The sequence below is a fragment of the Pholis gunnellus genome, assembly GCF_910591455.1.
Source record: "Pholis gunnellus genome assembly, chromosome: 10".
In the NCBI taxonomy this organism is placed as follows: Eukaryota; Metazoa; Chordata; class Actinopteri; order Perciformes; family Pholidae; genus Pholis; species Pholis gunnellus.
This window is the reverse complement of record NC_136537.1, coordinates 8,087,794-8,189,950: the sequence shown is the minus strand read 5'-3', so window position 1 is coordinate 8,189,950 and position 102,157 is coordinate 8,087,794. Positions and strand designations below refer to the sequence as shown.

At 45.7% G+C, this 102,157-nt stretch overlaps 8 protein-coding genes across 11 annotated transcripts in view; 5 read left to right on the top strand and 3 right to left on the bottom strand.

Annotated features, from left to right (window-relative positions):
* The window catches only part of tenm2a (teneurin transmembrane protein 2a), a gene marked incomplete at both ends in the record, with an annotated part of 146,028 nt that extends 111,961 nt beyond the window's left edge, over positions 1 to 34,067 (top strand). The window contains 30 exons of the mRNA XM_079167122.1: positions 1,254 to 1,376; positions 2,876 to 3,081; positions 3,731 to 3,926; positions 5,950 to 6,051; positions 6,565 to 6,759; positions 8,114 to 8,314; positions 10,364 to 10,549; positions 16,030 to 16,176; positions 17,300 to 17,510; positions 18,271 to 18,390; positions 19,854 to 20,115; positions 20,424 to 20,691; positions 21,858 to 22,001; positions 23,087 to 23,336; positions 23,719 to 23,739; positions 23,863 to 24,092; positions 25,562 to 25,716; positions 26,019 to 26,120; positions 26,427 to 26,600; positions 26,906 to 27,543; positions 27,868 to 28,043; positions 29,633 to 29,868; positions 29,959 to 30,255; positions 30,497 to 31,054; positions 31,195 to 31,464; positions 31,591 to 32,001; positions 32,147 to 32,257; positions 32,384 to 32,651; positions 33,074 to 33,204; positions 33,330 to 34,067. Coding sequence (XP_079023248.1) covers positions 1,254 to 1,376; positions 2,876 to 3,081; positions 3,731 to 3,926; positions 5,950 to 6,051; positions 6,565 to 6,759; positions 8,114 to 8,314; positions 10,364 to 10,549; positions 16,030 to 16,176; positions 17,300 to 17,510; positions 18,271 to 18,390; positions 19,854 to 20,115; positions 20,424 to 20,691; positions 21,858 to 22,001; positions 23,087 to 23,336; positions 23,719 to 23,739; positions 23,863 to 24,092; positions 25,562 to 25,716; positions 26,019 to 26,120; positions 26,427 to 26,600; positions 26,906 to 27,543; positions 27,868 to 28,043; positions 29,633 to 29,868; positions 29,959 to 30,255; positions 30,497 to 31,054; positions 31,195 to 31,464; positions 31,591 to 32,001; positions 32,147 to 32,257; positions 32,384 to 32,651; positions 33,074 to 33,204; positions 33,330 to 34,067 — 7,127 coding nt within the window. The remainder of the gene's footprint in view (positions 1 to 1,253; positions 1,377 to 2,875; positions 3,082 to 3,730; positions 3,927 to 5,949; positions 6,052 to 6,564; positions 6,760 to 8,113; positions 8,315 to 10,363; positions 10,550 to 16,029; positions 16,177 to 17,299; positions 17,511 to 18,270; positions 18,391 to 19,853; positions 20,116 to 20,423; positions 20,692 to 21,857; positions 22,002 to 23,086; positions 23,337 to 23,718; positions 23,740 to 23,862; positions 24,093 to 25,561; positions 25,717 to 26,018; positions 26,121 to 26,426; positions 26,601 to 26,905; positions 27,544 to 27,867; positions 28,044 to 29,632; positions 29,869 to 29,958; positions 30,256 to 30,496; positions 31,055 to 31,194; positions 31,465 to 31,590; positions 32,002 to 32,146; positions 32,258 to 32,383; positions 32,652 to 33,073; positions 33,205 to 33,329) is intronic.
* A 2,997-nt stretch (positions 34,068 to 37,064) lies between these two features.
* LOC306701996 (cysteine-rich and transmembrane domain-containing protein 1) lies at positions 37,065 to 44,214 on the bottom strand. The gene is made up of 3 exons (XM_079167471.1): positions 44,085 to 44,214; positions 40,180 to 40,517; positions 37,065 to 38,035 (listed from the first exon to the last, which is right to left on the bottom strand). The coding sequence occupies exons 2-3, from the start codon at positions 40,496 to 40,498 to the stop codon at positions 37,932 to 37,934; spliced, it is 423 nt and encodes a 140-aa protein (XP_079023597.1). The 5' UTR covers positions 40,499 to 40,517; positions 44,085 to 44,214; the 3' UTR covers positions 37,065 to 37,931.
* A 4,692-nt stretch (positions 44,215 to 48,906) lies between these two features.
* On the bottom strand, positions 48,907 to 52,643 carry eif4ebp3l (eukaryotic translation initiation factor 4E binding protein 3, like). Its single transcript, XM_079167819.1, has 3 exons — positions 52,231 to 52,643; positions 50,261 to 50,437; positions 48,907 to 49,496 (listed from the first exon to the last, which is right to left on the bottom strand). The coding sequence occupies exons 1-3, from the start codon at positions 52,361 to 52,363 to the stop codon at positions 49,468 to 49,470; spliced, it is 339 nt and encodes a 112-aa protein (XP_079023945.1). The 5' UTR covers positions 52,364 to 52,643; the 3' UTR covers positions 48,907 to 49,467.
* A 1,928-nt stretch (positions 52,644 to 54,571) lies between these two features.
* Positions 54,572 to 63,462, top strand: acsl4a (acyl-CoA synthetase long chain family member 4a). Its single transcript, XM_079167951.1, has 15 exons — positions 54,572 to 54,630; positions 56,239 to 56,775; positions 56,871 to 57,048; positions 57,653 to 57,762; positions 57,967 to 58,105; positions 58,228 to 58,378; positions 58,732 to 58,855; positions 59,001 to 59,072; positions 59,234 to 59,373; positions 59,485 to 59,657; positions 59,746 to 59,820; positions 59,925 to 60,113; positions 60,320 to 60,434; positions 61,728 to 61,885; positions 62,074 to 63,462. Exons 2-15 carry the CDS (start codon positions 56,419 to 56,421, stop codon positions 62,229 to 62,231), a joined length of 2,139 nt encoding a protein of 712 aa, XP_079024077.1. The 5' UTR covers positions 54,572 to 54,630; positions 56,239 to 56,418; the 3' UTR covers positions 62,232 to 63,462.
* On the bottom strand, positions 63,311 to 64,788 carry nxt2 (nuclear transport factor 2-like export factor 2). Its single transcript, XM_079167952.1, has 4 exons — positions 64,639 to 64,788; positions 64,370 to 64,456; positions 63,868 to 64,012; positions 63,311 to 63,684 (listed from the first exon to the last, which is right to left on the bottom strand). Exons 1-4 carry the CDS (start codon positions 64,651 to 64,653, stop codon positions 63,500 to 63,502), a joined length of 432 nt encoding a protein of 143 aa, XP_079024078.1. The 5' UTR covers positions 64,654 to 64,788; the 3' UTR covers positions 63,311 to 63,499.
* A 295-nt stretch (positions 64,789 to 65,083) lies between these two features.
* On the top strand, positions 65,084 to 67,841 carry psmd10 (proteasome 26S subunit, non-ATPase 10). Its single transcript, XM_079167093.1, has 5 exons — positions 65,084 to 65,291; positions 65,374 to 65,472; positions 65,814 to 65,960; positions 66,854 to 67,020; positions 67,341 to 67,841. Exons 1-5 carry the CDS (start codon positions 65,178 to 65,180, stop codon positions 67,492 to 67,494), a joined length of 681 nt encoding a protein of 226 aa, XP_079023219.1. The 5' UTR covers positions 65,084 to 65,177; the 3' UTR covers positions 67,495 to 67,841.
* Positions 67,842 to 68,820: 979 nt separating this feature from the next.
* Positions 68,821 to 73,963, top strand: xiap (X-linked inhibitor of apoptosis). Of its 3 annotated transcripts, none has more exons than XM_079167162.1 (8): positions 68,821 to 68,961; positions 70,368 to 70,656; positions 70,748 to 71,324; positions 71,410 to 71,512; positions 71,686 to 71,764; positions 72,606 to 72,645; positions 72,822 to 73,004; positions 73,120 to 73,963. In XM_079167162.1, the coding sequence occupies exons 2-8, from the start codon at positions 70,417 to 70,419 to the stop codon at positions 73,311 to 73,313; spliced, it is 1,416 nt and encodes a 471-aa protein (XP_079023288.1). In that variant the 5' UTR covers positions 68,821 to 68,961; positions 70,368 to 70,416; the 3' UTR covers positions 73,314 to 73,963. The 3 variants fall into 3 exon arrangements, with proteins under 3 accessions (XP_079023288.1, XP_079023289.1, XP_079023287.1); XM_079167163.1 differs by having other exon boundaries at positions 68,848 to 68,956; XM_079167161.1 differs by lacking the exon at positions 68,821 to 68,961 and adding an exon at positions 70,152 to 70,252.
* A 592-nt stretch (positions 73,964 to 74,555) lies between these two features.
* Positions 74,556 to 95,529, top strand: stag2b (STAG2 cohesin complex component b). Of its 2 annotated transcripts, none has more exons than XM_079167344.1 (34): positions 74,556 to 74,588; positions 76,818 to 76,945; positions 77,031 to 77,112; positions 77,274 to 77,417; positions 77,520 to 77,616; positions 77,770 to 77,846; positions 78,023 to 78,227; positions 79,155 to 79,306; positions 80,449 to 80,522; positions 80,637 to 80,760; positions 81,234 to 81,332; positions 81,532 to 81,611; positions 81,787 to 81,894; positions 82,324 to 82,435; positions 82,646 to 82,763; positions 82,859 to 82,962; positions 84,237 to 84,329; positions 84,441 to 84,530; positions 84,641 to 84,844; positions 85,275 to 85,345; positions 85,474 to 85,561; positions 85,670 to 85,750; positions 85,851 to 85,943; positions 86,215 to 86,389; positions 86,537 to 86,676; positions 86,790 to 86,891; positions 86,982 to 87,130; positions 88,050 to 88,178; positions 88,380 to 88,606; positions 89,359 to 89,578; positions 90,134 to 90,241; positions 90,331 to 90,457; positions 92,480 to 92,557; positions 93,594 to 95,529. In XM_079167344.1, exons 2-34 carry the CDS (start codon positions 76,902 to 76,904, stop codon positions 93,615 to 93,617), a joined length of 3,819 nt encoding a protein of 1,272 aa, XP_079023470.1. In that variant the 5' UTR covers positions 74,556 to 74,588; positions 76,818 to 76,901; the 3' UTR covers positions 93,618 to 95,529. The 2 variants fall into 2 exon arrangements, with proteins under 2 accessions (XP_079023470.1, XP_079023469.1); XM_079167343.1 differs by having other exon boundaries at positions 74,585 to 74,721.
* The last annotated feature ends 6,628 nt before the right edge of the window (positions 95,530 to 102,157 follow it).

Here is a 102,157-nt window from a genome sequence, read left to right as displayed (position 1 = left end):
CAGCGCTTTCTTTTGACCAGGAGCGAGGGAGGGGGAGAAAGAGAGGAAACATAAAAAGGGGAGAAACAAAGAAACGGATAGAGGGGAGCGGGGATGGAGGAGAGATGGGACAACGGGGGGAGGGGGGGGGGGGTGAGAATGAGTCTGCCCCGGCAGCAATTCCTGAAGCCGCGTCTCTCCTTTTTCTTGCAACTTTTTTCACTCATCCCTGTGTGTGCAAAAACTGGGCAAGTGGAGATAGAATTTGAGAGGAGGGAAATTGATTCCAAGGTGTTATGGGGCTCATGTGGTGGGGATAAGGCCGACGCAATAACACCTACATAATGCATCGGAACACGATCGCGCATCCACGCCGTGTGCATCCCCGAAGCTCGCATCACAGGGTTCATGTATATATATATATACACACACAGCTGGCACAATGGGCCTTTCCCATGACATATTTTAAATATTCAATGGTGAGCAAAGGGTATGCATCACGTTTTCTTTCATTGCGCCGAACACGGGTACTCCCCGCGCTGTAAATACTCACTAGCACGCCCGAACGTGTATTAATCCACAGCTGGGAAATAGTCCCCCAACGAATGCAGCGCATCCACACCGGGCAACGCTTTGGCAGCAAGCTAAGGAGGGAAGAGACGAGCAAAGAGCTGACAGAGTGAGGAGCGAACACACCGGAGTAGTCTCATCCCACCAGCACACGGTAACACAACAGAGGACAAAAGAAGAGGAGAAGAGAAAGGAGGGAGTCGTGGAGCGATCTCTTCAGAGAGCGATCTGTCACTCGCTCTCTGCGAGATGGTGAAAAGGCCTCCAAATAAAAGCCGGAGATGCTGTCAAGTTGAAAGAAGATTGTGAGAGGTTGAGGGGGGGAGGGGGCGAAAAGAGGAAAAAACAAAAGATGAAAAAGAGGATCCTTATGGTTTATAATTGTCTGTTTTGTAAGACTTGCCTCGGTTTCCGTGCTGTCGGTTACCTGCCACTTTGTTAGCAGTGTTTTTGATTGGTATGCATTAACAAAAAAGGGAAAGCGGCGCGCTATGAAAGCTGCACGTATTGATGACAGATCAGACTCAGAGGTTTGGCCTCCTGTATTTCTTTGTCTTGATGAGCTTTCAAGTTTGGCTTTTTTTTTTTTATATCAGTCTTGTAGACAATCCACTGTTCAAATCATATGTCCTCACACTCCCTCCTCTTCTCTCTCTCTCTCTCTCTCTCTCTCTCTCTCTCCATCTCCATCCCTCTGTGTGCAGCGATCAACTTGCTGGGTTTGACATGGAAGCTTAAGCCATCCGACGGCCCGGTGTTAAACAACGGACTGGGAGCTGGCTTGCCTGTCAACAGCGATGTGGCCACGCTGCCCTCTGGAGGCAGAGGTATGAACTGCAGCACACACCCACGCAACCCCCCCACACACAAGAATCCACACACACACACACTGCATGCAGAGCTACTCAGAAAAACATTGCAGCCTGCCATCGAAGAGGATAAGGCAGGTGATATTCACATTGTCAACAAATCCCATGAGAACACCAAAACCAACAGTGTATTAACCTACTTACAAGCACTGCCTGTGTGCTGAAACCCCGATGTTTCCTCTGTGTCACGGAGCTCCATTGTTGTCCAAAAACGAATAGAAACACATCAGTGAGCCGCACTGTTGCGTCGGGTAATGTGTTCTTTCGTAGCGATGATATTTGGACTAAGCACCACAAGCAGAATACCGGTGCTGTAAAGACTCACTGGCTTGCCAAATTAATCCGCAGCTTTGAAAAGAAATAGTCCCCAACAAAAGCAGTACTCGCTGCTAAAATAAAGCCGTATATTTTTTAACCCATTTTCTTTGAAGATTGATGTGTTCAGTGGAAGCGAATTGGCTTGGGGCTGAGTGCAACAGACGGGGTGGGAAAGTCGAGAAGTATTTGAAGGACAGACTAACACTTTGTCGGATTTGTTGAAAACAAGAGCGCCAGTCTCATCCTTTAAGGCTTTTTAAATGCTGTGTCTGCTGTGTGTCACACACTAAAAAACCCCATTCCATTTTTATTTTTTTTCCCCCCACACACACAAACAGGCTCACGCCAACTAAAATATTTTCATAATTCATGACACAGTACTAGCTGTGCTATCAGTGTGTGCTGTTTAACCACTCCGCTGAGTTGTCTCTAGCTTGTTGTATCGTCTCAGACAGAACTCCCCCCCCCCTCCCTCCCCCTCCTCCCCTCCTCCCTGCCTTCTCTCTTTTAAGGCCCCCATGCGGTTCTCTATCTATTCTTCCTTCACTCGCTCGATCTGGCTCTGTAACACACACAGCATGTACTATAGGTACGTGTGGGCTGCTGCTCTGTGTCTGTATTCTGTATTAATGAGAGGACTGTTGTGTTGTGTTCCCCAGCCGTCTAGGCCAGATGCTGCTGTTGTTCTTCTCGTTGTTACTTTCATTTCTTTGCTATTCCGCACGCACGCACGCACACACACACACACACATACACACATGCTCACTCTCAGTGGGTTTTGTTTTTGGTGTCTGGGCCCCAACACTGCTGTTAGATGACTGACCTGATTGCAGGATGCTGTCTGTGCGCGTCTTCTTGGAAAGCTCTGCCCTGCACTTCTATCAGCCCAGACAACAAAGTCCTCAGTCTCAAAGGCTCCCGACACAAAAGGCATCGCCGGTCAAACGTAGCAACGCCGGGTTTTAACGTAAACTCGGGGCGCGCCGTTTGCAGAGCTAATGGTGCTCGTCCTCTGCTATTCCGACGGCCATGAAGTTTTATGGCTGCTCATTTCCGGCAAACAGTGATGATTAACTATTGACTCTGACAATCGATGCCCGTAATCACAGATTATGCAGTTTCTTTTCCCCTCGCTCCAGGGCCGTGGGCGGGCCGGAACAGCAGCATAGACACGGGCAACATTGAGGTCGGGAGGCGGGTGACCCAAGAAGTGCCCCCCGGAGTGTTTTGGAGGTCCCTGCTCCACCTCGGACAACCCCAGTTCCTCAAGTTCAACATCTCGCTCGGCAAGGACGCCCTGTTCGGGGTGTACATTCGCAAGGGCCTGCCTCCTTCACACGCACAGGTGAGATCTGGCACCGAGTGCGAGCGAGTTCTAGATTATACATCTCTTACACCTTTAGGGTAAAAGGCTAATCACATAATTATAATTCCATTCATTAGGAACACATTATCTTCATATTGATCAGCTGCGATGGAGAATGGATTAAGAAGAACTTGCTTGCGTCATGGGACATCTTAAAATTAATATGTGATTCATTATAATGGTTGTTTGAAAAAGCTCATTTAGTCTTAAGAGTTACACTTAATTAAATTTCACAGTAATGTAACTTTTAGTGCCTCTTATTAATTAGAGACTACAGTGAACAGCAGATTTGATTTGTAGAATGGGATAATTGCATCTGAATAAGCGTTTTCGCTGCCTGGCCCGACTTGAGCTGGTAAAGGCCGTGACGTTGAGGCCGCTGTGCAGCAGTGAAAAAACTAAACTTTCTGTGGAATGACAGCCCTCAAGGATCTCTCTGTGGCATTCTTCGTGCTTCTCTGGCATTTTCCAGCCACCCTTACTTCCCCCATCTTTTAATCTTCCTGCATACACAACTATTGGTCATTTTTCTAAGTCGAAAAAAAGTGCCAGCGCAGCACTTCATAGTTGAATCGAAGATTTCATACTCACATTCTCGCCTCTTTTTTTTTTTTCCCCTCTCCCGCAGTATGACTATATGGAGCGCCTGGACGGGAAGGAGAAGTGGAGCGTGGTGGAGTCTCCACGGGAGAGGAGGAGCATCCAAACCGTGGTCCTCAACGAGGCGGTGTTTGTCCAGTACCTGGACGCCGGCGCCTGGCACCTGGCGTTCTACAACGACGGCCGGGAGAGAGAGGCGGTCTCCTTCAGCACAAACGTCATGGGTGAGACAGAGTCAGCGTTCGTAGCTGCGGCTGGAGTGAGGGAGGTGGCAGGACGGGAGGTCAAATGAAATTAAGCACCAGCGGGGGGGAAAGAGGAGGGAGACGAGGCTATTCATTACCAGTGACACTGATTCAAAGGAGCCCTCCACCGATTTAGCATCGCACTCCTGCAGGATAACACTGTCGGTCTCACGACGGACAGGTTTTTAGAATGAGAATCGATGCAGCGGAATCAACGTTGTCTTTATTTATTCAAGGGTTCTTCTTACATTACCCACAATTCAACTCAAACGCTCAAACTCATAGGTTCAGGTGTGTCACGCTCGCAGCGACTAACATAGCCTCGAGCCGCTATCCTCAAGCAGAGATGAGGAGGTCAGGCGAGCTCGATTCTTTCTAACTCCACACCCCCAGATAGTTTTTTTCAACTTTCAAACTTCAGCCTCCCAACTTCAGCGCCACCCGGATGCTGCCGACTCGAGTGGCGCCACTTGTTTTCACACACGCAGTCGTACTCTCAGAGACCCGCAGACATTTGATGTGTAAAATTGCCGGGACATGGAAGCATTTCAGTCAGATTTGGCCCCCCATTTCTCAAAGACTTTACACATTCGCAGGGTGCAAAAAACACTCGCCGGTGTGCACGACGTTGCCGCTAGCAACACAACCATAGCGACATTGTCAAGTAGGCAGGACCGCTTAGTGAGTTTAAAAGAGGTGTTTTTGCCAAAACGAAGTGGGATAAATTGACAGTGCGCATTCAAAAACAACACACAACTTATTACACCGGAGAGCGTGGAATCACTTGGTGTCTGTGCTTGTGTAAAAAAAGATAAAGTTGGATCCAAAAAAAAACCTGTAAATCGGACATTTTTAGGACCTGAAACAGCGCCCCGAATGATTTCAATTGTGTTGGAGGCATGAGTGCGAGAACAAGGGGGATGGATAGAAAGAGTCAAGCCGAGTGAAAGAATCCTTCACTGTCAATATCTGGCGGGAGTGCTTTCAGCGGTAAGAGTGGTCGAGAGAGGGAGAGGCAGAGGCGGCGAGGGCAGAATTGGAGCGAGCAGTGAGAGGGGGAGCTGGAGGAGAGACATAATGGGGGGGGCCAAACCAGAATGGAGTGAAGTGGAGTGAAGGATGGGAGAAGGGGGAGCTGAAGAGGGGAATGAAAGGGAGGCCGGCATTAGGGTAAGAGGGAGGCATGGGGCTTAGATCCGTGGGAGAGGGGGAGGGGGGGGGAGGGCAGAGGAAAAACGATGGAGGAAGTGTTCGAGAGGAAGATGGGCTGAGTCATGCTTTGTGTAAGAAAAGTGGAAGCTGAAAAAAAAAGCTGAGAGGAGGAAGGGACGGATAAGAGTCCAAAAATGCCTCCTTTTTTCTTCCCACCAAACTTGTTTAGATCTTTGTATGTGGGTTAAGAGGCACTGAAAGGTGGATGGAGCGCTGAAGTCATGTACGAACACCAGCCAGGAAAAAACACACGCAGCAAAAATCTGCGGAGACGCACCAAACAACCACACCTGGATGAAGTATTAATGACCTCGGTGGGGGGCCGGAGTGAGCGGTAAACAATCAAAACGGGGGAGAAATGCCAGAATATAGCTGAGAGGGAGGGGTGAAGGAGCAGAGGAAGGGGCTGGGGCGCAAAGCGCCGTATTGCCTGATATAGTGAGCAGGGAAATGATGGATGGGTAACGGCGTCTCGAAGAATGTCTGATTCGAAATGCATTCTCCCCACGCTGTGAAAAATGCATTGAAAAAGGAATGCTAGGAATCTTCGAGGAAGACGCTTGCTTTTGATGTGTGTCCGTGTGTGTGTGTGTGTGTGTGTGTGACTGTGAGACTCCGAGCGCCTTGACTCCATTTGTAGCATCTTAAGGAATGAATGGTGCCAATGATTTAATCGAATGCTTTGATGCCTGCCATCCAACTCTCTCACCCTCTCTCTCTCTCTCTCTCTCTCTCTCTCTCTCTCTCTCTCCCTCTCTCTCCCTCCGTCTCACTTCTGTCGTCTTCACAGATTCAGTGCAAGAGTGCCCGCGCAATTGCCATGGCAACGGAGAGTGCAATTCTGGTGTGTGCCACTGCTTCCCAGGATTCCACGGCATGGACTGCTCCAAAGGTATTAGCCGCTTGCAAATGTGTGTGTGTGTGTGTGTGTGTGTGTGTGTGTGTGAAGGGGGGGGGGGGGTTCGGTCCCCATTGCATCTGAAAAAAAAGTTCTGCCGTTTCCGCCGTCTAATTAGCCGAGCGGGCACATTTCAGGGGGCTCCGTGCGGCAAGCGGAGCGGATTAGCAGCAGTGAGGTGGCGCATGGCCCTAGGTGGAGCCGAGACAAGATGACTGATGATGAATGGCAGCTCCCCCGGCCGACGTCTCCCTGGCTCTGTGCTCACCTGGGATAGACAGCTTTGATGAATAGTTTAGTTACCTCTGCCTGTAATTACTCTTCATGTCATCGCCACTCTCCAGCCCTTTAACCACTCTATTCGCCCTCCTGCACTGCTGTGACGCGCCGGCGGGGTTAGGCAGGTGTGGGTGGTGGCTTTCTCGCTGCTTTAAGAATCCCTAAAAAGCCTCCTAATTGGTTTAATCTCTCCCCTCCCCAACACCCTTCTTTTCTCCATTCCTCCAGCGGCGTGCCCGGTGCTGTGCAGCGGCAACGGCCAGTACGACAAGGGCTCCTGTGTGTGCTACAGCGGCTGGAAGGGACCCGAGTGCGACGTCCCCGTCACGCAGTGCATCGAGCCTCTCTGCAGCGGCCACGGCTCCTGCACCGACGGCAACTGCGTGTGCTCCATCGGCTACAAAGGGCCGAGCTGCGCAGAGGGTGAGAGGGGGGGGGCGGAGTTGATGGTTTTCCCACGAGCCAGAGCGATTTTGAAAAGAAACGTGGATGTTTGCACCGAAACAAACGCACCTCACACGCCCGCAGACTCACAGCCACACGCCTTCACACTCCAGTCAGTCAGCTCATCGTAGCATAATCTTAATCTGAGTTCTCTCTATATAAATATATATATACATATATATATACACGTATGATCCCGCAGCCAAACACATGAGAGACTTTATTAAGGGATGAAAATAGCTTCTATTGATCCTTAAGAAGGATCAGGCCGCCACATTCTCGGTCATCAGAAAGCTAGAAGAAAGAGAGAGGGATAAGAGCTGGAGGGGGAGTCAGGGCGGCGGTGAGAGGTGAATATGTATGAAGGCAGTGAGAACTGGAGAAGGAGGGAGAGAAGAGAGCGCAGGAGAGGGGAAGAAAGACAAAGGGAAGAAAGGAGTAGAGCGACAGAAAGTCAAGACACAGGGCCGGAGAACAGGGTCAGCATTTTCTCCTGCTCTTCTCCTCCCTCCCATCTCCTTTGGTCTCAAATCTGATATTCATCACAGCATAGTCCCTCAAACTATTTACCTGGAGTGCTAGCGACATGAAAATCGATAACTGTGATCCGCCGTTTCTGCCGGGCAAACAGAAAACAGAGGGGCCGAGGTTATGCGCGGGCGCGTGCTTTTTTTTTTCTTTTTCCTGAACGCGCGTGTGCGAAGGGGTGCGAAGGGGTCAATCATGCCTGAAGAGAAGGAGGGTGAGAGAGAGGTGTCAGACAAAGAGGATGAGGAGAGAAAGAGGGAGAGAAAATGGGAGCGACAGGGACGGAGAGGGGTGGGTGGGCTCTTTGCCGGGAGGAGGTAATTTGTCAAATTGGTTTTCACTCACTGCTCGGACTCAGAGCTGCCTGTCAACCTGGCAGACTGACAGTGTCAGATTCTCGCCTTTGTATTCGCGCATACACACCGATGCACAAGCGAGGCCCCGCGCACGCGCGCCGAGCGCTCACGCCGAATAATGTGTCAGCGAGACTCGCTTGCTCTTCCAGAGCGGAGCACGTTTGCGGCTATGCCCAATGCAATTATAGCCCCGGCTATTCATTATCGTGAGCTTTAATTGCCTTAGTAACACGTCTGGTCATATTTTTTCCTCTGTTTCATCGTCGTTTTGTGTTCACAAAGAATGAAAATATATCCTTTGTGGCGTCTCTTTCTCATATTTAATTTGTGTCTGGAATCAGCTCTGATGTGACATTTTCTTGCTTGTGGTTGTTTTTTGTTCATTTCTCCTTTTTTTTTTTCTCTCCCTGTTTTGTTTTTCACATGGGTGTATCTCTGGCTTAATGCAGTGGATTGCCTGGATCCGACATGTTCCAACAATGGCATCTGTGTGAACGGGGAGTGCCACTGTAAGCCAGGCTGGGGTGGGCTCCACTGCGAGCTGCCCAGGGCCCAGTGCCCAGACCAGTGCCACGGCCACGGAGCCTTTATACCAGACACCGGGTTGTGCAGCTGTGACCCCAACTGGATGGGACCTGACTGCTCTATGGGTAAGTGCGACCGCGGAGCCGCTCCGGCTGCAGTAAAGCGGAGTAAAGAAGGTTTAGGGAGAAAACGGGCTTCTGACTACCCGTTGTTCTAACAGATTGTGTGGTCCCACTCGGATACGGGACTAATTAGTTTCGCATTTTATTTAATACTGTTTGGGTTTTTGGATGAAATCTACAAAAACCACAACCGATGCAACTTGCTCAGAAATAGGAAACAGCAACTGTTTTAATATCGAAGCCAAATTGGAGCAAACAGAAACCAAAGAATGTGACATGTTTTACTGTCAAGGCTATATAAAATCTTTTAATAGACCGTCAGTGACACTATAAGGCTATTTTATGGTTATCAGGGTGGTGTTCAAAATCCGAAATGGGCACTGCCAGGCACTTTTATTTGTGCAGCGCATTTCATTACAACGGGCTTTACATAAAAGTAGCAACGTGCAACAAGTATAAAAAAAAAAAATTAATAAAATGCAAGAAAAAGCAGCTACAGCAACAAAAGAAAAGACTGAAGGAAAGAAGAAGAACAACCACCCACAAACAGGCCCGGCAAGCACATAACAAACCCCCGCACACAGCCCACACACACACACACACAACTATTCATAAGCCTAAGACAATTAAAAAAAAACTTTTAATTGTACTTTTGAACATCACAGCTGTGACAAATCTCAGGTCCTCATCAAGGCCAATGATGGCAATAGGAAGAAGACAATGGAGGGCGCCTGCTGTCACTTCCTGTGCACGAGGCTCATAACTCCCAGCTGCACCCCTGGATGGAGGAGAACAACAAAATTGATATTGCTTGTGAAAGTAGATGAGCTCATGTTTAGCTGCCTTTTATAATAAAATACTCAACTTCCACAAAAGAAAAAAAAAAGAGGGACGGCAACCTCCACCAGGCTCTCAACGCTTCCCAGTCAGCGGATCGCAAAAAAGAGCTCCAGCATTTTCTTTGTGAGACAGGCGATGCTTAGCTTTAATAAAGGCAACATTGTTCCACGCTGCAGGATCCCTCAGCAAGCGTGTATCAAAACATCGGTACATACTGCATTGCCTACGCACCGCGGGGGTCCCGAGCACATGAGCGGGATTGTCACATCTCACCACATGCGCCATCGCTGCCTGCAACATGGGAGCCTCCCAAACAGCGACTGTGATGGAAGCGGAGGAAATAAACCCATGTCTTCAGTAAAACACATTGTCGCTGATTTGAACTGAAGGTGTTCAGTGGATAAATGCATTCAGTGTAATGCAGGTTTGATTGTTTTTCCGCTTTGGGGCGCTTGACTTATTTTGGCACTTGGGTAATTTGACATTGTCGCTCACTGTCACAGGGGATGAAGTCAAACAGCAGAGATTCAAAACTATGGTTTAAAAGTGAAAGTTTGCACACGTCCCAGTCATGGATGGGTTACTGAACAGGCCTACCGGGCACAGGTGTCAGGCCCCCCCCTCCCCCCCTTGTCTTCAATTCCAAAATGTCCCTCAAAGAGACACATACAGACCACAGAGAGTTGCAAAGTGACCAAGAACAATCAGGAAATGACTACAAAGAGACATAAAAAGACTACAAAGAGACACTAAATGACCAAATAGGACAGAAATTGCCTCAAAGAGACACAAAAGGACTCTAAAGAGACACCAAAGCACTACAAAGAGATATAAAACAACTCCAAAGAGACACAAAATGACCACAAAGAGACACATAATCACAAAAAGATTCATGTCGACTACAAAGAGGCGCAAAACACCAACCAAAAGAGGCAAAAGCATCACATAGTCTGTGTGTCTTGCTCCTCTGTAGGAGAGATGGTGGGGGCTGTTGAAACAACAGATATATGTTACCAGACACAATAAACTCACAATACACTCCAGACATCCTTTTACCTGCAAGTCACCAAATCAGTGCTCGCTGAGTCGTATCTCCATTGTGTCAGAGTGCACAAATGCAAAAGTAGAAAAATGCAAACGTACAAACAACATCAACTTTCTGAGTCCTGGCATAGCGTGTGTGTGACCCAGATCTTTCTCCGCTCCCTCCAGAGGTGTGCTCAGTCGACTGTGGCACCCATGGAGTGTGCATGGGCGGAGCCTGTCGCTGCGAGGAGGGCTGGACCGGCTCAGGCTGCGATCAGCGGGTGTGCAACCCGCTCTGCATCAAGCACGGCACCTGCAAGGACGGCAAGTGCCAGTGTCACCAGGGCTGGAACGGAGAGCACTGCACCATTGGTAAGCGCCTCCATGTATTCGTGTGTGCGCTTGGGGGTGGGGGCGTGTGTCTGCGTGTCAACACATGGGTGTGCACAACAAAACAAAAACAAAAACCACCCAGTCAGACAAAACTGGCAGCTCCTTTCCTCTGTGTTGAAGGAATGTGGAAATGAGAAGTGGAGGCCAAAAGGGAGACTTTGGGGAATTTGAAGAGGGTGGAGGGGGGTGGGGGGGGGGGGGGGGGGGGGGGGGGGGGGGGCAAACAGAGAGGGAGAGGAGTGGAGGTGGTAGGATCACAAAAGAGCACGATTTAGCCGCTTTTGGGTTGCCTCTGAACTGCAGACCCCAGGAGTGTCAGTTTCTTTGGCCTTTGAAACACCAAAGTTACGTGATGAAAGGTAAAACTCTTCACCTCACCGGGATCAAAAAAAGAAATCTCTCTCTCACATTGTTTGTGTCTGTGTGTGCGTGCGTGTGCGTGTGTGTGTGTGTGTGTGTGTGTGTGTGTGTGTGTGCATGCACACAGTTGTGCCAGTGTGTGTGCTGTGAGTGTGCCTTTAAATGCCAGTCAATCACTGTCTCATACGACATCACTGTCACTTTGGATGGATGAGTGCCAGATTTCTGTGATTCACCCAGAGTGCTTTGAGACACAAAGTCTCATTTCCCTGTCACCACAAGCACTGTGATTGCAATCTGATACACACACACACACACAAACAAACACCGAAACACGCACAAAGCAACACACATGTATATATATATGTATGTATATATATATATATATATATATATATATATATATATATATATATATGTATGTATGTATACACCACGCAGGGGAATAACAGTCTGTGATCTCCCCATTTCCCCCATCAGAAAGTAGGGCAGCTTTGACTGCAGCATCAGCCCAAGATGAAAGAGTTGTCAGGCCTCAGCTTGGCGCAAAGCACACTTCACTGGCACCAGACACTGTCGGTGTTAGCTTATCTCAGCTTGCTTGTTGTTCATTTCAGCTCTGCATGATGTTTGCTTGCATTTATTAAAAAAAAAAGAAAATTAAAAAGAATACAAAAATACTCTCCCCATCTCTTACCTTTTTGCACGTTTTCTCCCACTGCAGACCATGGGAGCATGGTTGACAAAGCAGGTACCGTATCTGACTCTGGTGTTTTTGTTTCTTAGCCTGTGGTGGTGGTAGAAGCTATAGCTGCTGCATTTGTGGGTTTCGGCCTGGCTTGGCTCTGTAGACTCTGTGGTGATATCTGTGCGTAGAATCAGAGTGCCGGCCTCGATGACGACTCCCCGCACGCAGCGCACTCCCATTTTGCAGCAGCAGTGCGCTGCAGCAGGGGCTCGCTGTCATTGGGCCTCGATGTGTTGTGGGGTACCGTAGAGCCTAGTGTGGTATCGGAAGTGTCGCGGGGCTGTGCTGTGAACATGTGTGGATGTGCATGCGTGTGAGCGTGTGTGTGTGTGTGTGTGTGTGTGTGTCCCACCTCCATGTTTTCCAACGTGGAAACACATCAACACACAACTCCGCTCAGGTATTCTAGTCATGTATTGCGTAAACGCCGCTGCTTTCACACGAGGAGAAAACGATGAGAGCCGTAAAGAACTTCTGAGGTAATTGGTGAATTTCATAGGCCACTGATGCGAGGCCTCAATGTGGTGCCGAAAAATACAGAACTGTTGAGTGTGTGCGTGTTTACATTTTGTGGCAACAGTCGCGCGCCATGGAAGAGCGTCTAATACATTTATTTTCTCTGTGTGTGTGTGTGTGTGTGTGTGCGTGTGTGACTCAGCGAGCGTACAGTATTAATTGCAGGTTTCTATCTTTTCATCAATCCCATCCTCTCCAATTTAAGCCTTGAAAGGAAAAAAAAAAAAATGCAAACAGTTTAGTCAGATCACACAAAGATAAACAGAAGCATGGCTAAGGTTAAAACAGTGATGCAAAGAGAGAAGGGCGCAGGTCCAGGGTGAGTTGTCTCACACGCACGGCAAGAATGCTTAATAGATGGCCCCGCAGCTGAACCTCTGTCGGGTTACACAGAGCGGCACAGATTGCCTGACAGTACAGGTCCCCGGAGCACCGTTGAGAGTGTCCTCTCACCCTCTGCGCTTAATGGAATAGCTCTCATTGTTTTATGAAGAAGCAGCCCAGAGAAAAAGGTAAATCGCGGGGTTAAAAAGGGAGCAAGACTGAGAGAAGGGAGAGCAAAGAAGAGCAGATGGAGCCGAAGGGAAGCAGGGTGACAGGTCGGAGAAACACGCGGGGTAAAATAATCAATATCATTTTCCAACATAGCTCATTGAGAATAGGAGGAGGAGCAGATGAGGGGCGGTTTATCCAAGGAAGCGCAGAGCTATCCGGTCCATCTATAGAGCAGCGGGCTCGGATTTATGGCTGTGACCTTTACTGTGTGACCTTTTAGAAGAGGCAGAGTTGGAAACATGGGGAATGGGGAGAACGGAGGGAACTTTTTTAGCACAAAGTCTTCTTTTATGCTCTAAGTTCTCATTCTCTCTCTCTCTCGCTCTCTCTCTCTCTCTCCTCAGAGTCTCACGCAGTATCTTTCTCTATCCAACCCTACAACACCCACACACACCACACACACGCAGAAGAGTGTGTGTGTGCTGACCCATAACCCAAGGCAATTTCTTCTCCTTTTTAAGGGGATTTCATCAGAGTCCAACTACATTAGTGGGGAGGGTGGACTTAATAGTTTCTGAAATCCCACTTTATTCTAGTTAGTATGAGAGGGATATTGACTGGGCCCTGGCATTAAAGAGAGAGGAGTCTCGTGTCGGCCTGCCCAGGCAAGCCGATCAATGCCCGCTATGGATCGTCCTGTCCGGGTGCTTCATAAGTATTTGGCTGCTTTAAATGGCAACTCCATTTAACAGGCAATCACTGCTAACTGCCTTTGTTCCCCGAGCTCAATACTCGGGGACAATCTATTTCAGCTTGACTGTTAATACAGCGTCATGAGCAGTCCCCTGATGCAGAAAATGGTAATAATTAAAGATAAAAACCTTTGATTTTATTCCTCTTGTTGAGCTGAAAAACGTGGTTAAGCTTTGCTGCTTAACCCCCCCCCCCCCCCCCCTTCTCACCTCTTCTTGTGAGTTCAAACAAGATGGCGCCGTGCCTTTCTCAAAGTCCTCTGTTGACTTTCCCTCGTCGCCTGGTGGTTGAGACATATGACAAAAAGCCAATCGGGATGAAATGCCTGTTAATTTAGCTGCTGCCACGGTTTAGATTGCGCTATTTGTATTCATAATGCATGGCTTTATTGATGCGGCGATTTGTTAGAGGGCAAAACCCTACATTGCAACTTGAGTGAAAATATGTTCATTAATCTATTGAGCGGGACTCAATGAAAATCGTTTCATATTCATAATCTCTTACTGGGTTGTTTTGTCCTCCTTCACTCTGTGTCGGCACTCACTACTACTGAGTGGGAAATGTCAGGTAATATCTCTAGGGTGCGTTGTGCTGGGCGCGTGTCTGTGTGTATGTGTGTGTGTGTGTGTGTGTGTTTGAGTAAGTGCCTGCACGTATTGTTTTATCAGTCAACCCTGTCTTTGCCTCCATATCCCGTGGGTAGACTTAAGAGTGTCGCATCCTGCTCCCTCATTTATTGAAGAGGAAATCACTGTGACAAGTTTGTTTCAGGCTCTTTGTGCTGCCGGAGAAAACATTGTCATTGTGTGTCATCATGCCTTTTTATTTATTTTTTTAACACTCTCCCTGATAGATTATAATGTGGCAGAAAAGTGTGATTTAGAGGGATATGGGAAAATGGTACGGCAGGCCAGGAGGCCTTTTTTTTTTTTTAAAAGACGTCGATGGGCAACGTTGTCCCAGCATGGATGCAAAGTACCCTAATGGAATATGAAAATGTCATAGTAAGCTTTCAGAAACAAAAGTATTTATATCTTGGCATTTAGCGCACATTTGGACCCAATTTAGTAGAAATGTTTTTGTGATGTATAAGCTACCTTAAAGGGCCAGTGTGCAGCATTTAAGGGGATCTATTGGTGGAAATGGAATATAATATTAATAAGTATGTTTTCTTTAGTGTATAATCATCTAACAATAAGAATCATGCTTTTTGTTACTTAGTCCTTCTAATCGCTTGGCACACAAGTTTCAGTTGGTTGCAATCTGCTCCTTCACCTCTAGATGTCGGCAAAATCCTACACACTGACCGTTTATGGGAATAGTATTTTGGAGAATACACTTATGTGCTTTCTTGCCAAGAGTTAGATGAGCAGTTTGATACCCCTCTCATATATGTCCGTTCAGTGTGAAGCTGGAGCCAGCGGAACGCTAGCTTAGCTTAGCATAAAGACGGGAAACATCGGGAAAGCGCTAGCCTGGCCTCGTTCGTACAGGGGATCGTGTGTGTGTGTGACGTTTTCTTGGCCGGCCACAAGAACTTCTTGGGAGTGTCTGCTGGCTGTTTGGCAACCACGCTGTGACAGCAAGACTCAATGAGGTCACTGCTCCCAGCCAAGAAATAGACCCGCACAAAACCCCCTCCCATCAACACTAAATGCATTTGTGCAGATTAAACAGACAAGATACAACATGTAAATGAGTTAGCTTCAGACAGAGCTGTTTGCAGTCTTTATTCTAAGCTCAGGTCATATAACTGTGTGCAAAAAGCCAATTAGCCTATTTCCCAAAATGCCAAACTATTCCTTTACCAACCAAAAGTGACCAGATAGAAAACTTTGACAAGATCATACTGCCCTCTATAATTGCAAATTTCCTCATCCAGACGGCCATAAAATGTCTGCTCTTCCCTGCCTTACAGCCACTCTTGAGTTGAGGGTGGCCCTGCTATGCTAGTTACAGAACTTTCTTGGCTTCAGGGCCTCAGATTCTGGTAGAGCCTTTTGCATAAACTAAAGTGAAGGTTTATTAGCTCATAGTCTGCCACTGCACAGATACGCACACACACACACACACACACACACACACACACACACACACACACACTCTCAAGCGAACATAATCCCATTCTCTCATGAGAAAGCATTACTCTCAGGCCATCAGAATCCCATTACCTACACTGAATCATAAGTAAGAGAGAGAGAGAGAGAGAGACTGCGAGAGCGAAAGAGAGTGTAATGATCGGGTGGGGCTCTATCAAGTAAGTGAATCGAGGGTCTGTCCACACATACACACACGTTGGGAAGGTGCGCATTAAAATTGACGCGCTGAATTAAATTGATTCTTGAACAATCAATACTTAAAGTGTGCCACCATGTGGTTATTAAATTGAGTGAGACTCATTGGTCTATCATAACCATATGAGCATGTGTGTGTGTGTGTGTGTGTGTGTGTGTGTGTGTGTGTGTGTGTGTGTGTGTGTGTGTGTGTTCATCTGTGTATCATTGGTGATAAAACAAACAAGCATCACCTTGCCTCTCTCCCGTCATCCCTCTCCCTCCCCTTGTCTCCTCCTGTCCTCTCCTCGCAGACGGCTGTCCTAGCTTGTGCAACGGGAATGGCCAGTGCACCATGGGACAGCAGAGCTGGCATTGTGAATGCCAGACGGGCTGGAGGGGCCCCGGCTGCAGTGTTGCCATGGAGACCTCCTGCGCCGACAACAAGGACAACGAAGGAGGTGAAATGGGGCGGGCAGGAAGAGGTGTTTGGTGGAGCTATTATATAAGTGCAGCCCAATCTTAAGAATGCCTATTGTGGAAATAAATGATTGTTAGAGTAATAAGCTAGGGTAGGCAACTTATCTTTTTGTTATAATCGTTGAAATTCTCTTCACATCACGACAGCAATAAATCAAATGCTCTGACAAAAGAAGTCTTCGATAATAGGCAGACAATGTACTAATATGCTAGCTTGACAGCTGTGAGTGCTGACAATAGCCATGTTTGTTGTTTACTTTTATTAGGATAATGTTTGGTGTTTGCTTAAGCGTGAATCAGAAATGAGGTATTAGACATTAACTGTTTACACTAGCAGTGGATTTACCTCGTCGCGACGTCACCCATTCGTTTGTGGACTGCGGTTTTCAAGCCGTGAGTTCGGCATTTTGGAATTTGACCATCGCCATCTTGTTTTTTTGGCAACCGGTCAGGGGAAGTGACCATATTTGGACTGCGGTGGAGTGACGTAGAGACGCCGTATACGGCTCTGCTAGCGCTGGCAACCTGTCAATTACGAGCTAGCCCCGCCCTGAAGCATACCCTGCTTTATGATCTATTTTACCCTAAATGGACCATAATTTACTAAATGAACATCATGCTGTATTAAATAAGACTTGAAACTAGAGCTTGAGACCATAAACTCCTGTTCATCATTTTTACTGAGGTAATGAATCTAGTGAGAAGTAGAGTCATTTTCTCAAACTTCTATGCAACCAGACCTCTTTTTGCAACCAGAGGAGTCGCCCCCTAATGGCAAGAAGAGAGAATGCAAGTTTATGGCACTTCCGCATTGGCTTCTCTTGGCTGGTAGTAGGTGGATATGGCTAGCGATGACAACGATGCGCTTTCATGTATTTTGGGGGAGTGGCTTTGGATGCTCAGATTTCAAAATCTAGCTTACTGTTGCTGGTTTCTTCAAAGTTGCCTACCCCAGCGTTAAAACAAGAAATAGAATTAACCGTTATCAGACAGAGGTCTCATGAGAGGAGTCTTCTACAAAAAAAACTAAATATTTTTATGGGGGGGGGTGTATTCTTTGCCGCTGTCACACCACCTCATTATTGTGCTTTCCCTCCGTCTCAGATGGACTAACAGACTGCATGGACCCAGACTGCTGCATCCAGAGTCCCTGTCAGAACAGCCCACTGTGTCGGGGCTCCCGGGACCCTCTCCTGGTCATCCAGCAGAGCCCGACGTTCCAGCCCCGCGTCCGCTGCTTCTACGACCGCGTCAAGATGCTCGTGGGACGGGACAGCACCCATGTCCTCCCAGGGGAAAACCCGTTCAACTCGAGGTATGGTGGGAGAGCACACGAATACAGGCTACAAGCACACATTATATCACTTAGTTAGTTATAGCATTGGATGCAGGATAAAATGTAGGAATTCTTTCATTCATTTTCATAATTCAGGGCTAGAGGGGTTTTCATGTTTGCCAATAATGTTTAAAAACTGATTTGACATGCCTGTGAGATTGCATGTTAAGGAATGTTATTCTATCAGAAGGTATGTGAATGAATGACTGCCATCAAAAAATATCTCTAGATCCAATGACACAAATATCAAAAAGACTTCAGAAGCGTTCACAGAGCCAGTCAAGACCTCAACAAATCCCAGAGCCAGAGCAGAGCGGGCCCAGCGCTGTCCGTGGTGCTGATTCTTGTCTGCATCCGCTGCCACATGCCGGCGTCATATGTTTCAAAAGAAAGCCGCTCATCAAAGTGATGCTGTACATTTAAATGTTACCCAATGTGTATCGGTGCTCTTAGGCGCAGCCACTCACACACACACACACACACACACACATACGCTCACATCCATCTACAGTGTCATGGTTTGTTTACGTGATTGACGGGAGCTAATCTGGACGGCGCGGTCTGCTGATTGTCACTAATTAATGAGTGCTGGAAGACCAGAGCAATGAATGAATGAATGGGCAAACAGGGGTGATTGAAAGATGGTGAGATTAATCAAACCAGATGATTGATGGTTAGGAAGATTGGGTTGATAGATTGACTATCGCGCCCTCACTCTGTGTCTTCTGTCTTCTTCCAGTTTGGCATCTCTAATCCGAGGTCAGGTGTTGACTACAGATGGAACCCCTCTGGTGGGGGTGAACGTGTCTTTTGTCAACTACCCCCACTATGGATACACGCTGACACGGCAGGATGGAATGTATGTACAACAGCTACCCAGCACTCCTTGCTGAAACTACCTCACCACATAGGCTGTTTTATAAGATTAGATTAGATTACATTATATTGGATTACATTAAATTACATTAGATTAGATCAGATTAGATTAGATGTCTATAATGATCCCATGAGAAAACTGGGCGGTTGCAGCCACAGATAATTAGATGCAGCAAAGAAAGGGGATTTTGAATATGAGCAGAGGAAATGTATTTACAAGAACAACACAAGCGGGAGTCAAAACTCAATCTCCTAAATGTATTAATAAAAAGTATAACGGGAATGAAACAAATAGATCAAGAATGTGCAAGAAAATATGAAAACACTGTATAATACTGCAATGGGCCAATCAAATGTGCATGATGTACAAGGTTTTATGTCACGTGAGAACGTTTGACAGCAATAAGGAGTTTTACTCACGATAAACAATATGTGAAATGAAATGATAGGGCAACTTTAAAAGCAAAAAAATGAATGACAACCTTGAAATTGGATGTTTAAGTACCACAGTTCTTTGCTTTAATAGCCAACTTCCAAACACGTTTGGTTAACTCACCTGACATGTCTTTCCATTTCCCCCGGCAGGAATTCAAGTTTCCGGGGAGTTTTAAGGCTGCTTTAATTTGACTTTTCTGTCCAGTTCTCCCCCCCTACAAGTGATATTGAATTCCAGTCTGGCTGACATCCGTAACATGTTATTTCAAAAGTTGATTCATTGGTTCTTAACGCTGACCTCCACTCATTAAATGTGCAATTTCTGTGTTCCCTGTCTCAGGTTCTTTAAGCACCCGTCTCCTCCTCTTATCAGTGCTTTTCTTTGCAGCCTTTTCTCCCAGTTAGGCCGAGCTGACGCTGAAACATCCGAACTCCGAGTAACTTTTAATTAACCTTGTGTTTCAGAGGCAGTTACTCACCAGTCTCACAAACTTGTGACTCGAAGGGACGTGTTCTGATATCCCTGTCTGACCTTGTTTAGTTCTGACGAGTGCCATTTTCTCCCACTTGTTACAGGCTCTCGGCCGCAGCGGTTCCAGACTCGTACGGAGCTCTGGCCATTTGCCATGGCCAACTGTGTAGATGACCCGTTTCCGCACTAATCGTTAGCCCACAGCTGTCTGTCATAATGTGAAGACAAAAGGTGGAAGAGCATCTAATGCAATCACTTTCACCAGTGTTCTAACATTGTGCTATTTATATTTCAGACCTTTTACTGCTGCCTCGACAGCCTTGTCTCTATGTGTGTGTTGTCGAAAGTTAGTCGTGACGTAATGTAATAATTTTGAAAAATCTATTCCAGGTGTTTGCTTTTTTTTTTTTGTCGATGAGTTAAAGCAGTGGAGTAAATGTTATATTGGAAGAAACAAAACCCTGACAGTGTATGATCGTCCGCCACAGCGCGTCCCCATCTGTACCTTATTCCCATCCTCTTCTTGCAAACCTCTCCAGGTTTGACCTGATAGCTAACGGTGGTGCATCACTGACTCTGCGGTTCGAGCGCGCCCCCTTCCTGAGCCAGGAGCGCACCGTGTGGCTGCCCTGGAGCCAGTTTTATGCTATGGACACTCTGGTGCTTAAGACAGAAGAGAACACGATCCCGGGCTGCGACCTGAGCGGCTTCGTCAGGCCTGACCCTCTTGTGATTGCATCCCCTCTCTCCTCCTTCTTCAGCTCCAAGCCAGGGGAGAAACCCATCATACCGGAGACTCAGGTGCAGTACCACTGACCTCTGGCAGCCGGCTAATCTCCCTTCTGGTTCCCTCGCTCTCTTCCCACTCTCCTGTATGCCTGTCTCCTGTAGCTCTCTTTCTCCTTTCGCTTCCATAGCTCCCCCCCCCCCCTCCCCACCCCACCCCATGTGTTCCCTCTTTCTCTATTTCTTTATTTCTTTCATTGTTTTTTTCCCCTTTTTTGTCCTTCAGCCGTCAGTGGAAGCGTGACCCCCATTACTCCCTCTCCCTCTAATCCCCCTCCCCTCTAATCCTTCTCTCCTGTCATCTCCTCTCTTTTGTCTTCCAGGTGCTGCACGAACTGATCGAAGTGCCTGGCTCCAGTCTGAAGCTGTGCTACCTGAGCTCCAGGACGCAGGGCTACCGCTCGCTGCTCAAGGTGACCATGACTCCGGCCGTGGTGTCCATGGGCCTGCTGAAGGTTCACCTGATGGTAGCGGTGGAGGGCCACCTCTTCCAGAAGTGGTTCCACGCCTCACCCAACTTGGCCTACACCTACATCTGGGATAAGACCGATGCGTATGGGCAGAGGGTCTACGGCCTTTCTGCAGCTGTTGGTGAGTGGAAGGGACGGATGGGAGAGAAGCTGGGTTGTGGGGGTCAGTGGACTAGAAACGTTACCAGTGAGGCAGCACTGGCTATGACAGAGGGAGAGCTTGCTAATTAGGGAGCCTGGAAGAGAGCTAATACACCAGAAACCCGGCCTCCATCAACTCCGCGGCATAGCCACAGTTAAGTGCTTTTCTTTTTTTTTCTTCTTCTTCTTTTTTTTTTTATACGTCTATTTTTCATCGAAGCCGCTTGTGGTTCAGTCAGCCAGCCGTAACTGTGGTGAAGGGTTATTAGCCATCAGGGTGAGTTAGCAGTTAGCCACTGGAGCAGCGAGCAGGAGTCCAGGGGAGCCTCGGTGCTATTACATTCCACTGTCACAGTCGCTCACAGATGCTGTCAGCCAAACACGGCTGTCAGGCCACAGATGCAGCAGACATCTGGGGGACTCAGTGCGGACTAGAATCATGAGGGGCATTCTGTCTGAGAAAATACATTCACTCAAAGGTCCCCTTCTTCCCGGAGAGCAACCGTAATTTGACGTTTGTCAAAGATTATAAAGCATATGTACATGGTTTACGATCAGGTTACATTTTACAGACGCAGGTATACTATATTATTGTATGCAGTGGAGCAGCCGAGAAGGTGCCGGCAACAGCAGACTTGACTGTGACTCAAGTGGGAGTTGACGTGTTAACGCGCTTTTCCTTTTAACAAGTTGTAACATGAAAAGAAAACACACACACATGCATGCACACAAACGCACTCCTTTCATCTTAGCTCTCTTTGCTTATTTGTACATTTAGTCAGATCAGACTGTCAGCACACGTGCAGCGGCAGAGCTTTTCACCGTGGCAACCGGTGCGGCCCGTGTGTTTATAGGCACAACGAGTGATCTCTCCAATTAACAAGGTTTTTAATTGATTTAGCAGCGCGTGAGAGTGTTAGTCGGGTGTGAGGGCATGGTTTTTGTTAGAGGCGCTAACTAGCTTCTCTGTGTATCACACGTTTCACAACCTAGAGGAACTTGGGAGGAATATGCTCAGATGAAGTTTTTGCACAGCCTCCCTTTCTTTCACATTCATGCATTCTCAGTTATCACTTCTCTCACTTCTTTGTGTCGTTCCCTCTTTTTCCCTCCCTTTCTCTCGCCTCTGCCCTCTCCTGTATGCAGTGTCCGTGGGCTATGAATATGAGTCCTGTGCCAGTCTCGTCCTCTGGGAGAAGAGGACAGCCACTCTGCAGGGCTACGAACTGGATCCCACCAGTCTGGGCGGCTGGTCACTCGACAAGCATCACATACTGAACACGCGCAGCGGTACGTACACACACGCCCATATGGACTTTTTCATCCCCCCCCCCCCCCCCCCCCCCATTACCTTGTAGTTTATATTCAGCCAGTCCCAGCAGGTTTACAGTACTGTATATCTCACTTCACTTGCTATTGTCATGGGGGGGTAGACCGCACCGTGCTTCCTGTGGTTCACATGGAGTTGCCAGGCGCCTCTTTTTTTTAGCCTGTCTGTGAGGATTTTCACAAAAAGAGATTGTGTTGTCTCACTCACGCCAGCCCTACTGAATAAACATGTGCACCTGGCAATCAGCAGCAACTATTAGAACTGTTACCTTTTCCAGAATCTTATTCGAGATGATGTGGCGGTGGGCCAGCGGTCATTCTTGTTGCATGATCTACTATTCCATTACCTACACTCTGTGCAGTCATGCAAAAAAGGACTGGAAGTATAAATGGGCTGATGCAGCGATGCTCACCTGCTGTGACAATCAATGCGCTAATGGAATGAACGCAACTGGCGAACCAGCGGTGTGTGGCGGTATTTCTGGAAGTGGGGGAATGCATTGTACGGTGGAGAAATGTCTCCCCTCGGAGAGATGCAATGCTACGCTTTGGCCATCAAAAAAGTGTCTAATTGTGTTGCCGAAGTGATAAAATGTCGCTCGCGCTGAACACACAAGTACCAGAAAACGTGCCAGTAAAACAGGCTTCATTGCATCCTTGTGCCTTTTTTGTTGATACCAAAATATATGTTGGGAGATGAACTTATTAACGAGACTGACAGCCTGCAGCCATGCGAGCAGCTAAATGCTAAATCATGATCCCAGTGACAAAGCTGATGTTGAGCAATACATATATATATACAGTATACACAGTATATATATATATAATATTTGCCATCTTCGTTTAGCGTGTTAGCATGCTAACATTTGCTCATCAGCCCTCCTCACCACAAAGTACAGAGGATTACCAGACTGTCATTTGTTCATTATTGGACAGTGACCTGATGATAGCACTAGTCAAAGAGTTAAGACATCACACCAAAGTTATTGTAATTCATCGTCAGAAAACCGTGACCCTGACTCCGCTTATGTTTCTCTCCTGTCCAGGCATCCTTCACAAGGGAAGCGGTGAGAACATCTTTGTGACGGAGCAGCCCCCGGTAATCACCAGCGTCATGGGAAACGGACGGAGGCGCAGCATCTCCTGCCCCAGTTGTAACGGCCTGGCAGACGGCAACAAGCTGCTGGCACCGGTCGCCTTGGCAATGGGCACCGATGGCAGCCTCTATGTCGGGGACCTCAACTTTGTGCGCAGGGTCTACCCATCTATGAACACAACGGGCATCCTGGAATTAAGGTAAAAGACTCATCAATTAGAAAGCAGATTGGGATTTAGAGGTTGTTTGTTTTTTTGTTGTACTGAAAATACTGATACACGAAGGGCTGGTTATATTGAAGTCAGATGGCAGGACAAGGAGAGGGGGAAAGACTAGACGTTCTCAGTGCATTGAACTTGTAGGATTTTATCCTCCCTTGAAACAGAAAGAATAAGGTGAGACACCGGGGATGGCAGGATCGAGGTAGAATTATACACTGTGCTACAGACCTTTTCTCCAGGGTGTGTTTACCCGTGGTTAAATGTTGTTGTTCACACCACGGCTAGCTTTGTGTTGCTCTCCGCAGACTGTGTGAATTAAAGTTTGTTTTGTTGTGCTTTTCTCTCTCTTTCTCCCTTGAAGGAACAAAGATTTCAGACACAGGTGAGATCCTTCTGACAGTAAATGAAAAGCTTCCTCTGCACATTCCAGCAACAATAGCTACTTCAAATATAAAACTAAGCTATTCACTGACGTGATGATTGTTTTGTTTTTCTGTCACCTCAGCAACAACCCAACCCACAAGTACTTCCTGGCAGTGGATCCAGTATCTGGGGCTTTGTTCATCTCCGACACCAACTCCCGCAGGATCTACCGCGTCCACTCGTTGACGGGAGGCCGCCTGCTGTCGGACAACGCCGAGGTGGTGGCCGGGACCGGGGAGCAGTGCCTGCCCTTTGACGAGCGCTGCGGTGACGGCGGCAAAGCCACCGAAGCCACTCTCATGAGCCCCAAAGGTGAGCCACTGTCAAAAGAAAAGTCCGGAAAATGAATCACCAATTATGCTGTTGATTGAATAATCGTTTTAAAGAAAAATCGGTCATGCGAAAACATTTTATACCGTTATAAAATCGACTTCCTTTGGTTTTTGTCCTGTTGGTCAAGCTTAACAAGGCTTTTAAAGATGTCCCCCTGGGCTGTGGGAAATTGTGACATTTTATTGACTTAATTTATAATGAAACTAATCGTTAGTTGCAGCTTTAGGGAGGCCAGAACAGCCAATAACCTATATATTTAGTAGTGATTACAGAATAAGATTTATTGCGTTCACGTGATTCGTTGTGATATTAAAATGATGAAAATAGCTGACAAAAAAAGCGCCATTGGGATTTTCAAGACGTACAGATTGAGGCGCCTTACATTTCCCCTTTCTTCCCGGAGTATCATTTGTTTTCTCAGTTTCCCCGTCGCGTGACTCAACTAAAGCAGGACAGACACAGAAGGAGGTTATAAACCAGGTTAATGTTAAACGTATTAATGGGATGGTTTTTGTGGATCATTGGATCTGAGAACATTGTGACACCAAACTGTCAAGGATGTCACACTGTCACATTTCCATTCAGTGTCACGAGTGTCTGTGTGTGTGTGTGTGTGTGTGTGTGTGTGTGTGTGTGTGTGTGTACGCGTGTGTGACTGCACATACACATGCTGTCCGTATACATACAGCATGTGTATGTGTGTGAGTGCCGGGAGAAGACAATGAGCCACCGATTCCCTCTTACCTGTCACAGGCAAAGTCAGCCGGCACACACCAGCTTGCCTACTCTGCCTGTTCCTTCTCCGTCTTTCTCTCCCTCTCTCTCTCCCTCTCTCTCTCTCTCTCTCCCCTCTCTCTCTCTCTCTCTCTCTCTCTCTCATTTACAGCGTGCCCTTCGCTGTGTCCCTTCCATCTGTTGTTGTGTATCTCGGTGCGTCTAGGAGTTATTTCGGGGCACAGTTGCCTCAAACAAACACACCTGTCTGAATGCCTGCTGCCTGTTAGACCGGCGAGGCTGACACAGCACCACTGGTAAACGCAAAAAAAAAAAAGGTGAAATGCAGAAAAACAAATGGGAAGTAGGGAAAGGCGGGGGGGGGGGTGAACAGCGAGGGGAAACCGAGGAAGGGAAGTAGAGTGCTACGGATCACTTGCCTTTCTAAAGAATCTGCTTGCAGTCTACGATCGCCCTCCGGGAGGAGCATGAGCTCGGCTCCGCATCCCGATGACTCATCCCAAAAACTAACACTTATCTAACAGTTCAGTGCCCCCTCCATCACTTTGTTCCCTCTCATTCGATGAAGCATCGAGCAATTCAGCTGTCAGGGCTGCTATCCGTTTCCAGCCGGTGGAAAGATCTGAAGTGTAATTGACTTGAAACGTCCACGGGTCACCCCGCGGTTCTGAGTTATGCGTGGTCTCTAACGGTGTTCATCTCCGCTTTGACAGGCATCGCGGTGGATAAAAACGGGCTGATGTACTTCGTGGACGCCACCATGATCCGCAAGGTGGACCAGAACGGCATCATCTCCACTCTGCTGGGGGCCAACGACCTGACCACCGTGCGGCCGCTGAGCTGCGACTCCAGCATGGACGTCAGCCAGGTACGACGGTTTGGGGAGGGAGGTGGAGGTTGGGGGGACGAGAGGTGACGGCGCGATAGATAATGATCTAACGGCCCCCGTGAGTGCTGAGCTGGGGACGAGCGCCAGCCAGGAGGTCATGGAGAGACTGATTTAGGGAGGGATTAGAGAGTCCATGGATTAATGAATGGATCAGAAGAGAGTGAGGGCCGCAGTCACTTAAAAAATATGAGGAGGACACAAGGAGAACCTTGGCATCCTTTCAAAACGCCTCCGTCCGCATAGATATTATCTCATGTTTAACTTTTGTTCCCGCCTGCTAGGTGCGTCTGGAGTGGCCCACGGACTTGGCGGTGAACCCCATGGACAACTCGCTCTATGTCCTGGAAAACAATGTCATCCTACGCATCACCGAGAACCACCAGGTCTGTACCACAAAGGCCGGATCGCCCCTGCAAAACCCCCGAGGGGTGGCTTTGACAGGATTGTGTTCCAATTAGGCTCTCTCAAGCCAATTTAGAAGTAAAAGTTCATATTCCGACAGAGTTTTCTTCGTTTCGCAGTGGTGGTAACATTACTGCTTAATTAGAGCTTGAAATATTCTACTTTCTGGGGGTCTTGCTTCATTATTGAAAGTTTCATCTGTACTGTTTCGCCCCGCGGCTGAACATCTCTCCACGTCCGAAACGTTGCTGTAGCGCGGATGTGACGTCCTCTGTTGTCGCCCACAGGTGAGCATCATCGCAGGTCGGCCCATGCATTGTCAAGTGCCGGGTATCGACTACAGCCTCAGCAAGCTGGCCATACACGCGGCCCTGGAGAGCGCCACGGCCATCGCCCTGTCCCACACCGGCATCCTCTACATCGCTGAGACGGATGAGAAAAAGATCAACAGAGTCAGACAGGTACGAGATTAAGGAGTGCTGAGCACAGTTGCTCGTCTACAGTGGATTTTGTTGGTCCAGCTTGTTGGCCGAAAAAAACTCACAGCACAGCTGGTCGGGCTGTGTGTGGGCGTTTTTTTTTCAGAAGATATTCTCAGATTGTTTCAGCTCTCCAGAGACCACATTCAGCTCGGGCATTCCCCTGTTTTGATAACTCAAAATGAATTGTGCTTTCGGTGATACGTCTTCTTTCATCGAGTTGCGACTTTCTTTTTTTTTCCCTTTCAAATCTCATCATTTCTTCCTGTCCGTGCGTTTTCCTTTAGGTGAGCACCAATGGAGAAATCTCCCTCCTGGCTGGCGTCGCCTCCGACTGCGACTGCAAGAACGACGTCAACTGCAACTGCTTCTACGGCGACGACGGCTACGCCCCCGACGGCGGCTTGAACTCCCCCACCTCCTTGGCCGTGTCCCCGGACGGGACGCTCTTCATCGCCGACCTCAACAACATACGCATCAGAGCTGTGCGGGCCAACCGGCCGGGCCCCGCCGTCTCCAGCGTGGGGTACGGAGGGGCCGCGCAGTATGAGGTGGCGTCCCCGAGGGAACAGGAGCTGTACGTCTTCAACGGGGAGGGGCTTCACATCCAGACAATTAGCCTGGTGACCGGGGAGCCGCTTTACAACTTCACCTATGGCGCGGACGGAGAGCTGGCCATGCTGGTGGACAACTGCAACAACACGGTGAAGGTGAGAAGGGACGCCCAGGGCCAGGGAGGAGGGGCCGGCCTGCTCAGGCTGGTGCTGCTGCCCGAGAACCAAGTGGTGACCCTGGGACTGGACCCCACCGGGGGTCTGCGGAGCGTGTCGGCCGTGGGCCAGGAAGTGGCTCTCATGGGCTACAGTGGCAACACGGGCCTGCTGGCTACCAAAGCTGACGAGACCGGGTGGACCACGTTTTACCAGTGAGTGTCTGAATGTATGCTTGTAACACTTTGACACCTATCTGAAATACAAAAATGAATCCCTTTCACAGGTTTCATGTTCATCACGTTCTGTTCTGTTGCACTCCCAGTGATTCATCTCACACCTCACACAGAGTGCTGCTGCCCCCCGGTGTTCACTTTCATAACTACAGCCAGTTCCTCTAAGATGACCACGTTCATCTCCGCAGTGTGTGTGTGTGTGTGTGTGTGTGTATGTGTGTGTGTCTATCTATGCAGCACGAATGTGAAAACGTGCCCTTTTTCCTTGCCAATTTCCCTGACTGCGATCGTCCCGCCTCCCAGGTACGACAGCGAGGGCCGCCTGACCAACGTCACGTACCCCACGGGCATGGTGACGAGCCTCCACCGCGAGATCGAGCGCTCCATCAACATCGACATCGAGAGCTCCAGCAGAGACGACGACGTCACCGTCATCACCAACCTGTCCTCCGTCGAGGCCTCGTACACTGTGGTGCAAGGTATTTTTACATTTTTAAATACTTAAAAGTGCAGAGGATGTGGCACGGAGGCGGACGAATGCTGGGCTTGAGTCATCAGCGTAGGGAAATATAGGATATTATGATTTCATTATAGACATAAAGTTAAGGCGTTGTCAATTCTTTGGACCAAACTACTTCATCTTAGTTCTCAACATCCACCCCGCTCTCTGGTGGACAATATGCGGCCGACTCTAATTGAAAGCCTTGTAATCTTCGCCCAGTTATGTGCATGCTCCAGGAAATCATTTTCCCTCCCATCCCACATCCAGCCCTCTCTCGCTCCCTCTCACGGAGTAAAATTACCAATATGTAGTTGCTAATCCCAGCTGGGATCATCCTGCTTTTGAATATCATCACAGCAAAATTCATTAAGTCATGCAGAGTGAATCCTCCTCATCCCTCAAGCTTTCTCCTCACACACACACACACACACAGATAGAGACACAAGGACATACAAACACAGCTCTCAACCAGTTCCCATGATCCCTGAGCTTATTTGGTCTGTTTTAAAGAGGAAGGAGAAGAAGGAGAATTATTTCCTCCCACTTCTTGACCAGTGGCGTGACAGAAGTGCGAACGCAGACGGCGGGGTTTCTGAAAGGCCTCCGAGAGAATACGTTGTAGGGGTGTTCAGTGATCCACCTGCGTTGCGGGAGGAAAAGGGGGACAGTTGTTCACAGAGCTGTAAGTCATTTAAGGTTTCCGCCGCACTGTGTGGGTTTCTGCACAGCTCTCTGCTGACATACTCACTTAACCGTCTCCCTCTCTTTCCGCTCTTTCTCGCTCTCTTCATTAACTCCTCCACAGTGAATTCTCGTTGGCCCCTCAAGCTCTCATTTCTCTCTCTCTTTCTCTCTCTCTCTCTCTCTCTCTCTCTCCCTTGCTTCTGTTTTATTACGAGGTCGTTCAGACAGAGAGAGCAAGGGAGATTTATCTAAAGGCTGTTGCTGCCAAGTCAATGGAAAAAGCTTCACTTGTCTGTTTGAGGCATTGTTAAAATGTGCCAGGAGCTTTATTACAAATTGGGCTTATGGATTACTGTCATTTATGGCGGGGCTTCAAAAGGGGGAGACACCATCTGATCCCATAACCTTTTGTAAAGGAAATTTTAAAAAAGAAGACGTCCCCCCCCCCCCTCCCCGATCTTCCAGATATTTCTGAGCCGAAAACAATTTTATCTGACTTTCAATCGCATCATTGTGATCAAGACGCCTGTTTTCAGACATCTGAGGGAAATGTCTGCGTCAGCATTAGGCATGGGCTTATCTGGGTCCATTCCTGTGTTTGAGAGTGAGTCATTAAACTGGAGTAATAGGGAGATTGTAGAGAGAGTGAGTTTAGACCGTCTATTTTCATTCAGGATATTTCAGAGTTGGTACGAAGACGAGTCAGGGCCATAAACGTTTTATGAAGATGATCTGGTTCTTACTGACATGAGCCTCTCGGCTTAAGATTGGACTTTTTTCTTTTTGAGAAACATGGACATTCTGTCAGACGTTGGTAAAGCTCATCTGGTCCCACGGGTGACTACTTTTCCTCACCATACACCTGTCTGTCTCCCCCTACAGACCAGGTGAGGAACAGCTACCAGCTGTGCAACAATGGGACCCTGAGGGTGATGTACGCCAACGGTATGGGCATCAGCTTTCACACGGAGCCCCACATCCTGGCAGGCTCTGTCAGCCCTACGATTGGTCGCCGGAACATCACCCTGCCCACCGACAACGGCCTCAACTCCATCGAATGGCGTCTGCGCAAGGAGCAGACCAAGGGCAGGGTCACCGTGTTTGGGAGGAAGCTTAGAGTGAGTTGACTGCTCAATAAGGCCCTTGTTTTTTTTAAAATAATAACAACGTTTCCTGAAATGAACCTCCCCTCTCTCCCTTTGCTTTAGGCTCACGGCCGCAATCTTCTCTCAATTGATTTCGACCGCAACACGCGCACGGAGAAGATCTACGACGACCACCGGAAGTTCACGCTGCGCATCATGTACGACGCCCAGGGCCGGCCGGCCATGTGGCTGCCCAGCAGCAGCCTGGCAGTGGTCAACGTGTCGTATTCGACCACCGGACAGCTCGTCGGGCTGCAGAGGGGGAGCATGAGCGAGAGGACGGAGTTTGACCCGCAGGGACGCATCCTGTCTCGCTCTTTTGTGGACGGGAAGGTGTGGAGCTACAGCTACCTTGACAAAGTAAGCACATTAACACTGTCACCCAGGTAACACATCTCAGCCCCCGCCAAAGGCAACCGCAAGAACGAATACTAATTTGAGTTGCAGAATTGAGTGAAGTAATACATCATTTTCACAGTTATGAAGATTCAAATGTGTCAGCTGAGAGCAAATCACTGCCGGTGTTATTTCGCAGCAGACAAGTCATCCATTGATAATGCTATTATATTAATCCGGATTGTGCCTCCCTCTCTGCTTCCAGTCCATGGTGCTGCTGCTGCAGAGCCAGAGGCAGTACATCTTCGAGTTTGACGCCTCGGGTCGGGTCACTGCTGTCACCATGCCCAGCGTGGCCCGACACACCATGTTCACGCACGTGTCAGTCGGCTACATCCGCAACACCTATAACCCCCCGGAGAGCAACGCCTCCATCATCCACGACTTCAGCGAGGACGGCCGACCTCAGGCCACGCACTACCTGGGCACCGGCCGCCGCGTCCTCTACAAGTACGGCAAGCTGGCGAAGCTGTCGGAGATCGTGTACGACAGCACCGCCGTCACCTTCGGCTACGACGAGACAGCCGGCGTGCTGAAGATGGTCAACCTGCAGAGCGGGGGCTTCTCGTGCACCATCCGCTACCGCAAAATGGGGCCGCTCATCGACAAGCAGATCTACCGCTTCAGCGAGGAGGGAATGGTCAACGCGAGGTTTGACTACACCTACCACGACAACAGCTTCCGTATCGCCAGCATGAAGCCAGTCATCAGTGAGACGCCCCTGCCCGTTGACCTCTACCGATACGACGAGATCTCTGGAAAGGTGCGGTTCCCCTGGTCTGCTTTCGAGCAATGTCGTACAAAAGAATTCAACTTACACGGCAGACTTTGTGTGTGTGAATGTACCTCCTGTGGCTGCCAGAGGACTCACGTTTTCCCTCAACCTTTCCATCCCTCCTACAGGTGGAGCACTTTGGAAAGTTCGGGGTCATTTACTACGACATTAATCAGATCATCACCACCGCCGTTATGACGCTGAGCAAGCATTTCGACACCCACGGTCGCATCAAGGAGGTCCAGTACGAGATCTTCCGTTCGCTGATGTACTGGATGACGGTGCAGTACGACAGCATGGGACGGGTGGTGAAGAGAGAGCTCAAAATCGGGCCCTACGCCAACACCACTCAGTACCGCTATGATTATGACGGAGACGGACAGCTGAGCGGCGTCAAGGTGAGTGCGGAGAGAGTTGCTGTGATGTGGATTTTTAGTGGTCGTGACACCTGATATGGCCCAGAAACTATCGCTGACACACGCTCTGAACCGTCTGCGAGACCTAACGCTCCTTGTTTTAATCAGGTGAATGACTGGTCCACCTGGCGCTACAGCTACGACCTGAACGGCAACCTCCACCTGCTCAACCCCGGGAACAGCGCCCGCATCCTGCCGCTCCGCTACGACCTCAGGGACCGCATCACGCGCCTGGGAGATGTCCAGTACCGCCTGGATGAAGACGGCTACCTCAGCCAGCGCGGCTCCGATGTCTTTGACTACAACTCCAAAGGTCAGCTGCTGAGGGCCTACAACCGGGGCGCCGGCGGCTGGAGCGTCGTGTACCACTACGACGGGCTGGGCCGCAGGGTGTCCACGAGGAACAGCGTGGGGCAGCACCTTCAGTTCTTCTACGCCGACCTCAACCACCCGTCCAGGGTCACGCACATCTTCAACCACTCCAGCTCGGAGATCTCGTCGCTCTACTACGACCTGCAGGTAGGGTAGATGAACACACCCGCTCCTCCTATTTCAACAAAATATTGTTAAACCTGAATACTGATAAATATTGCTGCTGGAGCAATACATGTTCATCCGTAGGCATGATATAAATGTACTGGATTTCTGTTTGTCACGTGATCAGGGACACTTGTTCGCCATGGAGGTGAGCAGTGGAGAGGAATACTATATAGCTTCTGACAACACCGGCACACCGCTGGCTGTCTTCAGCAGCAATGGACAAATGATCAAACAGGTAAGAATCTTTTGACTCTCACTTTGTTTTGCGATCAGTTACTGCTGCGAAAAATCTAATGATGTGGTAAAAACGCATACGGACCAAGGCTTCTTTGGGAAATTGACTGACGCTCGTGTCACCCAGGTGCAGTACACGGCCTACGGAGAGGTGTACCTGGACTCCAACCCGGAGTTCCAGCTGGTGGTCGGCTTCCACGGCGGCCTCTACGACCCCTTGACGAAGCTGGTCCACTTCACCCAGCGGGACTACGACGTCTTGGCCGGACGCTGGACGTCGCCCGACTACAGCATGTGGCCCAAGATCGGGAAGGATCCCTCTCCCTTTAATCTGTACATGTTCAAGAACAACAACCCCCTCAGCGACATGCTGGACGTCAAAAACTACGTCACAGGTAGAGGATCGATACGCATGAATGTGGTGTGGACGGTGAATCCTGTTGCATGACTGTTTCTACTTAATCAAGCCAAATTAAAAACCCTGTTTTTCTTTAAGAACGTAGTGTTGAAACAGCAGAATAGTCAGACTGCGGATAAGTTTAATCACATCCTCACAACAAGCCAAACTCAGCTTGTTGTGTCCTGACATTGTCTTTGATATCTCTATTGTGCAGAAGAAACAGATTGTTGAAGTAAACATAGCTCATGCAAGTCAGAAATGTACCGCAGATGGCACCGTAGCTGATAGCTTTGCATAACACCAGATGTGCAAATACACGTTGACTTTTTTTCTTCTTATGATAAAAGAAATGATTTGTTTGCTACCGTGTTTAACTTAGACATTCAGCTAATTAATTTCCCCTCCTGTCTGCTGTAGATGTGAAGAGCTGGCTGGTGATGTTTGGCTTCCAGCTCAGTAACATAATCCCCGGGTTCCCCCGACACTCGCTCTACTTCGTGGAGCCGCCGTACGAGCTGCAGGCCACGCAGCACTGTGAGAACGGACAGGTACGCGGTGCCGTGCTGACTATATTGCCGTCGACAGAATCATGTTATAAAAATGAACCCTGAGATAGTGATTCAGTTGATGCAGATACCGGTCACCTTTCACACTCTTTTATTTTCTCATGTAGCTCCTCACCGGCGTGCAGCAGGCAGCAGAGCGTCACAACCAGGCCTTCATGGCCCTGGAGGGCCGTCGCCTCAACAAGGAGCGCCGGAGACGCAAGGACAAGCCGGGCCACTGGTTCGGCACCAGCACCCCCATAATAGGCCGAGGAGTAATGCTGGCTCTGAAGGAGGGCCACGTGGTGGCTGGCGTGTCAGCTTTGGCCAGCGACGACAGCCGCAAAGTGGCCCTGGTGCTCAACGGCGCCCAGTACCTGGAAGGCACCCATTACACCCAGGAAGGGAAAGACTGCCACTACTTTGTGAAGGTGGGCTCGACCGACAGCGACCTCTTGGCCCTGGGGCTCACCAACGGGCGCAAGTCGCTGGAGAGCGGTATCAACGTGACGGTGAGCGGCCGCTCGAGGAGAGGGGTGACTGTGGAGTTTGCGGTCCCGGCGTTGGTGCTGAGTGTTCGGTACGGGCTCGCGGCGGACGTGGTGGATGAAGAGAAGGTAAGACTGTTGGAGCTGGCCAGGCAGAGGGCCTTGGCCGGGGCCTGGGCCAAGGAACAGCAGAGGGCCAGGGATGGGAAGGGAGGCAGTCGCCTGTGGACGGAGGGGGAGAGACAGCAGCTCCTAACGACAGGCAGAGTACAAGGCTACGACGGGTACTACGTACTGCCTGTGGAGCAGTATCCAGAACTGGCTGACAGCAGCAACAACATCCAGTTCCTCAGACAGAACGAGATGGGCAAGAGGTAACAGCCCACCTGAAACTGTTTTGAAGGGCAGACTCGTCCCTCTGTCCCCTCTTTCACTTCTCTAGATCCTGCTCCTTTTTCCTACCCGGCCTCCTCGACCCGACTCCTCTCAAAAACCCATGGAGAATTAACCAACACGCGGGGTTACTCACGGAACGCTGCAGGGACCTTTTAGAAAAGAATGACTTATCAAAAAACAGATTATTTGTTCATTTTACTGCCACGGGCAAAAACAAATGTAAAAGTTTAGTCAAGCGATTCTGTTTTTTTTTTTCTTCTTCTTCTTTTTTTTTTGAAAAAACTTTGAACAACTTAAAAAAGCACTGAAGAACTTTTAGAACCGTTGCTTAGTGAATGAGAAGATTCCCCTTTTTAAAAAAGATAGTGATATTTTTCGCCCATATTTTTTGGGTCACACCGAGAGCGGCCGCGACAGCTACTGAGCGCGAGTCGCGCACCGCGCCGGCAAAAAAGGCTTTTACTGTCTCTTAACGGACGCTGAAGGGACCAAAGTGGAGACAGAGCCACTCCAGAGCGCAGCCGCAACGACCACACATCAACGGAGGACATCATAAACAGCGACACGCACGGCACTGTCAAAAGGTCGTCCAATACTATGAGTCGTCTCCCTGTCTCAGGCCTCCCATCGTCTACCACGGACCAGTCCTCTGCCGCCGAGGCGGCGCACATCCAACCCCAGGCATCACGCGCGAGCTAACGGCATCCTTTGAACGAGTCCGAGCTGTTGACGGGCTGGAGGAATAAACTTTTTAAAAAAACAAAGTGAAGAAAAAAAAAGGTGATGGCTATATTTGTGGACAGTGGGTATCACACAGCATTGTTTATTTTGGAACGGCGTGAAGAATCATATTCCTACATATGTGTCCGACTACACTAAATTTCAGGATGTTGCGTATATCGTAGATGCCGTAGTTTTGTACGTTTCAGTCGCGGTAGAATTGTGAGACTTTCACCAAGGCACTTCTGTACAGAACGATCAAACACACCGCTCACAGAGTCCGGAAAAAAACATGCTAAGTTAGTTATTTATTTTATTCTTTTTTTATTTATTTATTCTTAGTACTATATGACAATCATGAATGAGTCACCAGTTCTATTCCAAATGAACATTAATGGACGAGTTTATTTTCTTTTGTAAAAATATGTAAGAATTTTTTGTTTTTGTATTAATTTCCGTTTGCTGCCAGGGCAAATAATAGTCACTCTCAAAAAGAATAATTTATGTAATAAAGTGTTTAAAAAAAAAAACGGTTTATACTTTAAATAAAGTCTTTAAAACTGTGAAATCTGTTTTTTCGAGCTATATTTCGATGTACAGTGTATAGATTTACCTTTATGCAGCACAGTAGAATATTGTCCAGATTATCGAGTTTTATATTTCTAAGAGGAAGTGGCTTGTAATGTGCAAAATCTTTAGCTGGTCTTACTGCTCTAGAGTTTTGTGGCACTCTAATATTCCATATCTACAATATCAATCCCCAGTTTGTTGTTTTTGACTGTTTTTTGGTTTGGATGCAGAGATACATTTCTGTCCCAACAGCGGTAGCAGCACTGGATCCCTCTCACTGTGAAGAGACTCGTGCTGGATGTCATAATGTACCAAATCAGTATTATCAAAAGGATGATTCTTATACATTCACTGAAACGAGACTCTTCTGAGAACCTTATCAATAAAACATAATTGTTTACTTCAACTGAGCAGCGTCTGGTTCACTTTCATCTCATTTTGTGTGTGTGTGTGTGTGTGTGTGTGTGTGTGTTTGAAGACGACTGATGGTCTTTTTACAGTAGCAACTTCCACCAGACTTGAATGGCTCACATTAACATTAGCTGCATTTCACAGCAACCTCTGCAGCGTCGTTGGAGTACTGGAAAAAGCTCTATTGATTAAAAACAAACTGCATTCTTTGTTAATGCGTCAACCTCGCTGAATAGTTACATGTGTGCTCCATATATTCTTGTTTGAAAAACGTTAAGACACAAATGACCCTGATGTGTTAATGCTATGCCAGTAAACGACCACACACAGCTACTGTACTACCGCTCATGGGGAAGGGGCAATATGTTTCACACTGACTGTTCATCGATTTTAATGTGCCATTACAATTAGGCCTGTTAACACCACGTGCTTACGGATTGATGTTTTTTTTTTCACTGGAATAATAATTTGACTGTACTCGAGCCCTTTCAGTAGTGTTCTATAATCAAGCATCTATAATCAATATTTTATAATGACAATGGATCACATGGCTACAGTACTACGTGTATTCACGCCTCTTACATTGTTTCCACATTTTGTTCTGTTGCAATCTCTTGATTGTCGTCTTGAGACGCTGTTGCACCTTGATTGGATACCACCTGGGCAGGACAGGACAGGACCTTTCTCGCAGCAGACATGTTGACTTGTAGGACTGAGGGAACAGGTGTTGCTAATAACACTAACGATGGCTCTGTTCCATTCATGTGTTCCAGTGAGAGTGACAGTGAGCATGCACCATACCTGGACCCTGAAATCAAAGCAGCGAGACACAGGTCTGTGGAAGAATGCACAACAATGTAGTGAACCCACTGAGAATTATCACCCAACTCTGCAGTAAACCGGCAGCTCTCTCAACTTTATAAGCAACAAAAAGTATCAAAAGTAGAAGTACTCATTATGCGTACTTTAGTATCCCCCCCCTCCCCCCCATTTTAGTTTAAAATTGTCTCTCCAGTTCTTTGGTTTCAACGTGTCAGGCAGCCAGCTCCGTCTCAACCAGCATCCAGCACTAGCAGCTGAGTTATAAATAGTTGATGGATCCGGCCAGGCCCCCGGCAGCTACAGTGTGCTGATCTATACTCCCCGTCCTGCTTTAACCTCACACACGCATACAGCAAATACACACAAATCACAAAGCCTCCCATTTTATGGGAATACATTATTTTAATGCAAGTTTCTCATCCAAAGCAACAAAATAAAAAGGCATCTGACAGGTCATTTGGTTTCTTCTGTTAAGCAATCACTGTTTTTTATTTTCTCCAAACTTTTTTTTTTTTCATATTTTCAGTTTTATTTCCAAGGTATGTAATAAAAATAACATTGGAATATTATTTGTTTCATATTAAGATCATGGGAAAAACAAGCAAACATTGTAGCCATCGACTGTTAACAGTAATCAAACATAAATCACTGTCATCGTTAAAAATGCATTCACATGATTCCACCTGAAGACATACTTGCACAAAAAAAAAAAAAGACGGCCTCTGTGCAAATGAAAGGGATACATTTCAAAGCATTAGCTTCTTAAAGAGCGCCCTGTGGCTCATCGGCAGCCGGGGTCTTGGTGCCCTTTGGAGTGTGAGGGGGGGGGCTGAAGGGCGGAGTTAAGGAGGGCTGGAGATGGTTGACAGGGCAGACAGGAGTAGTATCTTACAGAGGTAATCGTCATAAAGTGCCAAGAGAGCCTCACACTAGATGAGCCTGAGATCCGAGTTTACCATACGTATTGTTGTGTATCTCTCTGTGTGTGTGTGTGTGTGTGTGTGTTAGTGTAAGATTATAGCGAAGAGCCTGACGTTCAGGTTATGTTTAGAAGCGAGGTACAAGCTGCTACAGAGTAGCCCCTGGACAGCGACGGACGGTCAGTGCTGAGGGTTTCACATCAAGGGAGAGTTAAGTGGCACCGGACAGAGACTTCCATATGGGAATCAAGGCATATATTTATAGACAGGCAGAAGACTTGAGGAGGAAACTGGAGGGGGGGGGGGTTAAAAGGAGTGCAAGGTTTAAGGCAGATGAGGGGGGGGGGGGGCTCGAGGCACATAAAAGGGAGGGGGAGGGGGTGAACAGTTGGGGGGGGAGTAGTTATGTCAGCATGTCCCAGAGACAGCAGCAACACAGAGCCGTCCAGCAGGCCGTCAGGCATGTGTCTCCTGAGTCGTCCCTTCTCCTGTCCTCCACCACGTACACTGGAGAGAGAGAGAGAGACAGAGAGACAGAGAGAGAGACAGAGAGAGACAGAGACAGAGACAGAGAGACAGAGAGCGAGCGAGAGACAGAGAGAGACAGAGAGCGAGAGACAGAGAGACAGAGAGAGAGAGATCAGCAAGGTGATACAGAGAAGAGGGGAAAGAAAAGGGAGACAATTTTAAAGAAAGCAATTAGGGATTTGTTTTCCTCTGATCGCATTAAAACCGGAGATAATTTACCGCCGGGTCTTCAGCGGTACGCTCGAGTGTAACCATGGCTGCTATGATTTTTCCTCTAACTGCGTTCATCACGGGAGGCGCATCGCCACGGTAATGCCAAGGCAGCCCGGGCGCCACGATCAGGCAGCGGTTACGGTTACACGAGCGCTGCTCTGAGGTATCGTTAAACCGACGACACGAGGAGCATCAACCAGACGTGTTCCTGTATCGTCACGTGTGCTTCACCTTCAGTCAATGCGTCTAAATAAGTCATGAGAAAGGGTTATGTTACCCACATGTGAAGTTTACCATCTGTGTCACACACACACACACACACACACAAAAAGCAAGTCAAACAACAGGCCTGAATAAAAACATCTCCCGTTTCTTGTGTTTGTGATCAATCATTCATGTGGAGGGAGACGGACATCCAGCACAGAACAACCAGGTGCAGTGACTCATGACATAGGGCTGTGTGTTGCCACGGTGACCGGTAGATACGGTGAAGCTAGCTCACCGCGCTGGACTCTGATAATGAAATGACTGGTTAATGATTGGCCAATATTTTAAAAATGAATGTCTCTGTAAGTCAGAGCGAGGTTCTCGATGGCAGAACACTCCGCTTATCTTGATCAGTTACACGAGCAGCGACACCTCGCCGACTCCCTCTAACACCAGCAAGGTGTTCAAGGCTGGAGGCCTTCTGGAGGCTTCACTTTGAATATTTTATTACCGCGACATGTGCGCTTTTTTTTTGGTGTGTGTGTGTGTCACAGCTTCCATTGTGGATGCTCAGTTGGGAGGTGCTACTGCACCGGCACACCTTTTTATCTTCGACTGGCTTGACTTCTCACTTCTAAATCCTTAATGACTTGCTCTGTGGGCCGACACGCTTTTGTCCCACCTGCTGAAACAGCTCATTCATCAGTTAATTAGTCGGAAAGACAGAATGAACGGGCAACTATTTTCATCATCGATTAAACGTTTACATTTTTCGGAAAGTGAAACATTTGATGGTTCCAGCTTCGTCTTGGGCTGGGGGAAATTGGGCATTTGACGGATTAATTGCTCATGAAAATAATAGGTCCTTTTTAACAGTAGACATTTTCCCTTGTTGTCAAAGTTAACTAACATTATAGTGTCTCCGTTGTATTTAAGTGTCCCATTAAGCTGTGACAGTGTGACAATGAGCCGGCATGAACAATACCAGCACCCTGAAGCTAAATATAATTCAGTCATCACTCATTTCATTATTTGCACCTGTGCTTTTTCCTCTTTCTCCTGTTTAAAAAAGGACTACCTGCCAAGGTGTGGGTCACATGACCAACGGAGACAGCCGTAGGTGTCTCTGGGCTAATTTAAGGCTTTTTAGGAATTCTGATTTGAACGGTGCAAAACTGTTTAAATGTTACGATGAAATTCAAATTATCCCTTCGATACTTTCCAATTTCTGAATCAATGTTCTTTCATCGCAGACATTTCCCACAGATTCTTAAATACACGAGTCCGTTGCACAACAAAAGACTCCCACCACCTCTGTTCAGATTGTCTCGCTGGAGAAACATCAAATAATGAGGACGGCGCAGCTGACGGCTGATGTGATAAAAAGGGAATAAATGCCATTTTCAGGAATCAATACCCACTAAAGTGCGTCCCCTGCCATTTAACAAAAATACAATCTCTCATAACAACACGATCAAGCCCAAAGTCAGAGTTGTGTGGTCTATTAGATAGCACTGTAACAGCTCACACAGCTATTGCTCAGCCCTTATGTTAGCAGATTAGCTCGCCTCTCCTTCCTGGTCGTAGCGGCCCGTTGAGACTCTCGAAGGTATCCGGTCAGAGGAGGAGCCTCGTCTACTTTTTAGATCATACATCTTTTGTTCCGACAACATTATGAATACCATACATATGTTCCCACTCACCTGTGTTTTTGGGAGCTTCCCCATACATAGGCCCAGGTTGGGGCCCCCCCTGCCAGCCGAACTGTGGTTGCGGTTGTCCCGGGTACCCATAAGGAGGCTGTCCTTGGTCAGGGTATGGACCTCCAGGGCCCATTTGTCCCGCAGGGTACTGTGGGTACCCTGCATTGGGCTGCTCCATGTTCACAGGGTACCCCTGTGGAGGATAACCCTGAGGTGGGTAACCCTGAGCTGGGTAGCCCTGTGGAGGCGGGCCTTGGGCTGGGTAGCCCGGAGCAGTGGGGCCATTGCCTGGGTACGGAGGGGGCTGCTCGAAATTCATCTCTGGGACGAACGGTCACCTGAAGAGCAAGAACAACAGGAGCGAAGGTGTAACTTTTCACATTTGAATCAAGTCTGCTAAGAAAACACTGCAGTAAAGAGACAGGAAGAGGATGTGGGCGCAACATCATGTAAACACCAATGCCAGCACTGATATCAAAACAGAGGGAGTTAGGGCAACAAGTCACATATTATAAATGAGTACAACTTGTGTTTCTACTTGTGTGCTGACATACCTGTAAAAGGACATGTCATAGATAACGTACAATACAAATTCTACATACTTTAAATACCATAATTTACTATATTAGTGTATGATAAAGGTGAACATACCTATTTACAGTTAGTAAAGAGATAGTAATTTGGTAATACAATAACAACAGTATACACATTTTGGGGATATTATATATTGAACTGTGAAGCCTAAACAGTCCATCACCATACTAGTTTGCAGTTATGGGAATGCATCCAAACTCTATTGCAGAATCAGAACAATGTGGTATTGTATCGACCGCGTGTGTGTGTGTGTGTGTGTGTGTGTGTGTGTGTGTGTAATTCAGCCTCGAGAGTCACATTAGGCACTGAATTCCTCCGAGTCCCGATATAAGAGCACAACATTTTCAGTCAACTGATGCAACTGTTTCCCATGACAGAGAAGCGCAGAGCATAGAGTCGCTCCCTAACCTCTCCACTTATCTCCTGCAGTGTCATGCCTCCTCAGCCCTCACATGGCGAACAATCACGGCCGCGCGGGGAGAGACGAGCCCGGCGGATCGCTGTTTGCACGTCGAGAGTGTCTTATGAGTCAACGGTCAATCACGGCCCACATCAGAGCCGACAGAGATAAGCTCTGTTTTCTTACTGCGCACGCTTTACAAATAGAGGAGTCAGCTTCACAGAGTGCAGGGCGAGGCTCATTGAATATGAGAGAGAGAGAGAGAGAGAGAGACAGAGAGAGAGACAGAGAGAGAGAGACAGAGAGAGAGAGACAGACAGACAGAGAGAGAGAGAGAGAGAGACAGACAGACAGACAGACAGACAGACATAGAGAGAGAGAGATTGCAGTGACCAATCTTCACACTTTTTTTTCTCTCTTTCCTCAGAAACACAGCAACATCCCACATTCATGGTTTCCGTGTATGATGTGTGAAACCAACACGACACGGCAGAGGAAAGACGTTGATGCCGTTGCCCCACCAGGAACTGATTTTGGTTTTTTTTGTATTTCTTTAAGGCTGTTTGAAAAAGTCCAATAAATGTTTGTGATTAGCTCTGTGTCTAAAGGTTAACCGTTCCACTCTAGACCTCGTGAGAAGATTGTGCGTTTCCCAACCTATTGGCTTCTGATAAGGCAGATCCGGGTCCATCGCAAACCCTCAAGCTAAGCCTTCATCGCTGGATGTGCTCATGTAGAACGGCCACAACAAAGGGACAGAGGGCCAGACGGAAAACTGCATGTCTGCCAGGCCTTCCCCGGATTCCTCTGTCATGTTGTGTATGTACACTGTAAACATCTAAATAGCACTCCAGCTCCGTTCTGCTCAGCTCCTCCATCCACATCCAATCCTAATCCAATACAAAGCAATGCAGTAGCCGCACACTGAAATGAGCCGAGAGGCGTTTGTCGAGTTGGTAGACAGAAAAACGGTTGCCAATTCGTAAAAATAACATTGTATTTATTAGGTTGAAAGTATAAGAACAGTATTTTTTATCTCTTTGATTCCCTAGTTTGGTAATAATATGAATAACATGGTTTAAGGATAACTCTCGGGTTAAACAGATACGGAGCGCATTTCATAGAAGAAAAGAAAAACAACTGTTAATGTCGTACATCCTGCTTCCACATCAGCAGTAAGCTTCTCTGTGCAGCGCTCCTCAAAAAGATGTCTGTTAACCGCCTGACAGATGGCACGGCCTCTGTAACTATGGTTACCATGCTCCAGGGGGAACAGAACGATCCCTGATGGTTTGTTTTTGTTGTACCTTGAGGCAGCGAGGAGAAGGGAAACAACACAATCATCAGAGCTCTCTCTCTCTCTCTCTCTCTCTCTCTCTCTCTCTCTTTCTCTCTCTCTCTCTCTCTCTCTGGGAACAGGGAAGCGTTGCTCCACCTCATAAGTAATTTGTGACCATAAAGGAGTGTTAAATTACTGGCTAAAGGCTGAGAGGAGCTTTTTTAATAACCAGTAGTCTGACATCCTTATTGGCATCAAAGTTCACCATGTGGGTCACCTTGGCTTTATTGTACCCACATAAATCTGCACCGGCCTTTGGTATCAGATTCAACTCTGATGAGAAGTGATTTACAGGTTTCGCCTCTCCTATGAAGGCTTGCACAGTGTGTGTGTGTGTGTGTGTGTGTGTGTGTGTGTGTGTGTGTGTGTGTGTGTATGTTAATTTGCATGTTTGCCATTTGTTTGCCGAGTGAGTGAGTTAGGACAATGTTTCCACAGTAGAATCATGGTGATAATTTCACGTACAGACAGTTGAGACGTCTCTCTCACAATGGCATTACTGACAAAGGAGTAAGCAGTAGTCAGTTCACATGCGTTATTATAACGGCAGCATTAAACAATGTACAATAAAACCTAAACCTTGATCAAAACAATACCTCTGTAGAATAAAGAAAGGACAAAACAAAGTGCCCGATCACATATATCTAAATTGTGTGAACCCGTTCAGAGCTGCTAGCATCAGCTGCTGTTAAACTGATTTAGTAAATGCCATGCACAAAGATCTCACAGGGTACTGGGGAAACTTCCCCTTATTATTAACAAGTTCCATTTCTAATTTAGAGTTTTAAAGAGGAAATGTGTGTAGAAATAAAATTTGACACTGGTGCATTTTCTGGGCAGATGGCACGGCATCCTTAAGGTACTATGTGTATGGTATTACACAATGCCAAAAAAACAATTCTTAGTTTCATCCCTAGAAATGTGGCCTAAAAGGCAGGTCTACAGCACAAGGCTAGGGTTTATACTTCGTGTAATTGAGACTGTGCTGACACAGGGGCAGCTCTGTAGCCTCTGTTTATCTTCTCTGCATCTAGAGACATCACGAGACCGAGAGGCCGTGTGTGAGGACATAATTAGGAAGAATCGGAAGCTATCTCACACATACACACGAAGGCAAACACACGGGCTGAGCCAAGTCACGACCAAGTGACAGCAAAAGACAACATATATATTTAATGGAGTGGTTTCAGTAAAAAAAAATAAGAAAAACGGTCTTTGTTTCTACAAACGTAACTTGACATTTAGCGGCATTGCATTAATTGAAGTGTGGCTATTAAGCTAGCTTAATATTAGCTTATTATTACCATTTTAGCACGAGTCTTTCGGTATAAACGCTCTATTGATATCAGTGTTGTATTAGTAGGCCTGTTAGTACAACGTTATTTCGCGCCAACGGTAGGTCAGTTATCAATATAATATTTAAGAAATATTATAAGCTAATAACAAATTGCACCTGCAGGCCCCAACCCATAGCACTGTTCCGTTTCTCAGGCCCCTGAGTTAATGATGACTGTAATGTTACGCTCATAAACGCACAGAAATAACAGCTCGGGACATGTCTTGGCCACCTACCTTTGAATGAATAGTCTGTTGTAAATGGCAGCGACGTCTGTGGAGAAAGAAACTCCTTATTTTTTCCGAGTTTGCAAGAATTTGTTACCGCAATGTGCGACCCTCTTGTGTCTAAAAAAACCCCAGTGCGTATCGCGTTTGCGGGACGTGACGTCAGTTTGAAGTATACGGCACGGGGGGCGGGCTAGTGGGCAACAAACGCGGGGATTGGCTGACGCGACTTGTCGCTGCTCGTGTGCGTCCAATCACACGACAGCGCGATGACCAGTGGGACGTCAGCGAAAAGAAGTGACTTTTGATCATCTGACTTGATAAAAGATTAAATAGGTCCACATAACCCAGCCAGTGACGGAATGAATACGAGAGAGGATAGGAAAGATGGGTGACTAATAAACGTGAATCATTAATTAGAGACCTTGTTGCTCTCGCCTTGGAATTTGACTTTTGAGTTTGATAAGATTATGGAATATTGGCAGCTCTTAACATGAAAGTATTATATTATATGTAATATAATATACCAATATATAAATATGAACAATTATTTTGGTGCTCTTTTATTTAACTACATCATGTGTTTCTATTCATCACATGCACCTGTTTGTCTAAGGTGCATTACTGGTTTTCTCCCAGCAGGTGTCAGACTAACCCCAGTCTATTCCTCTCTGAAGTGCCGGTTGTTGCTGCTTCTTGCACTATAATGAACACGCAGTGAGTTGTTGTGTTGTCATGCAGCTAAAACATTTGCCAATGTCTTTTGTTTTATTTGTGTTTTCTGAATTTTAATAATCAGCATCACACGTCACTCAGAGAAAGGCCCTGCAGTATAAATTCAGCGTACGGGGAGCCCCTGAATTACCTGATTGAAACAATACACTTCAAGTAGTTTGCTTGTCTTTTCTTTTTTCAACCCGTTGACTGTTGCTGTCAGTCTGACACTAACATTTATCATAAAAAGTTCATCAAAACAACAATGGTACAGATATGTAGCAGATACAGCTTTAATTTAAAACTGTGCTTCCAACAAAGGGACTGAATGCCTTTAAACTAATTAAATACTTGACAATGATCTGAGTGACAAGCTCCCCCATAATATGCCTGTGTGTGACTGAGTCTGCTCAGTTTCTGTTATGACAAGAAAGAGCTATGGCTCTCTCTCTTCTCTCTCTCTCTGTCTGCACATGTCGAGCTCTCAGTGTCAGTGTCTCTGCTCTTTTTTACGTGGGCAGCGACGAGACACAGCTCACAGATAGGGTGAAGCACACACTTGCAAAGACATGCACATGCATACCTTACTGGGAGCGCACGTACATATACAGCACATGAAAGCTAGTAGTGGAAGACATGTTAATCTTTAACAGAGTATCCTATTCTACATTCCGTTAGTGTATTATTCATCTGTAAAGTATTAACTATAGCTGTCTAATAATAGCCACGCATGTGCACTTCACATACATAAAAAGGGGGTCGTAGGGTTTGGAGATAGGTTTGTGAAACAGCATCTCGGTTCCTCCATCGGACATGGCACTGCATGAGTTCAGTTTGAGCACAGTGACATGCCAGCAGCCAGCCAGCTTTACAGCTGCCATAGACAGTGGAACTTAAAGGAAACGGTTTCTATTCTGCAAGGTGATACCAGACGGTGTAGTGGCATAAAAGCTTGCACTATACGAGTGTGTTCAACAACAAGCCGAGTTGTAGACCAGCGGTGCCCCCCGAGAAACAAAGACCTGACCTCTGACATACACACGCTAAGCTATATTTACACCTAGTCATGCATGGAAAACATGTTGGTGGCAGGCACTGGTACTGGTGAGACTTTATTAAGCAATAGCCTGGCGGCAGCTGTTAGAAGACTGCCTTGAGACGGTCCAATGAGGCATGTCAGACATTCTGCAACAAACAGCGAAGGGATCCTCAGCTTTATCCTAAGATAAAGTGCATGGCAACACAGAGTATTCTGCATAGTCACTCAAAAGCTGTTTGTTGTGTAGTGAACAAGGCCCAGGTTTGCTTTCAGTGCAGGTTGAGCTGTGAGTCAATTCAAAACCGTGTTTCTTGTCATTTCCTACACTTTACAACCTTCACATAGTCCTTTGCTGGAAACCTCACCTACAGGAGCTAAACAGAAGACATCAGAAATTAAATATACTTGTCTACGATAGCAGTGTTCACCATGCATGAGATAAACATGCAGTCCACTTCTGGCCGTGTGTACCAGTGTCTGTTTACATCGTCACCCCGGCAATTTAGCCCGAGCCCGCACCAACGGCTTCAGCAGGAGCAGCTGACAGAAATAGAGCCCGGCCAGCTCTGCCCAACCCTCTTACAGGGAACAGGGGGGGGGGGGGGGGATGCAAGGGGTGAATAGTTTGTCTGTGGAAAAGGGCAATGGAGCAAGATTACCAGAGTTCATTGAAACTCAAGGGGGTGGTCGTCTGGAGCCAAGTTGTTTATGGGGGAACAAGGACAACATTTCAGAGGATGGGTGGCAAACAGACTGGTTCTCTACAAGCCAAGATGAAGCCTTTTATGTCGGGAGCAAGCAGAACCTTGTGTCACATTTACACACTCATGGTCACTATTTGGATTCAGTGCAATGGGTGATTCCGTTTTTGTTTTACCTCTGAAAGGAATGGATTTATACTGTGCATATATAGTCACAATAAAACAATACGGGGGGTTTGTAGAAATCATCACATTTCTAGACAACAACATAAGCTTTGTCAGACGCATGTCCGCAGACCCTTGTGGCCCTCGCTCTGTGATGGATACCTCGTCCAGAAAGTTACTGACAAGCTTATGTGTCACTGTCACGTGCCCAGTGATAAACGTGCTAGCAGGGATCTGCCACTCTGAGCGATTGATCACCACTGCTACAAGAAATTCTCGACATAACCCCATTTGTCAGTTTATAATTATTAAAAAAAAACAACCAAAGGCAAATGACTGCATGTTAAAAGTGATGTACATTGATTGGAAGCCTGCAGTGAAAGTCAATTCTATGCGGGCATATTTTTACATCAAATTTAGGTGAGCGTGTTATCATCGTGCTGTGGTGCAAATGCATAAAAGAAAGGCACATTTCGCATCTGTGAGTTTTTGTCCAGAGTGAGCTAACTTTAATCACAATGGTAGGGGTACATTTGTCTTCTTTTGACTTGTCAGTCATGAGAGAGCTATTTTGAGCTAGGCAGTCAACAATCCTTGTACCTTTACGAAGCACCCCATGTTGACATAATCTTTGGTTTTCAATGGGTCAGAAGGCTTGTGATGAAGGTAAAGAGGACTGTGGTGTAGACGTGTTGAGTAGTTAGCTCTAATTTTAGACCGTATTGTGCTTCTGGAAGTGTAGTAGAAATCAATAAATAATCTTTATGCACCTGTGGCAAAGCAGTCCTCACCTTCATCCCTTTTTACCAGGACTCCAAAGCTGTGTTTTTACTGTACATTGGTGCCCATCCCATAATAGGACATGGGATGATTACATCTGGTGTAGCAGAAAAATGTGCATGTGGATAAAATAACTCTTTACCCACTCCTCACTGTGTGTCACCAAAAACATTTAAGTATCGTATCTCCCCCTCTGCCCGATAGGAAATCCCTCAAAACTATGTCATGGGAGCATGTGGCCTTTTTCTCACGTGTGCCCAGAACAAACTTGTTCAAACAGCACATGGAGGTCAATCAGCACGTTTTAACAAAAACAGCCGAGTGATTAAGCTTTACCCCGTCTTTTTATCTAAAAAGTTATCGTATCATTCTGCACTGCAGTGCGGGTCCGGTGTTTGCTGTAGGACACAGTAACACTATGGCACACAGCAAGTTGACTTTGCATGGAGCCTGATACTGAGCACACGCTCCGAGTCTCCTCACGAGTGATTTATTAAATCACGTAAATCAGAGCACCTTGGGCAGAACTCAAGTCGATAACTTTTGACGCAACGCTGAGCCGTCGCCGGTCACTCCTGCAAGGCCGTGGGACGAGACCAGCTGAGCAGACTGACCCACATCAATGACCCACAGAGACCTGCTTATCTGTTCTCACTCGCTGATATACCACGACGTCAGCAGGAGCTTCAAAATCCAAGTTTTGGGGTCATCGGGGCTGAAACAAATATGCCATAGCTACCTCAACAATCCTCATAAATATTAGGAAATCAACAAATACATACGAGATAACTGCCTGGTCAATTACCAGCTGGTGCCACACCCCACCCCCACATTACAGTAGTGATATCGATATGCCTGGTCTTTGAGCTGCAGCTGACCTCATTCCTTAAGACCAGGCCTACTCCTACAGTCAGCCTCCCTAATCTACAGATCAGTCTGGAACAAGCAGGCGTCCCTAGCCATGACCCTGTGTACATGGATGGCCTTCAGGCTTTCAGCAACATCCAATGCTGCACTTTGAATTCACTCTTATTCAAAATGATATCTTTCATTAGACTTGTTTTATTGGTCGAGCATGACGATATGTCCGACTGTTCAACATTCCATCTTGAGCAACGTAAGAAAATGCGTATGTTTGACTTTAACGCTAATAAATTAGCCTCAAGCTAAACTGTTTATAGAATTCAACAGGGGCCAAGTCTGTGTGTCTAAGTGAGGGGAGTTCCCGCCAGTGGTGCACAAAAACATTCATGAGGCAGTTATGCAACTCATTAAACATGTAGGTTTCTGTGGCCACATGTTTTCCCATGACATACATCGTTTTATTACACTTTAAAGCATAGTTACAAAGAATAACAATGTCCTAAACATTGTTTAAAATAGAACGCGATATACATTTAATGACAAAAATAAAATACACAGACACAAGCAATTGCTGGCAGTCTGAATAGCCTTTATTTGAAATTATTCACATGTCAGCTCTCCCTCCATACAAAACAGAGAAGGAGCTGATTTTCAGTAGGCCCTGACCCCCAATATTATCACAAAGAAAGTTAGCCATCTGGTTTTTTTTTTTTTGGGGGGGGGGGGGATATACAACAAAACAACTGATGCCTGCAGTGAAAAACTCTACATGTCTTCATGTAATCATCCTGTATTCCCCAACTTAAAAAATAGGCTACATTGTACAATGATATTTACAAAAGATTAAAAAAAGTGAAATCAAAATGGATTTTTTCAATCCTGCTGCAGCTCTGAAGCGAGTGAGCCACTAATTAGCCCATTAAATACCATTTCTTTGCTTAACACTTCTTTTAGGGTCAAAAACACCCTACAGTTTTCCAACTTCCCCATTCTTTTTTGGTTCCTCACAAAAGCTTTTGTTTAAAAAAAGAAAAGGTGAAAAAAAAGCTTTATATGTAATGCATTACAGTCACAAAGTAGCTTGGAGGTGTTTTAAATGATAACTCTCCACAGGAGGTAATACTGGAGCTCAGATGTCCATCTCAAACTGGTTGTCATCTGTTGAAACGGGAGAGAAGGAAGAGTTCAGATTAAGAAGGGGGAGGGGGGTGTTTGGCAATCAGCTGGCAGTTAACTGTTGTGTTTGCAATCAGAACACAACCACACCTGAACGGACTGTACTACAAAGTACAGAGCTTATCAATGCATTCAACAACTGTCAAGAAAACAAACTAAACACATTGGACTATATGGGTGTAGCTCGCAAATCCAGACTGCGCCACATGTCCTGTGTGTTTACCGACCCACAGAAGGGAGGAAAAAGGGTGGGTCAGCACTAATCCTTCTGGTCTTTACTTTGACAGGAGCAATGGAGGTTTGATGCATTTTGCTCAATAATAAATCTAAAACTTGCCCGTGAGCCCAAACCTTTAGTTACACTGTCATGAATCATTGCTCAAATACGGGCTTTTATTCCCGGCAACTCATATATTATCTGGAGCGAGCTATCAGGAAACAGAAAATTCTGTAAAACCACACCGTTGCTTAAAACTGTTGATCTCTTTCTTAACCCCTTAAAATGAAATGATAGGGGAAGCCTATGTTAAACATGAAATATAAAGTGATTGTTGAGTAATCAACCACTAGCCTAGTTTTGAAAGCCTTACATGGTGGGGAATATTTCGATTTTCATAAAACCATAAAAAGCATGAAAACGTATGGACCCATACATGTGTTTGCACACAAACTCTGAAATGTGCGTTTCCCAGTTAAGTCCACTCTGTAACACACTAAAAACAACAACTAAATAGTTAAATGTTTACCTGCAATGTCCTTCTCTTCTTCCTCGGCCTCCTCTTTCAGATCCTGCAGTTTCCCCATATTGTGTGTAGCGGGTACCGTCACCCCGGGGATCTGGGGCAGACAGCATGGGGGGGTCCGGGCCAGAGGGGAGTTTCGACAATCCAACAGAAACTTCCTGTCATAAATGATTCGGGTACCTGAGACACACAAAAACAAAGTCTGGTGTTCAACTAACATCAGATCTCTCTTCCAAACAGGAAGTGAAGTTAATTCTTTAAATGACAAACACAACTGACTGAATGCTGGAGTATCTAATATATATAATAGCCTAGTTATTTTTGCATGTTGGCAATGTGCACAGTCGGGGAGTTAAGTGTCATTATCCTCAACCAGAGAGGATTTGAATGGGAAAAGGAGGGTTCAGTGTGCGTGCAGAGGGGAGGGCTGGAGGCGGTCACTGCCATGAGTTCTTGGAAATTAGAGCACAAAACAGTCTCTTTTTGAAGCGGGAGGCCTTGAGATTAAAGCCACATGTTTGCTCTTTGACTGGGTGAAAACAATCTTTAACATTAACGGCAGATGTAACATGCTGAGAGTATTCTCACTGCGGTGACACAATTTCAGCCTAAAGCTCCACACAAACCCTGCAGCTATCAACATCTCGAATTGCCTTGGCGTGAGGTCAGTCATCATTACACCTTGGACAAACTCCAAGCGACAAACAGCGTCATAAATGGCGTGTTGTGAGAGATTTGACCAGGACACGACTCAAGGAGCGAACTGCTGCCTCTTTATTGGAGTTTGAACCTGCTCAACTTCGCCACGAGGAAAAACAGGTTATGTAATAACCGTGGTTAGCAGCACGTCCTGGACAACGGGAAGGAAAACAGAGACGGGGGGGGGGGGGGGGGGGGGGGGGGGATTGGGGCGAGGAAAGAGGGTTGGAACGCAAGCTATAGTGCTAGCAATGCATTGCAAGGCGGCCTAGAGTGCAGAGCTGTTATGTAAAAAAATAAGGGGGGGGTCAGTCAAGCAACACATAACCCCAGCAGAGTGAGATGTGTGGCACAGAAGGTGGGGAAACAAGTCAAATCTCTGTGTAGCGGGTTCCTACGGCGTGTTTACCAGTGTTTATTTTTGGTACAAATTTAAAAAAGAAAACATTGCCACACTGCCCTATGCATTTCCCCTCCTCCTCGTAACTTGTACAGAATGTTCTCTACAGTTCCTGAAATGCAAAGCTAGAGAGCAGCGGGGATAGGACGCGGCGGAGGCCAATCACTCTGCTCTTCTGGCAGTTGGACACATCCACCCTCTTTAAATCACAAGCCACGGGTTCAAACAGTTCTTGTCTTTAGACGCAGCAACAAAAGACAAGTGTTCAGCCCACAACGTGTTCAATGTTTTTATTTGTCATGGTTATGCCAGTAATCATGCATCTTCACATGTAAGACAAAGTTACTATTGTTCTATCAGCAGTGCAAATATATACACATATCTGTTACTATATAGTATGCATTTGAAAGTAATTTGACATTTAGCAATATAAAAAAACAGGATTAAAAACTGTCTGAGCACTTCGTGCTTCCGCCGTTTGGTTCACTTCACTTTGCCAAAAAAAACAAATGACAGCAAACTTGCTGACAACATGAGGGCTTTGGACAACTGTCACTGTGCAGAATGTGAACAACAAGGCGATCCTCCAACTTCCTCCTATTATTGGTTACCAGGTTACTTTTCAATATAGTTATTTGATGTGTTAGGGCGAGCTAACGTATAAACCGATACCCTTTATCAGCTGTTTTATGCTTGTTTGTATTGTTTTGCAGCTTCTCGCGAGACTGAGCTATAGGCATTTTTTCACCCACGTACGAACCGTTGAGTTTTAGCTCAACTATGTTCTGGCAAGTTCCGTGGTGTGAACGCATTTCGGGAGAACAAAAGTAGTCTAAATACGAGACCTCCAGAGAAAGCGTGGCACAGTTCTTACCTCCTGGCGTGGTGGAGAAGAGGGTCCCCCCGGGTGTCTGGCTGTAACAGTCGGGTAGCTGGGACCAGTCATTCAGGGTGAACACCCTGGTGGGTATGGGGCAGCATTTGGCTTCATTCGTGCCGGTCGACATGCTAGCTTTCTGCGTGGCTGCTGCAGGCGGAGTGGGACTAGCGTCTTTAAAAGTCCTCGAACCCGCTATATATATCGCTCGCTCACAGCCCCTGCACAAAGACAAACTGACTTCAAAGTTGTAGGTTATTTACAACTAACAGCTAACGGAGTAAACGTTATGCGACTGTAACTTCCAAGCAGAGAATTCAAAACAAGCTGGAGAGTTTGGGGCCCCGGTCGTGTCCGTCGCTACAAGCAGCTACCAAGCGCTACCATGTGCTGTATTTGTACTACACACAGCTGCAGCAGCCACTCGTGATGTTTTTGTGCAACAGCTATGAGACACGTGGGGCAACGGCTAGGTGCGAATGTTTTTGCTGTCAGAGACAGCCGAAGGGGCGGTGTTAACAAAGGAGAAAAATAATGATCTGTTGATTGATTATTTAATTTTATGATGAGAACACACACATATATTTCAAGACCCATTGTGTAGCTATGCTATTGTACACTACATTAGAAAATACACTGGTAAAAACGTGAAGATGTAACGTCACCGCCTGTGTCAGTACTTAACAAGCTGATATCATTCAGGAAAGCTTCTCCTCAGTATTAGTAGTAGTAGTAATAATAGTAGTAGTATATTGCAACACAAACATTGTTCTTTGGGTGAATGAGGGTAAAGTGAATGACCAAGAAATGGCATTGTTTTTAGAGTTGGGTCAACTCCAGCATAAAGAAAATTGATATCCGTGTCTTCTCTGGTTCCTAAATCAAGCGCTTCGCCACCTCATCCGTGTTACTCTCTCGACTACACTGCCCCCTACAGGTTGTCAATGTGTGGCGCAGACAGCACTTTTCTCACGACAGCTGCTTCAGATCGCTGACCGACGTCAACAAGAACAATCAATAAGGGCGTTAGTGTCATTTCATGTTTCTGTTATGCTTTTGTTTATCTATTGCGTGCATTAAATATTTATTTTTTGCAATTTGTATTGTTTTTAACATGTTTGCGGTACTTTGATTGCATGTAATGTGGACCTATTAAATTAAACATTATGTTATTATATCTCTATGCTTCCTCATACATTGATTTTGGTGATTAAGGTGTTTGAGGAGAACAAAATTAAAAAACTGAATCCATGATCCAAAGCTGTGCAAACAGCTGATATAAATGTTCACTTTGGACCATAAATATTAGTGTCAACAAAAATGCAGTCTTTTTTTTCCACGGACAAATATGAACAATATAAAGGAAGAAATACTATTACTTACAAAAAAATACTTCTACAAAAAAGTTATGAAATGTGTTTGATGAGGAAAAAATGTATTTTAAATTATAAATTTCAATTTACACTTTCAGCTCCATTCCGGTTTCCTATGAGGAAGTTACTCCCATTTACCAACCACTTGAGGGCGACATCGACATAAACACACTGCTCTTATGCATAAAACGAAGATAGTAGGATGTTTATATGATTATCAAAGACAGAAACAAACGATACTGAGTACATCTCTTGTGGTATCACTGTACTCCCCTGTAGTATTGATACAGTAATCCTAGGGAGTTGTTACTGCAATTGTGTGGTATATTTCATATTTATACATTTAGGTGGTAAATTAACCCAGTGCTTGCAAGTGGCCTACAAAAAAAAATCCCCTCCCTTAAAAATACTGTTTCTCATTTGTTTTTCTACAATAATGAATTACGATACCAAATTAAGTCTCCACATCACATCCGTGTACGTTGCATATTGGACCTTAATTAACTTCCTTACTAGTTTTGAAGTCACAAAATGCAAGCTAATTAACGTTGTATTTTAACTCTAGCGGGCCCATAGTCCCTGACAGAGTGCCAGTGTCAACGTCAGCTGATGTGGCATCGTAGAAGTACGTCAGTCATGCAGATATTCTGCCTAATAAACTGATCTTCTATTTCACCACAAAAAAACGACGCCACTGGCATAAAAATGGCCAGCAGCAAACATAAACGAACACACACACAAACCAGCGATGTCAATAACATCCTACCGAACACTGTGTCTGGCTATGCGAGCACTAATACCATGGATGAATGGGACAGAGGCGACACTTACTTCCCGCAAGAGCTTTCACCTCGCGTGCGCAGGACGTACACAAAAGACGACGGCAGACCTTCTTCGGCCGCTCATTGGTCTAGAAATATGGAATCAGATGACGTAGTAGTTCCGGTTTCTAGTTCCCCAGAAAAGGTAACTCTCGGTCATTTCTGGAGAGAGGCACGACTGACCCGGTTTTCCTCCGCTGACGGTAAGAATGCCACGAGCCAGCCAGATAAGCAGGGTATCACTCTCTCGCAGGTCACCGTAATCCCGTTACTGCCTTTATCCGTCTGCCGACCTGTGTTGGGGTTCATCTGTGTTTGAATTGGCTTCAGCTACATCCTCGGTGGCTAACGCTAATCTACGGTGCCAACGGTGCCAACAGCGTGTGGCGGCTTTTGTCATCATTCGGTCTGCCGTGGCGTTCCTCGGCCCATTGTCAGATAACCGCTCAATAACGCGCGTGTGTACGGAGGATGAATTAAAGAAAGCTCAATGATTCTTTCTGATTGTGTGAGTTTAATTTGAATATAACGGTAGTTTTATTTTAAATTGTATTAAGACGTTTTTGAACATGTTTTTGTATGTGGCGTTAACGTTAGAGAAACTACACTGAATTAGGGCATTTCCTGCTGTATAATATGACTTTATGTGGGTTGTTATATATTTAGTCCAAAATTGGTACGTAATGGTGCCACGGAAATAAGTCATTCATATTGGGAGTGTAGCTTGCTGGAAATTTCCCTAGTCAATTAACACGCGTTATCAAGTCTGACAGGTTGTGTTTATTCATGAATCATCATTGTAATATGCGTACTGCTTAAAGTTGTATTTCCTCTTACTTATACAGACATGCGTGTGACGCGGATAGAAACAATGATTCACTAAAATGTGAGTAACACTGTATAAAGTAAGGATAGGGAGGGTTTGTTACACCAGTCTGACTTTTTATTTATAATAAATTAGATAGTGTAGATACATAGTCATGTTAATACCCCCACTCTTTCTGTGTAATGTTGTGGAAGTCATATCATTAAATATGCATTAAGTGACATCAAAGTAGGTCCTACATGCCAGCCGTAATCTACAATGACTTTGTTACACGGTGTTTCGGTTCAGCCTGTTCTGTCACTGTAGGGGGTTATTTATACAAATGTCGAAGACAGAAGAAGTGCAATATTCCCCTTTTTCCCCCTCCTTGATCTACCCTGCGCCTTGAGGCTATTATTAGCGAGCTGTGACCTAGAGTGGCCTTTCACTGACCACTGAGTGGGGTGAGCTTCAGTGTCGTCATTGGTTGTCCGCAGCTCGGTGCTCTTGGGCACAACGCACAGAGGGGGTTGTGTGGCAGACGGTTTGAAACCCTAAGTGGAGGGAGCTCGCACAGTTGAGACACGCGCCATCCTAGGAGGTCGGGCATGTGACTTGAGCGTTTTGAAAGAAAGGTGACAGACATGCAGAGGGTGTGTGGTACAGAGCAAGAGGTGAGTCTCTGATGAGGAGCGCTGAGTGTAGTTTTGAGCCAGCGTACAGATCCAGATGTTAGATACCCTTTAGCAAGTAGCTGACTAGTTTGATGCACAAACCGCAGTTTTGTCAGTGTTCTGTGTTTTTTTTTTTTTTTTCTGTGCCACCAGACGCACTTAGTTAACCAACCAACTTCCTCTTCGAGACAACTGTTGGCACATGACTGATATTTGTGTTGAAAATCAGTCTTGACTTATCTTTGCTTTATGTTTTGACTTGGTAGCTGTTTCACATGTGCTTGATGAATAAACCTTCTCTAATTGCATTTTCTGTTTTATTCCAACTTTAGGTGTAACATTCGTGGGGAGTGGACCAAATATTTCCATTTTGCAGTTGTTGGATTCTTCAAATTGTTTACTCCTGGGGGGGGGCTTTTCTCCATCTGAGGCTTCAAACTTCTTTGTGACCAGCACACCATTCAAAACTAGTCTGACAACCAGGGCTACAAAGTACTCTTCCAGAGCACAGTATGGGTCTCCAGTCAGACTCGGCCCTCCAAGCTATCCTCCTGTTTCCAATCCACCTTGTGGTATGGCTGTACTCCGTCCTGTCCTTCCTCCCCTGGTACTACATGACCGGGGCCGGGGAAAGAAAAGCCCTGTCCAAGCGGGTAAAGGCCCGTTCCACTTCGGGCTGTGCAGAGGGGCCTTACCGCTCCGTGGACCACTTCGACTCCTTAGCCCTGGTAGACCTCCCGGGCAAGGACACGCTGGACAAGCTGTTCGAGCATGCCGTGCAGCGCTTTGGACCGGCACACTGCCTCGGCACCAGAGATGTGCTGAGTGAGGAGAACGAGATTCAACCCAGCGGGAAAGTATTTAAGAAGGTAAGGATTCCCCTTGCTGTGATTTGGTTTTTCGTGAGTGATGCTTGTGAGGACGAAGAGGTCTGATGTGGCCCCTCTCTCTCTTTCTTTGCCAGCTGATCCTGGGGGACTACAGCTGGCTCTCCTACAATGAAGTGGACTCTGTAGTCAGTCACTTTGGCAGTGGACTGGCGGCTCTGGGACAGCAGCCCAAAAGCAGTATTGCAATCTTTTGTGAAACCAGAGCGGAGTGGATGATCACAGCTCAGACGTGCTTCAGGCGCAACTTCCCATGTAAGTCCAGTACAGTATGTACAGTACAGCAGTGACGGTCAACCGACGTATGCGTGCATGCGGCTCGGCGAAGCTGTATAAAACCCACATTATGTGTAGGAAAGAAACACGTTATGGTATTTCGGATATCAAGCTTCTTTTTTAACCCCCTATATTTAAGTAACCCCTGAAACAATTAAGATAGAAATGATTTTATTAGGAATGATTTTACCAACCTCATATATGTGCGTGTACTGCCTCCTTGCTGAGGGTCTAAGAGCGTTTTCTAGTTATTATTATGGATTTCTCCATGTTTTTCAGGAGTCTGTCCACACTAATATAGGCTAACGATAACATTCATTTTGGAAAAAGTGAAAATATTGAACAGTGATTTCAATTTTCTATCTTATTTTAATTTAATTTGTACAAATCTTTTATTTGAAAGTCGGGCCCCCACCGTGTCTGCTTAGAACAATTCTGGACTTTGGACAGATGTAGTTGATGGGCCCGGATGTATATTATAGTACAAGAGGTCGTTTCACACGTGTGGATAATATAATAACTGCTGTTTTGATATATTTACATGTCTATTTTGGGTACACTGAGTGTTTTGTGTTCATAACAGTGGTGACATTCTATGCCACTCTGGGAGAGGACGCAATCGCGTTTGGACTGAACGAGACCGGAGTGACACACCTAGTGACCAGCGTGGATCTGCTGGAGACTAAACTGAAAGTGAGTTCATCCCTCACAACGCACACAAGACGCCATTAAGCCATTCTTCTTCTTTTCTTCCAGTGGATATTTAGTAGGTCATGTTGCTGTCCATTATAAAGATTAAGTCCGCAAAGCTGGAGATTAAAAAAAAAAAACATTCATATTTACAAAATGAAATAGTGTGACTGTAAATAGCAGCATTTGTCCTCTCTGTCTGTCCAGAATGTGCTTCCACTGATTACAAAACTGAAGCACGTGATCTACGTGGACCAGAAGAAAATGAACACAACCGGCTACCCAGCGGGATTGTCCACCCACAGCATGCAGGCCGTACTGGAGCTGGGCGCGCTGCCCGAAAATAGTACGTACACACACACACACACACACACGCAGTACAATAATGAAGCTTGCCTTAAAACGAGTTTTAAGCTCTGTCTATGCTCTTGAAGTTGTTTGTACTCTAAGTGTGTGTTTGTCTTGCAGTGGAGAGGGCGATCGTGAAGCCCCAGCCCTCCGATCTGGCCGTGGTGATGTACACCAGTGGCTCCACGGGCAGACCAAAAGGAGTCATGATCGTCCACAGTAACCTGATTGCGGGAATGACGGGCCAGTGTGAACGCATCCCTGGACTTGGGTGAGTTTCAATATTACTCCGTATACATGCTATATGTACTGCTGGCATAATGCAGTTCGCGCAGCAGGTTTCCTCTCATCGTTCAACAGCCAGGATTAAACTCACATCCAAACGTCAGAGCTTCTACTGAAGCGCACATCTCTCCGGTGTTGTTTCATCTATTGACAAGATAACTGAAGAATGTACCCTTTTTAATCTGTGCTGGGACGGACTCGGGAACACTAAGACCACGATAAAAGATACAGAGTGTGATAATTGGATAGAGAAACGGAACACATGTAGTAGCTAAACCCCCCCCCCCCCCCCCTCCCCCCTCCCTCCTCCCTCCTCCCTCCTCCCATGTGTTGTGACAGGCCTAATGATACCTACATAGCCTATCTGCCCCTGGCTCATGTTCTGGAAATGACAGCTGAAATCTCCAGCGTCACATATGGCTGCCGGATCGGCTACTCATCCCCTCAGACGCTGTCGGACCAGGTAACGCACCCTTTGTATTTGTCATGCTGCATTTCCTCATAATGCACCCGGGTGTGGTCACTAATACTTTGTTACCCTGAGCTTAATCATTGTTGCCGTCTAATGTAATCCGTGGCTTCTGTTTAATGTCTTCTGCTCCCTTTAGTCCACTAAGATAAAGAGAGGAAGTAAAGGAGACTCCTCTGTGCTCAGACCCACGCTGATGGCAGCTGTGCCAGTAAGAAGTCCTGCTTTATATTCGTATCTCTGTCCATCACTCGCGACTCTGTTCTCCTTCTCTCTCGCTCTGTTTTTTTTCTACTCAGTTTTACACTTTTATTTATTTTTTTCACCTACTCTTTATCAAATGCATGCATTTATTTGTTTTCTCCTTAAAAGGAAATTATGGACCGCATCAACAGGAATGTGATGAGCAAAGTGCAGGAAATGAATCTCGTTCAGAAGACGCTGTTCACGCTGGGCTACAAATATAAACTGGAGCAGATCAAGAGGGGCTATGACGCACCACTCTGCAATGCGTAAGTTAAACCACCGCGTCTCCTCCGGTGCCCCCTTTCTTTCTTTTTTTTTTTTATTGCGGTTGTGGCGGTCAACTTCAAATCAAAACGCGCGGCAATTTGTGTTCGCAGCCTGCTGTTCCGGAAAGTGAAGAAACTCCTGGGGGGACGGGTGAGGATGATCTTGTCTGGAGGAGCCCCCCTGTCCTCAGCCACGCAGAGGTTCATGAATGTATGCTTCTGCTGTCCGGTGGGTCAGGGCTACGGCCTCACGGAAACCTGTGGCGCGGGCACCATCACGGAAGGTAAGATGAGAGTGTAGAGCAGGGCGAGCGTGCAGAAAGATGCGAACGAATCGATGTGCTGCTAAGATATTGTGTCTTTATTACACAGTTGCGGACATCAGCACCGGTCGCGTTGGAGCTCCTCTTATTTGCTGCGAGATCCGGCTCCGGGACTGGGCTGAAGGTGGGGTTGAAAGACCTGTTTGTACATGCTGCACTTACAGTGCAGAATGACAAGTATTTGGTAATGACAGGGTGATTTATATTTAAGTAATTTGCCAACCGCAGGTGGCTACACCAGCAGAGACGAGCCCAACCCAAGAGGGGAGATCCTGATTGGCGGCCCCAATGTAACCATGGGTTACTACAAGCAGGAAAGCCACGACCAGGACTTTTTCGTGGACGACAAAGGTCAGAGATGGTTCTGCACCGGAGACGTGGGAGAGGTTTACGCAGACGGCTGTCTTCAAATAGTGGGTGTGTATGTTTGTTTTCCCCTTTTTGAACTCATCACTCAGTCATGCGGCTGTGCTCATGATGGCGCCTGTGAAAGGCACACCATGCTCACTTGATTTCATGGCACTGATAGGTTGTGGTTGTAACTTCTGACAGGGGAGCTGTTAGTGCTTGATAAAAGAGCGCCGGTGTGAACAGATTTGTCCTTTTTTCCCCCCAATTTTTAGATCGCAAGAAGGACTTGGTCAAGCTGCAGGCCGGGGAGTACGTGTCTCTTGGTAAAGTTGAGTGCGCTCTGAAAAACTGCTCCATCATAGACAACATCTGTGCCTATGCAAACAGGTGAGCAAGTCATTTGTTTAGGAAAAGTTCAAAGTTACAGGAAGTGTTAAGACTACCGGGTGGATCCATTCGCGGCAGTATCAATCAGCTCTCATTTCTAAGAGCTGGTGGCAAGACGTTTCTGTAGCTTTAAGCACACGTTTGCTGTCGAGACAAATATAAATAAAACAAATATTTGTCTCCATTCTTGTATTCAAATCCAATGCAGCAGTCGGAGATAATGCAGCCTGCAGTAGAGCTTGCAAATATGGATGAAATTGCATGTGATGGTCATAATTTCTTTGTTCTTTGCACATTAAACCAAATATCCATTACAAATGGCAGATGTAAAGGTTTTTATAATTCATGAATAACTGACCGGACTGTGGGGAGTTTGTTTATATTGTAAAACCTTATGCACTGTATAGAAAGTTGGAGAAACTTTTTTTCTACTTAACAAAAAGTATTTACAGTTCAACGGAGTCCCACCCATGAGCGTGAACTATGAAGATTGACATGGGATTTTATATAATGTATTATTATATTCATATCATGAACTTAGATGTGGTTAAAAATGTGTGTTTTCAGTGTGCGTCGTGTCATTAATTTGGACAACTGATTTGCTCATCGCAGTATCAACTTCAGTGTAACGTCATCATCACCCCGTTTAAACATATTTAATATTGTATAATCACACCAGTCCCGCTGCCTTCACATGCTACAATTAAAAAAATATCTATGATATTAAATTAATTAAGATATCCCAGCAATAGCAGTTGTTTCTTAACTTTCCCAGTGCAGAAATTGACCTTTTAATTCACATTCCCACTTCTTTCGTTTTTCAGCTGCGCTTGTTTCTCTTTAGCTGACATCTGAACTCTGACACTTCTTCAGCCCGTTTTTAAAGTGTAACCACTTCCACTGATCATACACAATTTCACTCCAACTGCTTTTAATGCTCACACTTGAGCCTGCACTTCAACTGACATCTTTCAGTTCACACACCTGAACAGTCACTGAATTATTTCAGGACTTCAACTGTAGCACCTGCGCCTCGACCGACATCTCAGCTCCTCATTAACTTCAACTGAATCTACAAGTTGTTCAACTTTTGTCCTCGCTGAACAATTAAATGAACACCTCATCTTCCCTCAGGGCTTACTCTGAAATCCAACTTCTTTAGAACTAGTTCCAACATTCAGTTTTGTAATTTGAATGCTACCTCAAACTATTTTAAATATTTCAATAATGCACAGGTGCAGTATTATCCGTCGCCTTTTGTCAACCTTGTTTCTATTCTACATCCTTTTTCAGTGAGCAGAACTACGTGATCAGCTTCGTGGTTCCCAACCAGAAGAGGATGACGGATCTGGCCAAACAGAGAGGCATAGTGGGGGAATGGGAGGAGATCTGCACCCACCCGGACATGGAAAGAGAGGTCCTGAAGGAGATCAAGGAGGTTGCTGCTAACAGTAAGAAGTGGCCGTGTGTTTTCATGATATTGTGATATGGCTGTACTCGTTATCTTTATGTGTACTTCTGAATTTTGTCCTTATCTCTGCCGATACATGCGCTTTTTTTTTTTTTTTTTCCCGCTATATTTTAGTAGAAAGGAGCGCTTTTCGCTGCACTATACTGAGCGTCACTGTTCTCTTTTCAGTTAAACTCCAGCGATTTGAGATTCCGGTGAAGGTTCATCTGAGTCCAGAGCCGTGGACCCCCGAGACGGGCCTGGTCACAGACGCCTTCAAGCTGAAGAGGAAAGAGCTGAAGAACCACTACCTCCACCACATAGAGAGAATGTACGGCGGCAAATAAACGTTGCTCACTTTTCACCCAAGCGTCCCCACTGTAACCATAGCCACTGTTAATAACCCTCCCAGTGGTACCCCTCGTGGATCCGTATGCTGTTTGTGTACCACCAAATGGAAAAAGTCTTGACCAGAGAAGCTGTAAATAGTTGTAGCTGTTGAACAATGTGTCCTGCTTTCTATTTATTTGTGTAGGAGTTTGTACTGTCAACGAAAAACGCACTCAAGCTGACAACTCTTGAAAAAAAAGGTCCGAGACCATTTACGGCACATAACTTCCATCCACTTAAATCCTCTGGCCCCTCAGTTTGTAGCTGATAAAAAGTACCACTGTCCCCCCCCCCCCCCCCCCGTATGTTTCCGATGTTTTTGCTGTTTCTTCAATTCAAAAATAATAACTGTAATCATCAGGGAGGCTTGTATTGCTCTTTTGTACATTTGCAGTACTAATGTTACTGTGCCTTCAGTCTGCAGTACCTGGAGCAGAAGTGGCACCGAGTTAAAAATAAATATTTCACGCTTTACTGCCATATTGTTTTCTTTACTTGAGGAGAAAACCTCCCCACCCAGAGATGCACTTGACACCGATCATACAGAGTTAAACATGCTTGTGATGGTGTCTGCTATTCCACCTACTTTCCTTTTGCTGACAGCTGTTTAATTTATACTTTTGCTATTGTGTCAATTTATTCGGTAAGTGAGACCAAAATGTGTGACCATAAAATGACTCAGGAAGATAAGCAAATGTTTTAATATATTAAATTGTCAAATAGTGGGTTGCTTGTATAGAAAGCCCTTTTTGTGTCAAAATTCTCGTGGGCGGTGTATTTATTTAAGATCAAGCATGTTTTGCTACTAACAAATTGTGACGATGCTTCTTTGCATTAGCTAGTCAGAACTTGTTGTGATACTGTGCGTGTTTTACTTCAGTTCATGGGTTAATGTACATTTGGGTATGATATCTGAAGTAGAGTCTGTTCAGTTTAATATAAGAGTGTTTTCTGTGTATTTTTTCAAAGTGTTGTGTTGACGGATTTGCATCATGAAAACTTAACACGCACACATTGACGGTTGCTTTACAGTTGGTTGTTTGGTGATCCTATTTGTATTTATTACTCCATTATGATCACATGCCTTGTTCAACGTTCCAAGAATAAACCAATTTTCTTTTTTGTATTATGTGGTGCATGACATTTTTATTTTATTACAAAAACGGAAATAAAGAAACTGGATCTAGACCATCACTGTTGAGTGTTCATTGCAGAGGAGAGAGCCTCAGCTGTTCCAGTCTTGGAATCGGAAACAGTCACTAGCGATCTTCCAAACAGGCTGGTCATTGTTGGGTGTCGCCTGAGCCGTCAGAAGAAAGTTCTGGTTGAAGAAGCGCTGTTTGTTCCCTTCGAACTTCACCGTCCCACCAGTCACCACGAGCAGCGTGGTCTGACCTTGGGTTGCTTGCTCTGTGAATGAAGAAAGGGGTTTATCAATGCTGGATTAGCACAACATCACTTTATTAAAGATGATATCACTTTAATTTAACATGCATGACATTGATCTGCTCTACATTTGCACAGTTCTCTAATCTAAGAGCATTTGAGAATCACCAACAGGATGTTTTGAAGTTGAGATTGCCCCACACTGACCGTGAACTGGCTGACAATCCAGTGTTTGAACTTGGAACTCGCTGGAAGGCAACGACTCAAAAAACTCGGCAAGAGCATCCTGCCCCGAAACTGCATTCCCGTTCCACACCAAGGTCGCCTTGTCCAAATAGAGCCGGGTCAGGTTCTGGGAAGAAGGATCGTTAAGAACAACAAATAACACTTGCCAGAAGCAGACAGTGTGCTCTGGAGATACACCAAAACTGGATTTTGGAGGCCAGTGCAGACATTGAGAAATTATCTGATAATATATCTATTGGAAAGAAGAGTTGGCACTGCTCTCTAGTGGCCGAACTATGTATTGGCGACACGGTTAGTTAGTTATATCAGACAAATCCGTGACCATTTGGTACTTCAATGTCTTATACCAAAACAGATATATCTGTGCGGTCATAAACAATATTCAAAATAATTGGAGCAACGTTGCAGATGGTTCCCCCCCCCCCCCCCCCAATCCAGAGATCAAAATAGCAGCATCACTCACCCTCCTCTTCTTATCCATGCAGTCGTAATAGATGTTGACAAATTCTTCTGAATATCTGCATGACTGATCGACATGGGTCCTGAAATCCTGGAGTGGAAAATCACATATTAAATCACGATAAATCAAAGTCAACTGTCGCCCGTGAGTCTGGGCCTGCTCAATGTAAACGGTAACTTTAAACATTAACAGTCAAATATAACGCTAGCTAGCTAGCAAAACAACGCGTGAGCTGGTTGATTTCAGCACACACGTGTAGCATTTAAACTTACCAGCGTGATCGCCATGATAACATGAATATGGATCGAAACAATACTGAATATATTGACTAGTATTAGATAGGGGGGCGGGAAATATGTTCAAGCATCAATTTAGTTTTTTCTTCTGCTTGTTCATTTAGCATATTCAGCAACCAATGTCGCCATTTTGCCTCGTGTATTACTTCCTCAGAGCACCAACTACACCTACCAAAATAAAACGTGTGTACGTTCGTTCAAATTTAACGAAGGCCTCTGATAGCGTGGTTCCAAGCCTTTCAATCACTTTCATCGTCTTCTGTTTTTTAGGTTAATCAAACAGAATAATGACTGAATGAATACTAAAATGGAATGGTTATTCAGTCTCCCTGTCAGGCGATTCCACTGATAGTATTTTAATTTGAAAGGGGAACAATGACCGAGGCGGAAGTAGAGTTTAATAATTTCCTGAATCATCGCTCCGCTTGTTCTAGAACGAAACAACTCCCGATCATCCCCACTTGGCTAACGTTAGCTACTGTAACATTTGTTTGACATTTGAAACATATTTAACAATGGCGGGTTCCGTATCAAACGTGGAGGTCTGTGATTTTGCGTACACGGGACAGTTTGAGAAATTAAAAGAGTGCATCCTGTCGGATAAATCGCTTGCATGCAAAACAGACCAGGTAAGAACGCACGTTCTGTAATAATGACAGATGCCATGTGAAGTTTTTACACGTTTTCACCCACGACTTCCTGTAATTGCAGGACAGTAGAACCGCCCTGCACTGGGCTTGTTCTGCTGGACACACTAACATTGTGGAGTTCCTGCTTGACCTGGGAGTTGATGTGAATCTGCAAGACGACGTAGGTTTAAATGTTGTTCAATGTTTGTATGCACTATGTTGTGTCCACTAAGGTAGCTAGTGGATGGGGTACAGGTGACCCTACAATATGAGGTAGTCCTAATGTTTCAGCAGCAATCCATACACACAATATCCATCCATATAGACAATATACATAAAAAGAGTAAACATGTAATCTGTATTGAGATGTAATTAGGGCTATTTCAGTGTTATACTAAATATGTATGCCAATAATGAAAATCTAGAATGTCAACATGCAGGCGTAAATGGAGTAATCTTAAAATAATCCAATTCACTTTCTTTTGTGAACTGACGATGATTGTGTGATGGCTCACTTCGCAGGCTTTGTGGACCCCTCTTCACATTGCAGCATCTGCTGGCAGAGAAGACATCGTGCGATCTCTGATATCCAAAGGAGCTCAGCTGAACTCAGTTAATCAAAACGGATGCACCCCTCTGCACTACGCCGCCTCCAAAGACAGATATGAGGTGACTCGGTGGTTTGATCCACATTTGTTTTGTTTTAGCTTTTTGCTGTTGTTTTTCTTTAATTAAAGTGGATCACCATGATAATGGTGGTATCAAACAATAGGCATAAGAAAGCCACATTTTCTTTAATCAACCATGCATTGGCGAGTTGTGTATAAAGCAGACTACAGGCCAACTCATCGCCACACTGAAGTTATTGAGTCGTTACTTTCTTATACTGACATTAAGTTGATCATGAAAGTTCTGATTGATTTCCTTTTAAAAATGTTTGTATTTGATGTATTGTATCAGCTGTCGAGGAAGTTTGTGTTCAGGCTAAATGAAGAACGTCAAGAGCGGTTTCTGTTTTCACTTTTATTCCAGAGGATATTATAATATGTGATATATGTTCTTATCACCTCGGCATTAATATTACCTTATCCAAATGCCGTGTATTTCTTTCACCACATCTACCACACACACACACACACACACACACACACACACACACCAAGAAACAATGTTTAGTGAACCTGTGGGATTTGCTATTAGCTGATGAACATTATTTTAACCGTATGAGTCCAACTAGTACAAAACGTTAAAGTACATGTATTTCTTGTATATAAACTGTGAAATATATATTATACTGTAGATAATTAGTATTTAGTTTGGAATTGGAAAACAGAAAAGGATCACTATCAGAATCAGAACACTAGACCTCTAAATTGTGATTGTACTTACTGGAGGAAATGAGTATCTTCACATGGAATTTCACTTACGAAGCCGTGGTGTGACAAAACCAACAGAAACCAACAGAACAGGATGTAAAAATATGCGTTTCACGTAAATGGGAAGTGACTGATTAAAGGTGGATTTGTCAATGGCATGAGTAACACGGCATTCCCTCGCTATAGATCGCCCTGCTGTTGTTGGAAAAAGGAGCAGACCCCAACGTCAGCGACAAGTACCAGTCCACGCCCCTTCACAGAGCGTCTTCCAAGGGCAACCTCCGCCTCATCCAGCTACTGCTCAAACAGAGTGCCTCGACCAACATCCAGGACTGCCAGGGCAACACACCTCTGTATGTGTGCACAAGTATTTGTCTAATAACAACATTGTGGCCACTGGCACAGATATACAGTTACAAGTTACAGTGTGAAATGAACAACTCTCAAACCCTTAAAGGGGCCGTTAAGCCTAATTTCAAACACCTTTCCTCACTTATTTTTGTGTGGTATTCAGTCATCTAGTAAGTTTGGTTTAATTTGCCGAAAATGTGAGGTATCAGTGCCTCTGCCCTAATAAAATGAAGGTGAAATTAGTATGTGGTGCTCACGGTATCGAAAAAAAAAAAAAAAAAAATTTTGTATTTACAATTCTGCCTGCATTTTCTTTCACCAGCCACCTGGCGTGCGAGGAGGAGCGCTTGGAAGCAGCCAAGGTGCTGGTGGAGCACGGGGCCAGCATCTACATTGAGAACAAGGAGGAGAAGACTCCCCTCCAGCTAGCCAAGGACGGTTTGAGCAACATACTCCGGCGGATTGTGGAGGGATGATTCTTTTCACCAGCCCTCGGGGGTCATGCCCCAGCTCGAGTCCCTGCTGTTACACAATGAGAGTCGTCATCCCAGTCGGTCCTCCCTGAGCGGCCTGGAGTGACACATTCACATGTGTAACAGGTGGAAGGTGTCAGGGAGGAAAGCTGGACTGTACTGGGTCGTTATCAGCTTCTCGGATGGGGGGGCAGTGAAACTGCCCAGACCTTAGATGTCTCGTCAAAAACATTCCCTAGTGCACTAAGTGCGGTCTGTTCAACACTGCAGCCTAATTTCTTGTGATCTCTTTCTTTTTACGTTTTTGAATTGTTGCAAAAGTGCCCTAATAAAAACCAGTGTTCAGCCTGTTTAAGTGTGTCTAGGATGTATTTATGTAGCCAACTCCTGAGGGAGATGGCCGGCTCTTAACGCTGATAAATGCTCCAGCTAGTAGCTAAATGCGTCCGTCTGCTGTCTGGTGCTGAGCCGGATGTTTACAGGGAGTTTTAGGAGCCCTTTCGCTAATAATGAATTGAGAGTGAATCATAACGTTGTTGCAGGCCAGACAGCTAAACAGAGCTGAATTTCACCATATATCTCTGATACCGGAGGTACGGGTGATCATTTTCACACAAGTGACCCCTTACGCTTTGTTTTCATGTTGGGATTTGATACATTGTTGATGCTTCCTTACATGAGTGATCAGTGCCCTTTTGCGTTTTTTGGGGAATTCATTATGTAGCTGATTGTAATAATTAAAGCCTGTCTCAGTTTAACCCAGACCTGCTTTATTTAGCCTAAGATTAAAATAATGTGTGCCTTTTATTAGTGTTAAAACGTGCTCACTATAAACGGTGGTGGAACAAGTACTTTCATGTACCTAAGTAAAAGTAGCAATACCACAATGTAAAGACATTACAAGTAAAAAGTATTATGCCAGCTAAATGATCTCTGAATTATTATATTGTATACTATTGGCTTGAATTGTTACTGAAGCAGAATTTGTGTAAAGTCGTCAAAATACTGTTTTAGGAAGGTACTGGATGGAAACTTTAGTTGTTGGAATGCTGATTCAGCAGCATTTATTCCACTGCTTCTTCCTCTATTACTTCTGCATACTTTCATCTACAGAAACTGTTCAGCTATCAAAGTATTCAGCTCTTTCAGGACAGGGATGCTATGACTTTTCTTGTTTCTACCTCATGCTTTTTTAAATATTAAGCAATATTCATATTTTTCTTTACAAAGATTCTCTATGGAGACAATCCTCTTAAAATCTCTCTTTATCTGTCTGTCATTCATAACTTTCCGTACGTCACGTTGGTCAGCTGGAATGCGCACAACGAGGTGCGCACACCGCGTTGATTTCACTTCCTGGAATCGAGGTCGTGTTAAATACTACGGTTCTCTTTAACCGTTGTACTCTCCCGTAGGCGGTGTTCGCACCAAAGACTGACAGAAAATAAAGACTGAAGAGTGGGCTGTAAGGTAATTTTGGAAGTTTTGCCGTGATAGTTTACCGAGTAACTTTTTGACCTTACGTCATGTAGAATGGCCAAGCTAACGTAGCTAGCTAGCGTTAGGTTAGATTACGTTGTATTAATCCCGTGTACTATCCGAACACTGCATTTCAAGAGCGCTGGTCAAAGTCCGTTCCGACTATTTCTACACACCACTGATTAGCGTGCTGTTAGCTCATTGTATTGCTTTAGTTGAGCTAATGCAGTGTGTATGTGTGAGTGTGTGTCAGCTGTCAGATGCAAGCAGCAGCTGTATTCTGTGTTTACCTACCGAGACTATGGGACTGCTGCGCTGCTATTGTCTAACGCAAAGCTGCGAGGCCTTTCTGGCAGTTGCGAGGTCACTCTCTACGGTCTAAGCAATAATATATGTTAAAATAGGAGCTAGGTGGCCACTCTGTTGCCTGTTGCGTTTGTACATAAAACACTCATTTATAACGTAATAGTCACCGGATCAACCTTGCTGTTGATCCGGTGACTATTTGTCTTGAAAGGATTTCGACACGGAACGAAGGTCAAAGTTCAGAAGCTGCTCATCCAAACTTAGATCAATAGCTGCTTCATGCACTGGGATTTAAATGTAAAATAAATGGCTTCAAATACAGCTGCTGGGAAAATGCATATTTTCACAGTACATTACAGCGCTCGCGTTACTTGGGCTTGAGTCTGCATATGGCAGACGTTCAGTACAATATACAGGTGAGAATGCTACACATTTACGTCCAAATAAAGAGAATCAAAAGGCTATGCGACAGCAAAGCAGTGGTGAAAACATTAAATAAATACGTGGGTGTGTGGTATGCTTCCCAGGATGTGTTGCAACATATTTGACTTGTGACTAACACACACACACCTTTTGCCTTACGATGCCACACCTCCATAAAGATGATCTTTTTAATTGTATTTCTTACAGACAGTCTGTCCGATATCATACGTAAAGTGGAGTTATTTCTGGTTGTCCTGTGGCCTAGTGCTAGTTGTTGGGCCGCAGAGGGATACACCTTTTGTAGTACTCGTGTATTGCAGCGCGCTCAGCCAGTAGACAGCCCTGAGTCTGTGGTGCCCATCCCTCACATGGAATATCCAACGCCTCCATGTGATTCCAGGCTGGCTGCTTCTCTTAAAGGCACAGTGACCCTGAGAGAGCCTAAATGTGCCAATCGGCTTTCTGGTGCCAGACATAAATCTCTTCAACCTCAGAATTATCCGATGTTTAAATGGACTACTCTTCAGCCTTGTGGGGGGAAAACAAATGTAATGTATGTCGATCACGTGTATCGTAGGCCGTTAGCTGCTTTGTTTACTTCCCAAGAGGTGCTTTACTTCAAAATGTATGTACTCCTAATTCATACAGCGTATTTGTTTTCTCTGCAGTCATTCTGTCCATCAAGTTCCGCTCGGCAGTTTCCAGCCTGGTTCCGTCATGTGTGATCTCAGGCAAGAAGACCATTTGGAGTCGGATCACATGATTGATTTTTCCCAGACAAACAATCGCCTGGACTCATTCCGTGGCTCCGGTCTGGCCCAGCAGGTGCCAGCAGAACACTTGGCCCGGGCCGGCTTCTACTTCACCGGCCATGCCGATCGTGTCCGCTGTTTCAGCTGCCGGGAGACTGTGGAAAACTGGTGCAGGGGAGACACGCCTGTGGAGAGGCATCAAGAGGTAGTTGGAATAAAAATCAAAGTCACACGGGATCAACTTTTTCTTCCTGTTCGAAGTTCTTAAATTGTACCCCCCCTCCCCTTTATTACAGGTTTCCCCATCATGCAGGTTTCTGAGCTGCACCCACCGCACCAATTTCAACCTGGGTTGTGAAAACATACTGACCAACGGTTCCCCGTACAACGAAGAAGCAGAAGACATGGAATATCGTTTGAGGAGAGGAGAGGTGGTCGATGAGTCCACCTACCCTATGGCCCCACACATGAAGAGCGAGGAGGCCCGGCTTCAGACCCTCTCCACTTGGCCCTCTGCTGCTCCTGTGAGAGCCCGAGATCTGGCCCAAGCCGGCCTCTACTACCTCGGCGTGGGCGACCAGGTGCAGTGTTTCTGCTGTGGGGGCATGCTGGCTCATTGGGAAGCAGGGGACACCGCCTGGGAAGAGCACACCAAACATTTCCCCAGCTGCTTCTTCATCCTCGGTCACGATGTGGGCAACATCCCATCCCAGGGGGGCACGGAGGAGGAGGAGAGCAGCGGCAGCGGCAGCAGACGGCATGCAAACGCTCGTGTCCCTATGGGGAGTTTGGAGGAGAGGCTTGGCAGCTTAGTGGGCGTCTTGCATCCCGTTAACCACGAGAGGCTCGCCAGAGCCGGCTTCTACAGCGCAGGTACAGCACAGACGCCTTTGAGTGATATAAATGTTTGCTCAAATCTATGAGTGCAAGCAAGATTGAATTGTGTGTGTCCATGCAGGGACCGGAGGAGACAGGGTGTTGTGTTTCCGCTGTGGCGGAGGCCTGAAAGGCTGGCAGCCTGAAGAAGACCCTTGGGAGGAACATGCCAAACACTACCCTGGGTGAGAACGGCCATGATGCTCCCCTTTTCTTAACATATTTATATATATATATATATATATATATATATATATATATATATATATATATATATATATATATTTGTTATAATTGTGCTGCGGCATTTGATTGTGTCATAATATAATTGAATGTTTGTTTGTTTGGTTTTTATCAGATGCAGCTTCCTGTTAGCAGAAAAAGGACAAGAATTTGTCAACAGTATCCAGCTACAAGACCCACGACGAAATAGAGCCGTAAGCATCCGGTGCTTTTACGTGCATTTAAGTAACAGGGTTGCTGTTGATTTTTTTGGGGGATTTTGTAATGTAAACAAGAGACTGTGTTTCCTTAATCAGGATCAGGACTAGAGAAATCCGGTGAACGCCTAACTTCCTGGCCAATGATGTGCTTAACCGGACATAACGACCCTGCACAGCGAAACTATTGCTGTGACAGCAGTGTGTTAGCATAAAAGGAAATATTACTACTCAGAATGGTGCTGCCAAATCTGCCGTGCCGCGGCTCAGCAAGGACGCATTGTCCGTTGGAGCACAGAGGAGCGAGTTCTGTACTGAAAAAGATAGTAACTCAAAGATAGTAACTCAAAGAAAGTAACTCAAAGAAAGTAACTCAAAGATACCGTCGTGCCGGCTTCAGTTAAGCTTTTGAATGCATTTCAAGGACAAGGACAGATTTTTGTCCCCGATCTCTTACATTACAATCTCTTAAAGAGGGGGTGTCTTTGCAGCCAGTATGGACAACCAATAAGTCCACCTACATATGGAAGTGTAGACGTTGTTTTAAGGCACACTTTAGAAATGTTAACTTATCCGTTAACTGCAGTGATGCTCACAGTCCGGTGGGCACATGTGGGGATTTTTTGGAGGGTTGAACAAATTGAAAAAGAATGCATGCTTACGATATTTAAATGATAATACTTAGTACTGTAATGTTTGTTGTTCTCTGGACAAGTATACAAGCTTTGGCTACGTGGACAGTTTGTAGTCAAAGATGTTGTTACCTGATCCAATGTCACTGAGGCTTTTCTTTTACTCTCATTATTCCATAAATAACTATTAGCATGTTTGTTTTCAGGCTTCTAGTCATCCGAATGGACTTTCTGGACATGGGAATGGTAAACATCAACTTTTATTAATTATTATTATTTGACTCCCTTTTTTTTTAAGAATTTAGGAATAATTCAAAACATCTACTGTACTTAGACAAGACGTACTGACAAGACTTACTGTAAATGATGTGACACAATAAAACCAGTAGCTGTGTCCGATGAAGTTTCCTCTCTGTGTTCAGAGGTGCTGCAGTCTGCCGTGGCTCAGGCGGCCATTGGGACGGGTCTGGAGCCCGCTGCGGTGGAAAAGACCATCTTGGAGAAAATCGCCAAGACGGGCTCGGGCTACTCCACCGTGGAAGAACTTATGGAGGATTGTCTGAACGACACACTACAGCGTGATGCTGCCAACTCACAGGACCACGGTACTGTCCCCGCTGTATGCTGAACCAGGGTCATGGTGTTATTGACGACATAAACGAGCAGCAGCAGCGATTTAAATAGGAGTTAACACATTTTGATCTTTTTTGTTCCTTCCAGATGTGGACCCGCTGGAGAAACTGCGGGAGCTGCAGAGGGAGAAACAGTGCAAAATATGTATGGACAGAGATATTGGCATCGTCTTCATCCCGTGTGGACATCTGGTCACCTGCAAGAAGTGTTCAGAGTCGCTCGTCAAGTGTCCGATCTGCTGCGGAGCCATAACACAGAAGATCCAGACCTATATCGCCTAAGGGAATCTCAGACTCTGGCCAAACGTCAATGCTGCTTTCTCTCCGTCTTTATAAAACTGTATTTTAATATAAAATGTAGATAGCCTGTGATATGTTTAAGGGTAATGTTGTTTGTATGTGAATGAGAGTGAAAGAATGAGTAATCGTCACAACACAACAATATTTTCACAATCACTGAGGTGTTAATATAAGATGGGACGATATTATAAATAGCTGTTGGTTTTTATTGGCCCTTTAATGGGTACTGAAAGTTGTAAATTCACATTTAAGATTGATTACCATTTTGCAACACTTTCCTGCAAGAGGTGCCTTTTTCCTGGTTCGTGTACTTTGTGTCATTTTGTTGTTTTATTTTCAACATTTTCGGCGGTGGCAACTGATCTTGACATGGGATGTGAAATCAGTTGTTTTCATACACTTGTGTGTCTCATGTATTTAGTATGGTGTACTACTTTTCTCAACGTGTGCTGCTGCTTTTTGCGATGTGTAAACGTAGATCATTAACCCATTCATAATACTTTATAATGGACTAAATCAGCTCTAATGTAGGGCCGACAATCATAGCCTGCAGTTAATCAGTGTGTGAAATTATTTTACCATTCCATCATGCAATCTGTTGTGTCATCAAGAGTGAATAAACTTTTGGATGTGGAAACATATTTTTCTTTGATTATTACCTCACTGCAAAGTCTAACTACAAAAAGGAGACCTTGTGCCTCACTTACAAAGGGTTTACATAACTTTGCTAAAAGGGTAGTCTGAATTGTCCTTAAGAGTTAGTTCAGTTTTACTCACTATATAACATTTTATCAGCTGGGAATACTTTTCTCTGCTGTGGATCAGCAACATTTAGATGAATTCTCTGCATATTTCACCCTAGATAGATATGGTCTAAGGGGGCCAAATCCAAATATACAAAGATAAATCAAACTCCCTGTCACAAAAAGTATTCAGTCATTCATATTAGTGAGGTTATCTCACAATATAAATGATCTTTTATTTGTCCCCTTCAACTTGAATGGGATCGAGATAGATTTAAGTCAGTATTTTACCAAAACTAGTTCAGACCTTGCAGCTTGCAAGAGAGAGAAGAGGAGACGAAACACCGTTCAGAAGCGCCAGTCTTAAGGTGTAGTGTTCGTCGGTGACCACTAGATGGCAGCTCGTCAACTGTGTATCTAATGCGGGCATTGTGGCCGCTAGGTGGTAGCTCTGCACCAGGATTTCCTCCTCCCAGGTCGTCGAAACAACAAACCGAACTACGGAGCAAGCGGGGTGAGAGAACGTCCGAAACCGCCTCTGACCGCGACTTTTAAACTCTTTTTACAGAATTGTAGTGGGATTCAGACGGACGCTGTATAAGAATAGTAAAAGTTACGGTTCTGCCGGGACTACATTTTACAACAAGGTAAGTTAGCTGTAAAATGGCGGAGAGCTATCTGGAAGTTAGTTGATTTGTATTTTGCTAGCCGTCTCGCTAGCTCAGGCTAGCTCTCGAGGAGCCCTGCGCGCGGATGCCTGACTGAACCAAGTCGCTTCGCTAGCTCGCGGTACATGGCTACTTCGGTTGTTAGCAAGCTATCGACCTGGGTTTTTTGGCACAGTAACGCAAAAATATTTAGTTCGTAGGCCAAGGAAGCGTTTTATTGTTTCAAGCAACTTATTTGCACTTTATATATTTGTAAACAAAGTGTTTGTTGCTTATGCAATACGGCACTGGAACTCCCGAGGCAAGATGGAGGACGCAAGGACGTGATGTTTTTTTAGGTAACGTTAGCCATAGCTGTTAGCACAGCTAACTAGTCGTAGTTATTATCAGCTCCTTGATTGCAGCATAGCGTTATATGTTAGGATTATTCGCTTTATCTTCGGACAAGCACTGGGTTCGACTGGTTTGTTGTCAGAAAGCGGTCATTGTCCTCGGAAACATTGCAGACTAGCGTCATTGTGTACTAGCCAGTGTTAGCATGCGCTAGTACAGTAGGGCTTGCGTTGTTTTGTTATTTTGGTCTAAGTACGATAGCGCTGGAAAACACTTGAATGTTGTCGATATCCAACGAAAATGCACGGCACACGTCTATCGCTAAATCACAGCTTGTTCGCACTGAGAACAGCATGCTTAGTCGATCACATTTCAACTAGCCGACGCTCGTGAAAAGAACGCCAAAACCTTCTTAGCCGCTCAGCTAGCGGCGCTAGCAACTAGCAACGCACCGGTGTCAATTTTGACAGGAGCCGACGAAGAGCGCAGCCGCCTCGGCGTGTTTGGAGGGAACTGAGCGGGTAGTTTGTGCATCGTTGAATTGCAGAAACGTGCACTGTTGGGTTTCACAGTTCCGTTTTTTTATCTCAGATCGTCTTGTCTCGCTTTGCAGTAACACGTTTATGAGATACACTGACCAATTTGGCGCCACTTTTTCAGTCTACACCCATAGAATCCCGTCGTGTTGGTACGCAGTATCTCCTCTCACTATCAAGGAAATAAGCGCTTTCACACGCTCGTAAATCAAGAAATACCACGGTTTATATTTAAACTCACAAAGTCGTAGCTTCCTCACATATAGTGCTGTTTCATGCGTCTGCGTTGACTGCGAGGGGGATTTTACTTCGATCATCGTATATACATAAAATGTGTGCTTGGTGAGATCCCCGATGTGGCATATGTGGGCCATCGCGTGCATGATGTTGTGAGAGGGAATCCCGTGACTGATATTACATCTGATTTATATCTGACAATCTCATTGAAAGTCCTCTCACTACTCATAGACGCCACTATAACGCTGTTATTATTTAAGAATACGATTGACACGCATGGTATGTCATCACTGAGTGTGCGAGGACAGAAAGTGGGTATATGATGGGTAGAGGTAAAGTTGAGCTTTTCAGGACTAAGCTGATGTCTCCGAGGTGCTTTTATTGTCTTCCTTGACTCTCTTAAGGCTTTTACGTGTGTTTCTTAGCTATGGACAATGTCAGAATCGTAGTTTTGAATGTTACCTCTGCTCTCTTTTTTTGATGTATGTGCCACCGATTTACACATCACAACCATGCAATAGTTTTTTTTTCTGTGGCCTGCAGTATCTTGTTGATGTTGATACTGTCTTTTGATTGGTTGAGATATGTATGGGGCGGATAGGGCAGCGCCATATTTGGCCATTGAGGAAGACACTCCAATGGTCCTCGCGTGACGTCTGCAAGCCAAGGGAGCAGGGAAAGAGAGGGAGCCAATGGCCGCACAGCTGAGCGTGACAGGAGCATTAGTGCACGCCCACTGTTACCATGTGAAACCGTTTTTCTTTTTTTCCCTCTCTCAAAGGCATCAAAGAAACATTTGCTCACTACAGAGGATGTGATATCTGCTAACGTGTACATGTTTGATGTTTGCTTATTGTAGCATTTATTGTTTCTGCTGTGTTTAAATAAGGAATAAGTATGCATGTGTGTATCTCTATGAATGACTGTGTCATTTATATATATATATATATATATGTGTATGTATTCTAGGTCACATGCCACCTATCCTGTCTTGTAATTTCTGAGGATCTCAAGCCAGTCATAAGTTGAAGTTATCCAGAAGATGTTACAGAAATGATAGCAGCACCAGAAATACCATCAGAGTTCTCCTTTACTCAGTAAGTGCTTTCTTCCACTTAACATTTTCTGTAAAGGTTGAGGTTGATGTGAATTTTTATTCTAATATTTGCTTGTGTCCCCCAGGGATACAGACACCCGATTCTCTTCAGACACAGACTTCTCTGAGGATCTCGATGGAAGGAGTACAACCTCAGCGAAAGGAAAGGTATTGAAAGCACAAATGTCTCTCTGCTCTTGGCCTGGATCAGGACACCCTGGTCAAATAACACAGTATTATGTCTGTTAGTTATAGATATTTGTGACAAGCACATTCAATTAGCGTTGTCTTCTCTTAACAATGCGTTATGCTCTTTTATTTTGTTCCAGGGTGGAAAGAAGGGGAAGAAAGCAGCAGGGGAGAAAGGCAAAGGAGGAAAGGGAGCGGGCCGGTTAAATGGCCACCACCAAGAGAATGGCATGGAGAACATGATGCTGTTTGAGGTGGTGAAGCTGGGCAAGAGTGCAATGCAGGTATGAATGTCAAGACATTTGAGATATTTGAAACTGTAAAAATCCGTTTCTTCAGTCGCATGAAATAACGACTGGTTCTAATCTGTCTCTCGTTTCCTGCAGTCTGTCGTCGATGACTGGATTGAGTCTTACAAACACGACAGAGACGTTGCGCTACTAGATCTCATCAATTTCTTCATCCAGTGCTCGGGATGTAAAGGTGTGTGTGTCTGTTTTAGGTATCTTTATCAACCATTTGAATCTGTGTGACCTAAAGAACCACTCGGACATGTTTGGTACTCCCTTCTTCCCGCGTTGGTTGACTTGAGCGTTTAGTAAGTTGTCTTCTGTCTAACCCCTCTCTGTGTATCAGGTGTGGTCAGTGGAGAAATGTTCCGCAACATGCAGAACTCTGAGATCATCCGGCGAATGACAGAGGAATTCGATGAGGTAACTTCATGATTTCCAGTATAACCACTGCAATAGTCACTCATGTGTAATCTTAAGATTTAACATCGCATTTAGTAATATTTTATTTGCCAATGGCAAGACCAGAGATGGCAACATACAGCAGCTGTGTGGAGTCATTGTGTTCGCTGACGTTCTTCCCTCTGTGGCCTCTGTAGGACAGTGGTGACTACCCTCTAACCATAGCAGGACCCCAGTGGAAAAAGTTCAAATCAAGCTTTTGTGAATTCATTTCGGTGCTCGTGCGCCAGTGTCAATACAGTATCATCTATGATGAGTACATGATGGACACAGTCATCTCCCTTCTCACCGGACTATCAGACTCTCAAGTCCGAGCCTTCAGACACACCTCAACACTGGCAGGTAAGATGAACTCTGTGTGTGTCTCTGTGTGTGTCTCTGTGTGTGTGAGAGACGCATTTGGACGTCAGTGATGAATTGTAGTAATTGGCGTATTCTTTAAGCACACAGGGTCGATATCTGTGTGGGATAAGTAGCAGTTAGGAGGGCTCTGGGGCCATAGCAGCGTACTTTTGGCTGTAGTGTTGTAATTTATGGATATAATGAATTCAACCACTGATAAAGTCACAACACTTAAAACACACACATGGGTTTTTTTCTTATTCAGACCTTGTAAAAGTAGAATAACCTACACGTGTCAAAGGCTCCCAGTGGAGCAGATCAGGTGCTCTACAATCGCCGGAGGCATGCAGAATATATCATTTATGCAGCAGCATTATACATTTTTCATCAACAGACGTAATTGAGCGGGTGGGCGGTGGGACCACAAAACATTCATGTAATGTTCTGTCGAGGAAACTCATCTTTGTCCTCACCTGTCAGTGTGCAACTGCAAAGTGCTTTTGTTGCGACTATGTTTCGTCAGAGCTATTTTAGATGGTTGTAATGTGTGTAATCATTGTTTCTTACTGTGCAGTGCCAGTACAATAATGGATGCAGCTACAGATTTTTAATCTCACTGTATGGAGTTTGTTTACCTCGTATAGTTTCCAACTTGGTCCCATCCGAGGTTTTGTTTGTTGTATGAAAGGGTAATGAATAGAAATCATTTCTAGTTTCCTTTATGTCCCCCGCCTTTAATACTAGGGCACCTTGATTTATCCAGGGGTTAGTTTATGTTGCACATCCACGACACTATAGACGGTAACGAAAGGGCAAGTCGGGTAGAGTCACACTCTTGTGTTGTAAGCCAGTTATTAATTACTCCATGAAATAGTTAGTGTGTGGATTCTTCTCATTTCTTGATGCGACTTGTGTGTTTTTTGGCAGCCATGAAGCTGATGACAGCCCTGGTGAATGTAGCTCTAAACCTGAGCATCAACATGGACAACACTCAGCGCCAGTATGAGGCAGAGAGGAATAAGATCATGGCCAAACGGGCCAATGACCGGCTGGAGTTGCTTCTGCAGAAACGCAAAGAGGTAAGAGGGGCCAACGTGGCCATTTGCTGCCTATTGTTTAAAAAAGCAACACCATTTAGACAAGGCCATTGGATGATTCAGATTCTCTCTGAATCTTTTGAGCAGTGGTTTAGTGGTGACTTTGAAAGTCGCAACGACGGGCCTTTTATTTTAATGTAGTGTGCACTCCCTGTGATATGTCTGCGCTGCTCTTTGTTTATGTAATATAAAAGCCCGTACAGAGTTGTGGAAAACCATTAGTTTCACCGGCTCTGGCGTTGAAGCGGAGACGGTGTTCTTCATTGCCGAGTACAGAGCGTTACTAACAACACAGCAGAGGGCTCTATTATTCTCATGTAGGCAGAAAACGTATTAACGCAATTACCTATTTTATAAAGCCAGTTGCTTTCTTTCAACCACTTTTCTACGCCGTCGTTCGGAAGAAAAGTGGCTGTTATAAGAAGATAGGAGTGGGTTGTTTCATTCATGATTTTACTGGACATCCCAGAACAAGCTGGAATGTCTGTGTATGAAGTGTGAGCTTTTACTATCTGCTACTGAGCCCAATAACAGCGTTTAATAGTTCTGGATCTGCAGGACCCCCCCCCCCCCCCCCCCCCCCCCCTTTCCTGCCAGACAAAGTAACCAGCAAGCGTGACATAGTTCATCGTCTGCAGCTTTATAATTGTGGTTAGAAATAAGTGTCAGCAGTCACAATCTAATTATCTAAAAGCCTGAACAGCGTCCTACACGATATTAACACTATGCAGGTTACACCTCCCTACGTGACATTTTATCAGACCAATCCACCAATCCACAAACCAAGCCCACCAGTCCCAGTGATACGTGTACAAGATTACTCTGGCTGGTGACCATGACGCTGTTCCATTTTTAGAACCGAAACACCTCCGTAGGTGATGGCCCTGCAGTGACTAGGATAGTCCGTTTTTTAATAACTTTGCACAACAGCAGGTCCCACCGGGCATCCATCTGTTAGTTCAGTGTGCAGCTCCACCACACGGTGACTTAGTTGGCTGTCACTCATCCTGTTATGGTAACGACGCCCTCTGGTCACCTCTTAATGTAGCATTCTACTCAGTCAGGATTTATGTTTTTGACCAAACGAATGAGCTCACGGGTTGTTGTTCTGCTCCTCCTTTCAGCTCCAAGAAAATCAGGACGAGATTGAAAATATGATGAATGCAATATTCAAAGGAGTGTTTGTTCATCGATATCGGTATGGCTCCACCTAATAACGCTCCTCTGTTAATCTACAAGTGTGACTTTGACACTGGTTGTTGATGCTGTTAGAGAAAACCTTTTTTAAAACAACGATGTTCTGTTCTAACAGGGATGCGATAGCAGAAATCAGGGCGATCTGTATTGAAGAGATTGGAGTGTGGATGAAACTCTATAGCGACGCCTTCCTCAACGACAGCTATCTGAAGTACGTGGGCTGGACGATGCACGATAAGGTGGGTCACAGGAGCGTTTCTTTACTTTTCCTCATCAGACCTCTTCTCAGCGCCGTGTGGACGTACACGGACATCTCCTCCACTCCCCTGTTAATTGACTTGCACCTGTTGTTATTATTATAGCATAACTTTTTTTTATTCTGTTATTATTACGCGACGGTTGGCGACGCCACATGATAGTCCATATAGCTGTGCACAACAGCCGACAGCCGGAGTAAGTGAAAACACCTGTATGGCTGTGCAGGGCTGTAAAACGGCTCAATCAATAACTCGATTGTAAACAATTCAGAAGACAGGATTGAAGCCTGCTGTTTTTCCAGCATTGATTTTACGGGTCTAATAGGCAATCAAATAGAAACACAGGCCAGTCTTGGTTATTAATGTCCTCCAGTGCTTTTATGTTGTGTATTTCAGTTTAGGTTTGTAAACACAGAAGAAGAACTGTTCCATGCTTTTCTAATTGTCTATTCCAGCAAGGCGAGGTACGTCTGAAGTGTCTGACAGCGTTGCAGGGTCTCTACTACAACAGAGAGCTCAATGCGAGACTGGAGCTGTTCACCAGCCGCTTCAAGGTCAGCACCACCTGCTGGACAACGTCAACACAACACCTCCAGCTCTACTGTTTCCCACACATCCACTAACACTGGGCTCATGCTCTGTGGATATACTGTACATGTTTGCGATTGACCTGGCATCATTTCACCCACTAATCAAAATGAATCAGTTTTATTCGAATAGCTCATTAAAGCTGTCATCTGTGTCTTTCCATAGGACCGTATTGTCTCCATGACTCTTGACAAAGAGTACGATGTTGCAGTGCAAGCGATTAAACTTCTCACTCTAGTGTTGAAGTAAGTGGCCGTGCTTTTTCTTCTTGATTGTTTTCGATGTGTTGTGGTCCCATTTTACCAGATAGGCGTAGTCTATACGTCTATGCTTTTCAAGAATTACACCGTGTGTGTGTGTATGTGCTACTTTGGAGCTTTCGTTGACTGACTGACTGTTTTTGTCTCTTTGTCTCTGCAGTAGTACGGACGAGGTGTTGACCCCCGAGGACTGTGAGAGTGTCTATCACTTGGTCTACTCGGCACACAGACCCGTCGCCATTGCAGCCGGAGAATTCCTCTTCAAGAAGTACGTCAGACAAATGTCCCCCTGAGCAGGAGTCAGATCTGTGTTTATGGCTGAACAGAGAAGCATAGAATGAGTTCAGGAAAATGAATGTAGAGACAGGATGGGGACGGAGGAGAAGGAGAAAGGGATTTAAGGAGTAACTCACCTCCTGAAAATCTAGTCTTTGCTGACTGCCCGCGGTTTTATTTTTCACCTTGCTGCAGTGAACTGCAGGTGGACTCTGGTGACGGGTAAAACTAAAGAGGGAAACACCGCTAACATCTAACTCCAATTGTGAAGATTAAGTTGCTCGATGACCGGCTTCAGTCAGTTCTCAGCTTGGTTCATGAGATATATCTTGTGTCTTGCCGCTCCTTTAGAAATGCAGTTGGAGGATTATGCGGTGGTTGCTTTTGTGTAATGCCAAACTAATATTTAATGCTCCCACAGATTGTTCAGCCAGCGGGAACCAGAGGAGGAAGGAGCCCCGAAGAGGAGAGGCAGACAAAGCGCCAACGCCAACCTCATTAAGACCACTGTCTTCTTCTTCCTGGAGAGTGAGGTATGTTACGAGGCTACTTCACTTTTACTGTCACACGCAGGGCTTCAGTTTCTGTCTTTTTATTTAAAGTATGTAAGCACTTAAACCATCTGTCCTTAACTTGTGTGTGTGTGTGTGTGTGTGTGTGTGTGTGTGTGTGTGTGTGTGTGTGTGTGTGTGTGTGTGTGTGTGTGTGTGTGTGTGTGTGTGTGTGAACACTTCTCTCCTTAGCTCCATGAGCATGCGGCCTACCTGGTGGACTCGCTCTGGGAATGCGGTCCAGAGCTACTGAAGGACTGGGAGTGTATGATCAGCCTACTGCTAGATGACCCATTGCCAGGAGAGGAAGGTACGGCGAACCGTCTTCACTTATCGTTCTGGTTCAGGGCACACGCGTGATCCAGATCATGCTGATTGTTTGTGTGTGTGTTGTTTTTTTTGCAGCTCTTACGGACAGACAAGAGACGGCCTTGATTGAAATCATGCTGTGCACTGTACGCCAGGCTGCTGAATGCCACCCACCTGTTGGAAGAGGCACAGGGAAGAGGGTAAGAGTTTCTATTTGTGTTCTTCTAACATGGGCCCCGACTGTCCCGGGTTCGCCATGATGACAATTGTCTTGAACACGGATCCCTTAACTTCAGAGTTGGGTCAGTGCGAGCTGAGCCCAAAGACCTGTTCAAACAATGTCCTTTTTGAACCGCACCGTTGATGTCTTTAAATAACTCATCCAACCATTAGAAACGCTCATAATGTGTTCAGGCTTTCTTCATCGTACTGTCTGACAGCTGCGTTTAAGACAGTTCCAAAGATAAAAGGATTGTTTTTTAATGTTTTGATTTTATTTCTGTGAGTGTATTAGAGAAATAGGGTTCTGATCGTGGTGAATGTACTGCAATGTTTGGTGCTTGCGTTGACACATTTGATTTCTGGTTTGAGATAACAGAACCTGCTAAATATTTCCAGACATTCTGCTGGTTATTACCATTATATTATATTATTAGAAGCTTGATGTAATATCTATTTCCCTCCCCTTGGATTTACGGGAAATCTGACATGACAACTCAACATTAACATAATTCATCTCATAATGTTGTAGACCGCACAAGCCAGATGTAATAGTGCTGAACAGACACTATTTATGTTGGAGCTTTGGCATTAGATGTATATTTGAAAGCTGTGCTGTCGGGGCCCGTTTAAAGAAAACGCTTTATTGAAATAACAGGATAAGTTTGAATATTTTAAAAGACCTGAGGCCTGTACTATGAAGCAGTATTTGGGGTTAGTGAGGTAACTTCAGGGTTAACTCTGGGTTTTCATTTCCACGGCGGAGGTTCACTTGTTACCGGGGTAGATCATCGTGGTATATTTTAACCTTATTCTTTCAGCTGCAGAAAAGAAAATCACTTTATATTCTGTTAATATCATAAATTAATGTCATATATTCACTCCCACGTCTGCTTCTTGAGCATGTCTGAGTCGTGTCCTACAGTCACAGCCTGGATGCAGCGTTACTTTGCTCGGGTTACTTTTATGTTTGCTGTGGTGATTATAAGTTATGGAAGGACATCATGTTTTTATATTTATTTTTTGTTTGCGCCCAAGTCTGTTTCACACCGCCAGCTGAAGGAATACGGCTCAAATATTTTCATACACGCCATACGAATACATCTAAGCAGCGCATGTATTCAACGGAATACAACTTGAGATTAACTTTGAATGCCCGGTGGGAAAGTAACCTTTCCAAGAGTAGACCTTTTTGTTTACATGAATACCAACTCGCTGCGAGGACGAGCCTCTAACTTATTGCATCTGTGATCAGGTGATGACGGCAAAAGAGAGGAAGACTCAGCTGGATGACAAAACCCGAATGACGGAGCTGTTTGCTGTGGCTTTGCCCCCTCTACTGGCCAAGGTTTGTCACAGCCATTCTATGCTCTCTGCAAGCACTCATCTGTAGGACTGTTCGCTCCAGCTGTGTATTCATAAAGTCACAAAACTATTATGTTTAATGTTTGTTCTGCAGTACGCTGTGGATGCAGAGAAGGTGACCAACTTGTTGCAGCTGCCTCAGTATTTTGACCTGGAGATTTATACCACAGGACGTCTAGAGAAGGTAAGACGCTTATCAGACATCAGTCAAATTAGCAAAGCTTGGAAACAGTTCATTTAACATAATGGTAATTTACCTTCCTCACTGACTCTCTCACTCCCTCTCTCATCCAGCACCTGGAATCCCTGCTGCGTCAGATCAGGGAAATTGTGGAGAAGCACACGGACACTGAGGTTTTGGAGGTCTGCTCCAAGACGTACCACGCCCTCTGTAACGAGGAGTTCACAATCTTTAACAGGGTGGACATTGCCCGCTCCCAGCTGCTGGATGAGCTGGTGGACAAGTTCAACAGACTACTGGAGGATTTTCTACAAGAGGTAGGAGCGACAGGACGCACACGTCAGCCCTCGTCAACATGTTTTCACCCGTTGCTCTTTTGTTAAAGTGGGCCTTTTATTCTCCTACGCCACTCGTTATTATCACCGCCCCGTTTCTCTTCCGTTATGTATTGTTGCTGAGACCTGTCTTGCGGCTGCCTCCTTACATAAGCACTCAAGTTGTCACTGTAAATTCAGACTTTGATTCACCTGCAAATTAGTCTCGCGCTGTGGTGAATTGATTTCATTTCAAACGTTTTTATCAGAGGAATCTGGAAACGCAGTCCGTAACGGATGAATAAACGTCTTGATCTCTAACATTCTCAACGATTGTTTAATGTTATGCACCACCCACCATGTCAAATTCCTTGTGCGTGCAACATACCGTAGGCAAATAAACGGTTCTGATTCTGAACATTCTTCTTTCCAGGGTGAAGAGGCTGATGAAGATGATGCTTATCAGGTTTTGTCAACTCTAAAGAGGATCACAGCTTTTCACAAGTATGAAATTGATTCTTCCTCGAGTACCTGTTCCCTCACACACACACGTCTCTTGTGCTACAGTTAGAACAATAAAGTACCCGTGATTCTGTGTACCTGTGTCTGACACTTTCTCAAATCTGTTGCAGTGCACACGACCTGTCGGGGTGGGACCTGTTTACCAGCAACTTCAAGCTGCTCAACACCGGCATAGAGAATGGAGACATGCCTGAGCAGGTTATTAAATATACACACACAAGTAAAGTTATATATATACTCATTTTGGGGAATAGTAATGTATATTAACCCATCTGGGATTGTTGTTTTTCTTCTTCTGGTGAGCAGATAGTCATCCACTCGCTGCAGTGTACCCACTATGTGATCCTGTGGCACCTGGCCAAGACGTCTGAGGGCAGCTCCAGGAAGGTGAGCTTTCCTAAAGACAAATGCACCTTCCCTACTCTCAATTGGATAGGTGTACGTGTGATGCTTAAAACAAACCATCTGTTTGTCTTTCTATATTCAGGATGACATGGTGACCCTGAGGAAGCAGATGAGGGCATTCTGTATGATGTGTCAGCGCTACCTCACCAACGTCAACACGGCCGTCAAAGAACAGGTGACGCAGATACTTGCACAACAAATGTACATGTGTAGCAGCAGTGGTAGTAGCATCTAGTTAAAAGCAAAGAAAGAAAGACGGAGTAAACTGGCTCATCAATGTCTCTTCAGAGTTGGTTTGGCTTCCGTTCATTGTTGCTGCTTTGGCCACAACTGTTTGGTTACACTCAGAAACCTTGTTAAATCCCCGATGTGCAAGGAGTGCTTTTGTATTGCACTTAAGCACACTGAGTTTTAACTTTTTGTCCTCTTGTTTTCCCCTCCTACAGGCATTCACCATCCTGTGTGATCTCCTGCTCATCTTCAGCCACCAGATGGTGTCCGGAGGCAGGGAACACCTGGAGCCTCTGGTCTACTCCCCGGAGGACTCGCTGACGTCCGAGCTGCTCGCCTTCATCTTGAACCACGTCTTCATAGACCAGGACGATGACACGAATAGCACAGGTACAAATGCAAATGTTCCATTGGAGCGGCTCATCTACTTCCTGCGAGGAGAGCAAGTAAAAAAAAAAGGCGCTTTTTCAAATTGGCCAATGTGCAGCTTGTTGAACTGCCATCTTTGTTTTGTTTGTTTTTCTCCCATCATCTCAGATGGTCAACAGGACGATGAGGCAGTAAAGATTGAAGCTCTGCACAAGAGGAGAAACCTCCTCGCTGCCTACTCTAAACTGATCATCTACTGCGTGGTGGACATGAAGACTGGAGCGGACATCTTTAAACAGTACATGAGGGTAAGCCGGGCTGTGCAGCAGCAACACATCTCAGGGGTTAATGCATCGTCTGTCTTACTGTTAGACGTGCACAGAGATGATCCTTAACGTCCCTGTACCGCTTTCTTTTGCAGTATTACAACGATTATGGTGACATCATCAAGGAGACGATGAGTAAGACTCGGCAAATCGACAAGATTCAGTGTGCCAAGACACTCATCCTCAGTCTGCAGCAGGTCAGTGGACACACTCAGTAATTATGACCGTAGGTTTGTTTGTCGCATTATTAAAGGGTTGCTAATGTTTCACGTTTCTCTTCCTGCCAGCTCTTCAATGAAATGCTGTCTGATCTGGGTCACGGGTTCGACCGCTCGTCCTCCTCGTTCTGTGGCATCAAAGAGTTGGCCCGTCGATTCTCTCTCACCTTCGGTCTGGACCAAGTCAAAACCAGGGATGCTATCGCCATGCTGCACAAGTAAGGCTTCGCTCTGCTCTCGTTGCGCCTTGCATCTGGGAGCTGTCATGTTAGACAAATCACTCGCTGAATACATTGTTTTCTTCTTGCCATGTTATGTTTTCATGTTATTCTGGAGAGGCTGAAGTGCAAAGATGTTGCAGTCTTGCCCGTTCCCATGCACTAATGTTTTTCTTAGTATAAAATGACCCCAAACACACAGAAGAGCAACAGTGCTGTAAACACAGAACTGGTCTGTTGCACTTATCAGAGGAGAGCCGTGTGATCCTAAATTTGTAACTTCTGTCGCTACGTGAAGTATGACCCGCCAGCATATGTCAACATTGTTATTCTTAAATATTTTTAAATGCTTCTTTTCCGCACCAATTGAGAAATGATTGTATGAACGGCACACAATCCTCCACATTTTGTAAATACCCCACTCCACATCACATTGTACTATGTTTTTTTTTCTCATGTGGATTATTATATTATAATCTCAGGACGGTTCCAGGAAATCCGATGTACGCACATTCGCTATGCTAGCTTGGATATCCCTTACACTTGTGTAACATCTGGGTGCACCATGTAATGGGATATGCCAGATGTGCGACAGGAGTTCAAGTAATAAAAGACAGGCTGAAGATTCTGCTCTGCTCTCTGTCCATCTAGTATTTGAAAAGTTAAAGCTTATTACAATGTTTGAAAAATAGTCTCAAAGTTATGACTTCTATTAAGGAACGTAGTTAAGTGAGGCCTGCTGGTGGTCTAGTGGTTTAAAACATGTGCCACATGACCAAATGAATAAATGCATCTCTGTCCTCGTCGATTCAGTTTAATTTGCGTTTCGAGTGAACCGTACGGATCAACTATTTCAATGTTTTGTGTCCATGAAACCCATTCTTATTCTTCTTCCTCTCCGTCTCGTTGCACCTGTTAGGGACGGTATCGAGTTTGCGTTTAAGGATCCGAGTACCCAGGGAGAAGGAGGTCCTCCCCTCAACCTGGCTTTCTTGGACATCCTCAGCGAGTTCTCCTCGAAGCTTATGAAACAAGACAAGAGGACTGTGTAAGTTGTTTTTCTGCTCAGTCGACGGGTGGGAGGCTTCAGTGCAACAGGTGTTTGACAACTGGTGCAACTGGTGTCTCAGACGCATGGTTGGGGCTTTTTTTTTTTTTATATATACCCTCCAGTTGCACCTGCTCGTGTCTGTAAATGCATGCGTTTTTGTTCATCCTTTGTCTGTGTGACCCCCGTGCTTCTCCTCAGCCACATGTACCTGGAGCGCTTCATGACGTTCCAGATGGCCCTGCAGCGAGAGGACTGCTGGCTCCCCCTCATCTCCTACAGGAACTCCCTGCAGGCCGGCGGCGATGACGACACCATGTCGGTGATGAGCGGCTACTCCAGCAGAGGCTCGTCCATCCGCTCCAAGAAGATCAAGCCTCCCGCTGCTACAGCTGGAACGTCGGCGGCCAAGAGGAAGCTGCCAGAGGGTACTGCACACTCAGGAATCAGCAAAGTCATCAATAATGGGATTAATAAAGCGGCTTCTATTTTCTAACTTTTTTTTTTTCACTTCGAAAAGAAAAATAGGCATTTACTTGAATATTGAATGTTTATATTTTTTTAAATAAATGTAAACAAGTGTATTTCATATTAGGCTGAAAACCTACCGAGCCGTGAATATTGTGTCTGTTTCTAACGCTGACAAACGCACAAACGCACTGAAAATAGGTCTCTATGTGAGCCACCATACATTACAGCCCTGCAATGATGTCACAGAAGCAGAGTTTCGAGCCCAGATTAACCCAAATGCATTTCTACCAGCCGGGCTCAGCCGATGGGCGGAGAGATTATAAACGGCAGATGGTGGGAGAGAGTCAGGAGAGTCAAACTGCTCCTTATCAATCACACAGAGTCATTTAGCTGCTGGTCTGTGTGTTTGCTGAAAACCTGCTCAAGATAAACATTAATTTAATTTATAAGGCATTAAAATGCAGCATTCGGTGGGGAAAACATCCGTTTCGGGTTGATAAAGGCCGATGTTATAATACGGTCAAAATTAGATTAGTGTTGTCATCATTTATCAGTTCTGTTCTTGGCCCCTAATTTAATTAGGTTTGTGTTGCTTTTGGGTTTCCCCTGTGGAGATAATATTATTATCTCAAGAACGATTACATGTGAACACATGCTGATAACGTTGACCTTCGACCCCACACTCACTAGATTGTTTCCTCCTTTCCAGAGGAGAGCAGCAGCAGCGAGGTGTGGCAGCAGAGCATGCAGACCCCGGTCATGTTGCCGTCGCCCCATCTCACCTCCACCGCCATGCGAGACCCGAAGAGGGGCCGCGACGACAGCTTCATGGGGGTCTATCCGCTTCCCCACGACCAGCAGCAACCCCACCAACTCCCACAACACCATCAACAGACGCCGCAGCACCATCAAACACCCTTGGACTACAAGTACGTATGCCTCACTGTCGCGCTCCCACAACGATGCAGGCAGTTCACAGTTCAGTACGACACACTTTACAGGGGGGTCCCGGTTTAATACATACAAGATATTCTTTATAATCATCATCAACGTTTGTGCTGCCCCGCCATTTCAGAAACTCATGATCATTTTCTTTTATATAATTATCGTTTATTTAATTATCCTGGATAAATAAATGCATCCAGGCCCGTCGTACAGCTCAGTGGATCACTGATTCTCTTTAGAATGGGATCAGAGGACGAGAACACGAGCCAAAACGCATTAGGAAAGAGTTCAATGAAATCTCCCATTTGCGTGCGATTCATTTTCAGGGTAAAACGCTGTAAAGATGTTTCGCAGCCTGCCAAGTGTTGGCCCTACTGGGACGTTGACTGATTAGTTTACTTATCCAACGTGACTCTCCACAGGCGCCTGGCCAGCGGGCTGTCCATCCAGTTGTATCTGACGTGCTTGTGCCCCCAGTTAAATCAGGAAATACCTGCATTAGAAATGTGCTAATTGCTGCTTCCCGTGTGCGTTTGTAGTTCCCAGGTGACGTGGATGCTGGCTCAGAGACAGCAGGAGGAGGCGCGCCAGCAGCAGGAAAGAGCCATGAACTACGCCAAGCTCAGGACCAATCTGCAGCAGGCCATGTAAGACACGCTTCGTGGGTCGAGCTGCCTTTTTGGAAAATCTCATCAAATGCACGATTCCATAATTGTTTAATGCTTTGCGTTTGCAGTCGTCGCGGCACTGGGCTTATGGAGGAAGACGAAGAGCCAATTGTGGAGGATGTGATGATGTCATCTGAGGGTCGTATAGACGACCTCAATGAAGGCATGGACTTTGACACCATGGACATTGATCTGGTAAGATCCACATTTAACTGGGTTTCAAGCTGTAAAGCCCAACAATGTTTTTTATCCCTCAATGCTAGTTGTGATAATTTAACACGTTGCCGTCTTTGTCGCTGTGATTGACGGATTAAATCTTCTTGTACTTTGTTGCCGCCTTCCAAACTTATGAGTTTCATCCTCGACACCTTCAGTTTTCCTGCTCGGGTCTCTCTCACCCACATCCTCACTGAACAACAAGTCTCGAGATCAAATCACACAACAAACAGGCTTTTAAAAACAAAACTTAGACACCTCGTAAAACTGCCAATAGGAGGTAACATCTGGTCGTAGGACATTAAGGCCAGATGTTGCAGCGTGGTCTGACTATTTTACGGCCACAATGCTGGATACAATGTCGTCCTGAGATACTTGGAGAACAAACATTTAAGAACCTCAGAAACCTTGAACTTGTCAGTGAGCCTTGTTGTTTCATAGCGTGTTATCCCCGGCGCCAGCCGAGAACCGGAGCCTCTGAGAGCCTGACTGCACGTCTAACGCGCATTACATTTGGGTTGCTGGGTTTTGCATACATACATACACACACACACATACACTCTGGGGAGTAAGCAGTCGGTTATTCTCAGAAAAGACTGAGATTTGTTTAGCATGCAAAAATCAATAACAAGCAGCTCATGTTGATCTTTGCACGCAACATCAAAATGAGCAAAGAAGACAAAAGAGAATTGTTGACTGCGGGGGTGGGGGGGGGGTGGGGGGCTGTTTTTTGAAAATATAATGAAAGACTCTCTCTGCGATGCCTAGCAACTGTCGCCACACCACGAGGCAACATGACTAATTCATTTGACCATTTAGCCGAATACCACAGAAGCATATATGAGGAGTGTAAAGCCAGAAACGTGTCTATTTCGGTTGCTTACGCTAGTGCCGGGACTCAGATGTCACATTGAATCAATCAACCAGAATATCGACCGAGTTTTTCTAAATTCCATTTGTTGCATTTATGATCAGTTCAGGGATGAGACTATACTTAATCGAAAACACTGCAAACATGAATCCAATTATTAAAAGATATACATACACACACGCAGTCTATTCTGTAGACCAGGCTAACTGTGAACACTGTGAAAACATTGTGGACAGTCGTTCATCTTCAGGTTTAGTTTTTGTGAGTGAATGATGACTCAGGCGTGTTTTCTCGGTAGCCGATCTACCGTACATAACTTAACATAACGTACTCATTACGTTATAGAAGACAACGGAGGCCACTCAGCAGCACTCACTGTCAGCTGGTTCACATGTGCCGAAGCAGAGAGAACTGGAACATTATTATTATTATTATTATTATTATTATTATTATTATTATTATTATTATTATTATTATTACTACTACTAGCAAGCTCCTTTTTGTAAAATATTTGAAGTGGACTGTAAGTATTTTTTTTTATTTATTTGTGGTTAAATATAATTAATTAATGAAACATAATTTAGTTTTCTGCTCTTTTGATTTACAGAATTAGATTTTACATTTCCAGAAGAATGAATTCTTCAGACAGACTGTGAGATATGAGTTAATAATAGAATAATGAATCTACTTTCACTATTTAACAAGTTTATGTCTTTTAGCATTTTGGCCGTTATCTATTATTATTATTATCATTATTATTATTATAATAATAATATTAATAATAATAATATTGATCTAAAAAGATGAAATTGCATATTTTTAAGTCAAAAACCTGTAAAAAGAATTAAAATGAAAAAGTGTGTGTGTGTGTGTGTGTGTGTGGAGCTACAGAGGCAGACTGATTGCTTCTGGACAGTTCCACCTGTTCAACAGATGATGGGGGTGCGGATGGGTGCTTGGTATATTTTCCAATCCCATGCCTGAAATTGAGCCGTAGGAGTTAAATCATTGCTGATGGAATTTTTTTTAAATTGTGACCCATATTGCAAATACCCAACGGTTGTCTGCCGATGCAGCTGTCGCTGCGGGTAAAGTTGTCCGAGTCTCTAAACGCTGCCTTTCTCTTCCAGCCGCCCTCAAAGAACCGTCGTGAGAGGTCTGAGCTAAAGCCGGACTACTTCGACCCCGCTTCTATCATGGACGAATCGGTAAGCAGCATCTGCCTCCTGTCACTTATAGAAGCTGTCCAGGTGTGTTTTGTGTAATGGCCGGAGGAGCTTGTGAGGACGAAGTCAGTAGAACTCTGTCGAGGTAAATGGAGGATCGGTGGCTCACGCGGACCACTTCCAAGCGTGTTATATTTGGGGCTGTGCGAAACATTAAGACCAGTTCAGCTGACCCCCGCCGGCCTGTGTGCTCTGCAGCCAAACACCACTTCCTATTGGTTGCAAAGCCACCGTTTCTAACCGTGTAAACAAGCCAAATTTGATTTATTTCAGAACGCACCAGCGACCTTAAATTCCCGTTTCCCACCTTCAGAAAGCCCGTGGATTTGCCTTCGGGCTTGTTTCCTGCTCTGGGCTTTGACATGCAGCGTTTCTCAGACACTGCCTCAGCTACAGAGCAGAGGAAAGAAAAGTGTGGGAGTTTTTCTTATGTCAACTTTGAACAATTTCATTGTCACCACAAACAAAAAAAATGTATCACAGCAGGCTTTTCTCCTCGCCGAAACACGTAGCGTCTTGTTCCATTTCGCTTTTCCTGAACAAAGTAACAGAACGCGGCGCTCTTACTCGCTCAGCTTCTGGCTCTTGACACAACCGGTCTGCCTCAGGTCCATTTTCTTTAGAAATGATGTGGCTGTCGAGGAGATTTTACTTTCAAACGGCAGAAAGTCAAAGGGAGTCGATGCAGTTTGAGATAAAATAAATAATAAAATGTTGACGACAGCCAGCATTTTGTTCCACTGCCTTTTGCTGTGAGCTGGCTTCAGGCAAAGCGTTGCTGCATTTTATTCTGTCTGATTTTAGACGTGGTCTGTTGGACTGGATGTTAAGTGTCAATATGATAGATTATCAAACACTTGGCTTATTATTCATGGGATTTTCCTACTACGGGCCAGAGTGGTTCAATTTATGTTGTCTTTTTTAATACCAGCATGTCAAGCCGACCCGTTCCTTTTTTATTTCAGACTTAATAACTGGTTATTAACGTTTCTTTCCTCCCTGTTTTGGTTTCCTCTAGGTCCTTGGGGTGTCCATGTTTTAAGCTAATATCCAGATGATTTTGACGCTGGGATAAAAGAAGAGGCGCTTTGTATTTAAAGAGAATTTTAGATGCGAAAACAGAAGTGTTTTCTGTAAGAAAAAGCAAAAAAAAAACAACAACAAAAAAAAGCAAAAGTCTGGCTTGTACTCCACGTGGACCAATGACGACCCACACTCAGTGTTGCTTGCTCAGAGAGGACATTGTTTCAAATATTTACTTTTATAATCTTGGGTAAGCTCTTCCTGTTCTGAACTAGTGTAACAGGCCACTTCCAAACCTATTAGAAATGAGACGTGTCTGAAGAAAAATCCATGATCGCTTTTCTTTTTTTCTTTTTCCTTTTTTTTCTTTCTTTTTTTAAACGGGGATGAATTGGTGTGTTTAACTTAAGATACATTTTTTTTTTTTTTTTTATGTCTAACCCTTTTTACAATTGTAGTAAGTTACCAGGTGTGAAGTAGTAATTTATAAACAGACTGTAGTAGCTTGCTTGTACTGTGTTAGCCAAGTGGATGGAGGTCTTTGTTTCTGTGCTCTCTCTCTCTTTTTTTTTCCCTCCTCCCTCTATCTTTAGTTCCTCCCTGTTGTTGGGCCTGATCGGAGGTCCTGATAACCACTGGTGGTTAAGATGTCGAGGTGTCGCGTAGAATCAGTCATGATCCCCTTTATGCTGTGAAGAGTCCACTGAGCGCTCCACACTGTTAAGCAGTAAGTCCTAGAGCTTACCCCAAGATTTGGACCACTCCCTAAGCACCATCTACTCGAGAAATGTGTACCTCCTCTTCCCCCTTTTCTCCAACAATGAGCAGATTTTTCTCCCAGTAGTGCCACTGTGTGGGCTCTGGCAGACAGCAGCTCAGTCAAAGAATTACACATCTTTTTCTCTTTTAAAATCCAGCAGCATAATGTTGAAATGGGTACCTCTACATTTTAAATAAAAGTTATATATGAATCGGTGCTGATTTTATATATGTGCTTTTGGTTTTCTTATTTTCGACTTTTCAACCTTCAGTCACAAAAGTTTGAGAAATGTAAGTAAAACTACAAAAAAAAAAGAATAAAAAAAATAAAAGATGAAAGCATGCCGAGCCATGCATCGAGGAAGATTTTTAAATTTGTATTTTTATGTTTTTTTTTCCTCTTTTTTTCCTTTTTTTTGTCTTGATAATGTCTTCGAGTTTCTACCTTTTTTCCTACATGTAAATTAGTTTGGATAAAACTAATGAAAAAGACTTGTGAAATTCAGCTTTAAGGTTTTCTCAACATTAAATAGTCCTCTCACAAAATACTTAAAAAGATTTCAAATGTTAAAAGTGAAAGGTAGTCATTCAGACGATACTGAACATGAACGTTATTCAGCAGCGCTGTGGCAGCTAGACAAAGCTTAGATTTTGACATATATTTGTCACACACAAGTTTTAATGAAATGTTTTGTCTACTGAGGTTTTTATTTTGTAGTCATTCCATGCTTAAGCCTTAAACATGCTCGTGAAGGCCACCTTCTCTCACAGTAATCTTCCATGTCAGAGGATCAGTCATGTTTAACGGTGGATAATTGGCTTCTTAGAACATGAAACATGAGGTGGTCAGATGTAATGTGATAAAGTAGATGAACAGCCTATATGTGTTTTGCCTAATTATTTTATGTAAGTAAAAAAGAAAATTCTTTTAAGGAAAAAGTACTGTTTATTGTTTGTTACTTACCACTACATTGGTATAAATTCTTATTAGATCATGTGTATATATACAAAATTTAATTTTTTTTTGGGCCATTTCTGTGTTTTCGTTTTTATTTTTTCTGCACTCTTGCCTACACTCTAAGTTGTTGTCTATTATCCCATCCTCTTTCAGTCACTCTGTTTTCTGATTTGTACTTGTCTGGAGACAGTAACTTTTGAATAAAAATCAACACATTTCATCGCTGGTACTTTTTTACTTTTCACCACAATGACCGTATTACAGCTAATACTGGGGACAACCACATTCTTCTCTAGTTCTTTTTTTCCTTTTGCACATTTATGCAGTTTGGGGGTGAATATAGTTTAATTGCGATGGCACTTTAATATTATTCACTCCACTCACACAAGGGGGCAGTACAGTCTAGGGCAGACTTTTGATCAGCCCCCACAATGGCAGTGCTCTTACTGCACTCTTTTTATAATACCTGTGTCTAACCCTATGAATATGTATTCTCGGGCGCTCTTCATCCTTAGTGCACACATCTCGCTGCGTGTGACGGGGCCCTCACATGTGCGTCGACTATCAAAAAGGGGCCCAGACATAGCGGGAGTCGTGCCCTGTTCTGCTGAGACAAAAGAGTAGCTGCCGTAATGATAAAAGTGGGGAGCAGAGGTTTGGCGCAAGAAAGGATGAAAGCAGCAAAGCCTTCTGTGTTAAGTGCGTGATTACTAAAAGGGGAGCATCGGATCAATGCGGCCCTATTACAATGAGAGCTCGGCCTTCATGTCCGTCCTGTGAGACATGAAGAGGCCCCATCCATCGCCGCACCAGTCTGCTCGTCACATGCCGGCTGTCGGGGCAATGTGCATGAAGCACTTACCTCGGCAGCACCGCTTTATGAGCTGTACCCGTTTACGTAACGCGCTGTTGGAGGCATTCATGCCGAAGAAGAGGCCAGAAAACACATTTGGTGCATTTGTTGTCGAACCAGTTTTCTGACGAGGTGCTTTCATGTCAACATCCCACGCTGATAATGATAATTCCAAAACCATTGTTTGTTTTTACTCGCTGTATCAAGTTTAAACAGGTGACAGAAAGTTCAATCAACTCTGACTCTTAAAAAAACCAATGTTGAGACAACTAGAACATTGCAGTTAAATCAACTTTACTTTCTGAGTTGAATCTTTAAGTCGCGTTAACTTGCATTTTCAAGGCAGCAGGTGAACTTTCATTTGCAAGTTTAGCCGACTTGAAATGTTTTACTTCTGTGGCAAAACGATCCGTTCCCACAGCGGTGCGCGCGGTGCCGAGTTTTAAGTTGTGTTTCTGAGGTCGGGGCTGCTCAGTTTAAATCAGAGCCGCGGGGCTTCCAGCTTGTGTTTACTCCTGATAACCCGGAGGCCTCCTCAGGCCCCTATCAGTTAGGCTGGTGCTGAGACCTCCAACGAGGGTCAAGGAGGACTGGGAGTCCTGATTCACACAGTGGGGGGAAACTAATCTAGCAGGATCTGAGAAGTGTTTCATGGAAACTTTTCAAATACGTTGTGCATGTGTGTGCTCTATTTTCAACTCTTTCGTGTAATTGATTAACTCTCAGAAGAGCCGTTGTACACGGAGGATGAGACTTTTTTTTTTATTTTCTCCAGTTCTCTGCAAGAGGATAAAGTCCTAGAATTTTATTTCCACGAATTAATCCTCAATGAGAGCATTGGTCGTAATCGCCTCAATTTGGACAGGCAGAGGAAAGCGGCTGACCCTGACAAAATCTTTCACCAGGCATCAGATTAGGGACGCCGGACGCTCGCAGGCAGACACGCAAACTTCCAGGCCACTGGACGCTCAAAACGCCCTATAGGCTCATCTCCTGGTGCCTCGTGGTCCTCTGCAGTGCACCCCATCCTTGACATTTCTGTGCCATCTCCCAACAATGCGCAGTGCGCCCGGTTGAAATATCCGGTAACCAATGAAAGGGGAAAAGAATCTCTCCCGGATTAAGAGGAGACGCTCTGTGGGCCGTAACGGAGACGTCAAGGTGAATGTGAAATGAGCAAAAGGATCAATGCCCTTCATTATGAGGAGCAGGTTTCACCAGACAGGCCAGGACAGGTCTGAGATTCCAGTGGAAAGCTATGAATAGAGTGTGGGAACCTGATGTCTGCCTCCTGTCGGTTCTGTTCGTATTGACACACACACACACACTCGGGCAGAGTGGCTAAAGGTATGCAGAACGAGTGAACGAGTGACAGGGCCATTGTACTTAAGAGGACAGGAGCAGGAGGATTAGTTCTCCCTTTTAACACCGAGGCCTGAGATGGTCCAACGTGTCGAGGAAATCTATCGTCGGCAGAGCTGCAGGTGGTCCAGAGGGGTCGAATGCCCCACGCGGCGAGAAAACAAGGCGATGTTTTCAGCCGGGACCGGGGTGACATTTACCCCGGGTGACCCTGGAATCTGATTCTCTACACCTTCTCTCCTCACCTCACTGTTGTGGAGCCCCTTTCTCCTCGTCCCAGCGGGGCCTGAGCGGTGCTGCGAGCATAACAATGCCACCTCCCCCCCCCCCCCCCCTTTCTCCCCTGAAGGAAACTTGAAACTAGAAACTAAATTATGCTTTTTCAATTAGGAGGAAAACTCTGGAACAAAACAAAACATGCAGCCCTTCACCGCACACGGTCTACATTTCTCCCATTTTTTCCCCCCAAAACATCCCTTGAAGCTCATTCAAAGGTGACCCGCAGATGACTGAACACATTTCTGGGCCAAGCCAGCTCTGCTAAATCACGACTCTCTGTAAAGTTTGGACGAGAGTCTTATAAGGGCGTGATGAGACAGGTCTAATAAAGATGACAGAGGGCCCTGCATGTCTCCAGACCCTGCCAGGAAACCCCGGTGATTAACGAGGGCCGGGGCACCTCTGCTAATAAGACTCATCTCTTTAATTGGCTCTGCGATATGACCGTGCAAATGGGCCCAGGGTGTGCGGCTGTATGTCCGCGCCATGTCCATTTGTGCGGGCATGCTGGAGGGGATGTTGGGGGGGGGGTTTCAATGTATATATCCTGCACGTGCCTGTGATTAGCTTCTCTCACCTCCCTTCTGCGTGGATACAAGCCAGCGATGACGAAGCGCAGCCTCATTAGAAAGAGAGCACCGCCACAGCCGGCCAGGACTTAACACCTCACCCAATAATAATTTATTCAATCTATTCTTAAGTATTGCATGCGCTAGCAGATAGGGGTTAGGTTATGTAAGAGTGCGACAGTGCCTAGTTTGAATGCGATATGATGATCATTATAAATCCGAGGGAGACGACAGATGGCGGCGTACTTTAAAAGGTTGTGCAGGTAGAGCTGTTACTGCTCTAGTGCTGCCAGATCATTCCCCAGGAAAGTGAGTGGGGGTGGGGGAGGGGGAGGGGGAGGGGGGGGGGGGGGGGGGAATTAAGGGGTATAGTCAAAGACGAGGAGAGAGAGTGCAGACGCACTGAGAGAGAGCTGGTCCTCGTTAGCGCACTATTCATCAGTCATGTGAGGTCAGGGAACCCTGAGGGGTGGCGTGTGACCCCCCCCTCACCTCTCACCCCCTGAACCCCAGCCAGCACCTGGAGCCGAGGTATTTCCTTATAACATTTCCTTGCAACATTGGGTCTCTGATTCACGACCGGCGGGCTGAGGGCGTCGAGCTGGAGTAGCATCCAATGGTTGTAAATTTGAGCAGTATCTATACTGCACATCGCAGGAACATTAATAAAAAAAATGTACCAGCCAGTATTTGCAGAGCAGGGAGGGGTTGACCCGGGGACGAAATGGGAGTGGAAGGCACAGAGAGGAAAGGAGGAAATGCAGAGAGGACAGGGAGGGGAGGGGAGGGGAGGGGGGGTCAGGGTCACAGCTGCGATAAAGAGGTCAGGATGAAAGATGTTGCTTCAGTCCGGCCGTTGTGGAAAACAAACATCCTCCTAAAAATAGTTGGCAGACCTGTTCATCCGTCATCGCGGTAGCCTCATACAGGTGTGTGAGCGACTTTGCTGGAATGTCCTGGAATCTGCTGACTTCACCGCCTGCAAACTGGGTTAATAATGTAGAGGAGGAAAAAAAGTGTCTGGGGGGGGGGGGTTAATCCTAACTTCATAGGCCCTTTGACAAACAGTCAAGTCAGATAGTGACTATCTTAACCCCTCCAATAAATATGACATGCCTCTTTTAACTTCATATCTGCCCCTGACCACTAAACCTTCAACTCTGACCCCTTACCCCGACCCGAGCTGGTGACCTTCCCTCACTCCATATGTCTTCATATCCCGTGAAGAATTTCCCCTGAGCCGCAGCAGAGCTGCTTTGAGTAAACTTTTCTTTTTGACTGGCTGATTGACAGATCGAGCGAGCCCGAGATGCTCAAGGCAAATAAGACACGTCGGAAAACACGCACACACACACACACACACACATACACACACACACCTCTCGTTTGCCTATCTTTCGATTCTCCCTGGCTTCTTCCGGTGCCCCTCCTTCCTTTATTTATGCCTGCAGATTCACTTTGTTGTGCTTTTAGTGGCTGGGTTTGTAGATGGAGCAGATGCTGGAGCTGATATTCCCTGATCCTGCAGCGAGCCGAGATAAGAGCAGATTTATGCCGGAGTGAGGGAGCATGGGAGTAATTGCTGAGGCTTTGATGATGCGGCTGAGAGCACTCGTGTACCCTCGGCTTCTTACTAACAAGGACATCCTCGGATTCAGCAGTATGTCTCCCTGGGTTTAAAGAGTATGTGTGTGTGTTTTTCTTGGTGTACATCGCATGTTGCCATAGGTCCAACAGTGCTCCCTGGGGTGCAACGCTTCCTTTTCTGCTCTGTGTGCACATGTGTACATTAGCTTTGAATATTCTTGCGTCTATTGTTTTAAAGGCATGTCGCAATTACAGCTTTGTGTGTCTCTGTGTGTGTGTGTGTGTGTGTGTGTGTGTGTGTGTGTGAGAGGGCATTACACACTACAGGCCTCCTCCGGGGATTTTTATGGTCCCTTTATTTATAGCTGCAGAGACTCACGCTCAGCTGAGAACATATGACATAATCAGGATGACAGATAACATTCTATCTGCAGATAAGGTTATCTCAATGTGATTTTCTATGGTTCAAATGCGTATATTTTCCCAGGAACAGATCACAGCAGCTGCTGGATTTGAAATAAACGGCTCATTCGGAGAATGTTTTTCCACAGTTGTTATGAGGGACTGGAACTGCATGCAGGGCCTCTGTGCGTCTTCTTAAAATATAAATCTACAGTCAAAGCCGTCGTTACACCGCACCTGCTCGGGGTGTGTGTGTGTGTGTGTAGGGGGGGGGGGGGGGGGCAAAGGCAACGCTGCTGAGGTAGTTGGGGGGGCTACCTTATTCTGTGCTCTGATCGGCTCTCCGGACTCTTAACGGCTCTTCGGCTGAGCTTCGAAGAGAAGTGAATCATCTGTCCAGTGTCCCCGAGTGATGATGTCACTGAGGACATGTCAGTGACACCAGGCGGCAACAGTGACATGTTGATCCCTGGGGGGGGCTTTGGAGCCTGACCCGGCTCTTGACTGATGCAAGTAGGCTCAGATAGGAGAGATAACTTTGTGAGGCATGCAAACACACAACACACACTCAGGATCACACACATGCCAAAACACACACACACACACACACACAAATCTTATCTTTCTGCCTGCCCTGGCCGTCACCCTAGGCCTTCCTGTTTTTCTCAGGGGGCCCATGAAGGATTCCAACTCAGTGGAGTCGTGCGAGGCTATTAGCTGTGCCTGGAGAGCCACTTTGAGGAGTATCTACTGTAGGGAGAGGGGTGATAAGTGGAAGATCATTAGAGGCCCTGAGCCGGAGCCAAACAGAATTAAATGGCGCACGCACCACAAGATCATAACGCTGGCCAAAAATCTGTGAGGACTTCGGGATCAAATGAGACGCGAGATCCCTCTGTATCATTTAGCGACAATAATTTCCCCCACTGTGTCAGCTCTGGTGGACGGCTCGTTTCGGTTCCAATCCCGCCAGACGACGCTCGGTTTAGAGGGGGAGAGTAATGAGTCAGATCCCCTGCTCCAATTATATCTGCATCCTGCAGTCTGCTCTTAAAAGCAAACACACACACACACAAACAAACACACACACACACACATCTTCACACGAGACAAAAACACACACGGGCAGAAAGACACACTTTGAAATCCACACCGCGCACATAGCTGCCAAGAAATGCATGTAGCAGAAAATAACAGGCTGGAAGACAGAATCACACATGCCGCGCAAACACACACACACACACACACACAAACACACACCACTTGAACAGGAGCTTGTTGACCATCACACAGCCACGGACTGTGAAGAAGAGGGGGGGGGGGGGGGGGCTCACAGAGGTCGCTTTGAAGTTTCTATTCAGGTCTTTGTCCCATTCAGGCTGCTGGCAGTAGACATCTCTACTAGAGGCCTGGCCCCTCCCACCGCCACACCGTCCCCTCACACACTCAGAAAGAAAAGACGGCACGTCCGCAGGTCCTGTCCATCACGCGGGCCTTAATTAGAGGGGATTCCAATGCCCCCTTTTGTGCCCTCCTCACTCTCACTCCCTCTTTCTTTAACCCTCCTCCCCCCTCCTCCCCGCACACCCTCACTCATTTCACTCTCTTTTCACCGGCTCCCACCCTCTCTTTTTCTCCCATTCCTCCCTTCTCTCCCCTAACCCTTTTTTTTCACTTTTGTTGCCCTCATTTTCTTGGCAGGGAGCGAGGCACCTCTTCAGACGTCCTCTCCTCTATGCCTTGAGCCCCTTTATCCCCCCCCCCCCCCCCTCCCCCTTCTTTTTCTTCTT

Bases quoted from the DNA above. Each gene is read 5' to 3' on its own strand.
- xiap (XM_079167161.1), top strand. From the start codon at position 70,203: ATGTTTAAATGGACTACTCTTCAGCCTTGTGGGGGGAAAACAAATGTA. The intron at 70,253-70,367 runs GTATGTCGATCA...TTTTCTCTGCAG, and splicing joins GGGGGGAAAACAAATGTAAT to TCATTCTGTCCATCAAGTTC. The intron at 71,765-72,605 runs GTAAGCATCCGG...GTTTGTTTTCAG, and splicing joins ACCCACGACGAAATAGAGCC to GCTTCTAGTCATCCGAATGG.
- nxt2 (XM_079167952.1), bottom strand. The intron at 64,013-64,369 runs GTGAGTGATGCT...CCTTCTTCCCAG, and splicing joins GCATGGATAAGAAGAGGAGG to AACCTGACCCGGCTCTATTT. The intron at 63,685-63,867 runs GTCAGTGTGGGG...CTTCATTCACAG, and splicing joins GGATTGTCAGCCAGTTCACG to AGCAAGCAACCCAAGGTCAG.
- psmd10 (XM_079167093.1), top strand. From the start codon at position 65,178: ATGGCGGGTTCCGTATCAAACGTGGAGGTCTGTGATTTTGCGTACACG. The intron at 65,292-65,373 runs GTAAGAACGCAC...CTGTAATTGCAG, and splicing joins TTGCATGCAAAACAGACCAG to GACAGTAGAACCGCCCTGCA. The intron at 65,961-66,853 runs GTGACTCGGTGG...CCCTCGCTATAG, and splicing joins CCTCCAAAGACAGATATGAG to ATCGCCCTGCTGTTGTTGGA.
- stag2b (XM_079167344.1), top strand. From the start codon at position 76,902: ATGATAGCAGCACCAGAAATACCATCAGAGTTCTCCTTTACTCA. The intron at 82,436-82,645 runs GTATGTTACGAG...TTCTCTCCTTAG, and splicing joins TCTTCTTCCTGGAGAGTGAG to CTCCATGAGCATGCGGCCTA. The intron at 82,764-82,858 runs GTACGGCGAACC...TTTTTTTTGCAG, and splicing joins CCCATTGCCAGGAGAGGAAG to CTCTTACGGACAGACAAGAG.
- acsl4a (XM_079167951.1), top strand. From the start codon at position 56,419: ATGGGTCTCCAGTCAGACTCGGCCCTCCAAGCTATCCTCCTGTTTCCA. The intron at 60,114-60,319 runs GTGTGTATGTTT...CCCAATTTTTAG, and splicing joins CGGCTGTCTTCAAATAGTGG to ATCGCAAGAAGGACTTGGTC. The intron at 61,886-62,073 runs GTAAGAAGTGGC...TTCTCTTTTCAG, and splicing joins CAAGGAGGTTGCTGCTAACA to TTAAACTCCAGCGATTTGAG.
- LOC306701996 (XM_079167471.1), bottom strand. From the start codon at position 40,498: ATGAATTTCGAGCAGCCCCCTCCGTACCCAGGCAATGGCCCCACTGCT. The intron at 38,036-40,179 runs GTGAGTGGGAAC...CTCTCTCTCCAG, and splicing joins GGAAGCTCCCAAAAACACAG to TGTACGTGGTGGAGGACAGG.
- eif4ebp3l (XM_079167819.1), bottom strand. From the start codon at position 52,363: ATGTCGACCGGCACGAATGAAGCCAAATGCTGCCCCATACCCACCAGG. The intron at 50,438-52,230 runs GTAAGAACTGTG...TGTGTGTCTCAG, and splicing joins CTTCTCCACCACGCCAGGAG to GTACCCGAATCATTTATGAC. The intron at 49,497-50,260 runs GTAAACATTTAA...CCGTTTCAACAG, and splicing joins AGAAGAGAAGGACATTGCAG to ATGACAACCAGTTTGAGATG.